General features: G+C 37.1%; 4 protein-coding genes across 6 annotated transcripts; 1 reads left to right on the forward strand and 3 right to left on the reverse strand.

The window, feature by feature from the left end:
* Window positions 1-6,992: 6,992 nt before the first annotated feature.
* Window positions 6,993-16,583, reverse strand: SPX (spexin hormone). Its single transcript, XM_036760661.1, has 6 exons — window positions 16,578-16,583; window positions 16,114-16,194; window positions 15,920-15,977; window positions 14,296-14,358; window positions 10,467-10,553; window positions 6,993-7,057 (listed from the first exon to the last, which is right to left on the reverse strand). Exons 1-6 carry the CDS (start codon window positions 16,581-16,583, stop codon window positions 6,993-6,995), a joined length of 360 nt encoding a protein of 119 aa, XP_036616556.1.
* Window positions 16,584-23,542: 6,959 nt separating this feature from the next.
* On the reverse strand, window positions 23,543-40,046 carry GOLT1B (golgi transport 1B). Its single transcript, XM_036761661.1, has 5 exons — window positions 39,889-40,046; window positions 34,623-34,714; window positions 32,060-32,238; window positions 30,351-30,432; window positions 23,543-26,053 (listed from the first exon to the last, which is right to left on the reverse strand). The coding sequence occupies exons 1-5, from the start codon at window positions 39,911-39,913 to the stop codon at window positions 26,015-26,017; spliced, it is 417 nt and encodes a 138-aa protein (XP_036617556.1). The 5' UTR covers window positions 39,914-40,046; the 3' UTR covers window positions 23,543-26,014.
* Window positions 40,047-40,210: 164 nt separating this feature from the next.
* RECQL (RecQ like helicase) lies at window positions 40,211-67,008 on the forward strand. Of its 3 annotated transcripts, none has more exons than XM_036759097.1 (17): window positions 40,211-40,264; window positions 46,675-46,710; window positions 47,084-47,171; window positions 48,215-48,264; window positions 51,609-51,806; window positions 52,913-53,092; window positions 55,251-55,357; window positions 56,890-57,088; window positions 58,216-58,382; window positions 60,113-60,194; window positions 61,395-61,543; window positions 61,634-61,751; window positions 62,303-62,441; window positions 64,054-64,145; window positions 64,655-64,874; window positions 65,129-65,258; window positions 65,852-67,008. In XM_036759097.1, the coding sequence occupies exons 4-17, from the start codon at window positions 48,249-48,251 to the stop codon at window positions 66,020-66,022; spliced, it is 1,968 nt and encodes a 655-aa protein (XP_036614992.1). In that variant the 5' UTR covers window positions 40,211-40,264; window positions 46,675-46,710; window positions 47,084-47,171; window positions 48,215-48,248; the 3' UTR covers window positions 66,023-67,008. The 3 variants fall into 3 exon arrangements, with proteins under 3 accessions (XP_036614992.1, XP_036614993.1, XP_036614994.1); XM_036759098.1 differs by having other exon boundaries at window positions 40,214-40,264; window positions 46,618-46,710; window positions 65,852-66,393; XM_036759099.1 differs by lacking the exons at window positions 40,211-40,264; window positions 46,675-46,710; window positions 47,084-47,171 and adding an exon at window positions 47,500-47,615 and having other exon boundaries at window positions 65,852-66,393.
* Window positions 67,009-68,237: 1,229 nt separating this feature from the next.
* PYROXD1 (pyridine nucleotide-disulphide oxidoreductase domain 1) lies at window positions 68,238-106,180 on the reverse strand. The gene is made up of 12 exons (XM_036759100.1): window positions 106,028-106,180; window positions 100,915-100,995; window positions 99,633-99,752; window positions 95,720-95,848; window positions 91,501-91,574; window positions 83,888-84,048; window positions 82,970-83,070; window positions 76,946-77,075; window positions 76,138-76,250; window positions 74,980-75,102; window positions 71,045-71,182; window positions 68,238-69,934 (listed from the first exon to the last, which is right to left on the reverse strand). The coding sequence occupies exons 1-12, from the start codon at window positions 106,106-106,108 to the stop codon at window positions 69,686-69,688; spliced, it is 1,500 nt and encodes a 499-aa protein (XP_036614995.1). The 5' UTR covers window positions 106,109-106,180; the 3' UTR covers window positions 68,238-69,685.
* Window positions 106,181-130,918: the final 24,738 nt, after the last annotated feature.

Raw genomic sequence — 130,918 nt, forward strand, 5'->3', positions numbered from 1 at the left:
AAAGTATATAAACTAATTTTGTTGTTGTTATTAAATTTATAAACCTGAGCATGTCTGTTTCATGGTAGCATGGAAGGTCTTCAGTCTCTATTTGGCATGTTCAAAAACACACTGTGTCCAATTCTGCCAAATTATACAGATAATTATCTCAATCCTTTGTTGTCCTTCATTTCAATTAATCAATAAGCATTTATTAAGAATAGATGGATAGATGTATGTATGAATGAATGAATGACTATATGAATGAAAAGGCATCTATTAGGCAATTACCATGTGCCAAACAGTGTGCTAAACACAAATACATATAGATACAAATAGAAATTACAATCTTTGCTCTCAACAAGCTTACATTCTGATAGTGGTAGACAATATGTATGGAATAATACATTCTAGTGAGGGCAGAAAACACATATAGGATGGTCTAGCAGCAGAGTGGATGTTAAAGTTGGGGAGTGGAAGTCTGGAGAGTGAAACAGAAAGGTGGATGGTAATACATGGGGGTCTGGAAGACATAACAGTAAGATAAATGGCAAACTTTGGGCACATTCCTTTGCCCACCAGCAACCTCATTATTGAAGAGGAGGTGAAGTCTCTTTCAATGTGGGCTTCATCATCTGCCAGATATAGATAGATTGATGATGCTGTGCCCCCTACCTCTCTGCTGCCATCATTGCTTCTCCCTTGCGCTCTATCATTCCCACAGCCCAAGGCTGGGATGGAGACAGGGCAGGACTGTGGCTGTCACCACTATGGTCACTGCCATGCCTGAGCTCCCTACTACATGTCAAGCATTCTGCTAGGTATTGGGTATATAAAGACAAAAATAAATAGTCCCTGACTGGAGAAATTACATGCACGTTTATAAGTATAGGTTGAATTTATACAAAAATGAATACATGGCATTTATGTATTATTAGGCATCATATAAGTGGCGGCATTTACACAGAGCTCTGGGCAGGATTGTTATATGGGTGTTTTATAACTGCTAATTAACCATTTTTAGAGAGGAACTTTATTCACAGAGTTGTCAGATTCAGGTGTCATGATCATACATAATTTCTAATTTCTAATCACCTCAAAAGAGTTTTTCTTTGTTGAATGACGTATTAAAATATACAGATGCATGAGGATATATAGATATGTGTATATATGTGCATATACACATATATGTTTGTGTGTGCATGTAGGTGGCTAGGTGGCACAGCGGATAGAGAGCTAAACCTAAAGTCAGGAAGACTCATCTTCCTGAGTTCAAATCTGGCCACAGACACTAGCTGTATGACCCTGGGTAAGTCACTTAATCCTGATTGCCTCAGTTTCCTTATCTGTAAAATGAATTGCAAAAGAAAATGGCAAAATATTTCAATATCTTTGCCAAGAAAACTCCAAATTGGGTCATGAAGGGTAGGGCATGACTGAACAATATATGTATGTACATATACATAAATGTACATTTTTTCAACATAGTACAGTAGAAAGAATGTTAGACCAGAAACCAGGGAATCCTGGTTCTGGTCTTAATTCCATCATGCTGTATATCCCTTGGAAAAATTATTCCCACAATTAGGCCTCAGTTTCCTCATCTGTAAAATTGTGGAGTTAGACTAAATGATTCTAAAATCCTTTCTAATTCTAATGTTCCATGGTTCCATAAATATAAGCAAACATTGGTAGCTTCTGTTCTTAGGATTTTAGAATTAAAACCAGTTTTAAAATTCCTATTATAAACATTATTGATAACACTGATGGGATAATTCCATAGAGGCCAGCTTTAAAACAATGCTACATTCTATGAGGTTGAATGGTTGGAAACACTTGCGATTCTTTTCATCCAAAGCCCTAACCTGAGAAAAAATAAATGTTGATCCTTTGATCCTACCCTGGATCGAATAAGCCCATGCTTTTCATTGTGTGTTTATGTTTACTATGTATCTCAAGCTAAAAAGTTATAGCTGGGAACATTTTTTAATGGAGCTATTTTGGGATGCTTAATATGGGCAATTCTAATTAGAAAAGTTTATTTTGAAAATGTAACAAAGTCTAACTTGATAGAAAAAGACTTATATATGCCCCTCTTTCCTATTGAAGGGAATTACATACACTGAGGGTCAAAAGAGTGGGATTATTAAGAAATATGAAACCTGCATTTTAGTAATTCCCCAATTTTAACAAAGCCAGCTTCGGTGGTCATGGTAGGAAGGGGCTCAAATGACATTTTGGGCTGATTGTGACCACAGCTGAAGAGCAGGAGGAAGAGGAGGAGGAGGAGGGGAGGGGAGAAAAGGGGAGAAGGAAGGAGGAGGAGGGGGTGGGGTGGGGAGAGGTCCTTTCTCCAGTATAGACTCTCAGAAGTAAACTCATACCTTAACTTAGGAGAGGACACAGCAGTAATCCTAGGGTCAAGGGAGTCCAATTACTTAATAGAGAGTAGATAAGATTTTTACATAACACTTTGGGTTTGAAAAACAATTTTCATACATTATTTTATCAGAGGTAACTAAGTGGAGTAATGGATTGAATGCTGGGCTGTGAGTCAGGAAGATCTGAGTTTAAATTGAGGTCAGACACTTACTCTGTGATCCTGGGCAAGTCACTTAACCTCTGTCTGCCTAAATTATAAAATGTGGATAATAATAGCAGCTATATCACAGAGTTATTCTGAGAATCTAATGAATTATTATGAATATGAAAATAATGAAATATTGTTATTTGTAAAAGGCTAAGCATAATGCCTTGCACTTAGTAGGTGCTTACTATGCTTATTCCCTTCTCCATTGTATCTCTGGCCCCTTGTGGAGTGCTCAAAAAGTTTCTCTTAGACTTACACCTTAGAGAAGCCTAGGTTTCTGTCCAAGGGTTTCTTGCAGAACTGTCAATCAGTGTCCTGTCATCATTAGCTTCCATTTAGACTGTCAAGTCCTGAAATAAATCAAACTCATAAGTGGAGGAAAAGACATCTTGAATAGCAGTAAAGAGGGTCATAAGCTTGGGACACTGACACGAATCTGAGTACAGGGGTGTTTACAGGCAAAAATTACAGAAAGGCTTTTAAACATTCAGGAGGAAAAAGGGTGCATATGAGGAGAGAGACGGTCCAGGAGGCCCCAGCCACCTTTGGCATTCCAAACATGAAAACCCACTTCATTCTGGTTGTTTTTACTCTTCATCATCCAATTTTTCCCAAACCTTAATGAGGGGCCAGGGATACTTGGAGTCACTTTCCATAGCTGTTGACTAGTCCAAGTTAGTTTGTGTTTACAGGATAAACAGAGCCTGGAGTCCCAGGGTGAAGCCCAGTCCAATCTAGTTGAGAATAAAGCCTTAGGAACAGGAATGCAATGACATTCCTAGGATTCTTTAGATGGAGGGGTCTTACTGTGAAGATGGCTCTTTGAAACAAAGAAGGGAATGTCACATTTGATATTAACAATATTAAAATTAACTTTCCCGTCAACACACTGCTCCTAGACACTGTTGTCCCTGGTGGGGTGATGCTGGAACACTGACGGAAAGATGGGAAGCCCAAAATCCTAAGAACCTGTTAGAGGAAACCAAGACCTATCCTGGACTGCAACTCATCAGGGCCTTAGCTGGAATGTTCTCTCCTTATTCACAGCTTGAAGCAATCTATTTAACCTGGTTTTGCACTGGTATGCTATTTTTTTTAGAAGACCCTTGGGCTGTGACCAAATTTCCTGAGCCAGTCAGAACACTTTTTCTTTATAAAGTTCCTACAACTCATCCAAGGGCTCAACAGAAATATCTAAATTGATCAAAGCCTTTTCACAGATAGTTGCAGCGCATTTGATTTAATTTAATTTAATGGAGGGTTATTCCTACCAAAGTAAGGTACCATGGCAGCATTTGACGTGGGGTGCGTTGAAAACCTTAAAATGCTATATAAATCCTAGCTATCATTATTGTTGTGGGGTGGGCTTATTTGATTGATTTACTCCATTGATCCCACATTTACAGATTGATCATTAATAATGATAATAATAATATGTATATAGACCTTTAAGGTTTGTAAAGTACTTTACAAACACTATATAATTTTATCCTTACAACTCTGCGAGGTAGGTACTATTGTCTACATTTTACAAATGAAGAAACCGAGTCAGAACAAGGTTAAGTAACTTACAGCAAAGGCACAAAGCTAGTAGTAATGCCTGTGGCCATATTTGAACTCAGGTTTCCTAAATCTAGGTCTAGCCCTCTATCCAACTTCACAACATTCCTGGGAGATGGTTGGTTGGTTGGTTATTGTCCTTCATTCTGGAAGAGGACCAAAATAACCTCACTATGTTAGAGTCAAGTTAGAGCGTGTCCCTTACAGCATGTCCAAATGTGGCCGATCATACCAATACGGGCTCGAGCTCAGAATGCTCTACCCTAGGTCAGGCACAAATAATCCATGTGACTATTTGGGGTGGATTCTCTACATTTGTGTATCTCAAGTTCCTTTTAAGCTACTTCAATTCTGCTTTGCTCATAGAGCACAGCACCTTTTTTGATGAGGCCAGGTAATGCTGGGTGGTCCTGTGCCAGTGTCTCCCTTGTTACACAATCAATTCCAAAGTTCTTCAGAGAGATCTTGAGAGTGTCCTTGTATCCCTTCTTCGGACCACCATGTGAGTACTTGCTTTGTGTGAATTCTCTGTAAGAGTCTTTTAGGTAAGCTACATTGGGCATTCAAACATGTCTAGCCCATAGGAGTTGTGCTTTCTGCAGTAGAGTTTGAGTGCTTGGCAGTTTAGTTTGAGAAAGGACCTCAGTGTCTGGTACCTTATCCTGCCAGATGATCTTCAGAATCTTCCTAAGGAGGAAAGCATTACAAGTCTGCCCAGATAGAACTCCACCTTTTTCTGGTTTCAACCTAGGACTGCACACTCCCTGGACTAATCCAAGGGTTCCCAGATCTAAAAAATTGATAAGATGTTGTGATTTTTTCATACTGAGAGCAGAACTTTTAGATAGGACAGTGGCCTAATTGCTGGAGAACACTGGAGGAGATAGCCACACAAGACCACCTAGAGCCAGCCATGTCTGAATGCTGCATAACACCCTATGAATGGATATTACCATGCCATGGTAGCAGATTCCCTATCCTTCTCTCAGTGTGTGTGTGAGGGGCTGGGGTTTTGAGGTTATGACCTTTTGAGTTGTACCAGCTAGAGACCTATTTGAGACCAACCAGAGAAGGAAGCAGTGTTGAGCTACCTTTCCCCTTATGTGCAGAAGCTGTTATGGATGGTAGATGGCAGGGATACTCCCCTTTTCTCTCTAAGATGCTAACTGAAAACATATAGTAACTTTTCCTTAATAAAAACCGGTGGGCTTACCTGATTATAAGTGTCTAGAGACATGGGAGCAGTGCTTTTTTTTAATTCGACTGTATATGAACTCCAGGCCTTAAAAGAAGACAGCACAGGGCCTGACAAAGAAATAGCCAAGCTTATTTTTTTTTAAACCAGAGCAGCAAATAGCCATTCGGGATGTCTCAATATGGTGTTCTATTACCTTTCTACTTCTTGCAACAAATGTAATTAACTATAATACCAGCATGAATGCCTTTTGGCTCCCACAAAGCTGAAATGAGCCACAAGTTACATTTACAAATTTCCACAGATTAAACTCCAGGATGAGGGGGTAAGACATGAGCTGAACTTGTGATAGATTTATGAAATATTATATGTGAATGATTCTTTTATATTCTTAAAACCCTAGACCAGGCCTAGAGGAACATGTGCCAAATGAAGAGGAGGTGACTGCTGTAATCAGGATGATTTCCCAAGAAACTGACTAGACAGGTAGAGCACACTCTACTTCTTCCGCCTATCTTTAATGAGGATTATTAAATCTCTCATTCTAATGGGGACCATCATTATCACTACAAGGGGGATGACTGCCATCATCACCATCATCATCATTTCTATAACATATTATTATTCTCATTTTAGAGATAAGTAAACTGAAGTTCAGGGAGGCTTTGGCTCATGGTCACAGAACTAATGAGTGTCAGATTCAGAATTTGAATACAGATCTCATTTGACACCTGGTCCAGTACATAAGATCCTCAGATCCTTCGACTGCTCCTAAAATTAGTTACTAGAACTTTTGGATCCATTCAAAGTTCTGCAAACAGGGTATTAGTGTACCTGTCTTGATTACTCTTTTCTCCCCCATACAATATGAGAGTGGACCTTGGAATCAGGAAGAGATTGTTTCAAGTTCTACCTCAGACACATGGTGGCTGGGTAAGGCGGTATAACTATAGACAAGTCACTAGATTTCTCAGTGTTCTAGGAAATTTTCGAAGATTCTCAGTTTCAGAGCTGGTGATGATCTACATTGACAGAGGAAGTTCCCTCTATCAGGCCTGATCCCACCTCTACCCTTCCTTCACTACCACACAAAGATATTTGACATTACTTTGCTATAATTGTGGATAGCTGGGGTTGACCCATATGCCATTGAAACTTAATTTTAATTTAAATTGATAAAACACAATTTATGATAGGTATCTATTCTCATGTTATAGAAATTATGCTTCCCTTTAGGCTAGCATAAAGGTAGAATATGTTACCATCAGGATGCAGTATCATTAGTCAATTGCCACTACCAAACATGTTAGAGATAAAATAGTAGTGAGTAGTACCATAAAAAAATTGTTAACAGTCACTGACCAGAAGGTCTACTAGTCACAAGAAGGACCACTCAGAACATATTTGAGCCTTTAATTTTAAAATGCTATGACAAATTTAAAGAGTGATGCAACATGATCTAAATGAAACATATAATAAAAAAAGCAGTAATGCTCTCTGCTAAAAATATTTTTTCAATAATTATTTATAAAGAGATTGAAATTGAGATTATACCCACACACATATGTATATATTCCTTCAGAACACAGGCCATGTGTAGACTATGTTTTTTATTCACATAAATAATGGCTTCAACAGAAATTTGACAGAAATTTTCAATAACTTTGATCATTTTCTCCAGTTTAATAGATCATCTTCCAAGAATCTTGATTGATCAAGGTTTACCTCTCTAGCTGTAAGACAGTAGTAAAATAAAATTATGCAAGTTTATTTTAAATATTATCTGAGGTTCTATGTCCCCAGATTCTCTCTGTCTCACCTTCTCCTTCTAAAACACAACACATTTTTTAAAAATATTTTTTCCCCTGAATTTGACCTTTCTGGGAATTTCATTTTGTTGGACTCTCTCCTTCATTCTTGTTTCCTCTCTTGGATTCTGGGTTGCTGTTCTGTTTCTCAATTCTCCAGCTTCCTGTTTCTTTCACAAGCTTACAGTGTTTCAAGGTTCTTTGTGACCTTTTCTTCCCCCTCCTCCCCACCCCTAGTAAACTCTCCCTAGGGGAGATCAGCTATTTCCAAGGCTTCCATTATCACTTCTATATTAAGGAGTCCAAGTTTAAATCTCAGCTCTAACTTCTCATCCATCCTACAGAGCAGCTTCACCTGATCACATCCTGCCATCATTGCAAAATGAACTTGGCTTTCCCTCTAAATTGGTTTTCATTTTCTAGTGATGGTATCTTTCCTTTTTCCTTCACTCAAATGTTTGAATTATACTTGGCTCCTTCCTCTCCTTCAACCTGTATATCCAGTCAGTCGCTTTATGAACTCTCTCAGAGTTATCTCTACACCTCCATCCTCACCTTAGGCTGGACAATCAACCCATGTGTATATTACTCCAACATCCTCTTGTCCTACTTCCTATCTCTCCTAGTCCAAAGTGTGGCATTCTTAGGGGCACAATAAGGTAAACTTTTTAATATTCCTTTTTATCAGTGCACATGTTTTCAATGTCAGAAAATTCATTTCTCAAGGTAGATTTTTTTCTTTAAAGTAGTCCAGTTTCTTGTGTTACAGTGAAGTTAACTTTTTATCAGTGCATGGTCTCTAGAGAAGTTTTTTTTTTTCTTTTATCACGTTCAGTTTCTTGTGTTCCAGTAAAGCCTCAAAGCCCCTGGTGGACAGTAATACACAGGGTACAATTCAAAACATGTTTTATCCTGGTTCCCCCCACTTAATGCTTTATCCAATTTATTCTTCATACTCTTGCCTTATTAATCTTCCTACAACACTACAGTGAGGAACAGTTGGAGAAGCCTTGGTTCTGGAGTCAGTCCCAGTTCTAACATTTACTACCTATGTGACCTTGGGCAAATCCCTTAATCTTCCTGGGCCATATATTCTTCATCTGAAGAACAAAGAAGCTAGACTAGAAAGCCTCTGAGGTCCCTTCCAGATCTAGACCTCAGATCCTATGATACCAGTGTCCTGCTTATGAATTAAAATCGCCTAGTGCTTATCACATCAAGTACCAACTTTTCACCTAGTTGCCTAAGGCCTTCCAGTAATTCGCCCCACCTTGTTATCTAACCCTCTCTCCTGATACTTGGAGATGGATTCTCATTCCATATAGACTAGCTGACCTTACCTCTCCCACCTTCCACCATCACTGCCCCTCTCCCAGGTATCATTCTACCCCATTCTGTTTCTCTTACCAAGAACAGACCCTGCCCTCTTTCAAGACCCTTTCAAGGTTCAGCTCAAGACCACTTTCTTCACAGAAATTATTCTCAGTCCACAATGATTTTTTCCTCATTCTCAATAACCAGAGCACTTATAATGAATCTTTACCACACATTTTTCATGCTTTCTTATTGATTGCTTTAAATTATTATTATTTCATATATATATGCCATAACAATAATTTTGAAAATTTTATTATGGGATAGGGGTAAGAGCATAGGACTTCAATTCAGGAGACATTGAGGTTCAAAACCTGCCTCCAACCAATACTTTCTTTTATTTATGCTTTTTAAAAAAATAGTATCTTATTTTCCTCCAATTACATGTTAAAACAATTTTTAATATTTGATATTTTTTTTTAAGTTTTGATTCCCAAATTCTCTCCCTCTCTCTCTCCTTCCCCTCCTCCCTCCCTGAGACACTAAGCAACCTGATATACAACCAACACTTTCTAGTTGGGTAATAATGGGCAAGTCAGATTTCTCAAGAGATATTAATAAATATAATTCCTGCCTCATAGAGTTGTAAGAATGAAGGGAGATAATTTGAATAAAGTGTTTGTAAATATTAAAAAAACTACAAAAAGTGTGTGTGGATGTGTGTGTGTGTGTGTGTGTGTGCACGCACATGTATACCTTGCCCAGAGACTGTATATGAAGGTAAAAAAAAAATGCTAGAATTCTTCTACTTATTACTCACATGATTGTGGATTGGTCCTGACTGTGACTACATGAGCATTAATTCCTCCTCTATGAAACAGGGATACTAAGACAGGGTGTCCCAAAAGTCTTAGTGTGGTCTTTGACTTGACACTGAGAGTAAGGTCATAAAGAAGTGATTTGCCAACTGCAAAATCCTATAGACTTTGAGTTATTATTATTTTTATAACTTTTTTTGTTACATCCCTGATGATGACTGGCAGACCTAATTAGCGTAAGCTTCTTGAAGGTCAGAGGGAATCGTAGATCTGGAGCTGGCAGGGACCTTAAGGGCCATTATGAACATCTCCCTCATTTTACAGATGAGGAAATGGAGGCACAGAAAGGTTGAGACTTGCCCAGGGTTACACAGGTAGCAAGTAAGTGTCTGTAACAGGATTTGAACACAGGTCTTCTTTACTCCAAGTCCAATTTCTCATCTGCTGTGCCACACTGAGTCAGGGTGGGATTGCAGCAGTGACTCATTGGCAAAATGTTCCTGCTTTCCATACTACATTTTCATTAGTTTTCACAAATTCAAGACATAACTTAAGTATATTGTAGTTAGCAGACCGTGGTAGACATCTACTCATCCTCTCATTTTACAGATGGGGAAGCTGAGGCCTAGTGAACTTACATATCTTGCCTAAGGTCCCACGACTACTAAAGTGACACTGTCTGCTTTTAAACCCAGGTCTCCAGACCACAAATCTCATGCTCTCTCCACTGTGCCAGACTGTGTCTCATTCTTGGGATATAGAATTAGCTTTGGCTATTATTTTTATATTTGCTTATCTTTGTGGAACTGAATCATTATTAACCTTAATGGTATGTTAATAGAGTAAGGCTTCACTCCCCCTCTTCACAAATACAAGTTATCACTGCAGTTTCTGAAAGGGAGACAAACAGTTTTCTAAAGTTAACAGAAGCCCTGTGGGCTTTAAATTGTGAAATTCATACTAAATTATACAATCTGACTAAGGAATTTTTTTTGTTTTGTTTGTTTGTTTTGAGGGATTATTATAATTTAAATATTCTGGCCTCTTTAGAACAAACATTGCTATGAATTTCTGGGGCTATAACTATAAAATTAAAGAATTAAGGAAGTTCAAAACAAGAATGAAAATACTTTGTTATATTCAAAACGGTCTCCAGGAAAGTATACGAAACTCTGCTTGTCCCACTCGAAAGGGTTTTTTACCTTCTTCCGGTGGTTTCTGAAGGAACTCAAAGAACATGGCGACAGCTTCAGAAATAGGCATCGGGTTTAGACTTTGGCTGCGCTTTTCTGGAGAAATAGAATGTAAACAAATGTTCTTGTCACATAATAATAATAAACATTCATGTAGTACTTTTATTATCTCATTTGATCTCTATAACAACCTTGTGAGGGAGGTGCAATTACAATCCCTACTTTGTAGATAAGGAAACTGAGGCAAACAGTGTTAAGTGACTTGCCCAGGGTCACACAGCTGGTAAGTGTCTGAGGCCAGATTTGAACTCAATCTCTTCCTGACCCCAGGCCCAGTGCTCTACGCACTGCACCACCTAGCTTTGTCATGTCTAGATTGAGCCAATAAATAAGGTAAAAAGCAAAATCTTTATAAATTAAAAGATTTCCAAGGCCCAGCTGGTGGCTCACTTATTTTATTCAATATACTGAATTTTGAGCAGCTAGGTGGTTGCAGTGGATAGAGTACTGGACCTGGAGTCAGGAAGAGGAATTCAAATCCTGCCTCTGACATTTACTGTGTGATTCTGGGAAAGTTGCCATTTAATTGCCCTCACTATAAAATATAAGGAGTTGGCTTTGATTGCCTCTAAAGTTCCTTCTAGCTCTAAATCTATGATTCTATTAAAGGATTTAGACACCTCCTTGGAAATTATTTATAAAATAATTCACACAAATTTTGAATTGTGAAAATTTAGAGAGGCAATGTAGCATAATAGACACAGCCAGTCTTGGATAAAAGGACAAGAATAACCCTTTCCTGTCTATCTAAGTAGGATGTGGTAGATACATTCATGCCCTGGAGCATGCCCTCTATGTGTTGGGTTTTTTTTTTTTTTACATGCTTTTCAATCCTGCCTTGATGGAAACTTCATTAACTCAGCTTGAATGTAATAACTCTTAATTTGTAGTATCATTCCTATATAAAATGGACAAGTGTCCATTATAAATGCTAAAATAGTGTTAAATTTAACTTGGCATAAAGAAAAATGTTTTTCTGGTTTAATCTGATTTATGAAATTAAATATGGAGAAGTTTAAATTTGAAGATTGGTGGAAAGACTGTAAAACAAGAGGGTGGACAGGTTATAGGTCTCTGGGGTCTCTTTCAGCTCTAAAATTCTATGATCCTAACTGCTTTGTTCAACAATGAAAAAAAAAATGGGGGTAACTAGGTTACACATATAACAATTAGCACAGTGGATAGAGCACCAGCCCTGGAGTGAGGAGGATCTGAGTTCAAATCTAACTTCAGACATTTACTAGCTGTGTGACCCTGGACAAATCATTTAACCCTGATTGCCTTCTTAAAAAAATGATATAACAATGAAAAAAATTACAATATGGATGGCTGTCAATTTAATCCCATTCAAGTAAAGCATATTGGATACTTGCCATGTACTCTCAGTATTGTGACATGTCCTGTTCTCACTGGCAGGCATTCAGTAAGGTTATGTTTTCTTCATAATAAGTAATTTTAAGATGACTAGTTTTTCAGACTAACAAGCACATTTGCAGACATCAGTGTAACCACGATTAAAGTCATAACTAGCAATTTTGATGCCTGGAGTGAGCCGCTCTAAAACTTAGTGTCCATTCCTCTTTGGAGTAGGGACAATCTAGGCCACTGCTGCAGAAGCACATGGCCAAGTGGAGAGTTCACCTGGTGTAAATGTTTAATTACTTTGAAATTTGGCAAACTCCTGCTGTCCTGCCCTAGTTACAGTTCTGATAAGGATGTACCATGAACAGCAATAATAACATGTGTGCTACAATTCTCGCTCTTCTACAATACTTGAGGACTGCACAGGACACTTGGTGTTTATTTTTTCTTTGCAGAACTGGAGTTAGGTGTGCCTTTAAAAAAAAAAGCCCAATAATTTAATGCTAGCTGTGGGAAGCTTTTTAGAAAATAATCTTAAGCAGGAAAATTGGGAGAAGAAGTAGGCATGCATTTGAAACAAAAGACCTGGCAACACCAATTATAATAGTGTCAAGGTTAGCCAACTTTTCCTCTGTCCTCCTATCCAGACCCACTTTTCTCTTCCTAAAATGGTTGTCTAATGTCTGTGAGGTCAAATATGAACCCCTCCATTTAGTTTTCAAAGTCCGGTCCCAACCTGCCTTTCCAATCTTATTATACTTTACCTCCCTTCTATTGATCTGTGAGTCAAACTGGCTTTCTTGCTATGCAATGACACATGAAACTGCCCCCAGCTTTCTCCTCGTGACTGGAATGCCTAAGAGGCACCTTTATGTGTCTAAGAATCCCTCATTTCATTAAAAACTCTGCTCAAGAGACACCTTCAACCTGAACCCTTTCCTGACCAACCTTAACTGCTAGTGCCTTCCCCTAAAATGGTTACCTTGTATTTATTCTGTACATATTTATAATATAGATGACATCTGATCCCAAAAGAATTAAGTTTCTTAAAGGCAAAGGTTATTTCATTTTTTCATATTATCCCCAGTATTTCTTAGTCCCAGACACACAGTAGTAGCTTAATAAGTGTTTCTTGATTGATATTTTCATACACACACACACACACAGCATACATATAATCGATAACAAAGATTATCTATGTACACATGCATACATAGGTGTAATATACACATGTAATATATACATATATACATATATATGCATATATATAAGATATATTCCTGTCAATTTCATTGGTGTAGAAAACATCCAGTGAGTTAACTCCTTCCCACCAGCATCTGTTCTGCAACTAAACAGTCCAAGAGAGTCGACTGGGGCCCTGAAAGTTTAAATGACTTGCCTAAGATCATATATAGCCAACATGTACCAGAGGAAGGATTCCAACCAGTCTTCCCTGACTGCAGCACTGGCTTTCTAATCACTGTGCCACCTTCATCTCATTATAAATACGCTGGCACTTAAATCTTATGCTCAGTATCAACCTTTTCAAATGTAGAGGAATTAGACCACATCTAGACTTTTAAGAATGAAGTTTAAATAAAGGTTCTTTGAGTAAGTAACTGTCATTTTTTTCCTAAAAATCTAAGGCCATGCCTCCTCCTACTTATTAAACACATCTGCTTTTGGTTGCCGATATATCTCACTTTTCTGCCTGTTGATTTTGGCACAGCCTGCAGTGGTGAAATTGCAAACTCTGCCTGACCTTCATCCCTAACTGCTCTGCTTTGTGTTTGCAGCTAAGCAGAAAGCCGGCTGTTTTGTTGTTGGTAAGATCAGCAGTAACCACAAGAAAATGTCCCACTTTAGCTCAGGGCTAAATTGTCTTTTTTTGTGCAAATGGATCTGTTCAGGCATGAAACCTATCTCCTTTCCTTGATGTAGTTCTTAGCACCGTGTCTTAAACATAGTAGGTGCTTCATAAATGACTGACAGGAGCAGTGAAAAGCCCAGTACATTTGAGTCAACAGACACAAAATTCTAATCCTAACTCTACACTTATTTTGTTAAATTACCTTGACGTCTCACCCTCAGTTTCTTTATCTGGAAATGAAGTAATTGGATTACATGGTTTCTAAAATGTTTTCTTCTCTACTCCAACATTTTATGATGCGATGAATCACAGCAAAGCATTCTCCCCCTTCCCAGGATGAAATGGAAAGAGCATCGGATTTGGAATCATGGGATCTTTGTTCCAAGGACTGCTGTGTGATCATGGGCAAGTCATGGAACTTCTCTGGACATCAGTCCCTTGTCCCTGAAGTGAGTTTTAAACCACTGAATTATCTAATAATCAGACAAAATAATCTCTAACTCCCAGCTTGAAGGCTTCTGGCATCTCTGTTTCTGTTTCTCTTACCCAGCTGTAGTCTGTTGTAGAGATCTTTCCTCTGGCTCTCCTCTGAGATGAATTGACGACCTTCTACAAAACAAAATAATATAAAAACAAACAAATAAACAAAAAAACTAGAGAAGCAGATTGGAGCTTCGGATGGCCTCAAGGGGATGCTGGCTGCAGCTTTGGAGATGGGCAGCCAAGTTGAAAGACTCCTATTTTATTGTAGTGTGTGTAACACATACACTTAGGAGGATGGCTTGGTCCTGCTAGGTAACAAGGAAAGGGAAAAAATCTCTCTGACTTCACTCAATAAATCCTTGAATCTCACCCAATGAAACTCTTTCTCTAAGTTAGAGCCTGGAGGTGATTGATAGGAGCTTTAAAAAATGTCTCTACTAGGTGGTGCAATGGATGGAGCACCAACCCTGAAGTCAGGAGGATCTGAGTTCAAATCTACCCTCAGCTACTTGATGCTTACTTAGGTGACCTTTGGCAAGTCACTTAAGCCTGATTCCCTCCAGAAAGAAAGAAAAATTCCTCTTTGGGACCTGGGGAGAGGAGAGAAAAGGATGGGAGAATGGTTTTCAAGACTTCCTTTGCTGTAAACTCTGCCAAGAAGATGTTTGTGGACTGTTGCAGAGCAAAAGCAAAGAAAGCAGGACCAGGAAAACAACACACAAAAACAACAACAATGTAAAGGAAAAGAAAATAAACAAGAAACTGAATGTAATTATAATGACCAAGCTTGATGCAGAAGAGTTGAGAAAAACATCCATCCATTTACTCTTTGGAAAGGTGGGGACCTATGGGTGTGGAATATTTCGACATTTAGTTGTTACGTTGGCTGGTTTGCAGAACTATTTCCCTCCACCTTTTTTTCTTTTTTAAACTTTGATACAAAGTATATCTGGCTGGTTAAGGCAAGGGAGAAGAATATATTCAGAAATAAAGGTGATACAAAAGCAAATAAAATAAAATAAAAAGTCTGCCCTGTGATAATTGTGGAGCTTCTTTAGGCATTAACATGGTTAAATGAAAATATCAGGGGGCAGCTAGGTGGTGAAGTGAGTAAAGCACTGGCTCTGGAGTCATTAGGACCTGAGTTTAAATCTGACCTCAGACACTTGACACACTTACTAGCTGTGTGACCTTGGGCAAGTCACTTAGCCCTAATTGCTTTCCCTTCTCGCCTCCAAAAAACAAACAAAAAATTAAAACATCAGGTTCCCAAAGACTTCACATAAAGATGGTCTCCCCCCTTTCAGGAGGATCTGACACATCTGAAGGCTGGCAGAGCACCCCAATACATAGACTGGGACCACAAGCTGTGGTAGTTATGTTCAGGAGCTGGAAATGTTACCTTGTAACCAAGCTAAGAACCCAGTTCTCTCCCCCCCAGATATATTGGCCTGCAAGTGCAAAACCAGCTTTTAGAAGCTGTGAAAATTTCTAATTAATTGAAAAATGTTACTTTTTCAGTCCCACAATCTTGTTTAATTTTAAAAGGTATTCTTAAAACTGCAAGGCAAAAAGAGCAGCCTGTCAGAGTTCCTCTGCATCTTTGCTATGGATTCTTGCTCTCACTGAATAAACAGCTCACAAAATAAAAAAAAAAACTTGCTTGTTTGTTTTGTTTAGTACTCACGAGTCCCCTTGAGGTAGAGGATAGCTTGAGGAGTCCAGTTCCTTTTTTCAAAAAGTCTCTACAAATCCAGGGAGAAGAATAGTTAATTGGATATTATGATCCAGTCCTCTGCATGGTTCAAAACAGAAAGGTCAATCACAAAAGAATAACTGCATGCAGATTTAGAGGATTCCACTTTTAAAGAGTAGGGTTACCTGGGGAGCACAACAGGAGAGGGAGATGAATGAAACCACCAGGAGCAGGGCCAACCCAGAAGCTTTCAGACTTTGGATTCCCTGCACAGAAGAAACAACCACCCTGGGTGTATGTATTCCTTGCTTTACGCTGTAGCATTTCAAATTCCCTTGTACTGTTATGATGCTCAATATATGTGTATTTTTCTGATAAATTTTACAAGACCACAAGATGCAATGAATTTTCTTTTCAAAAAGAATAAATGAAAAAATGGATCAGCAATACTAATCAATTAATATTAGTATAATTATCAAGATCTGTTCAGTTCTTAAATATTGTTAGATATTTTCTAATGTGATGAAACTATATTCTAGAAATATAATTATTAAAATAATTTCCACCCTCTGAAATGCTTATCAACTAAACATGAAAATTGTTAACAAGAAATAAGCTTTCCTCTGTGGTAAAGGAAAGCCTCACCTACCTTCATTGTTACTTCCTGCCAGGATTCTCTGGTAAAAGTTATCTGAACCAACTTGAAGACAGGGACCTTTTTAAATCTTCCCTGTCAATGGATACCTTTCCATTTCTTTCAGACTGAGTGTCTAAAGGGATTACTTGTCAGCCCTGGAGGTAGAGAAAGAGGTCTGATGACTCTTCCTGGGAGATTAGCCAGCAGGAAGTCAAGATGATTAAAAGGGTAGATACTCAGTATAGCTACTCAGCCACATCAGCCAGGCAACCTTCTGAATACATCAGCATCATCTACTCAGTCTGTCCACTAATTTTCAGTGAAGCATCATTGTCTTCTAAAGGATCAATGAGTCTGCAGAGAAGGAAAAGTTGAATGATATCATTGACATTTACGTAGCTCTTCAAAATTTCCAAAGTATTTTATGCACAGTATGTCATTTGTAGCTTACAGAAAGATGAGGTAGATGATCTTATTATTTTCATTTTGCACATGGAAGAGTTAGAAACATGAAGTGACTTATCCAAGGTCACACAGCTATAATATGTGAGGCAAGATTTGAACCCAAGTCATTTTGACCCCAGGTCGAATAGTCTCTCTACTACCCAAGCTATAATTGATGGTACAACTAAATATTGGCTCAATTTTTGAGAAATTAAAATGTGAGGGAATCTCAGTATGACTGTATCATGTACTCATTATTTGACTGATATCCATTCATTTGAGTGCTTACTATCCATAAAACACTGTGGAAGGTGCAAGGAGGAGCATATAAAAAAGTTCAAAATGCCATAGGAGCTGGGGACAGGAGAGATTTAGTGAATGTGGTGTAATTTAAGCAGACTTTAAAAGATAGGTATGATTTTAAGAGGCAGCATTTCAGAGGGGCAGATTTTCTATGTAGAGATGACTATGAACAAAGGCATTGAACTAATAATTCATGAAATATTTTGGAGGAATGTTTAGTAATGCAATTTGATCTGAGAGTAATGTATTGAAGGTGATAAGAGACAAGGTTATAAAAAGGCAGATCATGGAGGCTCTTGAAAACCAGGTTAAGGAATTTGAATTTTATTCTGTAGGGAATGAAAAGTGATTGAAGGATTTTGAGTAGGGGATCAATTCAACTAGGGTGGTCCTTAGGAAGACTATTCTGATGATGTAATCTTAGAAATCAAGAAGGCTGATTAATGCATTAAGAGAAGCATAGTACTCCGAACTAGGAAAGTGATAATCTTGCCATATTCTGCACGGGTCAGACCACATCTACAGTATTATATTCTGTTCTGAGTTCCACATTTCAGAAAAGACATTGAAACACTGGATCGTCTAGAGGAGGCCAAACATGATCATAAAAGGCTTAAATTCATGCTATGTGAGGATTAGTTGAAAAAAAAACCTAGGAATATTGAGCCTGGAAAGATTTTGGGGAGGGGTATGCAATTGATCTCTCCAAGTATCTGAAAGGCAGCCTCATGGAAGAGGGATTAGACAAACAATAATGTTCTTTATATAGTGGGAAAATAAATGAGAGCAATGAAGAACAGAGAACAAAAGAGGAGGTATAGAATTTGTGGACATACACAGCCAGTACTGACCACTGCTAGCTGCAGAAGAAATGGATTATTCGTGCTTTAGTCCCCATCTCTTGTGGGAAGGAGAGCAATTACTCATTTGATGAGACTTCTTCCTTCATCTGTTTGGAGTCATGGGAGAAGAAAATCATCTTGGAGGGGGAATTTGAGTCATTTCACCATACACAGTCTGTATCAGCACAGCAATATACTTAGCATTTCCAAAACGTCACTAGTCGTTGGATTCTTGGGTGGTGTCTACTTGTCCATCTCATCTCCATGGCGACGTAAGTTGAACTTAGAAAGGAGAGATGAGCTAAGAGCAGTTATTATGAGTGCATTCTAACTCACACAAGGAATGGCTTGAGGATAAATTAAGACAGCAGGAGTAGGCAGGAACAATCAAGGATAAAAGCAATCACGGGCAGGGACCTTCAAAGATATAACCTGGAGGGTAGGAGCAATCAAGGTCAAAGCAAGTGATAGGAACAGACAGTCCAGAACAGAGCAAGGGACATTATAATGATCTTCAGGCTATCCAGAAGGAAGAAGGCTTTGGGGTAAAGATCCCACAAAATGTTTCTCTTTGGATTTTGTTCATCCAGGTTACACCAAGCTTTTTAAACTCTCTATTTTGGTATGTACGTACACATATATGTTTATACGAGTACATACATATGTGTATGTCTATGTACACTGGCTTATGAGCCATGCTTTTTACATTTTTCATAGATATCTGAGGCCATAGATTTTTTTTTTCATTAGTGCCTCTCTTGATGTTTGTCTCCTGTGAACCATTAAATAGAAGACGGCTAGTAATATATTACAGTGAAGAGTTCACAAAGTAAGACTGATACAGAATTTATACAGCCATGGCTCCAAAATGTTAAGTAAAAGTACGCATTTATTATCATTATTGGGTCACCAATAAATTTGCCCTCAATGTACATGTCTCCGATGTTTCCTTTTCCATCAGAAGCTAAGAATTTCAAGTTTAAAGTCTATGTTTCTTAAATAATATCCTACTCCATTTCCCAATCATGGCATGGAAGGTGACCCTGGCATCTTAAATGCTACACCAATACAGTTAAACTTTGGTAGCTCTTACCACATTGAAAGATGGACTATATGTTTGTAGTTCAAGGATCGGCCTCACTAAGATAGGAAGGTGGGTGGTTGTTGTTAGTACATTGTCTTCAAGAAGACGAAATCCTCAGAAAAGTAAATCTTAAAGACCATATGTTAATTAAGAGAGGAGGTGCAATTTGCATTGGGGAAGGGAGTACTCACACCAATAAAATTAGGGATCCTTGAAATAAGACGTCTACTTAGAAAAACACAGGAATATTATATTCACACTATGAAATGAAATAATCTAATATTTGAAATCCAATAGCTCTGTAATCCTGTGAACATTTGAAAAATAGCACCTCCACTTCCTTACTCTGAAAAAGGAGTAAGGAAGGATCAAGAAGAATAATTTTCTTAAGACAGTTTCTTTTAATTATCTCACCTATCATTCAAGTTTAAGGACAAATGAATCAGTATTTCGTTTAGACTCATTACACTTGATTTCTAAAGGAAATGTTTTACGTCAAAGCTAACATCATTTTAAAAAAACAATCCATATCAAAGAAGAGTTGTTTTGACACAATCAGTTTTCTAGTCAATGTAGTGTCAGTAGGTTCTCTTATTAAAAGGAATATGCTATATATTTTTGAAAGGTTTTCAAAAGGGCATAAATGGCTATATTTATTTACTAAATGTTTAAATTCTTAGTGATTAGTCAGTCAGTGGACAAGCATTTATTAAACACTACTATGTGCCAAGCACTGTGCTAGGCACTGTAAATACAAACAGAAGCTGAAAGATGGTTCCAAGTGAATACAGAACCTGCCCTGGACTCAGGAGGATCTTAGTTCAAATCCAACCTCAGACAGTTGACATTTAACAGCTGTGTAACCTTGGGTAAGTCACTTAACCCCAATTGCCTTGCCTTCATCCCTCCAAAAAAAAATGGTTCCTACCCATAAGGAGCTTACTTTCTAATGGGGTAAGACAACACGATGATGGGAGCTGAAGCAGAGGGACTAGGGGGCCATGGTAGAGGAAGTCCTATGGAGATGAGCCAACACTGCAGCCTGGACAAGGATCACCTTTGACCTGTGCCTCCTCCTTAAATTATTACTTCTGGGAGGAAGCAGTCAATTGAAAGATGTAGCCTCAGGGAAGAGGGGACTTCCAATGTGAGAATGTTCAGGAATGGAGCGAGCTTCCTGGGTGAAGAGATCTCTAGGATATGGTAGGGAAAATCTTATGGAAATGAGTCAGCAGGGCAGCCTGGAGAGGGATGACTAAATCAGAGATATGCTGAAATAGGAAAATTATTTCGCAAATAGCAAGACCATCCATCCATTCATTTACCCATCCATCTATATGTACCGATACATCCATTCATTTATCCAACCATCTATATGTAACGATACATCCATTCATTCAACAACAACCATTCATTAGATACCTACTCCATGCATAGCAGCTAGGGGAAGTTCAAAGGTGAATTTTGATTCTGATGATAGTTGGACCAGATTTTGCTATGGTCAAGTCTTCTTGAACAGGGGCTTACTGATGATGATCTTTGCTTTTACCACTTAGTAATGCAAATCCTGTGCTTGCCTGAAAAATGGTACTTGGCATCTATTTAGGAAGGAGGTGGTTGCTAAAAAGGTCCTGAATTCTGTATCATTTTTGAAAAAGCCTTATGTATCCTACTTGCATAGTAAAATTATGTTTTAGATTTGATCATATAGAAATCACCACTGAAGTCCTACTTGGATGCCTCGTTGTAGTGGGAGGATGATCCTATACTTTCAATAGCTATGCCAACATATCACCGAATCACAGGATTTTCAAGTTGGAAAGGATATCGGTGGTTATCTAGTCCAACCCATTCCCAAAAACTAATTCCCACTGCTCTGGTAGGTCCTACTAAGTTGGAAAGTCTTTGAATATAAGCTTAGTGATGGATTGTTATGTTTGCTGCCTGAGGACCAATCAGCCTAGATAAGTTTCAGCTATCATTTATGAAGGAAGAAAAGAAACAAGTAGTTATTAAGCATCTACTAAGTATTGAGCTAGGCAGTTAGGTGGCACAGTGGAGAGAATGCCAGATCTGAAGTCAGGAAGACTCATTTTCCTGAGTTCAATTCTGGCCTCAGACACTTTTTAGCTATGTGACCCTGGGCAAGTCACTTAACCCTTTTTGCTTCAGTTCCTCATCTGTAAAATGAGCTGGACAAGGAAATGGCAAACCAGTCCAGTATCTTTGCCAAGAAAACCCCAAACGGGGTCACAAAGAGTCAGATACAATTGAACGACAACAAATGTGCCAAGCACTGCGCTAAACTCAGATATAGATTGCAATTAATAACTTCGGAGTAGTTTCAGTTGAATGATGAGATGCAAGCCAGAGTGAAGAAGAGGAAGGGAAGCAGAAGCACTGATCGTAGGATTTTAGACAGTTGTAGATGACGTTTTCAATTTTAGCCACAAAAACCAGAAGAGGTATGGCATAATTAGTAGCTAGTGAGGACTGATAGATCAAGAGAGGTTTTTTGAGGATTTTGGGGGTAGGGGGAGGAACATGAATATATTTGTAGGCAGTAGGGTAAGAAACTGAGGATGTGAGGAAGCAGGGATGACAGAAGAGCCAATCTGCTAGAGAAGGCTATGTAAAATGGGATCACTTGTGCATGGAAGGAGTGCCTTGGCAAGGAGATGGTTCACCTCTCGATGTGGGATCTGGGTGAAGGCATCTGAGTAAAGTGAGATGAGGAGGAGGGGAGAAGAGGGAGCTTTTGGCAAATAGCATTAGATTATTCAGTGGATTATAAGGCAAATTTCTCACCTGAAGGGGTGGAGGGAGGGAAACTATGGCAAGTTTAGTTTGAGGAAGGATAAAAACATTTGAAAAGCCACTATGGTTAGTGGGATAGTAGGTCGAGTATGGAGGATTGCCTTGTTACAATAAGGGCCCAGTGGAAATCACATAACCAATTTGCAGCGAACTCAAGTCAGCAGTTTAGCGATCTTCTCCAGCTTTGTTCAGCAACATATAAGAGCGAGGGCAAACAGATAGCGGAAGTAATCCAAAGCTGAGGTTTGGCCAGGAAAGATCAGCAAGACAGTAACGAGGCAAGGGACTTGGGAGGAGGACAGTGTGAAGTTGAATTGCTTCACAGAGTCAAGATGGGGAAAAAGAGTGCAGTCAGTGCAACAGTGATGGTCTGGGAAAGAACTGAAGGGTCAGGAGATTGGAGATCAGAGAGGACAAAGAACAAGGTTTGGGGTTACAAGATAGAAGAGGTGGAATGACAACAGACTGAGATCAGATAAGGATGAGTTCATGATGACAGTGTAACAAAAACGGTTCATCATTTAGCCTCTTTCCTATAAGCAGAAACTCGGAATTTATCAACAGCATCTTGCATTGTGAGGTAGGCTGCAGCAGTCCCACAAGATACTGGCCAAATTAAAAAAAAGGCACCTGTAACCCCCCTACTTAACTCCTGAATTCCCCCTTCGTCTGTTTTGCAATTGTTTGTAGCAACCACTGAGAACTGTGATAGCTGCCCTCAGTAGCTGCAAATATACAGTAAACATGTATACATGCAACATAATACACCAAACAGGGCCTAGTAGATCCTAGAGATAATTCGTTCAAACTTTTCATTTAATAACTGGGAAAACTGAGGCGCAGGAGATTAGTCAACAGAGTGGCAGCAATCTCAGGTTACTATGCCCTTGCCTGTAAATAAATCCATCTAGCTCTCAAAAAGCATAGTTACTACAAACACCACATATTGGAAAATTACTATAGTTTTAGGGGATGTATCATTTTTCATCCTGCAAAAATCCTTTAAATACATATTCCAGTTAACAAGGCTGGGAGGAATTGTTCAGCCAAGAACAGTTGCCTGAAATGAAAGGGAAATTAAAATATCTAGATTACAGTTACTTCTGTACCTGACTGCTGTGAAACTCGAGTGGATGATTTTTTCTATATATAAGGTTGAGAATGTAGGGGCATGTTATAAAGTTGAATGAAGGTTGTTAATCTTTGAAGTTTTTTTCAGAAGCCAGATGACCTAAATCAAGTAAATTACCCTTGGAATACAGGGGCTTTGTTCACAAAATTCATGTTTTTAAAACACAATTACTTGACATGAATACTGTGATTTGGTAAATGAATTATACCATGTATTTTTATAGAGGTTCTAAGTGTATAAGTTTCATAAAAAGCACATTATAAAGTGCATTAAAAAAGTGAGGTGGTTTACTTTATCATGCTTGCCTTTAGTTTGGTTTTTGAATTTTAGAATAAAGATACACTTGACCACCACTTAATATAAAAGTACTTTTTATTGAGAGGTAAGACAAGTGTATTTACATTATTCAATTGCTTAGATCGTATAATCTGTTTGTGAGACTTTTTAAAGCAGCAATATTTTAAGAATTACAATTTATTAGGGGAAAGAAAAACATTCCAATTATGTTTCTGTTACAGAAAATACACTTGAGCAATGACAGAAACACTTAAGGCTAGGTAGCATTTGACCTTTTCCTCCACCTCTCTGGAAATCAAATTACATTTTAGTGGCAAAGACAGAAAGCTAATTTAAGAAAGAGACAGTGGTATTTACAATGCTTTCTGTCAGAAGACCAGTACATTTATAAAATATACAATGCTTCCAAGCAGTTCAGAAATCAAGATGGATCTTAACAGTGGACTCACTTAAAATGAAAATTGCACCACCTCTCAATTTCATTGACTGAGGCATCACTGTTAGATCTCTTCCAAGTTTCTGCCCAACATCATTTGCTAAAAGAAGGGTCTTGGGAAAGGAGTGTTTATCACAGTGCAAGGAATAATTTGATAGAAATTCACATCTACAAAGGTCCAATTGCAATGTAGCTATTTGTTTTAAGTAGATTTTGTTCTTGCTTTTAAAAAAGGCAGATTTCATAATCTACTGTAAATAATGATCATCTGTCAAAAATAGGTAGAACAAAGGCATAGAACATTCAAAGCCCAAAGTATATTTTTTACATTCTCCAATGGATGAGACTATTTGAACATTACACAGACATAAAACACCAAGTCTTTTAATATTCCGACAGCTGTTGAGGTAGGAGTCTCCATTTGAAAATGTCTTATCCGCTGCATGAGTTCTGTCATGCGTCAAGTGACTTTGCATTGAATCCACAAGACTGAACCATTTCATTGTATATTTAAATCTTTTTCTTCTGTTTTGGATGAGGTTGGGAACTTGTGCCCCCCTTTTTCTCACTACCGACTCTTTCAACAGAATAAACTTGAGGAGTAACAGAATGTTTTTAAAATGAAAATCAAATTTCTACAATTATGATTTTTTTGGATCAAGAAGCATTGCAAAATGTAAAAACAAATGAATTTGATCATAAGTGGTAAAACAAGAAGTATTGTGGTTGATAAAAAATGTGTTTCAAATGTTTCCACATTCTTGAAAAAAAGTATGCCAACTGGGGAAGCCTATAAAGAAAAAAAAATGAATTTCTTACCACTTGCCAAATGGTTATAACAAAACAGAATACATTTTTCTTAACTTCCTTGGCTTTGAAAGAATCTAGTCACTAAATATCCTAAAATAATTTGCTTATATCATCACTCAGGTTTTTTGTTTTTAGGCAACTCTTTGTGGAAAATCTTCATATCAAACATAAGACATTTTTAAATAAGAAAATCAACTTTTCAGTTTATATGAATAGCCCTTTAAGATACAATCAGAAGTTTCAACTTTTCAACACTTCACATGTCCCAAGGTAAACAACAGTTAACTCTTTAGGGAGTTTTTCTTTATGAACAATAGCAAAATAAGATCTGAAACTTGTAGGATTTTTCTCTCTCCCCAAGTAAACTATCATCATGCCAGACAGACTTTTCAAACTTTAAAAACAAGCTATGTTTGAATAGGAAAAATACAAGTTAGCATCATTAAGTATCTTAAATAAAAGACTATTCCATGAGACAAGATATGTAACAGGTTACTTAGTGGACAAAGGGTACATCTTTTTAGGCTCACATGTAATTATACATGCAGGTATCTTGGAGACGAAATCCCCAAAGTATTCTACTGACCAAAGAAAGCTTTAGTCACCTATAATTTAGGATCCAAGTTAAAAAATGAATGACCTTTGCATATTCCAGCACAGAAAGTAAATCCAGTTAGCATTTACATCTGGCTTTGATTCCTAAGAACAGCAAAAGTTTATTTAAACTATGTATTTACAAACAAAAAAAAAAGTTTGATTCATACAACAAAGTTGTTTGGATTTTCCTTTGTTTTTAATACATTAAAATGACATAATCCATCCTAACTCATGCAACACTTTTGGAGCTACAACTCTTGTTAAACAACAGGAAACATTTTTGCCATTGCAATGAGCATTTCTTAAAAAAACCAAATGCCTGGTGGCTCTCCTGCACCTTCAAAATAAGGAGACAGAAATCAGGCACCACAGTTCTATAGGGATGGCTGTGTTTAGCACATTGTGAAAAAAACAATAAAAATAACTTTCAACAGTTTCAATATAGATTGTAACATGGCATTCCCCTTCTTCAGTTCACTTGGTGAATTCTTAGTCGCTTGTCTTGGAATCAAGCACCTTTTCATTGCTTCGTTGCTAATTACTGTAGGTACTTCGCAGACTACACATTATAAACTTATGTAAAAGATGTTATAAGCTGTTTTGTGTAATTTAATTTTGTGCTGAATATTCTTCAAAGGGGCTTTTGTAAATAATGCAATTTTAATGTAATCTTTAGTCCACTTGCTGTTATACCATATTGTTGCTTTCTCCGACTTTATCTACAAGCTGTAGGGAAGAAGACAAAGAAGGCAGTTAAAGGCATACGCTATTCATAAACTTAACACTTTACACGTATTTATTCAAAACACAAACTTACTTGAAGAAATCCAAGATGTGACTAAAAATAACTGATTAAATAATATTCACTGAAGTCTTCCGACATTTTTAAAGGTTGCAAAATAAATTTCTGACAATACTGTTTTTGCATGACATGTTCTGCGTTGAAATTTGAAGGTGCAACATGAAAATGCAATACAATGGATAAATAAATTTGAAAAATGAGGGTAACACTATTAGCTTAAACAAAAGAGGAAACAAAAGGAGAAAAGCTAAAATATGAGCCAATCATGCATTAATAAACCCAGTAAGATGTTTCAACTGACCATTAGTGTGGATTCTCTTCTGAGCCTATGTAGTCTTTGAACAAACAGATTTAACTCCATTAAGATCAATCAATAGTGAAGATCAACTACTGATTAAAATTTTAATTAAATTAAAATTGTGGTTTCTAGACTTTAGTCTGAGAATGTTTGATAATAGTGTTAAAAACAAACTTTATAATACAAGCAAAAGTTATAGATTTATGACAAAAATCTGCATTTAATTTTTATACACATATTTACAACTAAATATATAAAGCAGTTTGTTTTTCTTCAATATCCTAGAATGGGTAGGAGTGAGCTCCTACATTAGAACACTAAGTTTAAATAATCCAAGTGTTACGATGCTAAAAAGGCATATCAAGTAATTCACCATTCACTAAGATTTTACTTCAACAAATAACATAATGCAATGAAATAAACATATACGGTGTAATGAACAGAATTGGCCTTGGAGTAAAGAAAACCTGGGTTCGACAAATCCTGCCTCTGACATACACTGGCCATGTGACACTGGGTAAGTCATTTACCCTCTTTATTTAACTTCTCAAAGACTGAATGCTGTTGGTAGAGGGAGTTTCCTCACTGGAAATCCCTTACGCTAATGAAAGTACAGGACCAGAGCAATTATATGTCTAGTCAGACTAACACTATAGAATTCCTATAGCAAAGTTATGAAGACAACTTTGCTTTTTACAAAATATCCTTAAGTAAAATTGTGTTAAAATTAAAAGACAATGGCCTTGAGCTTGTATAATGCTAGCAATAGTATGTGTTTGGATGCTGAATACCTAAATTTCTAGGGTTAAACATTTGATAGGCGTTTTACAGTGGAAAGAGTGTTGATGCTGAAGTTAAAGACCCTGGGTTCAAGTTTCTAGTTCTCCTACTTAAACTGTGTAATCTGGGGTAAATCACTACCTCTTTGGGCCTCAGTTTCTTCATCTGTAAAATGAGGGGTGCAAGCCCCTGTGATTGCATGACAGGAGAATCAGAGCCTGAGATGAATAATTTGAAAGTTGCTTCAAAGATCTATGTCTTAATTAGAATTCTGATCTGGATTCAAGATGAAGTGACCACATACTTATAAAAATATAAGTCCCCAAATTCTAGCCCAGCCCAAGATCATCCTGGCTGTGGCTTTAAAAATAGTTCTGGGCACTAAAATGGGATAGATTGAGCATAGAGGCTTCTAGTGACTGCTTTCAGGACAAGCCTGACTCAGCTGGTTAGGGGGTGAGCCACCAGATCTAGGGCTGATGAAGAGGCCTCAAGAAAGGGATTGGCCTAGGTAGCTCTGACCTGGGCCAGGACTAGAGACAAGACAAGAAGAGTCATACAGTTGAATTCTAGTTTATCTTGCCTATTTTAAGATGCAAGAATTCAGTAGCAAGCAGAATCTCAAGGCAAAGGTAGGTAAACTAGCCCTAATTCTGATGTTGACAGAGTACTAAAAAGTTGGTAGCATAGGTACCTATTTATAAATTCATTCTAAATTTCAGAGTGACATTTGGGGAAAAATATTGATAATGAATCAAAAAAAGAGCAGTTCAAGTCTCTCCTTGGTAGAAACATCACAACTGTGCTGCTGATAACCCAAATTAATCAAAATACTCCTTTATATGGAACTGAGATTTTATTTAAAAGAGCAGAAAGGATAATGTTTTATTTGGCAGGACTATTTGAAAAAAAATCATTTATTCATTCATTCATTTCAACAATCTTACTAGTGCTTTGTAGGCACAGTCTCAGACACTTCTTTGGAGGCAGTACACTTTGGTAGTACACTGAATAAGAGTATTGTACTCAGAGTAAAGAAGGCCTGAGTTCAAATCCTGTTTCAGACACATATTAGCTGTTGACTTTGGGTAAGTCACTTAAACTATTCCCAGCCTTATTTTTCTTGTCTGTAGATGTCAGATAATAATAGCACCTATCTCACAGAGTTGTTATGAGGACCAAATGAGATCACATACACAGTGTTTTGCAAACCGGAAAGTGCTATATAAATGCTAGCTATTTTTAAGTGAGGGTATTCTTCAAGTTTCTGTCCTGTGCCATCTTTTTTTGGTTCTTATTAAGATCTTTGCCTTGACAAGGTCATCTACTCTAGTGTTTTGGCTTCCTGGGTTTCCTTTAAGACTCAGCTCAAATTCCCTTTCCTTGGGGAGGGCTTTCCCAATCTGTTCATTCCACTATCCACCTCTATCCACCCGGAGTGCAGGGTCTGGCCTCTAGGAATACCTTCCATTTACAGTTAATTGCACACTGCTTCCCTCTTTAGAAGGTGAGCTTCTTTAGGGCACAGCCATGTTTTTAACCTTTCTTTGTATTCCCAGCACTTGGCACAGTGCCTGGCATATTTCAGGAGGAAACTTACTGGTTTCAATTATTATCTCTATGTAGATGCCACTGAAATTTGTATTTTTTTGGAGGGGGGAAGGCAGCACAATTGGGGTTCAGTGACTTGCCCAAGGTCACAAAGCTAGTAAGTGTGTCAAGCGTCTGAGGCTTGATTTGAACTTAGGTCCTCCTGACTCCAGGGCCGGTGCTCTACTCACTGCACTGCCTAGCTGCCCCTGGAATTTGTATTTCTAATCTCAACCTCTGCCCTGAGATGCAGTCTTATATTGTCATATACCTGCTGGAAAGCTCTCTCTGTGTAAGTCCCATTGACACTTCCCATTTAATATAGCCAAATCTGAATTTATCTTAACTCCAAAACCTGTCTCTCACCCTAACTTCAAGGCCCAACTAACACGACACCTCTTCCAACAAAGCCTTCTCTGATAACTCCGAGCTAGATAGGATTCTTCCCTTCTTGAACTTGTCAGACTACTCAGACTTCTACCTACTTTGTAAGAAGTGGCATAATGCTGCCTTTCACTGTCTTTGGAATAAAAGAGATCTGGGTTTGACAATCACTTTTGAAGTACCTTGGCTGAGTGACTATAGGCAAGTAGATTAACTCTTCCTTGCTCTAGTCCATTCTCTAAGACTATAAATGTCACAACAAAAGCCCATCCACATTTGCAGAGAAAGTCTCTTTACTAAGAGGGCTTCCATCCAATGAAACAACAGGTTCAGGAAAAAAAAGAGCAAAGTTATAATTAATTTGTGTGATTCATTCCTCCATTAAACCATAAGCTTCCAGAAAATAGGGCCTCTTTGTATCCCCAGAGATGGTACAGAATAGATACTTAATGCTTGTGGAAATTAATCAGAGCAGAAAGGAACCTTAAAGATCATTTATTCTAAAACCCCTTACTTTATAGATGAGGACACTGGGGCTCATTGAGGCGAAGTGACTTGTCCAAGGTTACCTAGCTAGCTAGTGGTAGAGACACCATACTGCCTCCCACTGAGAGGTCTTAAAACCATACTAGTTAACAGTGTTACCTGAAGGAGAAAACACTTGAAAGTAATAATAGGGACTTTTTGGAATTATTCTTTGTTGCTAATACTTCATTACAAAAACGACTTAGATTGTATAGTGTCATTACCTTTTGTTAGCTAAAAGTGGGACTGGTCACTCTTCCTTAGGCACAATCTTTTCCCATCTAGTTTAAAAAATTACAGCTCATATGTGAAAGTAAATTGTACAGTTCCTTAAGCTATGTGAAAGGTGACCCAGAAATCAAAATACAGTTAGAAAGAATTTAGATAACAATAGGAAAAATGGATAAAGTAAAGTCTGTTATCAAATTTTCACATTCTAGTAGTTTTCTGGCTGATTATGTTAAAAGGTATTATAACCTAAAAGATGCAAAAACTATACCCAAAATGACCAAATTACTTATTGCCACAGCCATATTAATATACAGGCTTGTTATTTTATTACTGGTAAGTAATTATACTTTTGAAAAATATTGAACTTCTCTTTACTTTTAAAAAGGTATAATGATAAGTAAATGATAACATACTGATCTTATTCCAGGTAAATTCAAGAGGGATCCAAGGACAGGTACTCTTCTAATAAAGCCAACCACCACAGGAAAGAATCCCCTAAAAATTAATGATAATGAGAAATGAACATCCAGAACACCAAATATTTAAAACTTTACAATTCAAAATATGTGCAAAACTATTCGATATTATCTATTTTGACCTGAAGTTAAGAATTACTGGCACTTGAATGAAAAAAAAATTGAAAATAATAAAAAAGTGAGAAGGCAGTTATTTAATGAGGTGAGTGCCATGGATCAAGATACACGTAGGCAAAATGGACTTTCTCTGGCTGCAAATCAGATTTCAAGCTCTGGCCAGTTGTCTAGGAAAAATACATGCTTTTGGTGAGATGCAGTTTGAATTCATAGGGGATGGACTAGATAGTGGATCCAAAGTACAGTTACACAAAGTACAGTTAATAAAATTTTCAAGGTTCATCTATGTCTTAAAATTAGACAGGATGCAAATACTAGAGCGGACAGAATTCAATTTTAGATTTAAGGGAAAAAGTGGTAACTTCAGGTTTTTAGAAATTAAATACTGTCAAGGAAGTTATTACTAAGTGAGTAGAAGAGTTAGGTAGTAATTTTAAAGTTTTATTTAAGAAGCTACTCATGCTCTGAAAATATATATTCAAACACAAAATAAATCATAAACTTTCCCAAAAAGCATTACATTTAGAAAGATCATTTCTAGATTCTGTTTTAAGTAGTTTCTTTCGAATAAAAAAATCTTATTTCAAATTCCACTACTTATTACTGATGCAAACAGTCAAGTAAATGCCCCAAATCCATGCTACAAACCAAGGAAGTGCAATTGATGGAACATCTAAAATGCTTGAGTACTTTTGAAACAAAGTGTTAGTAGAATTCAATACCTCTAAATTTTTCAATAAAGGAAACAGTATTTTTAAAAAAACTGAATTCTCTTCAATCCAGCTAAGAAAGGTAGATAAAGACAATATATTTTCTGTAACAAATCACTGCATCTGGGACTTTAAATTCATTCTTTCAATCCTGATATAACCACAGTTGCAAGTGCTTAGTTCAACTCAATTGGGACTTTTTACAAACTGCACACTACAGCTTATTCACAGCATCACTGGCAGTTACAAAATATTACCTGATTAAAATAAATTTTTTTTTTTGAGGCAGGGTACCTGGTGTTAAGACTTTCAAGGGTCACACAGCTAATAAGTGTCAAGTGTCTGAGGCCAGATCTGAACTTAGGTCCTCCTGGCTCCAGGGCCTGCGCTCTATCTACTGCATTGTCTACCTGCCCTGATTAAAATTTTTCATAATGGTTTTGATACAGAATTGTCTGTTGCCAAAAGTGTAGCTTTATTATAAAATGGCAGTAATTATTAAGCATGATTATACTGAAAAATCAAATATTATCCATGGATAGAGCAAGCTCTTTAAATTGAAAAAAATATAAAATTAAGATATAAGATTCTTTAATCTAGTAAAGAAAAATGGGGCACCTTTAAAATTCTTTTTTATTGTATTATAAGTAGGTCTGTGAGATTACTCATTACCCATACGTCTTCACCTTATTTAATTAGCACATTTGGTATTTGATATTCTGATAAAAGTTTTTATAGTTGACTGAATGTAGAAATGGAAACAAAAGATTCCTCAACTATAAAAGCCAAAACAAACCCCTACTTAGGTAATTATCTTACCTGAACAGAAGAAAGAATCCATAAATTTCAAGGATCATGCCTATCAAAGGCCAACCAACGAGAACTACAAATACTCCACCCAGGAAAAACCCTGTAGCTTTAACTTTGTGTTTCTGGAAAAAGAATCTAAATGTTCTTTCCAAACCAATTACGAAAGCCAATCCAGCCACAAATAATACCTGGAAGAGAAAGAAAATGCATCTCAAAATAAAGAAAAGCATTTAACTACAACGCATCAAAATAAAAAGTAAGCTTATGGAAGAAGAACCTTTAAGTTAATCCCTTTATTTTAGGAGGAAGCTACTGGACCTCCTCTGGATATGAGAGGTTAATATGGTCAATATGATGAGTATGAAAAGTCATCAAGTCAAGTAGCACTTGTTAAACATCTACTCTGTGCCAGGCACTGCGCTAAGTGCCAGGGATACAAAGAAAGGTAAAAGATAGTCCCTGCTCTCAAAAGAGCTCACAGTCTAATAGGGGAGACAACATGCAAACAACCATGTGCAAACAAGATACAGACAGAATCAACTGGAGATAATCAACATAGGGAAGGAACTGGCATAAAGGGATTTGGAAAGGTATAAGATGAGATTTTTAACTGGGATTTGAAGCATGCCAAGGAAGTAAGTAGTCAGATAAGGAGGGAGAGAATTCCAGAAATGAAGCAGAGCCAGTGAAAATATACAGAGTCCAGAGATAAAGTATCTTGATTAAAAGGTGTGATTAGCAGCAAAAAATTTAATAAGATACTGGGTTTCATTAAGGGATACACAGATTCCAAGCATAAAGAGGTGAGAGCCCTGCTGTATTCTGCATTAGTCAGACTGTATCTGGAACATTATATTCACTGCATGCATAGGAACATAGATCTAGAGCTTGAAAGGGCCTCAGAGATGATCTAGACCATCTGCTTCAAGAGGAAACTAAGGAACAGAGAGTTTAGGTGATTTTCCCAAGGTCATGTATGTAGTAAACAGCAGTACAAAGATTTGAACCCAGGTTTTCTGACTCTTGTGATCTGTTCTGGGCATCATAGTTGAGGAATGACACTGGTAGGTTGGAAAATATCCAGAGAAGGATCACCGGGATGGTGAAGGGACTTAATATGTATCTGTTGAAAATCTAAAGATGTTTAGCCTGTAGAGAAATGACTTGGGGAGAGGAGGGAGCCTAGCTTTCTTCAAATATATGAAGGGATTCACTTCGGTAGTAGAATTGGTAGGTAGTAGAACTGTTTTGTCTATTAAGGATAGAACTAGGATCAATGGCTGGAAGTTCTGAAGGGGTAAATTTAGACTTGATATGAGGACAAACATCTTAACGAAGAGAACTATCCAAAAGTGTAATAGGATGAGGTGGTGGCTTGCTGGACTCATGGCAGGTGTGCCGAAGATGAAATTATTTTTCAGTATGGTTTGAATTAAGTGGCTCCCAATCTCCCTTCCATAAAGAGGATCATAAATAACTAACATGTACATGGCACTTTAAGGTTCGTTAAATCCAAAGAACATGGTGGCAGCAGAAGCAAATCAGCTGCACACCTTTTCCAGCACATGTTAAAGAACATGTAGTCAAAGAAAAAGACAAGTGGTGGTGGGCAGAAGTACTTAAATATAATTGGCTTTTACTTTTCCAGCCCATAATTATCTGTCAGAAACCTGAATGAGACAAGTTTTGTAAAGCATTTTTCTTAACATAAATATTTTACCTACATTTTAACTTATTTGCTAAAATGTGAGTTTCTTTTGGGACAAAAATTCATAAAAATGTACATTAAACATCACAACTCTCACCATTATTCAAACATTACACCCATACCACTAGTCCTGAGAAGATCCCTTAATTTAAAAAAAAAATGACAATTTTGACTTACTTTGTCTTTTACCTTTTCCTTTGTCTGACCCAATGTGGATCTTCCATAGTGTTCACATTAGTGTTCAATTTAAAATTGTTAGGCTGCTAGTGACTTCCTATTACTTTCCCCCTCACCTCCTTATAATGAATAGTTATCAGGGATTTGTCCTTTTGGGTTTCTTCCACTCCATCCAAATGACAGCATAAATGTTTGGTTGGTATAAACGATATACTTTATAAGTATTATGGTAGGAGTAAAAGTATTGAAAAACTTAAGCACTGTGTTTATTTTATATTGAAGTAGCAAATGTGAAATGCTTATTGGAAAACTGATATCAAAATAATTTATAAGAATCACTGAAATTTAGGACATTTGGAGGTCAAATATTCCATTCTCTTGCTTTCAGGTAGACAAATTAATATAAGTTGGATATCTTTTTTAGTCATCATTTAGCCACTAATTAAACATTTTAAATTATAGGTAGTTCTGGACTTAGGTGATCTCATTGACTTTCACATTAATAATTAAAACTGATGAACCTTAATCTTGATCAAGAGCAGAGTGAATCAAACCTAAATCCAAAATTTTTAAAAACATACTGATAATAGTGAATTCTTTCCCCAAATAATTATAGTACATATGCTATAAAAGTTATTTATGAATTTAGTTAAAATATATTAGTTAAAATATATTTTAAAAACTCACATTTCCAATAGCCAGTAGTGCTTTGTCGAAAAAGAGAATCATTCCAAAAAATAGGAAAAATACGCCAAATCCTGTTAATCCCATTCCAATTTCTGTAATAAAAATTATAGGGTTAAGGTAACAAAGAATAAAAGTCTTGATTTCTAAAACTGATTGGTGGTTTTCCTTGGTTGTTACACTAGAGAACAGCCTTTTAAACATCATAGAATAGCTTTTCAAGTGAAGTAACAAAAGAATGGTATAAGTTAACATCAGTTAATTCCTTCAAAACATGAAAATTGAATGGAAATTTCTCATCCTTATATAAGAGATAGTGCTTCTTAGGACACAGGAAGCACAGTTGCAAAGAGACAAAAATTATGGTTTTTTAAGCCACTGGTTCCAAACTTTATGTCAACTCTCTTTGGCATTTGACAATTTTCTGATCTTCTTTAACTGTTCTCCTTTTATGTCTTCTATCCAATTCAATAATGTTTTGTAAAACAATATTATCATAATGCATATATATGTGTGTGTGTATATATATACACACACACACACACACACATATATATATATACTCACTTATGTATATACATATATTTCCTCATTTTTCAAATTTATATCTACTCTTGTACTCTCCAAGTACATAAATGCTATCCAGGGTCACTTTATTTAGCCCAATATTCATTTCTCTAAAAGAGGCACCAATGAATGAATTAATGGAATGCTTTTATTAAGTGCTTGATATATATGCTAAAATACTAGGATACAAATTTTTAAAAAAGCAAGATAGTCCTTGCCTTCATGGAACTTATTTCTAGTAGAGGGAGATAACATAAAGGAATCATGGCCAGGGAAGGGCGTTTGTATTTAGGAAGTCACAGGGAAAATAAGTGGAGCAATAAGGGAGTTGACTGACATGTCCTCTTAAGAAACAATGGTAGCCAATTATTAGATTGCTGTTTCAGGAACAAGAAGTGGGAAGAGGGTAGGGATCTTGGTCTCAGGAGGTCCAGAGAAAGTGGTGGGCAGCAGGTGAAATAGGAAAAAGAGAGTCAGGGTAAATCGTTGGCTGAGATTGTAAGCATAGTCTAGGGCCAGCTAGATATAGTGAGCCAAGTGTATCTGTGCTGTTTGACTCAACAATTTGTGAGAAAAATGATAGTTGTTGATTCTCCATTTTTACCTTGGAAAATTACTTGTCTGACCACTTAATCTCTGTGGGCTTATTTCCACATCTGTATAATTAGGAATTTATAGTAAATGGCTTCTAATGTACCTTCTAACTCTAAATCTGATTTCTCATAGAAAGTTTGAACATTTTGTTTTTAAAACTATTTTAGTGATTTGTTATAGATTGATCATCTATGAATTAATGGATGCTACCGTTAAACTTATTAATATGTTTATCTACATAAGCTTTTGAGGGCTTTGTTGTTGTTGAGTTGTTTCAGTTGTGTCCAATTCTTTGTAACCCTATTTGGGACTTTCTTGGCAAAGATACTAGAGTGGTTTGCCATTTCCTTCCCCAGCTCATTGTACAGATGAGGAAACTGAGGCAAACATGGATAAGTGACTTACCCAGGGTCACACAGCTAGTAAGTGTCTGAGGCCACATTTGAACTTGGGTCCTTCTGACTCCAGGGTCAGCACTCTTATCTACTTCGACACTTTGCTGCCCATTTGAGGGGTTTTAGGAGTCTTAAAATTAAGCTGCAAAGGTCTTCCAGGTTTAGTATCGATGTTTACAGTCAGCTTATGTATATACTTGATTTTATAGATTGTGATATTTTTTTTTCCTGGCCTGAAGGATTCTAATCTTTCTGACCTATTCATAGCTCTAGTCCCTCTAAAATTTTAGTTTCTTTAGAATTAAAGAATATTGCTATTCCCCATTCTACCTACGAGGAAAAACTACAGCAGCAAATCCCACAGGCTATGAAAAACTATTTAAAGCAGACACTATCAATAATTTCTAATTGTAGCTTAACCTTTTTCTTTAAAAACATATCCATACAATTGAAGTGTCATTACTTAGCTTAGCTTTTTGAAAAAAGCTATCAAAAAGCTTTGTCTGACAAAAATTTCATTTGGCATGAGTATTTCAAAGAGATTCATTCCCATTTTACTATATTAATTCCTTTTCCACTGTAGCTAGGCTGATTTCCTTTTGCACCCTATAAAGGCGAATGAGTTAATAAAAACCACAGGTGACTACCATAAAAAGATTCAAATTCCAACAAAAACCAACCAGAGTTTCATGCTTCTTTTAAGAGTGCTAACAAATAGGTAAGTTCCTTTCCTATATTCTTTGTTTCAGAGCTATGTATTAATCATTAAAAAGCACATTCCCCCATAACTTATGAAATTTCACAATCTTAGAGGTATGAATTTAAACTTTTAAAACAAGTAGGTAAATGTGAGATAAAGCTGACTGATTCCCCCTAACTAGTTTGATAAGACAGTGACAAGTTTTATGATCTATCCCAACACTCATGACTTTTTATATTTATAACACATTACCGGTGACTAGTCTGAGGTTACAAAGGGAGTAAGTAATTGAGATGGGATTCAAATCCAGTTTGACTCCAAGTTCATTGCTCTTTCTAAGAGTATTCCCTCTTCTTTAATGGCCCATATTCAGTTAGCTGCTAAATTTTGTTGATGCATCCTTAACATCTCTCACATCTGTCCCTTAATCACAACTCACACAGCCTCCACTTTAGTTCAGGCCCTCATCACCTCTCATCTGAACTACTCCAATAGCCTCCCAACTTGTTCTCCCTGCCCCTAGTATCTCTCATCTACATTTTATCTCCACTGAGCTGCCAAACTGATATTCCTAAAATATAGAGGGGCTCATGCCATGTGCCCCACCCCAAGTGTTCAGGTCTCTATTGCCCCTAGGATAAAATATAAAATTCTTAGTCTGCATTTAAAGACCACTTCAATCTGGCTCCTAGCTAACTTTCCAGGCTTATTTCACTTTACTACTTGCATACTCTGTTCCAGTCAAACTAGCATGCTGGCTGTTTCCACTACTTAGCATTTCACCTCCCACCTCTGGTTTTGTATCCCCCTCACCTTTCTCATAAAGTCCCTTAGCATCCCATCTCCTACCTAAGACCTTTCCTGATCCTCCTATTTCTTGGCACTCTTTCCTCTTGAAGTGACCTTGTAGTTACATATTTGTGTACATGTGATATTTCCCCAGAAGAAAGTGAGCACCTTGATGAAAGGAACAATTTAATCTCTACAGCCCCACAGTTTATCACAGGACCTTGTAATAGTCACTAAATAAAAATAGGTACATAGTATTTGTTGAACTGAATTTGGATTTACATTGTAACACACTGTCTCTCCTGAAATGGCAATATATAAGGCAAAAGTTTCATCACAAGAGCTAACCTGTAGACAACTAATATATCATAACCCATATTAGAAACAATTCAATGTTAAATGTTAAAACACCAAACACCAAAACAAAACTTCCTGAGAAGTCACTGTAAAGGCCAGTGATAGAACAGTTAATTCATGTTTTAGCTAATTATTCATTACAAATTCGAAGCAGGTGAGTAGAGAAAACTATGGCACAGAAGCTTCCTAGTGAGGAGAATGAGGATTAAACCCCAAAGTTCAAAACTCCACATACTTAATGCTGCTGCATTCGTTTTGAAAAGCCTTAATTATCTTTACATTAAATGTTTCAAAGAAGAGAAAGAAGGTATCATGTGTATCTTTGAGGCATCTAGGTGGCAAAGTGGATGAAGCCCTGGATTTGAACGTGGAAAGACCTGAATTCAGATCCTGCCTCAAATGTTAACTGTCTGATCCTGGAGAAGCCACTGAGTCTTTCTAAGCTTCAGTTTCCTTTTCTATAAAAAGGATACTGGTACCTACCTCACAGGACTGTTGTAAAATTCAAATAAAATAACATATAATGCACTTTGCAAACCTTAATGTTCTATGTAAATGCTAGCTATTATGCCACAAATAAAACAAGTTGTGAACACCCCATACTAATTATGACACAATTTCTCTAAAAGCAGATGACACTCATTAATGGGGTAAATATACTCTTGCTTATTTTTGCGATGAAAGCACTGTTAACACTGAACTGAATCTCAAATATTAGAATTTTCAGGACTCCATCAGGACATCTAAAATGGTAGTTGAGGAGGAATGAACACAATTCTATTTAAAGTTGTTTTGTATTCAAGATTTATCTGCACAAAAGAGCAAATCACAAAAAAAATTCAACTAGTAGGAAAAGTATTGTTTGACAAAGAAAGGGTTACAGAAACTTCACACAGGAAGATGGTGGGACAAAATAGTTAAAGGAAATAGAATCAATATCATCAAAAAGCACTCATGAAGTGTGGAACAAGCTAGACATGTAAATCAAAACTTGAGTCTGGATGAAAAAAAGTCAACCAAGTATAACTTTTGGTACTTATAGGCTGAGTCTTGAGAACTTAGTGGCAGGTGGATGCCAAAAATGAAAATAGATAACATACCATAGAGTGTAATATACTAACACTCGAACTAACATTCATTAGATTGTGAGTTCCTTCAAAGTAGGAATAGTTTGCCTTTCTTTGTATCCCCAGTACCTGTAGCCCAATACCTTACATATGATAGTGGGTGCTTAGTAAACACTAGTTGACCGACTTTAACTGGTGAGTGTTTGTACTGCTAACATTAAAAAAAGAAAATCACTAAGCAGATAACCTAGAGTATTCTCCAGTGGCGTCTTGTTGGTCAGGCAAGGGAGGAGTGGTAAGGACCGAGAAGTGGGTGCAAATACATTTAAAAGCTTTGATTATTAGGGTACATTTTAACCACCACTAACACAACAAAAAGCAGGTGCCTTCAAACAAAACAAAAAGCACCCCTCAAAGGAGTCCACGAGTCCTCTGGCAGTGAAATTCCTCCTTCGACCCCGGAGGCCTTCCTTAGTTCCTCCAACTTTCTCTTCCAGGTGCCCCCGAGAGAACAAAGGCGGCTGTGGACCCCTAAGAGCTTAGCCGGCGGGGGAGGTGGTAGACTTCTTTTCCTGACCCCATTACTCCTTCCTGCACTAGTCCCGATCCAGTCCAGCCCGGGATCAGAGCCCCACCCCGCCCCTCGGGTCCCCAGCCTCCCCCGGACCTCCTCAGTTGGGGCTTCATTCATTGACCGGGGTAGGCGGGGCGGGGCTGGGCGGCAGAGCCCGGGTGTGAGGGAGGGGCGTGCGCGGCACCTGAGGGAGAGGGGAAGGTGGGGACCCGGGCGTGGTGCTTACTCTGCGTGTCCGTTAAGGAGATCATGGCTGCGGTGGTGGCAGTGGCGGTGGCGGCAGCGACTTGGGGGAACGCGAGTAGCGCCCAGGGGGGATGTAAGGGAAAGCAACACTGGCAGCAGCCGCCACGTCTTCCGGAAACACGCAGCCGCCGGTACCTCGACTCTAAAACATCTTCCTGATGGCTGAACTCACTCCCTCAGCGAGCCAATCGCGAAGGATCTTGTTCCATGACGTAGGCTTTGGTCCGCCCCTAGCACTAATTCGTGGAGGGTGCTCCTTCTGATTGGCTGCAAGAGTCGAGCCAATGATCGTGCGCCGTCGCGTTTGGCTGAGAAGAAGACTTCCGGCGGAGGGAAGCTATCCTGAACGGCTGAGGGTGAGTAGCTGGCCTGGGATGGAGATGCTGGCCCCTGGGTCAGAGCTGGGCTCTGCATCTTGTGGTCAGGCGGGGAAAATGGCTGCGGTGAAGTTGCTGCTTTGGATTCGAGGCGATGCTCTCTTCGTTAGCAGCCGAGGAGCCTTGGCGGGTCCGCGGTGTCCTCCCTTTCCACTCATCCCTTCCTCTCAGTTAGCGGCTAGACGGGTGACTCATTGACCAGGCGCGCCTGGGTGTGGGCTAAGATTAGGGAAGCCGCGATGCTTCTGGAAGAAGCTGCCTCTGGGCCACCCGAATCTTTTGGGAAGGCTGCTTAAGACAGGTTTTTGTGTTCTCCTCTGTTGGCTTGTTTGGGAGGGAAAGTCGCGTACTTTTCGCGTTAGGCACAACTTTAGAGAGCTCGGATGCAACTGGTAAGACCTGTCAAGTTGTGTTTTTATCAAGTTGCTACTGATGTGTAAATGCACAACTTGGAGTGATTTTCAGATAAACTGTCTAGCTAGCCTCCTATGTCTTATACTTGTGAGATGCTTTATCGATGCCTTGTTTCCATATCATAGTCATTTCTATATATAACCAGTATTGTGCTGGTAAATAACAGTCGGCCCAGGGCGGGGGTGGGGGAAGTACTACGGATACACATTTAAATTTAATCTACATTATTAACACTTTCTTCATTATTTTCCCAAGTCTAGATAACCGACTAAACAATCAAGATCTGATTTGTCATGTTTGCCAGTCTCAGAAAATTTAAGCATAGGCATATTCCTGGATGTAACCTTTCCATCTCTCCTACATTAAATCCTCATGTAATAAAGAAAATAAATATATAGTAGGTGTATGCAGCATTCTGTCAGTGTCCCACCTGTTTTCAATAGGAGAAAAGTATGTTTCTTTATCTGTTCTCCCTGACATTTACAGTGTTGTCATTATGTTTCTTGCGTGCAAACGACACCCAAGTGTGCATATGCAGCCATTATATCTCTTCTGAGTTCCAATCCCATATTTCCAATTGCTTTCTAAACATCTCCACGTGGATAGAAATGTCCCTCATAGGCATCTCAAATTCACTGTCTGAAGCAGAACTCATTATCTTCCCCCCCCAAATCTAATTCTCCTAACATCCTTGGTTTTTTCTGCTTAACCCAGGACTCTAACCTGTTAAGATCTTTTTGAATCCTGAATCTGCTATTCAGTGTGTTAATTATTCCTTCCAGGTTTGTGTTATTTGTAGATTTGATAGGCATGCCATCTGAGTCATTATTAAAAATGTTAAAAATGATAAGGTCAATCATACATCCCTGAGGCTCTCCCTTAGAGACCTTTGTGGAACCATTAATCATTAGTTTTTGGGTCCAGCTATCCAACTAATTTTGAATTCATTTTGTACTATTGTCAGCTTACAAGTCCCATCTTTCTATGAGCGTGGTATGAGAGATTATAAAATTATTTGCTAAAATTTAGGTTAACTATATTGAGTGTTCCCTTGACTACCATTTCAGTAAGTCTGTCCAAAAAGGAACTGATATTAGCATGTTAAGACCTTTATTTTCGATGAAACCATATTGACTCTTTCTGATTACTTGTTACTCTTTTAGGTGTTTATTAACCATCTCTCTAATGAAACATTCTAGAATTTTTCCAGGTTATCAAAGTCAAGATCACTGGCTTATAGTTTATAGATTCTATTTCCATCCCCTTTAAAAAAATTAGAGCATTTTCTTTTTTTTTTTTCCAGGCCTTTTCCATTCAGTATGATCTTTTTTTTTTTTGTAGCAAGCATTTAAAATTTTTTTTTTGTATTTAATATTTTATTTTTCCCCAGTTGCATTAAAAACAATTTTTAACATGTGTTTTTAAAACTTTGAGTTCCAAAGTCTCACCCTTCCTCCCTCCCCATGCCACCCCCCTCATTGAGAAGGCAGGCAGTTCAATACAGGTTATATATGTGTAGTCAGGCAAAACATATCCCTAATAGTCACGTTGTGAAAGAAGACATAGACAAAAAAAAAACTCAAGAAAAATAAATTAAAAATAAAGTATGCTTCAATCTGTATTCTGACACCATCAGTTCCTTCTCTCAGGATGGGTGATATTTTTCATAAGTCCTTCCGAGTTGTCTTGGATGGTTGTGTTCTTAAGAATAGCTAATTCATTCATAACTAATCATCTCACAATATTGCTGTTACTTTATACACAGTACATTTCACTTTGCATCAGCCCATGCAAGTCTTTCCAGGTTTTTCTGAGAGCATCCTACTCATCATTTCTTATAGTATAATAGTATTCTATCACAATCACACACCACAACTTGCTCAGCCATTCCCCAATTGGTGGGCATCCCCTCAATTTATAATTCTTCATGCCCCAGAAAAGAGCTGCTCTGTGTATTTTTGTACATATACGTGCTTTTTCTTTTTGTTTTTTTATTTCTTTTGGGATATAGACCTCGTAGTGGTATTGCTAGGGCAAAGGGTATATATGGTTTTATAGAGTCTTTGGGCATAGCTCCAAATTGCTCTGCTGAATGGTTGAATCAGGTCACAACTCTGCCAAGAATGCATCAAATTCTCATTTTTCCCACATCCCCTCCAGTGTTTGTCCTTTTCTGTCCTATTAGACCATCCAGTAGGTATGAAGTAGTACCTCAGAATTTTGCATTTCTCCAGTCAGTAGTGAGTTAGAATATTATTTCATATGGCTGTAGATAGCTTTGATTACTTCATCTGAAAACTGATTATATCTTTTGATCATTTATCAATTGGGGAATGGCTCTTATTTTTATAAATTTGACTAAGTTCTCTATGTTTGAGAAATGAGGCCTTTATCAGAGAAACTTGTTGCAAATTTTTTTTTTGGAGTTACTATTGCCAACTATATTTCCCTCCTTTCTTATTCTATTCTTTCTCTCCTTTCACCTCCTCAAAAGTGTTTTGCTTCTAATGACCCGCTCCCCCAATCTGCCCTCCCTTCTATCACCCCCTCTCCCCCTTTTCTTATCCCCTTCCCCTCCTACTTGCCCATAAGGTAAGATAGATTGCTATACCCAATTGAGTATGTATGTTATTCCCTCTTTGAGCCAGTTCTGATGAGAGTAAGGTTCACTCACTCCTTCTCACCTCCCTCCTCTTCTACTCCACTGTAAAAGCTTTTTCTTGCCTCTTTTATGTGAGATAATTTACCCCATTCTACCTCTTCTCCCAATACATTCCTCTCTCACCCCTTAATTTTATGTTTTAGGTATCATCGCTTCATATTCAACTCACACCTATATCTTCTGTCTATGTTTAGTCCTTCTAACTACCCTAATAATGAGAAAGGTCTTATGAGCTACAAATAATTATCTTCCCATGTAGGAATATGAACAATTTAACCTTATTAAGGCCCTTATGATTTCCCTTTCCTGTTTACCTTTTTATGCTTCTCTTGAATCATGTATTTGAAAGTCAGATTTTCTATTCAGCTCTGGTCTTTTCATCAACAATGCTTGGAAGTCCTCTATCTCATTGAATATCTGTTTTTCCCCCTGAAGGATTATACTTAGTTTTGCTGGGTAGGTGATTCTTGGTTGTAATCTAAGCTCCTTTGCCCTCCAGAATATTTTATGTCAAGCCCTCCATTCCTTTAATATAGAAGCTGCTAAATCTTGTGTTATCCTGACTTTGGCTCCATAATACTTGAATTGTTTCTTATTTTCTCCTTGACCTGGGAACTCTGGAATTTGGCTATAATATTCCTGGCAGTTTTCATTTTGGGTTCTCTTTTAGGAGGTGATTGGTGGATTCTTTCAATTTCTGTTTTACCCTCTGGTTCTAGAAAATTGGGGAACTTTTCCTTGATAATTTCTTGAAAGGTGATATCTAGGCTCTTTTTTTGATTGTGGCTTTCAGGTAGTCCATTAATTTTAAAATTACGTCTACTGGATCAGTTTTCCATGTCAGTTGTTTTTCCAATGAGATACTTCACATCGTCTTCTATTTTTTCATTCTTTTGTTTTTGTTTTATTGTTTCTTGATTTCTCATAAAGTCATTAGCTTTCATTTGCTCCATTCTGATTTTTAAGGAATTATTTTCTTCATTGAGTTTTTGGACCTCTTTTTCCATTTGTCCAGTTCTGCTTCTTAAGGTATTCTTCTCCTTATTAGTTTTTTGAACATCTTTTCCCATTTGGGTTAGTCTATTTTTTAAGATATTATTTTCTTCAGTATTTTTTTGTGGCTCCTTTAGCAAGCTGTTGACTCTTTTCTCATGATCTTCTTGCCTCAGTCATTTCTCTTCTCAATTTTTCCTATATCTTATTTGATTTTCAAAATCCTTTTTGAGTTTTTCCATGGCTTGAGACCAATTAATATTTTTCTTGGAGGCTTTGGATGTAGGAGCTTTGACTTTGTTGTCGTCTTCTGAGTGTGAGTTTTCATCTTCCTTGTCACCATAGTAGCTTAATATAGTCAGAATTTTTTTTCTTGTTGTTTGCTCCTTTTCCCAGCCTATTACTTGACTTTTAGTAACTGTTTGTTAAAGTAGGGCTCTGCTTCCAGGGTAAAGAGCGCACTGTCCCAAGCTTTAGGGGTTTTGTGCAGCTGTTTTCAGAGATACTTCCAGTTTTCAATTCTTCCAAGGTGGTATGATCTAAGGAGAGGTATTTACCCCTCTCCTGGCCTATAGGAGACCACAAGCACTTTTTTGTGCCCTGGCACTGTGAGGAGGGCCCCCAGTCCACTGTGGCCACAGGTTCTGCTATGCTAGTGTTCTTACTCACCCTGGAACTGCCACCTAGGACTGGGACCAAAATCTGTGTATGGGCAAAGCAACAGAGTTCTGCCTTAGTACTAGCAAAAAGACCTCTTTAATATCCTTCTGACCAGTTGTTTGAGCCCCTTACCATGAGCTCTGGAAGCTGCTGCTGCTGCTTCAGTCACTTCCAAGGCCTGTTTCTGGTTTCCTGGAGCTGGGACTGCTGGTGTGGCCTGTGCCACGCTGAGGTGCAATAGACCTTTCCTGCTGACCTTCTAAGTTGTCTTCGGGGTCTGTGGGCTGAGAGGTCTGGAAACTGCTACTGTTGCCAGTGATTCAGTTGCCTGAGGCTTGCTCTGGGTTTGCTGGGGCCTGGTCTGCACTGGTCAGAGCTGGATTGTGCACCTTTCTTACCTTGGTACAACAGACACTTCCTGCTGACCTTCCAAGTTGTCTTGGGCTGGAAATTTGTTTTACTCTGTCTTTTTATGGGTTTTACTGCTCTAGAATTTGTTTAGTCATTTTTTAAAGGTATTTGGAGGGGTTTGGGGGAGAGCTTGGACGAGTCCCTGCCCTTACACTGCCATCTTCTGTATGATCTTTTCAAGATCACTAGTTGTGCTCAGCACTCAGACCAACCAGTTATTTCACTGCGAAAGGATGTTACTTTAGACCTTGTGTTGTGAGTTCATCAAGTGCATTTAGGTGCTCGCTTATCTCCCTATGTATCTTGCACATCAGTTTTCTACTAGTGATAGTTATTTAATTTATTCCAGTTCAGATAGCATTTCTCTTGGCAGATAAAATAGCAGCAGAATTAGAAATTACCATTGCTGTTTTTTTCCTGTCATCAGTTTCCACTGCATAGTTCACCCTGAGCAGTAGTCCTGTACCACCTTTGATCCCTGTATGTTCCTCAGTATTTCAATGACTTGTGATTTTGTTGGTGTGGCAGCACCCTCTACTGGTATTGATCATAACTTATCTGTAGCTTTTAGTCACAGGAAGTTAAGTTACTTGCCTATGAGCACACACTAGTAAGTGAGAAATGGGACTTGAAGCCAAGTCTTCTTGACGTAGAATCCAGGACTCTGTCCCTGATGCTTGCTGTCTTTCTAACACACAAAAAAAACCCTCAAAGACACAAATGAGAACAAAAACTAGCTTTTATAAAATCAACTCCAAGAGAGGTAGCTAGATAGACTGGAAGGATTCTGGTTTTTGTTAGCGGACCAGAATTAGGGGTCTCTCTGATTACACAGATATGAGGTCTCTATATGGTCTATAAGCCTTTGACTTTCCTCACTTTTAATCTTGTTCCAGTATATTTTTTGCTTTTCTTCCTTATGTTCAACTTTGCATTGAAGTCACTCAGTTTTAAAGCATATACTGATTGGATTTGGAGCGTCTTACTGAATTTTTTTGTAGAATTTCTCTACCTCCTCATCCTCTGCAACAGAGGTTGATGCTAGCTGCAGTTATATTCATGCTGGTCATTTTGCAAGTGCTTCTCATGACCACTGCAATATGAGATGACTAAATGTCCCATGAAATATTTTTTCTTGTCCTTCAATGCATGAAAAATCATACACTGCTAACTCCTTTGTTTGTCTTTGCAGGGACAACCTATATAAGTTTAGCTGAAACTTTTTTTTATCTTCTGGTTTCATTTATAGCAAGAATGTCAGAATTGGCAGGATTCAGTTCCTCAGGTAATATGTCCTCTTGTTCATCTCTGTAATTCTTAGTTCCCTCTGCCCTTTTCCCTCCACTTTGCTAACATCACTGCAAATTGTATCACACAGGACTGGGGGCACTATTTTATATTTTTCTATGTTTCTTGAGTTGCCGTGGCCAAAGAATTCATTGCCAAGTGGCTAGCAAGTTTGTGAAATGTCCACTTTTTTTTTCCTCCAACTACAACAACAAAAGCCAAATACCTTAGGGGTGACAGGGAGATGGGATGTTCCTAGTGGATAGCCTTGAACAATATGGGGGGATCTGGGTCTTTTTTCTTTTTTAATTAAGCTAATTTTAATGTATTTGCATATTTTCTTTTTAATAAAACATGGTTTTGCTTTGCAGTACAAGCCTTTATCTACCTATGGAAACATCCTTTATTGTAGACTGATTTACAATCTCCACAAGAAAGTACCTTCATTGTAATAAAAAGGTTTGTTGCTTTTTCTGTTTTTCACTCTGATAACATTGGTGTGTAATAATAATAGCAACAATCTTGTGTATTGGGAATCAAGATGGGCTCTTAGCACTCATTCAGCCAAGTGCCCTTGAAGATTTGGCCTTTGTTTCCTTGATTAAATTAGGAGTCCTTGATGACCTCCTTGCCTCAAGGGAAAGCCTAGTTTACATGGGTTTGAGTGACATGTTTGTGACATCAGAGGCTTTTAGACCACGTGGGTTTAAGTCGAATTTTTGTGATGATTTTAGGTCATGTGGGTGAGTCCCATGTGTGACTCACCTTTGACCCTGAACAAGATATATAAAACCAGGGGTTGGCTTTCTTTTTTCGGAGCTCTCAGCTGCAGCAGGAGCGGCACATGACTCTGAGCCAGCCTTGTCGAGCTCCTGGCTGAACTCAGATGTTGATGGTTCCATGGTAACTATGAATTGTTTTTGGTCCGTTCATAAATGTATGTTTGTAATTTGTTTGTATTTGCTCTGAAGTTCAGGGTGCTGGCTTTCCCCCTGAGCTGACTGAATGATATTTGTATGTTGGATTAAAGTAAGATTGTTAACCCCTTAACATTGCTTTCCTTAGTAAAGCAGATCAAAAGAACCTAGCTTGCAGCGTTCTGTGTGCTGGTTGTTGTTGGTTTTACAGAGCCACAGTAGCTGCTAGCTGAATTGTTGAAACATCTTGTCTCTACCCAGACAAGTATACCGGGATCTTTGATCATTGGTAGGGAACTGTACTTTGGTCTTTAGTGGGAGGAGAGAACAGTAATCTCAAATAGATGAAGTGACTGGGAAGGGATAAGCTTTGAGCAGTGTTTTAGAGGAGGGAAGAGGATTTTCTTACATCCTTACTACCTGGGAGATGGATCCTCAGCTGGAGTAGCATTTCTTAATTAAGGACTATTTATAAGCTAGGAACAATTCACATATCATTCATTTTCTAATACTTATCAGTGAAAATACTATTAATGCATAGAACATAAGACTTAAACAATTTATTGATAAGTCTTTCTTTTTTAGAAAGAACTTCAGAGATTGTAAAACAAGTTTCAAAATGGAATCAGTTTCAGGTGGGTTGAATTAATTACATTTTTTAGTTCTGATTCTAATTTTGCTTGCTTCAAATTTAAACATGAAGAAACATTTTGCAGATCACAAGAAATAGTCATTATCAAGGCTATCTGGAGAGCCTAGTGAATATGGACTTGGCCATAGACTTGGGTGCCCATGATATGTGAAAAATCTGTATGAGCCTGAACTCTCAGACTCATACAGTATTTTGAAATGATAAACCCAGGTTCTGCTTTAAAGCTCATTCTGCTGTCCTGAAGACTAGTCCAGAGTTAGTGATAAAAAGAGGTGCTTAAGTTTTAGGAGCCTAGGCTTTATCCTTCATTTTTTCCCCCAAGTTTACATTTTCATTACATACTGATTCATATTCTCTAAGCATGTAAACTATTCCTGAAAGTAAGTTAGGTGGATAGAGTAAGTTTTAATGAATGATTGCCTCAGAACTATATGGCTTCTTTTGAACAGCTCAACTTGTTGGCTTTGTGTATTTATTCAGCAGATGTTGATTAAGTTGCTTATGTCATGTTAGGCACTGGGGAGTACAAAGACAAAACTGGAACAATCTCTTCTTTCAAGGAACTTATATTCTGTTGGGGGGAAGGGGAACATTAATACAGTTAAATAAATCCAAAATGAATATTAATTAATCTCCCAGGAGTGAAGGAGAATACCACTAGCAATTGAGAGATTAGGGTAGGTCTCATGTAGGACAGGTCATTTGAGCTGAGCCTTTAAGAAAGCTAGGGATTCCGTGAGGTAGAGGTAAGGGGAGTAAATTGCAGTCATGAAAAACAGTCTGTGCAAAGATACAGAAATGGGGATATGGAATTGTACACATGGGGAACAAGTAGGCAAACCTGTTTGGCATTTATAGAACAGTCTATGAATATACAGTTAACCCTGGAAAGATAGGCTGGAGCCAGACTGTGAAGGACTTTGAATGCCAAATGGAAGAGTTTGTATTTTATCCTAGAAGCAATTAGGAGCCACTGGAACTTTTTGAGAAGAATAATGACATGTTCACACCTGTGTTTTAGGACTCAATTTGAAGCTCTATGGAGGGTAGATTGGAGGGGGAAGATACCTGAAGTAGGAATACTAATTAGGAGGCTATTGCAATAGTCCAGGCTTGAAGATAAGGTGGATTTGAACTGGGGTGGTGACCAAATGAGAGGAGAAAAAGAGAAGAATGTGACAGATGTAGAAATATGAATGGGGCTTTGCAACTAATTGGATATTTGGGTTGAAAGAGAGTAAATGATGACTCCAGGAGTTTCTTGGATGGCTGGAATGATGGTGGTACCCTCACCAGAAATGAGAAGGTTTTAGAAAGAGGGGAAACTTGTGTTAGTAATTAAGGTAGGCATCTTTTTTTTCTAACCGATTTCCCTTTTGGAGCACTGAAGTAATCAAGTGCCTTTGTTTCTTTGATTAAATCGGGGAGTCTGATGACCTGCTTAAGGAACAAGAAAGCCTAGGTCACATAGGTTTGAGTGGCATGGTTGTGATGCCCTTTGACACTGAACAGGGTATATAAACTCAGAGGTTAGCATTTTGGTTGGGGCTGTCAGTCACTGGAAGAGTGTTGTGTGATTTGACCAGACGAGATTCTGGGTAGCCATTGTTAAGGCTTTGAAGACCCAGATGTTGGTACTTCTTTGGTAACTATGTATTGCTATGGATAGATCGATTTGTGTTTATTTGCTCTGTTTATATAATGTTTGCTTGTAATTTCTGTTTGTATTTTCTTTGAAGTTCAGGGTGCTGGCTTTTTCCCCTGAACTAAGTGAATGATATATGTATGTTTGAGTAAAGTGAGATTGATAACCCCTTAAGGTTGCGTTCCTTAGAAGAACAGATCAAAGAACTTGTACTGGCAGCTCTTCCTTGTGCTGGTATTGTTGGTCTTACGCAGCCACAGCAGCTGCAAGCCACATTGTTGTCACAAAATTGTACAACTAGAGATAAGAAATTTGTTTTGAAACTTTTTGAGTTTAAGAAATTTATGGTACATTAATGTTTAATAGGCATTTGGAAATGTGGGATTTGAGCTCAGCAGGGAAATTAGGGCTGAATATTTAAGTCTGAGAGTCATCTGCATAAACAGCTAGTTGAGCCCAGGAGAGAGCTCTAAGATCCTTTAAAGAAAGAATAGAGAGAGACGGTGGCCAAGGTGGCACAACTTATAGGGGCTGAGAGATGAATTATGATCCAGCAAAGGAGACTGAGAAGTAATTAAACAGGAAGGAATAGAACTAGGAGAAATCACTATCATGAAAACCCAGGGAAGAGAGAATATCTAGGAGGGAGAGGTAGTTAACACTTTGAGATGATGCAGAAAAGTCAAGAAAGATGAGGACTGAGAAGAGGCTGGTTGAATTTGGATATTAAGAGATCCTTAGTAACTCTGGAGAGAACAGTTTCAGTTGAGTGCTTAGAATAGAAACAAGATTGCAAGGGTTTGAGCAGTGAGAGGAGAGTTGGATTGTGAGAGGGAGGAGAAATGTAGGCAGATAGTTTGAAGTTGGCACTACAACAGGTCACCCAAGGCAGTGTCCTGTTTATTTATTATATAGTGCAGCTATTATGTTATATCAAAGTCATGTGGCATCAGTTAATAACAGTGAACTTGAGATTGAAGGGAAGTAAAACTATGACATTGATTACTTTGTATGCCTTTATTTTGATACATTGGAAAACGTTAGGGGGGCGCAGCTAGGTGGCGCAGTGAGTAGAGCACCAGCCCTTGAGTCAGGAGGACCTGAGTTCAAATCCAGCCTCAAGACACTTGACACACTTACTAGCTGTGTGACCTTGGGCAAGTCACTTAACCCCAGTTGCCCTGCCTTCCCCCCTTCAAAAAAAATAAAAAGAAAACTATTAGGGATAACCTTTTAACAGTTCCAACTGTCAACTGAAAAAAATTATCATGGGAGAAAACCCCTTCCTCTGCTACATCAGTGTTGATGTTGATTAGAACTATACAGGATGGCATTTTTTTTTTATGTAAACCTTGGTAATATGTAGTTTTTCTCTTTGTGCCTCTAGCACAGGATTATAGTCATGAACCCTATTTATCACTAGGCTAAACATATTGATGTGAAACTTATTACAGTTGTGTGGTATGGGAAATTTTAAATTCCTTGTGTTTTAAGATCTGGTCATTAGCGTATAGATGGTGTAGGAAGTCTTGATTACCCTCTTCTAGCCTCATTTAGATAGTTCTTTTATTTTGTGTCCATCTATAGTTCGGTTGCTGAGAAACATGTAATAAAGTCTTTAGTACAGTTTGGGGTTTGATAAGCTCATTATGGGCCTTGTGGACCTCTTTTGTTTCCTGTAGAGCTAAGTGAGGAATTAGAATCTGTCACCAGTGAGCTGCAAGCAATAGAAATTCAGATACAAGAACTTCTGGAAAGACAGCAAGAGCTTATTAAGAAAAAAACTGCCCTAAAGAAGAAAATAAAAGAATCTCTAGAAGATTCAGATGCTGGGACAAGCTCAGAATTGGATTCTTCACCTGAAGGCTGGAATAAACAAGGTTTTACTTTTTATCTTGCTTGGGTTTTTTGGGGGGTGGGGAGGGTGTTATAAACTGAAGTTTAAATTGCTCTATTTAGTATGCTACTTTGCATCAGTCTTAGAAAGGTTGTTCTGGTCAAGCCTTTCAGGGAGTAAGAGGAAGAGGGAGAGCTGGCTGTGGGTGTTGGATGCAACTTTGCAGATTCTTGTGAATTTAGTTTTCATGGTTTAGATTTTGTGTTTTTGAAAGATAGAGTAATATTTAGATTAACTTCCATACTTGCAGAATGTGGTTATTCTAATTACATGAATTTGCTTAGTGTTAACTAAGCTTCCTGCTTGAATATTGTTGAAAGCCTTTTAAAAATAAATTTGCCTATATTCTTGTAATTGAATCTTTGATGAATCAGGATCTTGCAGTACTTTAGTGACTTCACTAGGAACCTCATTGATAATTTTCAGAATATTAAATATACAAAATGTATTGAAATCAGTAGTTAAAGATTTTAGGGCATATCCTAAATTATTCATCAGTATTTTACTAAATCTGAAATAGCTTGTTTTCTGGTGATTTGTTTCTTCTGAAAACGAACTGTATAGAAAAAAATGTAGCCATTTAAGAGTCTTGGTTAATTGGCTTCCTCTTAGTTGAGGTAAAAAAAAGTTGATAAACATTTATTAATTGCCTACTATGAGCAAAATGTGCTATGTTTTGTTATTTCTCAGTGCACCATACAACCTTTATTGAAATGTAACTATCAGAACATTCCAAAGTAAACAAAACTTATTTAATCATGGTTATCATACTTAGTATGTTAATTTGGAGTTGCCAATATTTTTAGCCTTATCTTAATGAAAAAAAATTTTTTTTCTTCTATTTTTGTTTTATTGACCTTGTTTGAATGTTTCCTGAAATAGTCAAGCTAGTCATAAAAATAAATCAATATTTTTGAAAAAAGAATGCTTCCCCACAAGTTAAAAATTGTTTGTTGCACTTAGTTCATCTGTATTTTGTTAATGAATATTGCATATGAAAATCTGTTTTAGAAAAACACTTATCTAATTATTTTGTTTGTTTTAAGTGTTTCAGTGTATAGAATTTATTTTGTGTCTTTCTCATCCTAGATTTTCCGTGGTCTGGGAAAGTTAAAGATGCCTTGCAGAATGTCTTTAAACTGCAAAAGTTTAGGCCTCTACAGCTTGAAACTATTAATGTGACAATGGCTGGAAAGGAAATATTTCTTGTGATGCCTACTGGGGGTGGAAAGAGCTTGTGTTACCAGTTACCAGCAGTATGTTCTGATGGTATGTGAAAGGAAAATTAACTAAAATTGGGAGAAATGTGGTTTTCTTTCATATTAGTTTGTAAATAGCTTTAAAATAATTTATAAATAATGTACTAATTTTGCAAAATTTTTTGTTGAGTGTGTCTCTGCAGAAATTACCTACTAGTTTAGTTTTTTTAAAATAAATTTTAGTGATTTTTTTTTTCCCCTTATGAAAGTGTTTTCATGTAGGCCTTGAAACATAACTAGTAGAAGGCAGCAAGGTATTGGACTAAGACTTTTTTTTTTGGAGGGGGGTAGGCAGGGCAATTAGGGTTAAGTGACTTGCCCAAGGTCACACAGCTAGTAAGTGTGTTAAGTGTCTGAGGCCAGATTTGAACTCAGGTCCTCCTGACTCCAGGGCTGGTGTTCTACCCACTGTGCCACCTAGTTGCCTCTGGACCAAGACTTTGAGAAAACTTGAGTTTGAGTCATAATTCTTCCACTAACCAGTTGTGTGACATTGAATAAGTCACAAAACTTTTGTGCTTTCTTGTCATCTATAAATTTGGAACAACATTGATGGGATAAGAGAGTACTTTGAAAACTGTAAAGCATTAAATAAGTATAGAGTAATTTAAGTGATGATTATTAATCTTCCATTAAAGTCCTATTCTGCTACCGTAACATGGAAGTAACTGTGGTTTCTGAAAGGGTATGCCAATGGAATGCAATCTCTGGTAAATCCTGTTAACCTAGAAAGACCTAATGATATGCATGACCTAATGATACATGTTGTCTGAGGACCAGGTGGGCAGCTAGGTGGCACAGTAGATAGAGTACTGGGCCTAAAGTCAGGAAGATTCATTTTCTTGAGTTCAAGTCTGGTCTCAGCCACTTACTAGCTGTGTTAGCCTGGGCAAGTCACTTCACTCTGTTTGCCTCAGTTCCTCATCTGTAAAATGAGCTGGAGAAGGAAATAGCAAATCACTCTAGTATCTTTGCCAAGAAAATCTCAAATAGGGTCATAAAGAGTTGGACCTGATTGAAACCAATATTAACATCATTATGGGACTGACCTCCAGATAATTTTTTTTTTTTTGGTAATAACAACTCATGAAGGCAATATTAAGATTACATTCTGTATCAATGAAAGAAGTATTTGTACTGATTAAATCCTGGAATCGTGAAGTATTGAAGTATTATTATTCTTATTAATATTTTTCAGAGTTTTTAGGGCTGTATGAACTTCAGCTATGGGAAGGAACATAAAAAAAGGAAAAGCTACAGTTTACAGAAAAAGCTATTAATTTAATAATGTTTTCACTTGGACTCAAACCCAGAAGATATTAATGTAGACTGCTATGATATATTAAATGCCACCATGAAATTAACATTTATAAATTTGTAGGTTGCTGTTTTCTTTTTTGCTTAAGCTATAGGCTCCTTATGGATACCCATCTACAGTATCCATCTACATCACTTAAAAGTTTGATCCAAAGATGTTATTGGCATGACTAATATTATATTGAAATATTACTCATCTATCCATATATCATTGTGTGTATATGCGTATATATGTATATATTTGTGTATATGTGTGTGTGTGTGTGTGTGTGTGTGTGTATGTATGTGTGTATACGTCTGCACTTAATTGTAGCCTTCTTGAGCGGGGAGCAGGGAGGGGAGTGGGGAGCCTGGAAGGGGAAAAATAGAACAAAGTATGAAGTGCACAGCAGAGAACTAAAGAAAACTTACAAGGAAGCAAAGATGGACAGCTCTGAATGCAATGTGTAGTATTTATTATATAGGCTTTCTTGAAATGGAAATTTATTGTTGTATATTTTGAATCCTCTCTTATGTTCTGCTGTGCACATGGCAATGTTTTTTTTTTATTACCATATTTTGTCTTTTAAGTTTCAGTATTTAAGTTTATAATATGTTTCTTTTTCTTATTGTATATTTGTGTATTTAAGTTTTTTAGAAAAGAAATATTACTGGTTCTAAATTAAGCATTCGAAAATATTAGTATTTTGAATATCAGACTATGTTGGAAAACTGATAAGACAAGAGAAATTAACAAATATTAAGGCTTCTGCATAGTTTTCAGACTTTTGTCTATTGGCCCATATTTACCTAATATCCCAATAGCACACTGAGGAAATTGTGAAGTTTAAAGCAAAAATGTTATCTTTCAGGTTTCACACTTGTGATCTGCCCTTTGATTTCTCTTATGGAAGATCAGTTAATGGTTTTAGAACAATTGGGAGTTTCAGCTACTTTGCTAAATGCTTCCAGCACTAAGGTATGTTTTGGATAGGTGTTAAAGGTGGGCTCTTGTTCCTCTAAAGCCATAAACTGGTAACTTGGTATTATTAGAATCCTATAGTAATAATTAAGGATAGATAACTATGCAATAAACAAATGAAAAATATTTTATAGGCAAGATAGCTTAGTCTTATGTAGTATCTTCTGTTTGGGGACTAAACACATATGCATCATAAAACATTTTCCACTTACCCTTTTTGCTATCCTCTTATGCCCATCTACCTCTTTTACAAGAGGTTTGATAAGAATAGTGCTATAGTTGATCTAAAACCTAGTTGGATTAAAACCACGCTCTAGACCAGGGATTCTTGGCCTTTTTTGTATCATTGACCCCATTGTCAGTTTGATGAAGCCCAAGTATGCCTTCTGTCAATAACATTTCTTAAAGAAGTGAAGAAAATACAAAATTTCAGTTAGAGGTTAGTAAAAATTAAAAGGTATTTTTTCCCCATCTAAGTTCACAGATCCCTTGAAATCTACCCACTGATTCCTTGGAAACCTGAGGACCCAAGGTTAAGAACACCTGTTGTAGACCTTGCTCAGTTCATTCCTCTGTCACCCCTTCTAAAGCAGGAGTTCTTTATCTTTTTTGTTTGGTGAAGCCAGATGCCTTTTCAGAATAATATTTTAAATGCATAAAATAAAATGCATAGGATTACAATGGAAACCAATTATATTGAAATAAATTTATCAAAATATTGGGTGTGAGGGAAAGGTCACAGGCCCCAGGTGAAGAACTCCTGTGCTAGAGGTTTTCCTTGACAGAATTAGAGTCTGGCTGCTTATGTGCTTGCTGAGTAAGCAACACATTAATATTGAGTTAGACTATGAGCGCCAGACCATGGAACCTGCTTTAATTCAGTCTTTGTATTTCTCTCAGCATCCAGCACAAAGCTCTAAATATTGTATATATTTTAAGAATATTTATTAAAAGAATTTTGAATGAATGAGATTTTATCAACTGAAATTCTGCTGAGAATATGTTGAAAGACCCTGAACTGTATAATAAGGAATGTTTTTACAATAGTAAATTATAAAATGTGGTGGTGGTGGTAGTAGTAGTAGCAGCAGCAATAGTAGTAGTAGTAGCAGTAGTAGCAGTAGTAGTAGCAGTAGCGGTAGTAGCAACAGCAGTAGTAGTAGAAACAGCAGTAGTAGTAGAAACAGCAGTAGTAGTAGTAGCAGTAGTAGTAGTAGTAGCAGCAGTAGCAGTAGTAGTAGCAGTAGTAGCAGCAGCAGTAGTAGTAGTAGCAGCAGTAGTAGTAGTAGCAGTGGTAGCAGTAGTAATAGCAGTAGTAGCAGTAGCAGTAGTAGCAACAACAGCAGTAGTAGCAGTAGTAGTAGTAGTAGCAGTAGCAGTAGTAGCAACAGCAGCAGCAGCAGCAGTAGTAGTAGTAGTAGTAGTAGTAGTAGCAGTAGTAATAGTATATTATAATAATGAATGCCTTTACTCACCATTTTAGCAAAATATATCAGTAGGTTTTAAAAATTTCTGTTTATTTTTAACAGGAACACGTGAAATGGGTTCATGCTGAAATGGTAAATAAAAACTCTAAGCTAAAGCTCATTTATGTTACCCCAGAGAAAATTGCTAAAAGCAAAATGTTTATGTCAAGGCTGGAGAAAGCCTATGAAGCAGGAAGATTTACTAGAATTGCTGTGGATGAAGTTCATTGCTGTAGTCAATGGGGACATGATTTCAGACCTGGTATGTCTTATCTACCTGTGTTTAATACTAATTATATAGTTTATGGCACTAAATATATAGCAGAAAAATAGACTCCTGCAATAGCCTTTTGGTTGGTCTCCCTGCCTCGTTTTTCCCCATTCTAGTCCATCTTCCACTCAGTAGTCAAATTGATCTTCCTAAAGCACAAGGCTGACCATGTCATACCTCAGTGAGTAAACTCCTTGTTACCTCCTGGCTCAAATGTAAAATGCTGTTTGGCTTTTAAAGCTCACCATAACCTGATCTCTTCCTACCTGTTCTGTATTCTTACACCTTACTCGTCTCCATGTACTCTACAATCCGGCGGCACTGGCCTCCTTGCTGTTCCACTTACAAGACACTCTGTGCATTTTTACTGACTGTCCTTCATGCCTGGAATGCTGTTCCTCCTTAGGTCATTCTCCTGGCTTCCCTGGCCTCCTTCAGATTTCACCTTCGGCAAGAAGCCTTTCCCAATCCCATTTAGTGCTAGTGCTCTTCCTCTGAAATTATCTCCAATTTATCCTGCATTTATTTTGTTTGTACATAAGTCTACCCATTGGATTGTGAACTCCTCAAGGGTAGGAACTATCTCTGGCTTTTTTATCCCCAGGACGTAGCACAGTTTCTGGCAGACAGTAAGTGGTTTAAAAATGCTTGTTGACCTGCCTTCTGAATCTAGCCCACATGTTTCCATTTTTTTTAACAGAAGAGAATAGGATATTTTGTCAGATGTCTCACTAAACTTGGCCAGAAGTAAGTTGTTCCTTAGCTCTTGATATTTTCCCTCTGACCAAGAAGCTCTTTCTGAAGAACTAGTTAAATTAAATTCTGGAGGCAAATGTTGCTTAGTAACTTAGAGGCTGCCAAATGGATAGAGAAACACTGTGTTTAGCCATAAAAGGACAATAATACTTGCATTACCTATTTCATAGGACTGTTGTGAGGAAATTGCTTTTTTAGGCTCAAAAGCACTAGAGAAATGTTATTAATAATACTTTATGTATTAATTGAAATCAATAATAATTATATTACTTCATACATTGTTACAGTATGTGACCTCCTTTAATTCTTGCAGGTGAGGAAGGATGCCTTTAACAGTTTTTTTCAATTATTTTTTTTTCCAGATTATAAGGCACTTGGTATTTTAAAGCGGCAGTTCCCCAATACATCACTAATTGGTTTGACAGCAACTGCTACCAGTCATGTTTTGAAGGATGCCCAGAAAATTTTATGTGTTGAGAAGTGCTTTACATTTACTGCATCTTTTAATCGGCCAAATCTTTATTATGAGGCATGTAGCTTTTATGTTAATTGAATATACTAGATAAAATTTCAGTGGAGAAGACTTACCTTTGCATTTTTTTTACATTAAGTACGTGTGTGTGTGTGTGTGTGTGTGTGTATGTATGTGCATGTGTATATATATATATGTATGTGTGTATAATTGCTCTAACTAGGGAATGAACAAATATTTAAGACAACTTTTCAAATAGTCTCATGTGGAACCTGAGAGGCTCTCTGGACATACCTGTAGCTGGATAAATTATCCCCTCTACAACATACCCAATAAATGGTATGTAGCCTTTTCTTGAACTCTTATGAAGACCACTACCTTTCTCTTTCCCAGGCCTCTCATGCTTTTGGATAGCTGTGATTGTTAGGAAATTCTTCCTTAAATCAGGCCGAAGTTATCTTCTTTGAAGAGAGCAGTTTCAGTTGAGTAGTGGGGTTGGAAGCCAGATGACAGGGGATTGAAAAGTAAAATGGATATAAGAAGTAATGGAGGTAGTGAGTGTAGGTAGCTCTTTTTGGGAATTTGACTCTGAAAGGGAGAAGAGATTGAGGGAATGGAAGGTCAAATGAAGTGTTTTGTCTGTCTGTTTTAAGGATTGGAAGCTCCTTAAAGATTGTAGCAACTAGGAAGGAATTAGTGGATGAGGAGAGTTTAAAAAATGAGAGAGGGAGAGAAGAAATGATTAAGGTGTTATCTATTTGACAGAACCTAAAGCAAAGGAGGAGAGAACGGAGGATAGTGAAGAAGGGCATGGCTTTCTTTAGGACATGTGCTATCTATAATTGTGTTTATTTGTATACAGACAGTTGAGGTTATGGACTTTTTTGATGGCTTCTTTCTTAGATTTTTTTTTTGTCCTGTGTAATTCTGGGCAACCCTACTACTATTTATCCTACAATGAAGCTTGTCTTTGTGGTAGCTATAGCTTGGTGGATAAAGAAAGGCAGTTTTCTCCCTGCCCTTCCCTTTTCAGTTTAAAGCTCTTTTGGTTAAGATTTCTAAGACTCCATGCAAATACCAGCCCCTTGTAGGGTAAACTCCATTCCTTGTTAGGAGCCCATTCCTTTATTTTAAGTTGTAGCCTATAAGTGTGTATATCTCTTGTATATTACAATCTTTTATTAGGCTACATCAGACCTTGTGCTTTCCTAAGGGTTATCAACTAAGACTAGCCTCTATTAGGAAATGCATAAATAGGATAAATTAAAGTGAATGCAATTTAGACATATTTTCTCTTTTGGGGAGGTAAGTATGCACTTTACAATGAGACCTCAGGTGTTATGATGGAATGATTTTTCTTGGCTGAAGTATGAATATGGATTTGTTAATAGTTCCTTATTTGGCTTTTAATTATGCATTATACTTAAGCATAAAATTTAGATATCTTAAAATATCCTTTAGGAGCACTACTCTATTTTCCATTATTTTAAGATTAGTCTTAATAGATTATAGGTTTATTATCCCAAGCAGTGATTTCTTACAGAATTTCACAATCTAATGAACATGACATCCCAAACTTCATAACTGGTCCTCTCTTTTGGGGTGACTTGCAAAAATCATGTCTAAAAGGAAAATCCAGGGGGTGGCAGGAGAGAGCCAGATGAGGTAAATAAAGGAGAGGATTATATGTACTCTCTTCATTAAAGTTTAGTAAGAAAGATGTAGTGTCAGGATGATGATTTGGCGATTGTTACTAGTTTATTTTTTAAAACTAATTTATTTTCTAGGTTCGTCAGAAGCCCTCAAACACTGAGGATTTCATCGAAGACATTGTGAAGCTCATTAATGGGAGATACAAAGGACAATCTGGTAATGTAGGAAAAATAATAACTTTGAAGACTTAGAAATACCTTCCCTGTAAAAAGTGGTAACTGAAGTTGGTTGTTTACTAATTGGAAATTTACTAGATTATAATTTTTGACATAATTTATTTTTTGCTAACTTAGAATGTGATTGCATAGTTTTACCCAACTCAGTCATAGGTTTTAGAAAAAGTATATAGAATTGTTTGGATGCATCTTTTGTTTGTAGTAAAATTAGTTCCAGCTAGTTTATCTGGTTTCCTTATGTGAATTATAATTAACAAACATTTATTGAACATATACTATATGCAGATTTCCTATGCCAAGAACAGATGATAAAAACGTTTAAGATAGTCCATATTATCGGAGGACTTAGTCAAATTTCAGAAAAAGAACGTAACCGTAAAAAGATAGTAAGTAATACAGAGTAGTTTTTTTGACTGTAAAATGAATTGTATTGAAGAACGCTACAACAGTTTTGAGAAGAAAGTGGCCTTTGTCCTGGAACTTAAATAAAATCTAGAACTTAATATTTAGAGGGTGAAGATAAATCTAAAGTATGGAAGAGAGAAAGCGGAGAGCAGAAGGAGCAATACCAGTTAGTAGATTATATAATAGTTGTATGAGGATGTAAGAGCCTGGATTGAGGTGGTGGTAGAGAGAGATGGGAGACTTGAACCTGGGTGGGGCCAGTGTTGATAAGGGGTTGTTTGGGAATGTTGGCTTCCAAAGGGGGAAAGATTAGGAAGCATTCCATTGTATTTTATGCTTGGTGTTAAAGTTTTCCACAACTTTGGTTATTCCATATTAGTAAAGTACCTTTTTTATACCAGGAATTAAAAGTCTGTTCCCTCTTCTTCCAAATACTTCATTTGTATGTGGTCCAAAATATCAGTTATCCATTATACTAGTTTCTTCCTTTATATTCAGCATATGGCTGATATAATTTTAGCTCTTAGGAGCTCAGGAATGGGAAAAAGTTAAATAAAACAGACTCAATTCTCCTATTTTGGATGAGTGGATAAATGAAATTGAGAGCCCATTTTCAAACATTAGAACAATATAGCTTTGGGCATTTCCTTAGTTTCCCTTTAGCTAATATATAGTTTTAATTTGTCAGGATCTTTTGACAATTTCCTTTTAACAGAGTTGCTTTTTTTGAGGCAAACAGGCATTTATAATAAAAACAATTTGCATTTTTATACAGGAATCATATATTGTTTTTCCCAAAAGGACGCTGAGCAAGTCACAGCTAGTTTACAGAAGCTGGGAATTCAAGCAGGTGCTTACCATGCAAATATGGAATCAAAAGACAAGACTGAAGTTCATAAAAAATGGTCAGCAAATAAAATTCAGGTTAAGTATATATTTATCAATGGAAACATACATGGACTTTGAAAATAATCATAATTTTACCTAATAATTAAATTGTTGGGAATATTTCAGGTAGTAGTGGCAACAGTTGCGTTTGGAATGGGAATTGATAAACCAGATGTGAGATTTGTTATTCATCATTCAATGAGCAAATCTATGGAGAATTATTACCAAGAGAGTGGACGTGCAGGTATCGTAAAATATGTATATATAAGAGCTAAATACTTTATATGCAGAGTATTGTGCTTAATGTAGATATAGTCTATACCAAAATATTTTTTATTATTCATCTTTAATTTTTAATTCAAGAAAAAATTTAAAAAATGTTTTCTTAGGCAGTTTTGTATCCAAGGTTATTTGCAAATACAGAAAATTTCAGCATGTGTATTTGGCTGTTGTCATATTTTTGTATTTATAAATTCCAGCATCCTTAATTTGCTAAGAAAATTTGTTTTATTATTTCCTGTCCTAGGTTTAGCTATTAGTTTGATGTGTCACATTACTGGATTAGTTTAGATTTTAGATTTAACAATGTTGTCACATATTGAATAGAAGTTTATTTATTTGATGGTAACTACGTAGATCACCTGTCACACATATGGGAGATTTTTAGCTGTTCAGTTCTCCATTCCATAAAAAGTTGCCAGTTTTCTTTCATTGAAATTTTTTTTCAGGTTTGGGCTAAAACCAGTTGTGTTTAATTCAGTATTAAGAGTAACATTTCTGTCTAATATATCATAGGTCGAGATGACCTGAAAGCTGACTGTATTTTATACTCTGGTTTTGGAGACATATTCAGAATAAGTTCAATGGTAGTAATGGAAAATGTAGGTCAACAGAAACTTTATGAAATGGTGTCATACTGCCATGATATACACAAGTAAGTTTTATTTTTACATTTATGAATATGTATGTATGTATATATTTTATAACTTATTAGTTAACATTAGTCATTTACTCAGTTATCATTTAATAAATGTCAGGCCCTTTGGAGGGCTGTAGGGATACAAAGACAAAAATGAAATGATTCCTGTCCTTAGGAGCTCACAGACCATTGAACAGTCCTATAATTTAAAAAGTTTTAATGTAACTTTTAAAAGAGAATTGTATACAGATGAACGAAATTGTCTATCGAGATAGATTGTAAAGTGGAATCACTATACAAATATATATGAGTGTATATTAAGGGAATAAATTAGTGGAGCCCTTAAAGTAGTTCTTCTTTTGCCTTCCAACATGTGTGATGCTTAACAGCTGTAGGGATATGTCTTATCTGTGTTCCAGTTGGCCTTACCTATGTATTTGTTTTCCCATTTCCATTGTGTGAACTCCAAAGCAAAAATGGTTTGGATCCTTATTACCTGTCTTACAGCTCATCACTCTCTGTATATTACTCAGGCAATTGCTGTCAACAATGCTGTCCTATGAATAATTCTGGAATTGTCTATAAGAACTAGAGATAGTGCATTTCCGTGCAATGTCTTGCCTACCTGATACTCAATGCACAATTGTGTTTGCTGCCCCAAAATCTACTTCAAGTTTCATCATAACTCAAGGTTAAGAATTCTTCTGTAGGATTTGAACAATGGCCAAACTGAGGCACATAGTTTCAAATAGAAAATATCTGAAAATATTTGGTTGCTTTTCTGAGTTTTATTTAAATAAAACAAGTTTTTCCATTAGTCGGAATTACAGATGTATTTATAAACAGCTACAGTAAACTCCTGAACTGAATAATTATGTATCAAATAATTGATATATAGGATTGAATTTTTGTTATTCTATAGGAGGCTTTTTCCTGCTGCATATAATACTCTGAGAAAGATAGGGAGAGGGAATTTTCTTTTTTAGAACTTAAGTGGTTCCAATAAATCGTTGTTTAGATCATGTCCAACTCCGTGACCTCATTTGGGGTTTTCTTGGCAAAGATACTGGAGTGGTTTGCAGTTTCTTTCTCCAGTTTATTTTATGGATGAGGAAACTGAGGCAAATGGGGTGACTTGTCCTGGGTCACACAGCTAGTGTCTGAGGCTGGATTTGAACTCAAGTCTTCTTGACTTCAGGCCTGGTACTCTATATCTACTCTACCACCTAGCTGCCTCCCTCACCATCAGCCTCCTACCCCCACCAGTAAATCATATCTGAGGTATTAAAACTCAATTGCTGACATCAGAGATTTAGCAAAAAAATAATTTTTTCTGGTCATCACTTCATCTCCCTGGTCCTTAGTTTCCTAGTAAAGTGCTATATTATATTTCCTCAGGGAGAATGTACGCTTTTTGAGGTCACACTGTTTTTGTATCCTCAGTGCTTAGCATAGTGCCTAGCATACAGTAGGCACTTAAGAAATGCTTTTCGAATATTTATTATTTTGTGATGACGCAACAAAAGATGGAGGTTTTAAAATTGATCACCCTACACTTCGAAATATGTTTGCTTAGGAGATCTTCGTTAAGCTCTTGGCTAATATTTATCAATTATACTGTTTTCAGATGTCGCCGTATGCTGATAGCTCAACATTTTGATGAAGTGTGGAATTCAGCAGCTTGCAACAAAATGTGTGATAACTGCTGTAAAGACATTTGTGAGTTCATTGTGGATTTTTTATTTTTAAACTATGTAACATGATTTGAGCTTGGGACTGCATATGGCAAACATATCTAGAACATGAGGACCTTAGTCAGGGTGTGATCTAATAATCAAAGGGGGAGTTTTGTTCTGAAAGATTCTATAGTAGGCAAAAACAAGGTTGTAAATAAAGTTGAAGAAAGTATCATTGATAATGATTTTAGAAAACTGATGCCTATGGTTAATGGCCTTCCAAAATTGTGATTGCCATTGGAGACAGTGAATGAGCATCTTTCAGATGAATTTTAAGGAAAATTATGTAAAAAATGGGACTAACAAATAGGTGTGGTGGTTATCATTATCATTAACCATCTGCAGCCATTGAATGGGACAGGCAAAAATAGATAAAAACTGTAGTGAGCCCATTCTAGTCAATTACCAATGTATTTGTAAGCCAGTACTTCACATCTTTTTATAGTTGTTCTAATATTTATTCACTCTGTATGTATATCTCTTTCTTTGTAGCGTTTGAAAAGAAGAATGTAACTGAGTACTGCAGAGATTTAATCAAAATACTGAAACAAGCTGAAAAACTAAATGAAAAGCTAACACCATTGAAACTTATTGATGCCTGGATGGGAAAGGGTGTAGCAAAATTGAGAGTATCTGATGTTGTTCCCCCTAAACTTCCACGTGATGAACTGGAGAAAATTATTGCTCACTTCATCCTACAACAATATCTTAAGTATAAAACAAAGTTAACTGTTTTTTGTATAGTTTTTTTTAAAGATTCTTAAAGTTAAGATGCTATGAAAATTTACTTGAAGAACAAATTTAAAATATTCATAAGACCTTGATTCTTATTTCTAAAAAAATTTCTTCGGAGATTTTAAAAATCACCTTTAAAAGTGTCATCATATGATATAATGCTTTCATATATATTTATTTCTTTTGTGAATTATTCAAATGTCTTATGATTGTGGACTTTTTCTTCTACAGAGAAGACTTCAGTTTTACAGCATATGCTACTATTTCATATTTGAAAGTAGGCCCTAAAGCTCATCTTCTGAACAATGAGGAACATATAATTACCATGAAAGTAAAGAAGGACACAAAAGGTTCTTTCAAGGTACTGTGAACAAACTTAAAATTCTTATTGTTTATTAAGAATATACATTCCTCTTCAACATAGGACTAATTATTATAAGCTCTAGAAGGGCAGAGAACATTTCCTATGCTATGTCTCCCCCAGAATTTAGCCTAGTGCTAAGTAAAGATTTCACTTTACCTTATTAACAAAGTACTGTTTGAGGCTTAGAAGACAAAATTTCATTTGGAAGAGATAATAGCCCATGGTTTTTGCTTAAGTTACATGGATGCTTGAAGGGAATAACCTATTTTAGCTTTCTGTAGAGCTGCTGTGTAACATAATTGCCTAGTACCAGTCACTGATCCTGGTATGTTTTAGAGTTCTTTGCTGTCTCCAGATAACATGATCCCAAAACATACTGGTAGTTAGATGAGAATGGTTGAGTGGCACCTTTGTAACTGCGAAGCTTAATAACAAAGGCTCTTTAAATACGTTTATGCTGGCCTGCTTTGAGAGTGGTAACATTTCAATATACTAATGATGCAAAAGGATGCATTATTATGTCACCTAAGTACAATTTTTATATGGTAAAACAGTTGAATTTTTACCAGCATTATTTTCCGGATTTACAGGTTGAATTACCTCAGGTTTCTAATTCTGAAGCAGACAGAAAGATGGAAGAAAAAAATTCAGTTAACTTCCAAAATACAGATGTAAAGAAGTGTGGAAATGTGCTTAAACAACCTCATTCAGAGAATACAAAGGCAAAGAAAAGGAAGCTAGACGACGCAGTCACTGACTAAAATTTCCAAAAGAAGCAAAATTGCACTCACCTTAACAAGGGATTAATTTTTGAATTATTTCATTTTATGTACATGTAACTGCATTTTCAGAACCTTAAGCAGTTTTTGGATGAATGGTTTTTATACTTTTTGAAATATTTTTGATTTAAGATTATGAACCGCTTGATTTAGAAAACAGAAAACTATCCAATAAAATGAAATACCAAAAAAAAAAATGTAAATTTTTTAGAATATTGTTGAATGCCCTGAATATGTAAGATTTACTCAACTGCCATAGCTTGTACTATTATTATGCAGCCTATACTTTTTAAAAATTTCTTTTTAGAAGCAGGGCAATTGGGGTTAAATGCCTTGCCCAAGGTCACACAGCTAGTAAGTGTGTCAAGTGTCTGAGAACAGATTTGAACTCAGGTCCTCCTGACTCCAAGGCCGGTGTTCTACTCACTGTGCCACCTAACTGCCCCACAGCCTATACTTTTAATAACATACTAAAGGTGGATTAAAATTAGTGTAGTGGCAGAAAAAGCACTGGCTTTGGAGTCAGAGAACCTGGACACAAATGCCACCTCTTATGCTGACAACCTGTATAAACTTGGGCAAGTCATTTAAACTTCCACTGGTTTCTCAGTTCTCATCTAATAAGTGAAAGGAGGTTGGACTAGATCAGTGGTGTCAAACTCAGACAGAAATGGGGGCCACTAAACTGTACATAAAGATATCTGAAGGTACATATGGACTTAGAAAACCACATATTAACATTATGCTTTATTGCATTTTTATTACTTTGTTAAACATTTCTCAATTACATTTTAATCTGATTTGGACCACATGCCTTTTTTCCTCTTATTCACAAATTCAAAGATAATAAATATGCCTCAAGAGGCACCAGAGCTTTTGTTGCTATTCCATTATAGGTGAAAACATGAAAGAGCTCCTTATGACCCAGAGCAGCTAAAATAAAAGTTATTCGTTTAAAAACTCTAAAATGGCACTACTTAAAATAACATTTTTTGCTAATTAAGTTTGAAAGATTCTTTTTTTCATATACATAGTTGACAAGTCCCCTTGTCAAAGCCTTTTGGATAGTCTCGGCTTTTAAAATCAATTTTTTTTAAAGCAACTCCTTTACAACATATCAATACAGCTTTTTTTTTTTTTAACACATTATCCAGTAAACTAAATGGCTGATGAATATTTGAACAATCATGATGTTCAAGGTATCAAAGTATGTCATAGTTTTAAAAATATATCATCCAATAAACTAAATCGCTGACAAATAAATTTGAGTAGTCATGATGTTCAAAGCATATATAAAGGAACTAATAACATAAGGGCTTCTAGTTTAATGGAGGTGAAACAGGTCATTTATTTAGATGTAATTAATATCTGTTATTCCTCTAAAAGGCGTGGCTACAAGTTCTAAATACCAGGAATTTGTTAAGAAATTCGAAAGTAAAATGGGAAGACTGATAAATTATTGAAAGAACTGGCATATATGATTACTGAGTGAATTTGCATCGCTGGAACAATCAGGACAGATGTCCTGATTTTCAAAGGAGGAAAGAGAATAGAGTTTGCAAACTAGAGGCCAATGAACTAAGTCTTCAACACTGGCCAAAAAAATCCTCCCCAAAACCCAAAGCCAAGAGTGTATTATTAAAGAGGTACAGATGGGTAGTGTAGTGGATGGAGTACTGGGCTTGGAATCAAGATGACTTATCATCATGAGTTCAAATCCAGCCTCAGACACTTTCTAACTGTGTGACTCTGGACAAGTCACTTAACCCTATTTGCCTCAGTTTTCTCATCTGTGAACTGAAGATGGAAATGGCAAATTACTCTTGCCAAGAAAATCCCAAATGGGGTCATGAAGAGTCAGGACTAAAACAGATGAATAACAATATTATTAAAGAGGTTAGTGAGCATCTAGGAAAGGAAGCAAGGGCCAATGTGGCTTCATCAAGAACAGATTATGCCAGATAGCCCATTTTCTGTTTCAATGAATTACTGTAAATGCATAAACTATCTAGAATTTTAGCAAAGTCTGTGAGAAAGTCTTATGTTATTCTTAGGGACAAGGTGGAGAGATGTAGGCTGGACGATAGTTCAAATGAAGTGGATAGAGAACTGGCTGAATGGCTGGATCCAGAGTTGTCATTAATGGTTTCATATCAGCTTGCAAGAAAGAATCGAATGCAATGAGTGCCCCGAAAGAATCGAATGCAATGAGTGCCCCAGCAATCTGCTTGGACCCATGTTAGTCAACATTTTTATTAATGACCCGAATAAAGGCGTAGATTTTAATTTATCACTTCTGTGTGATATGATTAAAAAAATCTTCAACAGGCTACAAATTGAATAAATATAAATACACAGTTAAAAAGATCAATTTCACATGTATAGTATAGTATAGCAGAGTTTATGTGAAAAAGAGCTGTGGGGTTTTTGTGGGCTGGTAACTCAAAGTGAGCGAACAGTCTGATATATTAGCTGGAAAAGCTAATGTTATCTTTGGCTGCATGGAGAGATAGTGTAGTAGATGATTAGGGAGACAATGGTTCTGCTGTACACTGCCTTGGTCAATTAGCCAATATGCCTACTGTGCATTAGGCCTTAGGGATAAATTCTCTGCCTGTAAGGTGCTTACATTTTATTACAAGAGTAAATATATTCAAAATAAATATACTCAAAATATATTCAAAATTTAATCAGAATGAATAAAATGGGGGATGGAGGGAGGAGGCAGTGAGCAGCTGAGAGAAAGCCCTAATGTTAAAGGTGGGCACCTGAGCTGAGCTCTGAATGAAACTAAGGATTCTAACAAGGGGTTGTCAGAGAATGCATTCCAGGCATGGGGAACAGTGTGTAAATGCACAGAGATGGGAGTGCTAGATGTGAAGAATAGCAAGAGATTGAATTGCAAAGGATGTGAAGGGGAGCAAATTAGGAAAAATTTGGTTAAACTACTTGGAATATTTGCTCTTGTATTCAGCTAAAGAGGATTCAAAGGAGAGTGACTAAAGACAGTAAAGTCTTGAGACTACAGTAAGATCAGATTTATAGAAGAATGTGTAGCTATCTTCAAGTGTCACAAAGAAGTATCAGACTTGTTTGCTGGGACCAAGAGGTAGAACTAGGAATAAATGTGTAGAAGTGGCAAATGTAAGCTTAATGTAAGGAAAAAACTTCCTAGCAATTAAAGCTATCTTAAAGTGAAACAGGCTGTCTTGGGAAATAGGGTTTCTCTCCTCTGCTCACCCTTCCTTCTCACCCTTACCCCAAGTCTTCAAGCCAAAGCTAGATGACCAGTTGCTGAGTATGGATATAGAGGGGGAGTCTTGTTCAGGTAGAGGTTTGCCTAGATTGCCTTTAGGGTCCCTTCTTTAGGGGAACCTAAGAGTCTGTGAAATGTAAAATACATTATTTCCAAACTATATCACGTGTTCAAGTTAATCAGTAATACAGTATAAAAACACAACAATTAGCTGGGCATGCTTATTGATCTTTTAAATTAATTTCCGATCTTTCCATAAAACTTCATCATTAAGACCCTTGCATAGTTAACTTCAGCATAATGTTTATCATCTAAGTTGCTACAATGATTCAACTTTCTGCCTTGACTTGAGATTCTTCTTATTTCCAGTGGCTTAAAGGAAATATTTTTTAGTCAAAATAGTCTTCTATATCAATATTTGGATCTAGCAAATCCTCTCCATATGCTGAAAGGTCCATCTGGTTTAAAATCAAATTTTCAAATGTTTCTTCCAAGTCTGTTTCACCAATGAGAATGGCTCCCATCATCCGTCCATTCTGCATGACCACTTTAACATATTCTTGTCCTTTGGTACACCTAAGCATTAATTCGTGATCTAAACCTAAGCCTTGTGCATTGTACTTTCCCAGTAATACAACCTGAAAAGAGAAGTAAAGGTTATGTTTCAACGGGTACTTAAGTTTTTAAAAACATTGTCTTCAGTTGAAAAAACATTATTAGCAAAAATTAGAAGAAAAAAAAAACTATGAAGTTCAGTGAAAATCCTTAGCATCAGACGTGGGATTTGAAATCCAGGCCTTTGACTTCAAAGCTGGGTCTCTTTCCACTGTAAAGAGTATATATACGTACGTGTACACACACACACACACACACACACACACACAGTCCATCTTTGACAAATCAAGAATAAGAGAAGTGCTAAAGGACAGGAGATATACAATTGTGCAATTGACAGTTTTAAAAAGAGGAGTGAATTTTTAAACCACAGGCTGAAGAATTCTACGTGTTATTTAAAGACAATAGTTTGTCACAAGGAAGGTTTCAATTCTGACAAAGAACGGGGATCCAGGAAGTCGTACATCTAAAATGCCTTATGAAAAGACAAAAAAGAATCAATAAAACAAATTTTAAAACAAAAACTTAACGTGATTTTAGGCTATATCAACAGAAACACAGCATCCTGAATGAGGGGTGATAATAGCCCTGCTTAAACCACATATACAATACTGTTTAATTCTGGCCACCACAGTTTAGGAAAGACATAGCAAACTGAACCACTGTCAGACCTGAGCAAGCAGGATGGTAAAGGATTAGTGACAATGTCAGAGGGGCAATCGGTTGAACAAAATGTGGTTATTTGACCTACAGAAGAAGAAATTTAAGAGGGATATGATAATGGTCTTTCAAAAATTCAAAGGGCTGTTGTATAGATTAGGTTAAATTTATTTTCTTTGAACCTAAAGAAGCAGACTTAGGAAAAACAGGTACAAGTCTTATATTAGAACATTCCAAAAGTGAAATGGGCAGATGTCACTTCTCAGGAAAGTTATACAAGGAATTCCTGTGTTCAGGAAGAGGTTGGTGTATAGGTGAATTTTGAAGTCTCTTCCAACTTAAGAGTTTGAGGTTAATTTTAGATTAAATTTAGAACTAGGTAAATATTATTTAAATGAGCCGAAAGCCAGATAACATTTTGTGGGCAATAAGCCATATTTGATAACTGCCTATACCATAACAAGATATCTTACCTTATAGTTAAAAAATTTTGTTACATGAGCAAAAAGTTCAAAACTGAAATCCATGTCAATAGAGTCTCCCAGAGTATCTGCAGCCATGCATTTGGCTGCATAGTTTCCCATCTGTCTAGCTTGAGTCCACAGCCTCATCTGAAAGTTGTAGAATTATATTGTAAAAATTTTTGGCAGGATATAGCACAGTTTATGGTATTGCTTATTACATTATCAGGTTACATTATCCTTATAAATTCCCTTTAAGGAACTAAACATAGAACCACAGTTCAGACCAAATGAATTTTAAATTAAATTGAAATAGCTTTTACAAATTAAAAAACAATGAGTTTGATAAATGTTACCTCAGTTCAAAGTTTGCATTGGAAAGAATTTTTGAATTTAATAAAATTAAATATTGAATTTCATGATTTAGTTAGAAGAAGCAGTATAGTGTAGTGGATAAAGAGGTAGCTTTGAACCCAGGAAGCACTGGATTTCAGAACCTATTTCTGATACTAGTTGTGTGACCATGGACAAATCTCAACCTCTCAGTGCTCACAGTTAACTCTGCAAGTTACATCAATGCTGATCTTCATCAGGGGAAGAAATTCCATACCAGGGGTTCCCTACACCAAAGAAAAAGCACAGATCCAGACCTTGACACCCCTCTCACCATCCTCTGGAAAAAAAAAAGGGCAAAATTTATACTTGATGTGACACTAAGAATATACTTAACATAACCTGGCTTGTATACGTGCTTTAAATAATGTTGGCTGTAGGAACTTCTTTCCCCATTGCTGCTACTTGATATTTCCATCCTCACCGGTTCCAAGAGGAACGAGACCAAGACCAGCCTGGTGAGGACAAAGAGGTTGGAAAATAAACCACTATTGCTACTCACTTATCTCAATGGCATTTCTAGAGACCCCAATCCAAATGCCTGTGAAAAAAATGTCTTAGCCTGAGTCTGAGGGTTTTTTTTTTAAAAATACAGATTAATCTTCAGTCCTTTGAATGAAACAAACTAATATTCTTTGATAAATCTTAGATTTATCTAAGATTTAGTGGAAAAAATTTAAAACAAGAAGTAATTTTTTTGTTCTTTATTACAGTAGTGAATAGTCTAACACCTTGAAAGGGCTGTGTGTTTGTTTCAGAGACAGGAGTGTGAAGAGAAAAGGTGTGACTGTTCTGTTTCAAGTGGGCCAAGGAAGTAAAGAAACCCCTCTTAGAAACAATAGGGGGTAGCAGCAAGAATTGAAGTAGATGATCTCTAAAGCTCACAAAAGGAAAAAAAAAAGAGATCACTAAGGAGCGAACCTAGGTGTATTCCTGACATTATATTGGTAAGAAACATTACACTACACATGGTTCTGTGGAAGGTCTTGAGAGCATCACTGTCTGGACCTGGGGGAGTTCCCAATGAAGCAAAGGGAAATAGGTTCCTGGAGTCCTAAATTATAATTCTTATTAAGAGTCTCATAAAAATGTTGTTACACACAGTGGTTAGCTTTAGTATTATTGGTAAGATAACTTACTCTTAAGTCCTACTTCAATACCTCACCGTAGTATGAAAGTGAACCTGGGTTCTCATAGCTTATGCCCTAAGTCCTGGAAAGTCTTATGGTGATACTGCAAAAGTTCCAAAGGTGCACCTAAGGTGAGGTATCATCTAAGGAAATGGGGAGAAGGGTCAATAACAGGTTAGCCTAAGGGTGGGACAGTTTTTGGCCATTACAACTCTCAAAAAAGACTATTAAAGTAAAGCACAGAAGGACTGAGATTTGTGTCTATGAAATGAACACGCATCAAAGAAATCACAGATCCTTGAAGTATTAAAGGAATCAGTGCTGGCATACCAATATTGAATAAATAGATATGTGTGAAACTGACCTGAGAACCTAATCCAAGTTTATGATATTTTTCCACTGAAAAAGTGCAACCACCCAGCATGACTAAAAAAATTTGGTTTATAAATGTAATGGAATATTAATGTGAAGTCAGAAATGACAAACATCAAGAATTCTGATAAACACAGGATGATCTGCATGAACTAATGCAGAGAAGCTGAGAATTAATAGCTCAGAATAGATATACACTGGCAGATATGGTGACTGAGTGCATTAGATATTTTTGTCTGTTTTGTTTGTTACAATAAATCTTTTTAAAAAAAGTACCCCCATTTTCTGAGGGGGAAAACACCTTTTGGAAAATAATGCTTAAACTGGGGATTATTAGATATGTTGATAAGATTATCAACCCTATTTTACTACATCTGTGGAAGCATTTATATGAGTGTGTATGTGTGTTAGAGAGACAGAGACCTTTTTCATCATGGACAAGTCACTGAACCTCCAAGCCCGTTTGCTTATTTATAAAATAGGGATAGTGATACTTATATTACCTTCCTCATAGTGTTGAAGCAAGAATCAAGTGAAAGACTGAAATTATTTTAATTGTAGAGTGCTAGATACTACATTTTATAATTTTGCTTAACTCAATATGAGTTGACTTTCACTTTAAGGAAAAGGTTCCAACAAAGTGGCTTTTAGTAATTTCTCTGATTATAAAACCAAATGATGTATTCTCTAGTAAAAAATAAAAAACCTCCCTGGTAAAAATCTGTTAAAAATGTTTGTTTCAGAAAGGATTATAGTGGTGGTCAGCTCCATAGAAATTTTGAAATTTTTTCCTCGACAAAACTTTTAGTACTTCTCCCTATCTTGGAAATTTCTGCAATCTTGACACACCATAAAAATTTCAACTGTCTCTTAGAATCCCTTCATTAGACACTCACATTATCCCAAACTTTGTTCTTCTCTTAGTTAAATTATCAATTTTTTTATATGAATGTAAATTTATACTGAAACTCAGCTGAAGAAAATGAGAATGTTTAGGCTGGAGAAGAGAAGGTTAAGTTAGGCAATTATAGCTATTTTAAGTATGTGAAGGGCTATCATAGAAAAGGGAGTAGAATTGTTTTTTCTTGACCCTAGCAGGTAGAAGTAGGAGCAACAGGTAGAAATTGCAGAGATATAGATCAGCTTGATAAAAAGTAAAAATTTCCTAACAATCAGCAATATAAAATTGTAACGGGCTATTTTAGGAGTGTTATTCCCAGCCTCTAGAGATCTTCAAGAAAAAGGCTGCATGACACCTTGTTGAAAATTTGTAGAGAGAATTCTTGTTGTCAGGTTTTAGCCGGTCTAGATTAGGAGTTCTCAAGTTTTTCAGTCGCAGGGACCCTTTACGCTCTTAAAAATCACTGAAGACTCCCCGAAGAGCTACTGTGGCTTGTACTATCCATCTATATTTATCATCTTAGTGTTATTACTAAAATATTTTTTACTTACTGGACCCCCTGAAAGCATCTCAGGAACCCCCAGACTGCAATAAGTCTGGCAGCAAATCACTGAGAAACAAGTAATGCAGATGAATTCCTTAAAATGGCAATAAGTAAAATATGGAAAAGAATGAAAGTTACCCAGAGAACAAAATACTTAATCTCCATGGTTTCTACCTTTGAAAACAGGTTAAAAATGTGTTTTGGTCTGGACTCATAATCACAAGGGTGTAAGGAACTCCCGGTGAGAAAAGCCCTCAATGTAGCTCTGAGGCAGGGCTCAAATCAAGCTTTCCTGGCTCCAAGACCACTTCTTAATCCACTATGCCATGCTGCTGAAACAAAACAGTATTTTACTCTCCAACTTTTAAGTAATAACAAGTACAAGGAAAACCACCACAATATTTAAAAAATCTGAAAAAGTGGCCTGTGCCAATACTAAGATTACATAATGAGGATTTTAGCTAATTTCTACTCATTATTCCAAAAGTTTTTCAATGTTACATCATCCTCTGTGGTGCCTTCTGTTTAATCACTTGTAGAAAAATTGATTAGGTGGGAAAAATAGCTTATGTTACATAAAAGTATAACAGTAGATAGGCTGGCTTACCTGCTGCCAGACTGGACTAGGTTGCCATGATGCAGTACAGATATCTCCTGCAGCATAGATACTGGGAAGTGATGTACGCATATGATCATCTACTTTCAAGCCACCATCTTCACCAAGCATAAACTAATAAATAAGAATATGTGCAAATAAATAATAATGATAAAAAGGTAGTAAAACAAGGCCTTCTCCATGCTAAACTGGAAAAAGCCCAATTTTACTCATTGGTAGACTTAAATTTAATGCATAAAAGAAAACAGGAAAAGGACTCGGTGCACAAACCCAAGCCAACCAACCAACCAACCAACCATTTGAAGAAAGAAAATCTCTAAAGAACCATTCAGAACCTTTTTAGACCAACTTTCAGCTATCCTAATTTCTTCCTTTTGGGATTTCATCACTTATTCTGAATTCTGTCTAACAGCAATACTGTACAATGATCAACTGTGAATGACTTAGCTATTCACAGTAATACAAAAATCCAAGACAATTCTGAAGGCCTTACGAAAAATACTATCTACCTCCGGAGAAAGAACTGATGGAATCTGAATGCAGATCGAAGAATACTTTTACTTTATTTTTTCATAATTTTTTTTCACAACATGACATATATGGAAATGTGTTTTGCACATTATCCTATATCAAACTGCCTGCCTTCTCAATGTGGAAGGAGGGAAAGCAGGAGGAGAATTTGGAACTCAAAATTTTAAAAAATGAATGTTAAAAATTGTTTTTCATACAATTGGAAAAAATAAAATATTAAAAAAAAGAAAAATGAACCTATGTACTTCTTATAGACTCATAAAGTTAAGTGTTTATTAATCAACTAAAAGGCAGGCTCACTTATTACTGCACAGCCACCCTTCGAAATTCATCAGTTGTCAGGCTCACGTCAACCTAATTTTAAGTATCAAGGTGAAGTAGGTGTATTTCTGGAACTGATAACTATTTAGGATGATCAAGGAATTGATGCTCCTACAAATCAAGAAATAAATACAGGCAAACTGAAAACCACTACACTGGGCGCTGGTAAAATTTCAAACCCCAATTCTGAGACAAATTCTACATGTACTCTGAATTAGACTTCTGCATAAAGATTACTAACGCCCCACTATATCCCAATAATTGACATTTCCAGATAAATACAAAGTGTTTTCTTACATTGTTGCCATCAAGGAAAGGCTTAACATTTGGTATGACTCCAGTTGCACTGACAATAAAATCACAGCCATATATCTTCTCATTGGTCAATTCTACATATACGGGCCACGTATCTAAAAACAGTGAAGACCTCAGACTCAGAAAGTATCAATAGGTCACTAAGTACTTACTTAGCAGCAACTGGGCCCAGCACTATATGAATATAAAAATAAGCATCAAAACAAATTGCAATCAATAAGTTATGAGGCAGATAAACTTTAAAATGCTAATAATTCTTACTGTTTAAAAAATAAATTAGGCATAAATCTTCACCTAATCCACAAATCCCACTAATCTGGTTTCAATAACCTCTCAAGAGAGTACTAAGCATACAATATATATCTGCTTCTATTTATAAAAAAAAATAACCAAAAAATTATGGTACTTTCAAACAATTAAAAGTTTGATAAATTTTACTCAAGCTTCAGTTGGACTAAACTACCCATTTCACAACATGCTCTTTTTTCAATGACTCATTCAAGTTTTTTGAATCACCCTTTTTCCTATAAAGGAAAAAAAACTTTCAGAGCAAAATGAATTTATCTGAGCCTAGCATTGGCTGAGCAAAATGGCTGGAATACTGGATGAAGAAATGATTTATAAATTTTAAAAAATTTAATTAATTGCAATAATTTAGTTTATATTTATATAATGCCTATATAGATAATACCTATATATGTATATCTGAGAGGGTTTCAAATGCTTAAAAGAAATTATAAAAAAGTAAATTAGATGATAAATAGTTGTAGACTATTCTTTCAATATTTACCTTTATCATTTGACTTATCCTGACAATCTCTAGGAAATGTCAAGGATGTTTTCTTCAATTGCTTAAATTCTTCCTGGTGATAAATGTTCTTAATTTCACACATGTTTTCAATGTGAACTTTGTGGAAAAACTAAAAATAAAAAAAGGAACTTGCTAGTTACCATAAAACATAACATTATGAATAAAAATAATTTATTTGTATTTATAAAACTTTTAATATTTAACTTATAGGAATTTATAGTTTATTTACAGTAAGCCCAACAGATAGAAAAGCAAATCCCTTCAATTTAAATAATGATTCAACAAATAGACATTTCTTAAATGACTTACACACAAAACCAAAAATGAAACAGTGCCTGTCTTCAAGGTGCTTGTATTCTACTGGGGGGAGGGGGTAGAGAAAAGGCAAGTACAAAAATAGGTTGAGGTCAAGGAAACTAGAAGAGGGAGAGAGCACTAAAAACTGAGAGCTCAATGAAAGTTTAGCAGGGAAGTGTTACCTGTGTTAAGCCTTAAAGGAAGACAATTCTGAGGCAGAGATGAAGCATTCCAAGCATGGACAGGAGAGGGTGGAAGGAGGGAAGAATAATTTTTGTGAATGCAGAAAGGTGGAAAATAGAATGCTGAGTCCAGGGTACAGAGAAGAGTACAATTTGGGTGGAATGTAGAGTTCGTGAATGAAACAAAGACCATTTTTTTAAGCACCTACTTGCACCAAATGCTGAAAAAGAGAGAAGCATTCAGTTGGAAAGATATGTTGGAGCCAGACTGTGGAAGGACATAAATGACAATCTAAGGAGTTTCTACTTTATTCTAGAAGTAATGGGAAGTGATTGAAAGTTTTTGATCTAAGGAGTTTTGGAAGATTACTACTGACAGCTATGTGGAAGGCAGACTGGAAAGGAAGAAAGAATAGAAGCAGAGAAAACAATTAGGAGGCCACTGTAGTAGTATATAAGAAAGAAGATACTCTAGGGTGGTGGTAGAATGAGTGGGCAGTTGTTTGGCACAGGTGATAGAATGCTGGGCCTGGAGTCAGGAAGACTTGAGTTCAAATCTGGCCTCACACTTACTAGCTGCATGACCTTGGGCTTACCTCTCATCTGTCAAATGAGCTGGAGAAGGAAATGGTAAACCACTCCAGTTTCCTTGCAAAGAAAACTCCAAATGGGCTCACGAAGAATTGGACATGACTGAAGCAACTGAACAACCACAAAGTATGAGCAGAGAGGAGAGAAGATGAAATACAAAGATATGCTATGGAGACAGAAGACAAAGAGGATAAGTGACAAAGAAAGGTTATGAATCTAGGTGACTGAGGCCAGTGGTACCCTAAAGGCAGCTAGGCGGCAGAATGGACAGAGCACAGGAGTTAAGGAGAGCTGAGTTTGAATTCGGCCCAGAACACTTTATTCCTGTGTGACTCTGGGCAAGCCACTTAATCTTTGTTTCAGTTTACTGATCTGTAAAATGGAAATAATAATAGCACCTATATCCCAGGGTTGTTTTGAGGATAAAATGAGATCTGTAATCTGAAAACTTCAAATCTTGTTAAAATTCTTGTTGTTTAAAAAATAAATCAAGCATAATTCTTCACCTAATTCACAAATCCCACTAATATGGTTTCAACGACCTCCCAGGAGAGTACTAATTATTGCCCCAGTTAGGGGCAGGCATTAAGGAGCAAACTTATAGTAATAGATGAGTTCTGCTTTTAGACAAGTTGAGTGTAGGATACCCACACATAGTCCAAGAGGAGAGGTCCATCAGGTAGCCAATGATGTGGGACTGGCATTAAGGTGAGATTAGGCCTAGATATATAAGTCTGAGTATCATCAAATATCAACATCACACTTAAGACCTCAGACTACAAGACACTTAAGACCTTAAGACTACAAGGCAGCACACCACAGTGAATAGTAGCCTTGAAGCCAAGATCAGAATTCAAATCCAGCCTCCGACAAGCCTGTCTATGTGATCCTGGGCAAAGCCCTTAACTTTTCAGTGCCTTTGGTAGCTTGCTAAGATTTATGTTTCAGAGAAGCTGTTAACCTGTGTTGGTGCAGGAAGTTTCCTTATACCAGTGAAATCACGGACCTAGTTCCTATTTCAAACATCAAGGTGATACCTGAAACACCAGAAGTAGATGAAATCACCAAGGGAATGAATGGAGAGAAGAAAAGGCAAATGACAGATGCCTGGGAGATGACCACACTAAGAGGTCAGGAGAGAGATGATGAATCATCAAGGGAGATTTAAGAAGGGGTGATCAAACCCCTAAAAGGAGATCAGGAAAGAGCAGTGCCTTAGAAACCAAAGAAGAAAAATTTCCAGGAAGAAAAGAGTGGTCAATAGAATCAAATGCTGCAGGGAGATCAAGGTGGATGAAGATGGAAAAAAGACCACTGGATTTAGCACATAACGGATCACTGGTAACACTGAGCAGTTTTAGTTCATCAGTGGTACCTGATTACATAAGGAGTAAGTGGGTGGTGAGAAAGTAGACACAAAAAAAAACTATTTTTTTTTTGGTCAAGTGCTCAGTACTAACTATGTTAATAGTTACTATGGTTTGCCTCTGAATAATTACTGCTAGAGTCTATTTCTGAGGCAAATGTTTAATTGGACAGCATTTAAATGAGGAAAAGAATCACTTGATAGATCAAATATTTAGTGAAATTACTGAAAGAAGCACTTGGGTTCTAGTTTGAGCCTTTCAACAATTCACTGTATGACCTTAGGCAACTCAGAGGGATGGATTTTTCCCATTTTACAATGAGGGTTAGAGGATATAATTTTTAACTCTACTACCCCATAGTTCTATGCCTATAATGTACACTTAAAATGGCCTCTGAGAAATTAAAAGAAATAGTTGATGAAAATAGTTTGTATTTATTTATGGTAGTCTTAGGGAACTGTAGAACCTCTAAAATGAAGAAGTTTGCAATTGCATTCTCCAAACACAACCTTATAACCATCGTATCTGGTCTCTTCATCATTCCCACTGCCCTCCTTTGCATACTCTTCAGCTTAGTAATGTCCATCTTAAAATATGGTTATTGTTGTTGTTGAGCTGTTTCAGTCGTGTCCAATTTTCTGTGACTTCATTTGGGGTTTTCTTGGCAAAGATACTGAAGTAGTTTGCCATTTCCTTCTCCAGATTATTTTACAGATGAGGAATTGAAGCCTATAGGGTTAAGTGACTTGCCCACAGTCAGACAGCTAGGCTGGATTTCAACTTTGGTGCTTCTGACTCCAGGGTTGTACTCTATCCACGCTGGCATCCACCTGCCCTTTAAAATATGGTCCCCCTGAACTAAACGCAATGTTCTTAATTGTGATCTGCCCAGGGAAGAGTCCAGTGGAGATATCACCTCCCTAGGCACAGACATCATGTCATTCTAAATGAAACCTAGGATCTTAATAGTATTTTTTTGGCTACCATACCACACTATCGTCTTATACTATACTGCTTTTTAGCCATACCTCTGCCATTCTGACCCAACCAACAAGTATAGGACTTTGTTATTATTCCAATTAAGATATCTAATTAGCTTTGGTTCAATGTTTTTTCTAGTCACGATCTTTTTTGGATCCTGACCCTGTTACTCAAGTGTTAGCTATCCTTAACAGCTCTGGGGAAGCATGCAATCTAGGGCTTTTCCCAAGTAAATTATGTCTCAGTTTCTTTGTAAAATGGGGATAATAATGCTTATGGTAATAATGCTGGTAATAAGTCTACACAGGACTTCTCTAGATCACACGGGATGTATGTAAAATATTTTTTTCAAATTTTAAAGTGCTATATAAATGTCAGTTTATTGTTATTAGTCATAAAAATGCTAAACAACAAAGGGCAAAGAGCTGGAAACTTCCTTCCAAGGTGACATGGAATATGGACTTTGGGTCCATGCCACTAAAGTTGTGAATCTAGATGACTGGAGAGATTATAGTGCCATAGACAGTGACAGAGAAGTCTGAAGGAAGGGAAAGATAATTTAATGAGATCTTCAATCTGAAGCAACCTATACATGTCTACTCAATCTATGTATCTTAAAAAAACAAAAATGAAAACAGTCTCTACCCTTAAAGAGATTCCATTCTACTGAGCAGAAACAACAAGTACATAAATAAATAAATACAAAGTAATTTGGGGTTAGGGGGAGGATATGGAGGAGAATACCAACAACTGGAGGGAAATCATCTAACCCTAAACCAGGCTTTTTGACTGTGAAACTAATATTTCTAATCCCTCAATATAGAGATTCTCCAAGGATCTATCTTTAGGCCTCTTTTCTACTCTCTACAATATCTCTGGTGGCACTTTCAGTCATATAGCTTCTGTTACCACTTTTGTAATAAATAAAAACATTAAAAACTCATTTTTATATAATCAACCAATAAGCATTTATTAAATGCCTACTACATGCCAGGCACCAAGGATAAAAGACAAAAATGCAATGGTCCTAGCCATGAAGGAGCTTGCATCCTGTCAAAGGTGGTGTAGTGCTTTACTAGGAGAGTGCAGAAGGTGAGATGGCTGGTCCAGGGTAGCAGGGCAGGGTCCTCTCCCTGCCCCCTGGCCTCTGCTCTCTATCTTATTACCACTACCCTACATCTCTCTCTGCTTTCATCACTGCTGCCTGGATTACAAGCAACAGCTTCTTTTACAGGTCTCTTTTTGCCTCCATTCTCCTCCTGCTCCAAACCATCCTTCCCATTCCACCAAGATTCTGGTTCTTTCTTACACCTAGATCTAGTTGTGTCACTCCTCTGCTTAAAACCTTTAGGAGTTGCCTCCCCATAGCCTGCCAAGAAAAGTTCAAATTCCTCAGTCTGATATTCTGAGATTTCTACCTTCTCATACAACCTAGTCTATCCTGCCTTAGCTCCTGTTATTTACCTCTATGAACTCAACACTCCATTCAAACTGGACTTTCTCTGTCTCATGGTCCCTCTCCTGCCAGACCTTGGTCCCCATGTTTACATATATCTGGCATGTCTTTCTTATTTACCTGCTTAAGTCCCCCCTCCCTAGACCTCCCCCCTCCTTTAGACCCCAACTCAAATATGACCTCCTCCATGAAGCCTTTCCTCATCACCAGCTGTAGTAAGAATCCTCCTGCTCAGACTATACATAGTACATTACAGAATTACAAAACAACATGCTATCATGTAATATAGCACATTATAGCTCTCTGTGTTTGTGTTTTGTCTCCTTACTACACTGTGACCCTTCTGAAGCCAGGAACTATGTTGAAGCAAAACTTTATAACTCTTTTGGCTCGTGGAACAGTGCTGTACAATCCAGCAGACACTTAATGAATGTGGTTGTTTTTTTAAATCAGTTTAATTCAATTATTTATTAAACATTTTAGTCATCTTTAAGTTCATGAAATAATATTAAGAATACTGAATATATTTTATTCATCTCTATAAGGGCTTAAAAATAATACACTAGGGAATTTAATTTGATATAAAGACTGCATTAATAGAGACTTGAATAGGCTACCCATGGAGTTTGGGATAACCCTAGACTACTTGTTTTCTACATTTTTTATTTTAAACTTTAATACAAAATAAGAAAAGGAAAAAAAAAAAGCACTGCCATGTGCACAGCAGTTCATGAGAGAGGATTCAAAATATACAGTAATAAATTTCCTTTTCAAGAAAGCCTATGTAATAAATACTACACACATTGTGTTGAGAGCTGTCCATCTTTTAAGATTAAAAGCTTCCTTTTAAGTTTTCTTTTGTTCTCTGCTGCGAGCTTTTTACTTTGTTCTTTTTTCTACCTTCCTTCCCCTGGACTACTTTCAAAAGAAAATTAATAACTATTGATTTAGATATGCAGCTACCTATGGCAGGAGGGCTAAATCAAATGCTTTCATAGATGGCATAACTAGAAAATGATACAGTAACTGTCTTGTGCACTACTCTAAAAAATATTTCATGTTTTTGTTAATTCAGGGACATATATAAAATTTGCATTTATAGAAATTAATTAGGTATAGAAACACATACCTCTTTTGTTCCTTTAAGATTTAAACCTTCATGCCAATCAGGTCCCAAGGCACTGCCTAGATTACCATCATTAGCTATGGCACTTGCTTCCTTTTCATTTTCTGAAAACAGAGAAGTCAGGGTCAAAAAGCAAAAACTGTATACAAGCCAAAGAACCCCTGGATGTGTTCTGAAGCTCAGGTTTAGGTAGTACAGACTGAATTTCTTTCTTAATTTCAAGTTGTAAATGCCTCCCAGTTCATCAACTTCCTCCATTTTCATGGCATGTACCTATGCACTTTTTTCATTTTATATTTGTGTGCTACTGAATGCACCTAAAGAAGTCACACAACCACGCTGATTTTGTCAGCTACAAATCTGTAAACTAATCTCAACTGAGACATTACAGTTGTGACTCAATCCATTTATTCTTCCCTAATCAACTCTTTATCAAGCTTCACATAATACCTGTTCTAAACTTTATCTTCTCTTAAATTTCCTGCATCACTTCATCCCTACCACTGTACTCACACTTGCTTCTCTCAAGAAGGGCTCCAGAGCCTACTTTAAGCAGAAAAGAGGTCATCCAAACATAAGCTTCCTCTTCTGCTCACATATGCCTCTAAACGCCTCAACATTAACCTTTCCTCTCCTCTTTTGTTCCATGCTCAAATGAAGGGAATCTTTTTCTTTCCAAGGACAACCCCTGCATTTGTGCTCCTAACTGCATCTGCTTTGGAAGCAAATATAGTTTGTGGCTTTAAATGCTAGTTATACCTTCTCTAATGCCCCCAATATACTGGGGTAGGAGGAGAAGATATATTCCTTGTTTGTCACTGCCACTTTCAGACCTTCTAAACATTACTAAATGGTCTCTGACTTAAAGTAACTAAGTTGTTCTAGACAGAAAGGAAAGGGAAATAACTTTAAAAATTTTACCTTCTATTGTGTATTTGGTTCTTTTACATGTAATTTTAGCTTCAGATTTTTTAGAAGTGAGCTCTGAGGTCAGGAATTCTGCTGCTCCAGCATCAAAGAAAGCATTCCCAATTGCTTTGTCTTTAATAGCCCAAATCACTTCACAGCCTTCAATTTCATACCTAAAGAAGATATTAAACTTCATCAGTATAGTTACAAATGATTTGCCAATAAGAATATTTAAATCTATAAACAACTGACTACTGCACAAAATAACCGTCTTGAGTCATGTTGGAAAAAGAATGTGTAATGTGCAACATATTGTTAGAATAAAAGGATTATTGTAGATGTACAAAAAGAATTTATCCAATGGACCAAAAGAACCCACAACTGACTAATTTATAACACTGGCAAAATTCCATTATAGTGAATATTGCTACACAGAAGGTTCTATGTAACAAATCTATTTCCCAGGGGCATTACCGGTGTAAAACAAAAAATCACTAGTGTTAGAAGACATGGATTTGAATCCTTGTTCTTTTATTTACTACCTACTGTAACTTTGGGTAAGTTGCTTTATCTCTCTTGATCTCAGTTTCCCTATGTGAAAAAGGGATTGAACTAGATTGCTAAATTCTACTTTCTCTCTAAATCCATCAACCCTTATTCCTGTGTTGGGCCCACGATGATAATGTTTTATTTTTTAAAATCTGGTTAATATATAGGTTAATCCTGTAAAATAAATGATTATTCTAGTAACCTCCACTAAAGTTCTATCCTGATGCCTCACTAGGAAGGGAGGCAAGCCTGGATTCTTAAAGGCTATGCCAGTGGAGCGAATGCTCTTAAAGATCTTACACCAACCCCTGAAGGCTGAAAGCACAGACCCAGTGACAGACGTTATTGCAGTTTTAGGACTAGTCTAAGTTTAGAGAAGTTCATCACCAAGTTGGGCACAGGATGATGAAGTACTCAGCTGCAGTAACTCTAAAGATCATCTACCAAGGATGCAGAGAGGTCGAGAATGCATGAACCCCCATGAATATACATCCTTCAAATGGTGAAGCAGTGGAGAAGTTATCTGGTAATAATCACTCCTCTAATGAACATTCGAGCTTTCCTCATCTAACACGGTCTCAACTAATGTCCTTTGGCAAGGATACTGTGGTAACATTATATCCATCCTAAATCCTCTATCACTCAGATAACAGATCACATGGCCATTTTTTAAAAACAAAGTCAGAAATAGTAGAGGTCCCCGGGAGGGATTGTTTGGCTTCCTAAAGACATGCTTGCAACACCCTATCAAGCTGTAGGAATTACAAAGGCTCCACTGGTCCCTAAGAAGCTTCTGGCCCTGGGAAATTTACTTTCTTGACAAGTCAAAGTAGGAGATGAACCCATAACCAAAATTCTTCACCATGTTTCTTCCTTCAGTTTTTTTTTTCATTTTTCTGCATTCCAGTCATGGATTTAATATTTTATCCCTCCCCTCCAACTGCATCTAAAAACAATTTTCACTTTTTTCCCCAAATTTTGAGTTCCAAATTCTCTCTCTCCCCTTTCCCTTGCTATCGAGAAGGTAAGCAGTTCGACATAGGTTAGGCACATTTCCATGTAAGTCGTGCTGTTCTTCACATTAAACAGAAAAGGTTCTCAGCACTTTCCGATCTTCCTCAAAGGTGTAGCAGCATTAGTCTCAGCACCTGTCTCCCTTCATGCTTTGGGTTATCCCGACCAGTTCAGGTACTTACACTGGCTAATTCCAGAAAGATTTATTTTGAGCTTTTATAGTACAAATTCTGACCATCTAAGAAGCACTTCCCATTTGTAACACTTTTTCTTTGGAATAAACTGTAATGTCCTGCTTATAAAACCAGTTAATGAATAACATTAGGGAACATTCATCACAACTAATTTTATATGGGGAGGCATAAGGGAAAGCCGATTTCTTTATTGTTTGTTCTGATACTGACTAGGTCTCTTATTTCAAACAAAATTCCCCCAAATCCCACCAAAGTCTTACCATAGAAAAAGATCCAGAAGCTTGGAAGAAAAGGATGCATTATTTTTCAATTAGGTTCACTAGTCCTTAATCAAAATGATGGGGTGCTTGTGCTTGGACCCTAATTCTAACATCACATTTCCTCTTAGCCTCTGCCTGGGTGTCTGTGCCTGTGGCAGAATTCCAATTTCAGAACACATCTAGCTCTCAAACATATTCTTTCCCAGGCAGCCTCTCTCTAGCTAAAGGGCAGTGTGCCCCAAAATTATCTCTGCTTCTTCCTCAGTAAGCAGCTATGCCCAATTATAGATTGATTCAGGATGCTGATAATTGACTACACTGAGTCTAACATGTATCCTAGACATAGTCAAATGTATACTCCCTTACATTAATCTTATCTAACAAGACATGTGATGGAATCCACCTGGATATTCCCAGTCAGCCGTGAACTTCTGGGGACTTAGTGACATTTCACAGGCAAAACCACACCCCCGGGTAGTCCCCCTGTGGGCTATTTCCCAGTGAACTCTGAGTGAGATACCTGCACAGTAGATACAAAAAGTATATGTTCCTTTAAGAACTGACCAACCCCTAATCACTCATTGACCACTCTCTAATTCTACCCCAACACACCTAGTTGACAGGTTTCATCCCTAAATCTTATACTTAAACTTTCCCTGAAGCCCGAAGCCCTATATGGTTGCAGGTTCCCTAAGAACTCTTGCCTGCTTTGTAATTAATCTTTGCCTCTTTGACTTAAAGAATGCTTGGGTCCAAGAATTCAATCCAGGCGGCCTTGCCTTGGGAATTTTGGTTTGGGATTTCTACATCCCTGGGTTCATTTCTCCTTTGGTTTGGGTTTTCTGCATCCCTGGGTTCATTTCTCCCTCAACAAAAACATATGTGAGCTTCACAGGAGAGGAATCTAACAGTAATGGGAAAATAGTGCTTTTGTTTCTAAGATGATACTAAAGTAATAAAAAGCAAAACAGTGGTAGAAATAGAGATAATGGGTTAATAACTACATACCTGTGAAATTATTAAAAAAAATAGTATGCCATTTTGAAGAGGACACTATTAACCCTTGGAACCTAAAGATGTATTCCTTCTTTTTTTCTTGCTTCAACTATGGGTAGTGTTCCCACCACTAAACAAAAGTAAAGAAGACGCTATAAACATTATAGACTATTAACAAATGAGGGGAGGAAATTTTTCCAAGCGAACAAGGAAAAAATAGTGTTGTTAAATGAATGGAAAATACTATGAAAAAATATAATTATAATTAAATCACACTAGAATGGGAAGATTCCTAAAGTACATAAAGAATACATATATATGAAAAAAAATATATTACACACACACACACACACACACACAAACACAAACACACACGCATATTCAATCTCAGAAAATTAGAAAAAAAAAACCTGATCACTGAGAGGTGCTCCTTCTTGAACTGATCAAAGAAAAGCTAACTGGACACAGAACTCATCATGATCTCTACCCAACTATGTAACTAGATATTTCCTTCTCACTTACCCCTAAATCACATGTACTATTGATCTGTTTTGCTACATATACACACCATGTAATTTTTCATGTCTCAGTTTATTCTATGTCCCAAATAAAGACACAAGAATCCTAGACTGTATGTTCCCAGTGGACAAAGGGTTTATATAAGCTTATGGGATCACAGATTTAGATAGGGAGAACCTTGGAAACTAATTAGTCCAACTCCTTCATTTTACACTAGAGAAAACCAAGGCCTAGAGAAGTTAAATAATTTGCCCAAGGTCACACAGGTAGTAAGTGGCAGGACTTGAAACCACATCCTATGACTCTAAACCCAGCAAACTTCCCACTGCACTATTTTACTAGAAGTGTCTTAGAATAGCACTACATATAATCAACTACTTAATAAATGATAAGTCAGACTACTGAACATTTAGGAAACTTTTCACCTTTTCTTAACCTTCAACAAGATTTAACCATTATCTGTTTTTCTGCGGAGCAGGGCAATAATGTGGAACAAGATTGACTAACAGTAACAATGTAGGGCTTCACGCGTTGAAGACACTATATCTTGCATATCTCTTACCTTTAGAGAGGCTATTCCTTGCTGGGGGGGAAAAATAGTAAACTTCTTATATTTTTGTACCTTTGGTTATAATCTAGTTAACTTAGCACAAAAATCTAAAGCAAGTATTATAACACTCCTCCTTACTCTCAGATACCAACTTGCATTGCAAGAACAAAGCACAAGGATAAAGTGAATCAATGTGTTTATTAACCAATGCAGGATATTAAGCAATGATCATATTTTTTGAATCCTATATACAACTGTTGAGTTGAAAATAATCCATGTTAATCAAACTTGAAGGGCCTTGCTGCTGAAGATATTACACTTCTGAAAGAATTGTATTAAAACACTAATATTATTGATCTTCTTTTCTAATTCTTACAGTATCTGGAAAGAGCAAGTTAAGTACTATCTTTGAATTTTAATAAAAAAGATTTCAAATATTTTTATCCAGCTAACAGCTTTTTTATCTTCTAGTTTACTAAAAATCACCTGAAATGCCAGAGCTATTTATTAAGTAGCACAAAGCAGTGAGCCAAGATGGCAGTTGGAAAGCAGGGACTTGCTTAAGCTCTCCCCCAAATCCCTCCAAACACCTGTAAAAAATGGCTCTGAACAAATTCTAGAGCTGCAAAACCCACGAAATAGCAGAGGGAAACAGGTCTCCAGCCCAGGAGAACCTGGATGGTCACCGGGAAGGGTCTATTGCATGATGCTGAGAGTGGAGGGCAGCCTGGCGTGTGCCGCGCCAGGACAGACCAGACCTGGAATCAGCCAGCCAGAACAGGCCTTGGGGCCATGAAACAGTGAGCTGTGGCAGTTACCAGACTTGTCACCCCAGAAACACCAAAGAGCACATTAGGGGGAAACTGCAGAATAGAATTCAGAGTAGTCCGATCACCAGCCCTGAGGGTGGCAGAGGTGGTGCAGCAGTGGCAGTGGCAGCAGCAGGAAACTCCTGAGGCTGCTTCCAGAGCTACAGCATCAGCTGCTTCCCAAGTACCTGGCTCACATGGTGGGAAGATTCTAGTAGTGGATCAGAGGGGAGTGCAAGGAGTGCTTTGTGGGCACAAAGGCAGATTCTCTTGCTGTGCCCTGCTTGGATCTGTATTGCAGTCCTGGTTGGCAGTTCTTGGGGGAGGAGGAGCACTGCGGTGACAGAGCCTGGGGTGACGGTGGAGTAAAAGTAGCTCTGAAAACAGCAGTGCTTGGACCCTAAAGCTTGGGACAAAGTACTCTCTACTCTACAAGCAGTCATATCCTGACAAAAAGCTCAAGGGTCAAGTAGTTGCCTGGGAACATGAACAGGCAGTGAAAACGAACTCAGACTCAAAGTCAAACTCTAGATTCCTTTTTTGGTGACAAAGAAGATCTAAATATACAGCCAGAAGTCGTCAACAAAGTCAAAGAGCCTACATCAAAAGCCTCCAAAAAAAAATATGAATTGGTCTCAGGCCATGGAAGAGCTCAAAAAGGATTTGGAAAAGCAAGTAAGAGAAGTAGAGGAAAAATTGGGAAGAGAAATGAGAGTGATACAAGAAAACCATGAAATGGGCAGCTAGGTGGCGCAGTGAGTAGAACACTGGTCCTGAAGTCAGGAGGACCTGAGTTCAAACACTGCCTGAGGCACCTGACACATGTATTAGTTGTGTGGCCTTGGGCAAGTCACTTAACCCCAATTGCTCTGCCCCCTCCCCCAAAAAACCCTGTGAAAAACAAGTCAATGACTTGCTAAAGGAGACCCAAAAAAATACTAAAGAAAATAACATCTTAAAGAACAGACTAACCCAAATGTCAAAAGAACTCCAAAAAGCCAATGAGGGGAAGAATGCCTTGAAAGGCAGAATTAGCCAAATGGAAAAGGAGGTCCAAAAGACCACTGAAGAAAATACCACCTTAAAAATTAGATTGGAGCAAGTGGAAGCTGGTGACTTGATGAGAAATCAAGATATTAGAAAACAGAACCCAAGGAATGAAAAAATGGAAGACAATGTCAAATATCTCACTGGAAAAACCACTGACCTGGAGAACAGATATAATTTAAAAATTACTGGACTACCTGAAAGCCATAATCAAAAAAAGAGCCTACACATCATCTTTCAAGAAACCACCAAGGAAAACTGCCCTGATATTCTAGAGCCAGAGGGCAAAATGGAAATTGAAAGACTCTACCTATCGCCTCTTGAAAAAGATCCCAAAAAGGAAACTCCTAGGAATATTGTTGCAAAATTTCAGAGTTTCCAGGTCAAGGAGAAAATACTGCAAGCAGCCAGAAAGAAACAATTTGAATGTTGTGGAAACATAATAAGAATAACACAAGATCTCGCAGCTTCTACATTAAGGGATCGAAGGGCTTGGAATATAATATTCCGCAGGTCAATGGAGCTAGGATTAAAACCAAGAATCACCTACCCAGCAAAACTGAGTATAATGCTCAAAGGCAAAATATGGACTTTCAATAAAATAGAGGACTTTCAAGCTTTCTCAATGAAAAGACCAGAGCTGAATAGAAAATTTGACTTTCATATACAAGAATCAAGAGAAGCATGAAAAGGTAAACAAGAAAGAGAATTCATAAGGGTCTTACTAAAGTTGAGCTGTTATGTTTACATTCCTACATGGAAAGATAATGTGTGTAAGTCATGAGACCTTTCTCAGTATTAGGGGAGTTGAAGTGAATATAGACAGAGGGCACAGGATGAGTTGAATATGAACCAATGATAGCTAAAAAAATGAAATAAATTTAAAGGATGAGAGAGGAATATATTGAGAGAAGGAGAAAGGGAGAGATAGAATGGGGTAATTTATCTCACATAAAAGTGGCAAGAAAAAGCAGTTCTGTTATTAGGGAGGAAGGGGCAGGTGAGGGGGAATGAGGAATCTTACTCTCATGGGATTCAACTCGAGGAGGGAATAACATACACACTCAATTGGGTATCTTACTCCACAGGAAAGTAAAGGGAAGGGGATTAAAAAAAAGGGGGGGAATGACAGAAGGGAGGGAAGATATAGGGGGATGAGGTAACCAAAAGCAAACACTTTTGAAAAGTGACAGGGTCAAGGGAGAAAACTGAATAAAGCAGGACAGGACAGGATGGAAGGAAATATAGTTAGCCTTTCACAATATGAGCATTGTGAAAGTGTTTTACATAATGATACATGTGTGATTTATGTTGAATTGCTTGCCTTCCTAGGGAGGGTGGGTGGGAAGGGAGAGAATTTGGAACTCAAAGTTTTAAAAGCAGATGCTTAAAAAAAAGTTGGTTTTTTTGCATACATGTGAGAAATAAGATATACAGGGGATGGGGCATAGAAAACTATCCTGCCCTACAAGAAAGTAAGGGGAAAAAGGATGGGGGGGAGTGGGTTGAAAGAAGGGAGGGCTGACTGGGGAACGAGGCAATCAGAATATATGCCATCTTGGAATGGGGTGGAGGGTAGAAATGGAGAGAAAATTTGTCTCTCAAAATCTTGTGGAAATCAAACGAAAACTAAAATATTAAATAAAAATGATAAAATTAAAAAAAAAGAAGCACAAAGTATACATACACTAACTCAAGCGCAATGCCTCCATTCCCAACGATTGTTATTCTTTTGGCTTTAGTGAGTTGTTTCTGAAATTCCTGTATTGAAGAAAGAACAATCAGAAGTCTTATAGCAGTACTGGGCAATATTTGAAACAATAGAATGCTATAATAATTTTATAGGCAAATGTTTTGTTTAATTTGTAGAGGAGACTCAGTACTATCCCACCTCTTCATTTTGTGAAGCCCTCAAACCATGTGTTTATCTTCTCCTTTAGTTCTTTCTTCAAGCTGTTCTCACAAGTTCTCACAGGATTGTTGGGAAGCTCAAACAAGATAATTTATGAAAAGCACTTTGTAAATCTTAAAGCATGACATAAATGTTAGTTATTGTTATCTTATGATATTCCTTGATCTCTTCTATCACATTTATAGTACCTACCACTATAATCACTGTACAGTTTCTTCTTCTTTATGGCATTCCTAATTAGTCCACATTTTTTATACTTTTTTTTTTAGAGATTTCTTTTTAAGACTCTCCCCCTTTCTCTGAATCTAGAAGTGCTGTGGCCACTCATGGGCCCTATCTCAATACTGATTGATTAAACATTTAATCTGCTCAGTTTTTCCAATAAAGGCAGGGGGCTCACTACATTAGTGCTGGACTTAGTTCACTAATATAACCCTGACCCCTCACTTTTTCATACTAGTCAGTATTCTTTCTTATCCTGGTGAGTCACTTAGTAGTTAAATATTTTAGGAAAGATGGACTTGTCATATACTAGGAGAGATCACTATGGTTTAGAATGAACTAGTGGTTCCAACTAATTTTTTTTTAGTTGACATTTTGTGGTCCCGACAGGACAGACAGGGCACTTCCCTAGCTTCAGAATTAGAACTAAAGCCCCTACACTCCTCATGTCCATTCTAAAAGGAACAAAACAAATTAACATTACTGTTGAGTGCCCTAAAACGTAAACAATGGCTATAACAACTCCAGAAAGTCCATTAAAATTGTTATCTACTTTATGACACTAAGACTGCAAAACTGAAGCTGAATTTAGTTTGTGTTTCATTCAGTACTTTGGGGAATTCAGGGTTAGTCTGAGAGATGATTACAGGGCTCAAAATGATGTCTCATTTAGGTTAGCTCCAGATCACTTTAACTCTGCCATTTCAACTCTGCCTAAAGAAATGGGATGACTCCTTAGATATTTTAAGAATTTTGAAGGTCAACAGAAACACATTAAATGAATCATATAATTTCAGTAGGAATAGCTGATGTTAGAAAATGATCATATTTTAGGATTTATTTTCTGAGGAGGAAAATTTAATGAAATACAGTTCTTATCCATACTGAAATCAATAGTCTTGAAGAACTGAATTTCTGTATTATTTTCCCCTAAAATAATGAGTTCAAAATCTCTTAGAGATGTTTGCTTCATGCCTGCCACCCTTGATAAAAGTATAATCACAAAATTAAAGCACAAAATATTAACAAAATTAAAAAAAACCAATAAATTTCACAGGAAAAGTCAAAAAATCTGAATTTAGATTATAGAAGTCTCAGGGAAAAAAGTGTATTAAAGATTAAATTTTTTTAATAAAGATAGTGACCTATGTGCTATTCTCATAATGTCAGGAGAAACTGAGGAAAGCCTCTAACAAACTGCATAGTCTGCAGCAAATTAATGGAAGGACCAAGAGAAGACTGACATAGGATGGGCAGGCATCAATAAATTAGGATCTGCAGCTGAAGAGAACATTCAAATTGATGACATCATAGATATGTGAGTATTTTTCATTAATAAAGGTAAGGTAAAGAATTCTTATCTGTGTCCTCTTCTAAATCCTTCATAGGGAGTCCATTCAACATGTTAGTGACTATCTTTCATTCTCACTGCATTACTGGCCTTAATAATTTTCTATTCATGTAGCTTTTTCAAAATACCTTTTATGCTGCTTCCTATTTATTTCCACAGGATTTTGGCTTTGCAATGATAAATGTGTCAAGGTTTGAGGCACTTAGGATAATGCCATTTGCAAATAGCAACAACAAGAAGACTTTTTTATCTCTTAGGAATCCTTTTTTCATTGGTAATCTGTACTATATGTTCTCCTTGATAGTAACAAACATCTTTGTTGAGCATATATCACAGAATCAGAGATTTGGGGTTGGAAGGGGAATTGAAGGTTATTTAGTCTAACTGCCTCATATTACAGATAAAGTAACTGGGTCCCTGAGAGATTAACCAAATTGCCCAAAGTCACAAAGGGAACAGGTAGCAGAACTACAGGACTGTAATCCAGGAACCTCAAGCCCGATACTTTTTCGACTATATCATACAGCTTTAGTATATCTTATTCCTCACCTGAAATTAGTAAGAAAATAAAAATATTATGCTGTTGCATATCATAGACTCTTTTATAATCTTACACATAAGATACACTGTACTGGAAGGTAGTATTTTTTCCGTGCATCCAGTAAGTTTTTATAGTTGACAAAATGATTTGCAAGAGGCTCTTGTATCCTCTGCTTTGATGTTTGAGTCAACTGTTTGACGAAAGACGTGGTCAACTTAATACTGTGTGTGAAAGCATGACTGTTCCCTTCTTATACCATAAAAGATAAAGATTTTATAGTTTATAGGCTAGCAGTTATTGGTATTTTCTTAATTTCCTTTTTATCAGAAGTAATGTTTGTAATTTTTTCCAGTTGTTCAATATCTACCCATTTTTGTCTAACTCGAGAATCCCTCAATAGTCTGAAAATTGTGTTCTCTCCAATATAGACAACCTCTATGAATACTTGGTCTGGTCTAGCTGTTTCTTTTGTCTGTTTTCTTTAGTGCCATTTCTAATCAGTCAGATTCAGCACATTGGGCACAATGATATTAAGAGTTCAAATGTGGTATCTCAATTGTCACCAAAAGCACATTAAGAGTTCAGATGTGGTATCTCTATTACCAACAGCAAAAAGAGTTTCTGGTACAAATACTGACAGATCTTTTCTAATTTTCATGTTTGCTGTCCTTCTAGCTTCATATTAAAATGCTTTTAAGATGCTTGACTGATTCTTAGGACAAATTTTCTTTTTAAATCATTTTACCTTCCACTTCTTCTGTTTTAATGATTCAATTCTATTCATAATCTTCTACCATCTACCTCTAAAAGCTTTTGCAAATGAGTTTCTATCCTCAACCAGTGTTGCCTTTTGGTGCCATGTTTTTGCATGTGACAAGGAGATTAAATATTTGCTGACTGAAATTGACTTATAAACTATACTTGGCTTCCTCATTGTAGCAACTACTTTACATTTTTAAATCTACATAATAAATGGAGATAGTTAATGTTATCATTTGTTCCTTTATTCATTTTCTACGGGGAAAGGGAAATAGCTTGTTTTAATGGGTCAGGCTGAAGCTGTCTGAAATGCATGCCATGTTTTCTCATTTTTACAGTTTTTTCTCATTCAATTTTGATTCTGATCTTCCCTTTAACAAGCTGATGGTCCATATGTACACAGATAATTTATTTAGATATGATTCCCACTGAAAAACAAGTCATTTCCTATTCAGTTAATTTCATTTTTTGTGACATTCTTTGGTATTCTCTATGTCCAGAACCCCCTCAGATTTTCTTCTTTAAGAAAGTGTTAATATATATGTATATATTATAATTAATATATGTCCAGAATCCCCTCAGATTTTTCTTCTTGAAGAAAGTGTTAATATATAGTATAATATTGTGTGTATGTGTGTGTGTGTGTGTGTGTGTGTGTGTGTGTGTATATGTGTATATAATTTATTTTTGCTTTTTGGCAGGGCAATTGGGGTTGAGTGACGTGCCCAAGGTCACACAGCTAGTACATGTGTCAAGTGTCTGGATTTAAACTCGGGTCCTCCTGACTCCAGGGCTGGTGCTCTACTCACTGCGCCACCTAGCTGCCCCTAAGTTTTAAAATATTAGTGAAGCTTCTCTGCTGTCTACTATTGGTCTCTTTTGCACTGAAGTGTTTAGTAAATATTTGTTGATTATGAAAATATATAGCTTTGATGGTGTAAGAAAAAATGTACCTAATTTAATTGCATCTAAAATATTTTATGGGAAAGTTTACATGAATTTTATTAACACTGAGTGAAATATTCACTAAAGAAGCATTTTGAAAATGACCATGCTTCCTATTCCTTTCTATGATGTTTAACCAAATTGTTCTGTGACATACTACAATCTTAAAACATTACCTGAGCGCTGTCTGTATCACGGATTCCTAATACATATGGATTTCCTTCAGATATTAACTTTGGTTTAGCTCCAGCACACAGACACAGTTTTTCATATTTATACTGATTGCCATCTTCTGTTAAAATGCACTGTAAGATTATAAAATAAAGAAAAAGATTATTTTGAGATAAAAGAATTTGGTGGTGGGGGAGGGAGGGAGATTTGGATTCAAATAGTGCCAAAAAAAAAAAAAAACCTTAAAGGAGAAATTCAATTTTAGAATAGCCAAAAAATATAAATTTTCCTTCTAACTGGCACTTGATACTTTTCTATAGCACAGATAGTACATGTAAATGTTTTCGCATTATTTATAATTTTTTTTCCTTTAGCTTTTCATATTTTTTTATTAACTTATAAACAAGGTGATATTAAAATATTTTAAGAAAACCATGAGATTTTGGGATAACTTGCCATACTTACAGTGACAAAAGGACACATTATAAACAAAAGAAAAAACCTCTGCAATTCAGTCATGTTTTAGCTACAGTATCAACAGGTACTGTTGTAAAGGTACTATTTTATTATGTTATTTTCAGTAACATGGACTGAGACTCCCAAAAGTGAATCCGGGAGTATTCTGCTTTATTATGTCATTGGTAGTATCAAAATAAAATTTATGGGAGAAATGAAATGGACAAATAGAATAATTTATAGGTTACTAAATAAGTCTGAGAAAGAATAATAAAATATAAAAAAATTAGCATAAAGACTGGCTCTGTGATTTTATTGGTATAGGAAACTCCTGGAAAGGAAATTCCTTTCACTAACTCAGGTCAGCACCAACTCTGCAACTTGAATAGTAACAGAAAGAAGCCTAGAGCACTGAGAGGTTACATGAATTGAGCAGGGTCACAAAGCCAGTATGTGTCAGAAGTGGGACTCAAATAATAACAAACAAATGTATCTTTAAATTTATGACATTATTTCTGATCCAATAAAAACATATTTGTTTAATAATGCCATGAAACCAACGATCTCAAATGCAACATAAATGCAAAGTTTTGTTTGTTTCTTAAACACAAAATATTAAGGTCAGATAATCTGGGTATTTTATATGATGAAAAATAAAAGTTTGAGACCACAAGAGAGTTTATAAAATGATGATTCACATTTAAGTGCTGGAAGAACCTTTTCATTAGTTTCTGTTAAACTACTGGTATTAGAATATGAATACCCACAAAAGAAAAAGACATTTTCTAATTCATTAAAGAATGTTGAAAAAGGATAAGAACATGTAGACATGAATCCGATACTTTCAAATGGTAATTATTCTGAGTCATTTAAATGCTACAGTACATAACAATCCCCACAATTTTAAAAATATAGTTTTATTTATAATTTCAATTTTAAAAAAGACAATAGATACCAGTCTTAATTATTGTATTTTGGGAGTTATCCTTAAATATAAACATTCATTGACATGTATATTACATAGCAATCTAATATCTGTCACCACTAGAAAGGCAATACCAATTTTAACGGCACTATTTTTAATAATAGCAACCCTCTCCAACCACCAACTTCTATATTTTAAGCTAAAGTTTATTTTTTCCCTCATAGCACGGTTGTATTCAATGAGCTATATTATCCTATCTTTTTTTTAACCTAATTATCTTAGCTTAAAAGAATGTTTGACCCCTCTCCATCCTTTGGTTTCCCCAAAGACCTCATAAATTAGTGTTAATTTTAAAAAAAAATCACACCTAAAGGACCAAGTCATGCCAATTGTATAAGACTGATGACCTCGAAGGAACTGTCATCTCTTCATGGTACTGACTCCCATACTGAGCCTGCAACTCATCCATCAATCAATAAGCACTTAATATGCAACTATTATGTGTTAGGATCCAGGGTTACAAATACAAAAGTGAAACATTTCCTGTCATCAAGAAGCTTACAATCTACTATGAGTATACAACATATTCACAAAGAAATAAGTATCATACAGATACAAAAAATGTACCATGATTATTAGGGGAAGTTTGGCAATTGGCAACCAGAGGAACCAGAAGAGGCCTCTTGAAGGAGGTGGCACTTGAGCCGAGTCTTAAAGGGAGCTAGGGGTTGCAAGAGATGGAGATGAGGAGGAGTACTCCAAGCATGGGGGACAGTTTATGCAAAGGCATAGAAATGGGAAATTAACTGTGATGTATGGAGAGCTGCAAGCAGGTTAGTTTGGCTTAACAGTGAGTGAGAAACTCATGTGTAATCAGAGCAGAAAGACAGACTGGTCAGATTTTGAAGGACTTTAGAAGCCAAACAGAGTCTATATTTTAACCTAATGGCAATGGAGAGCTACTGAGCAGAAAGGTAACACAGTAAAACCTGAACCCTAGGACTACCAATTTGTTACCTGGGTGGAAGATAAATCAGATAGAGTAGATATCATGCAGGGAGACCAAAGAAGACACTGCAACAATAGTCTAGATGAAAGGTGATGAGGGCTTAGAGGTTTACGATCTGTTAGACAGAACCTAAGGAACAACAGAGGGGTCCAAGTATGTAAGGAAAAATGACATTTCCTTTAAGAGAGATGGAAAAGAAGGGGAAAGATGCAGGAGCACACAATGTGTTAGGGACCTTCTTCTAGATTTGCTGAAACTGTGTGGATATCAATGCCACATATGGGCTGCCTGTCCTTCACTCTCTCTTCATGACAAAGCTGCTTTCTTTTCTGGTCATGTCCTTCTGACATCCTTTATGCCACTTCTCTGGCATGATTCTTTGTTAAGAATATGTCAGAATCACCTCATGTCTACTTTTCTATCACCTTTTCAGTAACTCTCAACTTTTAATTCTTTGGAGACTGGTATTCCATGATTTTGTAACTATATAGAATCATGAGAAAAATACTGCTCATAAAAAGCCTAGCCTTGTTATGGAGAAGAGCTATGGGTCATTAAAAGCACTGTACAATTTCCCAAAGCAATTCAGACTATTTTGTTCATCCTGTTCAGTCCTGGCCCCAGTTCATTCTCTACCTTGCAGTGTCTGACCAAGATCCACATCCTTTCACCTGTATATCATAGTTTAGGCAATGGCAATCTTATTTCTCTTAGTTTTTCTTCTAGGGATATTTAGACTGACCTATTGAGTAAACTCAGATCTCATTTAGGAGACTGCAATTTAGGGCTTAAGACTGAACACTGGCATATCCAAGGAGGAATATCTGAAAAACTTCACAAACCATAGGGAATCCCTATTCCATTGGTATTCCTATTGAATATCCTCCTTGAAGATGGCAAACAGATTTGGAAAGTATAGGTTTCCCTGTTTTATGTCTCACTTTAGATTAAAAGTCAAGAGATTTCTTAAAAAAGTCTTCTGTTATATATTTTATTGTTTTTAGTTAGCCCAAATTTTTAATGTTTTTTTTCCTTTACAGCACAGTCATTTTCCACTGTATCTCCAGATCAAACCATCCTTTCCTTTTGACAAAGCAAAGTAATTAAGCAAAGACTCAATTCAATTACATCTTACAACTACACAATATCGTCTCCTATTAGTCACTGAGTTCTAAGCTATGAGGAAGAGGTAAATTTCATTATCTGTTCCCCAAGACTTTCATTGTTTTTTGGTTGCTCAGAATTTTAACAATATTTCATTTACACAATTGTAGTGACTATATATATGTTTTACTCTTGGTTCTGCTTATTTCATTGGGCATCAGTTCACAAAAATCTTCCCATTTTTCTCTGAATTCCTATTTGTGATTTCTTCTTATACATTTATGTTTCATTACATTCATATACTTTAAGCTTTTTCCCCCACTGAGAAAAATAGGAAGATCAAAAGGACTGAAAAGTAGAAATATAAAAGGTAGAATGAAAACAAAACTTTCTACATTAAAAGCCTTACGAAAAATTATCTTACATGCTCTGTCGTCTTGAGCTGCTTTACTCCGGACTTTAAAACCTTAATGTTGGGGAAGTGTTTTTCTAAAATAGTGCTTGGTTGTTCTTCAACATCAAATTCTTCCAATATTTTAGAAACCTGTATGATAATAATTAAATGAATGTTTGACAAATGATTTTCAATTCAAGCATTTATTAAGTAACTACTCTTGTATATGGCAGTGATTAGAAGACTACGACACAAAGGATGAAAAATGACCCAGTCCCTCTCATCTAAGAAACTAACCTGGGGAAACATGTAACTGAATGCAATGTAGAGTGATGGGGGTTAAACAGAGAGAAAGGAAAAAAAGTACTCTAGAAAAATCTGAGGAGAGAAGTGGCACTTGAGCCTAAGGTTGATTCACACGATGATGGCCAAGGTTTTTAGCAGTTGCCTTAGTACAATTACATTGTTATAGACTACCCTTATTATTTGGATAATCAAGTCTGGCCAGGATACGCCCTGTGCCTCCTCCACCACAGAGAGAAGATGAAAGGTAGATGCAAGATGCTGAGGATGCATAGACAAAAATGAAATAGTTCCTTTCCTTAAAGAAATGAAATTTTACTGAAAGAAATGAGAAGGACAAGACACAATATGCACACAGAAAAGTAACTACAAAGCATATACAATGACAGTAAAAGGTGATAAATATAGAATTGTTAACTGCTACAGTGCTTTTAGAGATCCAGGACATTCATATGTGGCTCTTATGCAGTTAAGTAAAAGCAATACAATATACACCCTTAAGTGGCCACTGGGAACTGTGTATTGATTATCTGTCTTCTACAGAAAAAACTATAATACTATGATTGGATTTATAATCAATTTTCATTGTTACACTAAAAATGGTCTTATATGCTTCCTTAAAGTGATGAAAAAATGTGTGAAAGGATAAAGTTGGTTTGATAAAATTTTTCTTCCCTTAACTGCAAAAACTTAGGATAATTCATATATTCACATCTGCATTTATGCATCCTTCATTCAAATGAGCTAAGGAATTTTCCTGAAAAAAGCATTAATGTACATAGCTTAAGAAGAGAAAAAAAGAAGTTGAAAAAAAGAAGTTAAAATAACTAGTCATTATTTTGATTGTCTGGGGTATGCAAATATTTTAAATTCTAAGCAGCAAGCTCAGCATATGAAGTTAACGTGAAAAGAAAATTTGCAAAAATTAGTACCATCAAAATTGTCTTAGCTGTTAAGTTCTAGCATTTTCTTTTGAGTAACACTAAGAAAAGCCATAACAAGTACTCACCTGCTTAAAATTTGTGACTGCTTTAATAACTGGAGAAGCTGTTACCAAAAGAACTTCTTCTGATGGAAAATGAGTAGCCAACTTGCAATGAAAGAGGAGAAAAAAAATCGAAATTAGCATAGGTATTGATATCTGTGGAATGGAAGTATAAGCAATAAAATTTAGGCAAGGGAAGGGAATAAACATTTATTAAGTGCCTACTATGTGCTAGGTATGATGCTAAGCACTTTTTACAAATATTATCTCATTTGGTCCACCACACAACAATTCTGTGAGGCAGGTGCTGTTATTATCCCCATTTTACAGATAAGACAACTGAGGCAAACAGAGGTTAAGTGACTTGTTCAGGGTCACAAAGCTAGTAAGTGTTTGAGGCCAGGTATGAATTCAAGAATTCCTGATTTCAGGCCCAGCACTCTATTCATTGGATCATCAGCTGCCTCAAATATGGGTAGATCTATTTTACCTAGTAAACTAAAAATTTACTCCTGTGTGAGGTAGTGAGAGAATAAAGTGTGAAGGCTTTGCAGGGAATATGTACATATATGTATTTATATCTAAAATGTTTGAGAATCAATATTTAGAGAAAAGGGAAATGGGATAAATTTGAGTCTGTGGGAAACTGATTATTTAGCCTTTAGGAATATCTTTCTCCCCCTCCTTCTTTAGATTTATAGATGTCACTTCAGCTGTGAACAGAATACAAGATAGTGAAAGCTTCCCTATGAATAACTCAGGCAAGGCGATATTCAAAGAGATAATACAAATTTAGTTAGGATGTGAACCTCACCAGGCCTAAGTTTCGTTTTCCTGTAAATCATACGATTTCGGGGAAACCAGATGATATTCTCCTCTCCCCCTCCCCTAGCCTACTTACAAACTACCATCTTAGCATTAAAATTTCCCTATAAGGTAATTCTGTAGTTTCTGTGCCTGTATTGGGTAAAAACTTATTCCTGGTTAGATTGTGAGGCCACAAATGGGAACGGGGGTCCAGCCTCTGGGGTGGGATTTCTTAGAATTGTTTGTACAAGGGTATATATCTCCCTGCTTGTCTTCTCCACCTCACCTCTCTTCACTGCTATCTCCGCCCAGGTAGTGAGAGACTTCATCAAATAAAGCTTCTGTTTATTTTTACTTGAGTCAGTGGTCTTTTGACCCACACACTCCCCTCCACATTCAACAATACATTTTAGACATAAACAACATGAAAGGAAGGAGAAACTGAATTCAATTTAACTCAACAAAAAAAATCATTAAGCATTCTGCTAGGCACTGGTAATTAAAGACAAAATGAAGCGTCCCTGGCAGTCCAGGAACTTACATTCTACTGGGGGAGGGGAAAAAAGACAGGCAAAAGAGAAGTAATTTCAGGAAATAAAATGCTAATAACTTTGGTGGAGTTAGGGGAGGGAATAAGAATAAGCATCATGTAGGTAAAGGCACCTGAGCTGTACTTTGAAGGTAGCTACAGATTCTATGAGGTGCAGGTGAAGTGTGTTCCAGGGCCAGGGGAACATTCTGGCAAAGATAAATTTGGAAGAAGGAATACAGTTTGAGGGGAACAGTTACCAAGCCAGTTCAATAGTCAAACATTGCCTATCAAAACCAGTTATCTTTTCTCAGTTCTTGTCTCCTTTAACATCATCTAACACTGATTACCATGTACTTCTTATTCCTCCTGGCTTCTGGGACATAACACTGTTCCGGTTTTGCCTCTTTACTTTTTGCTTTTCAGTCTCCTTCACTGGCATCTCCCAACCACTTAATGTAGTTATGCCCCAATATTCTGTTTTTGGCCTTCTTTTCTCTATATGTTGTATATATAGTTGGCAATCTCATTCACATGACATTTTGTAATTTGTCCATTTTACATGGGCACAGAGTGGTAGCATTACCAAATACAGTAGTTAGGACAAGGATCTAGTTCAGGGGGTGTAGACTGCCATTTCACTGGTATAGAGAATACTCAAATGAGGAAATTTCCCTCTACCAATGCAGGTTAACACTAGATCTACAACTTATACTCTTGGAGAGCTGCCAAGAGCAAAGAAAGGTTAAATGACCCTTTCTCACTAGACTGTGATTTCCTTGAGAACAGGGACTGTCTTTTACTTTTTTTGTGTCCTGAACTCAGCACAGTGCCTGGCACATAAAAGGTACTTAATAAACATGGTAAAAGTTACACAGGGGCAGCTAGTTGGCACAGTGAGTAGAGCACTGGCCCTGGAGTCAGGAGGACCTGAGTTCAAATTCAGCCTCAGACACTTGACACATGTACTAGCTGTGTGACCTTAGGCAAGTCACTTAACCCCAATTGCCCTGCCAAAAAAACCACAAAACAGTTACACAGCCAATATGAATCAGAGGCAGGACAACTATAACACTTGTATATAAATTACTTTATCTCTTGCAATCATACTCCCCCTTCCACATAGACTGTGCCTACACCTAGTTCAGATCTTAGTCATTTTTTGAGCAAGACTCTTGTACAACTTCCTAAATGACCTACCACCTCTAGTCTTGTTCCTCTCCAATCCTCATCATCTGGTAAAATAAACTGTTAAGGTAGAGGGATGGTTATTCCCTTACTCAAAAACCTTCAGTGGTTACCTACTACCTTTAGCACAAAATAGAAACTTTTCAGGTTAACATTCAAGGTCCTTCATAATTTGGTTCTAACTTACCTTTCCAGTCTTATTTCACATTACTTCCCTTCATGAACTCAAATTATTTCTTGTTCCTTGAACTTGTCCTATATTCTTTCATGTCTGGAATGCTCATCTCTGACTGTGGAAATCTTTTCTTCCTTCCATTCTTAAAAGGAAAAGAAGTGCATATACCACCTACTCCATGAAACACAGCAGACAGAACCCAGTGCCTGGATTTAGGAAAACTCTTCTTCCCAAGTTCAAATCTGACCTCAAATGCTTACTAGCTGTGTGACCCTGGGCAAGTCACTTAACCCTGTTTGCCCTTTGTCAAGGGAAACCCCAAATGGGGAAATGGAGAGTTGGATACAACTGAAACAACATAAAGCCTACCCTAAGCACCTCAGCTAAAAGTGATACCTCCTTCTTCACATTTTCTTAGGGCACACAGACTGGATCTGTTACAGGGATAATGACTGGATATATGGTTTCTTTAGTATATGGAACTCCTGTGTGAGAAAATTCTTCCCAAAGCAGGATGGCATCTTTCATGTAGTTTGTAATCTAATAAGAGATTTGCAGAGAGTTGCCTAGAGCAATTGTGAAGTTAAATGATATGCCCAGGGTCATACAGAAAAAAAGTACTGAAGGACTTAAATCCAAGTCTTCAGGGCCTAGAGGCTGGCTGTCTATCCAATACACCAAGCTACCTTTCTTCATTTACATTATACCTCACTTATTTGTATACATGTGGCCTACCCATTATTAAATTAAAAACTACTTTAGGACAGGGCCTATGTCATTTTTCAGGTTTATATCCATATTCCCTGGTACTGTAGCTTGTAAACAGTTGATACCAAATAAATATTTTTGTTAATAATACAGAAGCAGCTATATTGCAATACAAAAAAAAATGTGTGAATTGTGAGAAAGAAGAAATCATTTCCCTCTGGGCTGATCAGAGAAGATTTTATGGAAGATTTATGATTTCAATTAAATCTCAAAGGATGGGTTGAATTTAAAAGGTAGAGATGGTGTTGTTGCTATGGCAAGAGCAAGGAATAATGTGATAAAAGAAAGATTCAGAGGCAGGAAAGCTTGGTTATATTCACATAATGTAGAATAAATAATTTGGAATAAATTTGGCTGAAGTGTAAACGGAAGTAAATGAAAAGTAAACGAAAGAGCACTGGGAAACCGACAATATTCCCACAGTATCCTCTGGAAATTTAAAGGATTAGTTTAATAAATCTTGCCATTAATGAACTACATAACACACACCCAAACAAGGAAGCATGGTATAGTGAGAAGTGCCAGACTCGGAATCAAGGAAGGCCTGAGCTTAAATCCCACTTATGATGTTCACTTGCTGTGTGACCATAGGCAACTCAGCTAGTTGTCTATACTACCTGTGGTATAGTAGCTGCCTAATACTACCTGTAGTATCTATCTCATAGAGTTGACCTGAGGATCAAATGAAGCACTGTACCAATCTTAAAGCCCTACAGAAATGTCAACTACGGATTTATTTATAAAAACAAAAAGGTATCCTATCCATCATCACCATCACCACCCATCACCACCATCATCAAAGTGTAACCATTAAGTGCCCAACTGCATGTGTAACTCCCACAAGAATTTTTTTTTTTAAATACACAAACTTGTTTCAACTCTCGGTCTATCAGGTTATCTTCAATCATCCATTCGATTAATACGTTAGTGTTCACATCACAGAAAGTGGATGGGGGAACTGTGCTGGAGAGGCGAAGTGACTTCCATATAGTCACAATCAGTAAGAGACAATTTTTGACGGCATGTCTTAGGTATCACAATAGGATGAACGTAAGGTCGAAAAAGATTTAGCACCCATCCACACCCAAAATTCAACTTGCTTAATTAAGTCAGACAAAGCAACTACGGGGATGCTGCTGTTTGTCCAAAGGACGACAAGACTATTCTCTTCCCTACAGACTTCAGGTTCCTGCCTAACGAGAGAAGCCACAAGTCTCCTCTCCCCACGTTTCTGTTACTGGAAAAGCTTCCCAAACAACTGGGGAGTCGAAACCCCACTAAAGGGCTGCCCTCGGCCCCAAAGCTGAAGAAGGAGCCGGTCTTTCCCTCTATTCTACACAACCGTTGGGGTAGGAAATTACCGGCAGCGAGTTAGGTAACCATCAACGATACAACGTTACTGAAGTGTCAGAGTGTGTGCAGAGGACTGTGGTTAGAGCACAAGGGGGTGGAGATTTACATAAATAAAGTACAGTCTTCCACTTCCGGGAAAGAAGCGAACACGACCAGTCTTCGTATAAAGATGGTGCTTTGGGGCGAACCAAGAGCTGAGGGGAGGCGGCAACCTTTGAGGGGGGTGAGGGGGTTAACCACAGGGGCTCGTAAAGGCGGGGGCGGGGGGCCTCCGTGCTCTGCTCAGGGCCGGGGCTCGTCCTGCTCTGCTCTCTCACCTGCTCCGCACAGGTGACGCCCGCGATGCCCCCGCCGACCACCACGAACCTCGCCGCCAGAGAAGGGCCCGCGGCCGCCATGTCCGCTCTCCCCAGCCTAGCTCGGGAGTTTCTCAAAGAGAGACCGTTGGTAGTTGCCGCTCCAGGGGAAGCATTTGCAGCCGGCCGGCACGTTTCCGGCGCCGAGGCGGAAGAAGCTCTTCCTACGGAGCGCAAGAGTGCTCAAACTTACTCGCTTCTATTTGCTTTCGGCGAGACCACGGGTGGGGGTGGGGGGAGGGGGAGGACCGACTGGTTATGTGAGAGCTCCGACCTTGGGAAGGTGGCAGGCTGGTGGTCTGTTCTAGATGCCCAAATAGATTTACTTTTTGAGGGTTTTTGTTTTTGATTTCTTGATTCCTGTCGTTGCATTTCAGAGTTTCTACTTAAGCTCAACTATCTTCCTCAGGAATTCTTGAAAGTCTTTTATTCTATTAAAGTTCTATTTTCCTCCCACAATAAGATATTGTGAACTGTTTTTTGTAAAGTATTATGAACTAAAGGACCAAAAAAAGGGCATTTCTTTGCTCACAGTAGAACATGAAAAGAGGATTATATATGAAATAATAAATCTCCATTTCACACCACTCGCCTTTTTTTTTTTGTTAAAGTGCCTAGCAAATTCTACATGTTCCTTTCAAAACTTCCATTCTTATCTGTGCTTCCTCCTTAACTCCCTTCCGTTTAGTGAATTAAAAAAGTTTAAATGGCTATTTTGGGGGGAGTGGCATCGGTATTGCTACTCCCCATCTCTAATCACATGAGAAAAAAAAAGGAGGCAAATCACCCTTGTTATAAATAAGCACAGTCAAACAAAACAAATCCGCATAGTGGCCAGATCAAAATATGTATATATAGCTCTGTACCTTGTGTCCATCTCCCCTCCGTCTGGAGGTGGGTAATATGCTTCAGTATAGATTCTTTGGAGACATGGTGGGCCATTGCTTTGGTCAGCGTTCTGAAGCCTTAATGATGTTCTCTAAGAAATTGTTTTCTGTTGGCTCACTTCACTCCACATCAATTCATGCTCCCCAGGATTCTCTGAAATCTCCTTTCTCCATCCCTTATGGTGTAGTAATAATATTACATTAAATTTATCTAGCACAATTTGTTCAGATGTTGTTCAAATGCCTTAGAGAAAATCTAATGCACCTTCAATTTTAATTATTTTAATTATTTAATATTTAATTATTTTATCCTCTCCTAATTCCCCACCCCCCTCCCCGTTCCCCTTTCAAGATCAGGGAGTTTGTTTTGTTTTTGACTATTCCCTCTCTGGTATTATCTTCTCTCTTAATGAGCCTCCCCTTATTCCTGTTTGTTCTCCTGTCGAATTTGATGTATTTCTACACCAAATTGTGTCTTTGTGTTCAATATTTTTGATAAGAGTGATATTCAAGTCATGGCTGTTGCTCCTACCCATTTTCACCATGTCAGCATATTCTTCTGTATCACCCCAATTATAAGGAGTTACGCCCTCTTCTGTATATATTTCTTTTATATTCATTGGCCGGTCTTCAAAAGCGTCAGAAGAGAACCAGTCTACGCTCAAAGTCTCTATTTTTCTCTTTTAACTCCTCCAATACATTTTGAAGAATTAAGGTTCTGAAGAGACATTTGTTTCTTCTCTCCCTATTAGGTTGTTAGCTGTCATATATCTCCTTCCAATTCCTTAAATAAATTTATCTTTGTAGGATCCTTTGTATTCTTGTGCTTGAATTTTGAAGCTCCTACTCTTGTCTTTTCATCGGAAATACTTGACAGTCTCCTATTCAATTAAAGGTGCATTTTCTCCCCCTGTAGGATTAAAAATAATAATAGCTAGTATTTATACAGCACTTTAAGATTTGCAAAATGCTTTACAAATATTATTTTATCCTCTGAATAAACCCAGGAAGGTGCTATTTTTAGTCCCCATGTTACAGATTAGAAAACTTGAGGCAGGCAGAAGTTAAATGATTTCCCCAGTTACACAGCTAATAGTTGTCTGAGGCCTTATTAGAACCACCCCCCCTGACTCCAAGTCCAGTGATCCATCTACTGTACAACCTAATTGAATGTACTCAACTTTTCAAGATAAGTTATTCCAGGTTGCAAGCTTATCTCTTTACTCTTTGGAATATTATACTACAAGATATCTTCTTATTTTCCTGCCAAGATGGCTGCCTGAATAGGTAGCAGATTGTCCTTCTCTCATACCTACTCCAGCAAAACCTTGAAGTTTGCACCTGATTGATTATATTCAGCTTCTCAGAATAAGCTGTTCTTTATACAAGGCTTTATCTTTTGCCTTTTGGGATATCATAGTCCAAGATCATCTTTTCCTTGTAGAAGTAACTGGCAAGTCTTATGTGAGCCTGACAGATTCCTTACTATTCAAATTCTTTTTCTCTGATTCTTGCAATTTTTTTTCTTCGACTTAGAAATTCTGGATTTTTGCTTATGACATACCTATGAGCTTTCATTTTGGGGTTTCTTTCCAGAGGGGCCTGGTGGATTCTTCCTATTTTCATTTTGTCCTCTTGTACCAATAGTTCTGGGTAATTTTTATTTCGTGATTTCTTAAAATATAGTGCTTAGGCTCTTTTTAAATTTTCGTCGTAATAGTCTGGTAGTTCCATGATTCTGAAATTATCCCTCTTCAACTTGTTTTCCAGGGCTGTTGTTTTTGATAGTATGTGCCTTACATTTTCTTCTTTTTTCCAAATCATTGGATTTGTTTTTAATATTTCTTGCCTCATGGGTCACTGCTTTCTGTTTAGGCCATTCAGATTTTCAGGGAAAGTACAATTCTTGGGTAAGGTTTCAACCTTCTGTTCTAAGCCATTAATTCTCCTTTGTATTCTTTCTTCCTTAGATTTAATTTCAATTAAGCTTATATTTTGTTTCTATTTTTGTCTCTATAAACTATTTTTTTCTTTCTTTTATTTCTTTTAGAGCATAGCCTGAGTAGTGTTATAGCTAGGTCAAAAGGTATAAATTGCTTTCTGGTTTTCCAGACCAATTCACAGCTCCACCAACAACAGTGCATCCAGGTACTTGTTTTCTCAAAGCCCCTCCAGCATTTGTTTTTTTCCTTTTTTGTCAGCTTTGCCAGTATGATGTAATCTCAAAGTTGCTTTAATTTGTATTTCTTTAATACTAGTGGCCCAGTGGATAGAGTGCCAGGCTTGGAATCAGGAAGACTTGAGTTAAAAATGCAGTCTTGAGACATTTACTAGCTCTGTGATCCTGGACAAGTCGCTTAACCTTGTTTGCTTCAGTTTCCCCACCTGTAAAAGGAGCTGCAGAAAGAGATGGCAAACCACACCTGTATCTTTGCAAAGAAACTCCCCCCCACCCCCAAGGGATCACAAAGAATTGGACACAACTGAAACAACTAAAGACAACAAGAAATTATTAGTGATTTTTAGCATTGTTTCAAATGGTTGTTGATAACTTTTCTTTCTCTGAAAACTTACTGTTCATAATCCTTGACCATTTATCTATTAATGGATGGATCAGTCAAAAACTTGAATGTTTTTTTGAAAAATGTATCTTGGATATTGGTCTTTTATCAGAAACTTGCTGTAAACTTCCCCTCCCCACCACCCGGTTACATGTTTCCTTTCAAGTTTTTACTACGAATTTGAGTTTTATTTGCAAAAACTTTTAAAATAGTCAAAATTAAATAAAAATTTTATATAATCAAAATTGTCCATTTTATCTTATGTGATCTACCCTATCACTTTTTTAGTCATGAACTCCTTCCCTATTCGTAGATCCAAAAGTAATTTCTTCCTTTCTCCTCTAATTATTGTTTTTGATGTGACCTTTTATATCTAGGTCATGTATTAACTGAGAACTCACTGTGGTGCATGATGTGAGGTATAAGTCTATAGCTAATCTGTGCCAGACTGATGTTCAGTTTTTCCCAGAAGTTATTGGCAAATTGTGAATCCTTCTCCTAGTAACTGGGGTCTTTGAGCATATCAAACTTTTATTCTTCTCCCGGCTCTCTTTCACTTCTCTCTTTCCTCAGCTTTTGTCTCTGAACTTATCCTTGCATGCACCAGCAGGCTTCTGGCCCTGGAATTTGCCTCTTCTCTCTTGAAGATTTCTCACACCGGGAGATGCACATGTCCTGTGGTCTCCTGGAACTTCCATTTTGAGACAGTACCCAAATCAGCCATGCTCACTCTATCTCTCTCCTGGCTCTGCTTCTGATATTCCAGATTTCTCCGTCATGTGCCTGAATGGATACCTTCTCTCCCCCAACCAAACATTTTTAGCTCCATTTTATGTATCATCTTCCCTCATTAGTATGCAAACTTTTTGAGAACAGGAATTATCCTTCTTTTCGCTTGTATTTGTATTTTCAGCACTTAGCCCATTGTCTGGTACATAGTAAGCACTTAATAAATATTTGTTGCCTTGACTTGAAAACTAGAAAGCAGTCTGGAAAAAAATTAGGCTTAGATCAACATTTTATGCCTCCACAACAAATTCAAAATAGATACCTGTCCTGAATATTAAAGATTATAACAAAAGAATTGGGAGAAAAATAAATGATATATCTTTCATAGCTCTGGGTAGAAGCTCTTCTAACCAAACAAGGAATAGAAGTAATTACAGATGGTAAAATAGGTAATTTTTATTACATGAAGTTGAAAAGTTTATACATAGATAAAATTAATTCATCTAGTATAGGAAGGAAGTAGTTGAATGGGAAAAAAATCTTGGTATCAGATTCTCAGGTAAGAGTTTAGTATCCAAGATATCTTTACAAACAACATATGTGTGTATTTTTACATATATATGTATATGTGAGTGTGTGTATATATGTATATGTGTATATATAACAAGAATCCGGTGGTCAAAGGACATGAATACATAGTTCTTAGAAAAAGAACTGCAAACTATTAACAACCATATGAAAGAATGCTCCAAATCATTACTAATAAGAGAATTATGGATCAGAACCCTCAGTGCTGGAGGCAGTGATGTGCTAGAGCCAGCTTGTATTAGATCATGGGAGCTGATTGTTAAATTTTCACTATAAGCATTTATACCTCAGAAATTGGCAAATAAAACAAATCAAAATTTATGGTTTTGTTGGTTGTCTAGGTTTAGGAAAGTGAAGGAGAAAATAAAAATGTAGATTGAACTTAACAGTGTGTCATACATACTTTTTTTGAGAATCAGTTGTTAAATGTTTGTCAGCACACCCCTGGGTCTAAGCAATGCTATACTAGTATAAATTAAAGATGAGTTGCCCACTTAGGGAGATAGTTTCCATATAAAATTACAGATCTCGATGATGATGATGATGATGATGATGATGATGATGATGATGATAATTTAGTAGGTAGAAAGGCCATTTTAGGCACAGAGAATTAGATGAGTAAAGAATAGGAAACAGGGGGCAAAACATGTTTAAGAAAGAAAGAAAAAAGGAAAGGAATGAAGGAAGGAGGGAAGAAAAGAAGGAAGAAAAGGGAAGGAAGAAAGGGGAGAAGAGAAGGAAGGAGTCAAGGTTGGAATGGAAGGAAGAAAAGGAAGGGAGGGATGGAAGAAAGAGAAGGAAGGAAGAGAAGCAGAAAGGGAGGAGAGAGGGAGAAAAGAAAAAGAAAGAAAAGACCAGCCAAGACTCCAAACTGGCTAGAACAGGAGTGGGGAACCTGTGGCCTCGAGACCACATGTAGCCCTGTAGGTCCTCAAGTGCAGCCCGCTGACCAATTGTTCCCCACTCCGGGCTAGAATGTAGGATAGAGGAGGAACTAGTCAGAGCACTATGTTATAGTAGATAGGCTACTGGCCTCGGAGTTAGGAAGACTTGAGTTCACATCCTGCTTCAAGTCCTAACTGGACACATGTCCCAATGCAAGGCGCTAAACCTTTCTGAGCCTTAGTTCCCTCACATATAAACTGAGGATAATAGTAACACCTACTTCACAGTACTGTAAATGAATGTACAACATTTTTCCAAAACTTAAAAGCTCTATGTGAATATTGTCTCTATATTTTATTTGTACCTAGGGGGAGGGGAATGGGAGCAGGGAATAGAAGGGCATAAGGCTGGTGGAAGATTGAGAGGGGCAGATTATGGAGGTTTAAACTTTACCTTCTTAGACAATGGAGGACTATTGAATGGGTTTGAGCAGACAAAAAGATTATCCTGGCAACTTTCTGAAGGGTTTATTGGAGAGCAGGGGAGGAAAGATTGGTGTGGAGGCTACTGCATCACTGATAAAACTTCTCCTGTGAGGTCAGGAAATGAATCACAATTCTGGGAGCTGATGACTCTCTTTTAACAAGAAATGTTTTATCTTCTTTTGGAATACCTTTTACTCTCTGTGAATATAATTTGACAACCGTGACACCTGCTACCCATCGTGATTGTAAACTAAATATTGTCTTTCTCACACAGCTGTTCTACCACACAAGCTATTCTAATAGATGATCTGACCTGAACAATGTAAGAAATTGGACAGACCTGTGCCATAAGGATTAAATATATTTCAGATATTTTTATTATTCTGCCATGCCTGAAAAAATTAAATGAGAAATTTTCTTTTATTTTTAGACTGATGTGTTTGGTTAGTCATTCCCCCTCTGAATAAGCTGAGCAAATGCATATTTTACTTTAAAGAAAAAGTACTCAATTAAACTATGAATATCATGTATAAATCTATAAATGTTCATTTCTCAAAGTAAAAATATCAATAGCAATATACTTGAATATATAAATATGCCACACTTTTGTGAACTAAAAAAATGAGTAAAATTAAATGTTTAAATAATCATAGATTGTGCCTGGCCTTGAGTATAGTTAATATTCTTACAGAAATATTATATATTCTAATTTCAATATTTTATGTTACTTGGAAAGAAGCAGCTATTATTACCTGGATACACATTACTTCATAATTTTCTCAATTGGAAAGTGTTCCTCCACTTATAAAATATTGAAAATATGCTAATTTTATTAAATAGAAAAATATTGTAAGTTATAAGTAAAAAGGACTTTTAGCTTTTATCCAGTTATTTCAAGTAATTGCTAATAAATCTTTGTTTATGTTTCCTTTATCTTCCACATAACCAATAGCTCTCTGACTAGTTCCTCCTCTATCCTACATTCTAGCCCAGGGTGGGGAACAATTGGTCAAAGGGCTGCTCTTGAGAACTTACAGGGCTACATGTGGTCTCGAGGCTGCAGGTTCCTCACTCCTGTTCTAGCCAATTTAGGGTCTTGGCTGATCTTTTCTTTCTTGCTTTCCTTTCTTTTTCTTTTCTCCCTCTCTCCTCCCTTTCTGCTTCCCTCCCTTTCCTTCTCTTTCTTCCCTCCCTTCCTTTTCTTTCTTCCTTCTATTCCAACCTTGACTCCTTCCCTCTCTTCTCCCCTTTCTTCCTTCCCTTCTTTCTTCCTTCCTTTCTTCCCTCCCTCCTTCCTTCCTTTCTTCTTTTTTTTCTTTCTTGAACACGATTTCCCCCCCACCTGATTCCTATTCGATGTTGCCTGACAAATTAAAAGAAAAATGAACAGATAGGTTAATTGGTAGCTAAACTGTTTTTCCAGTATGTAATAATGGTTTAAGTAGAATGTAATTAACTAATGAGCTTCAAGGGGACAATCTTAGAAATGTATTATATGTGATTTATAAAAGATCTTCAAGTTTTAAAACAATGCATGTATATATATATATATATGTGCTTATACATAATTTGCATATAATGCAACACTCTGGCTGAAGGGAATGCTGTAACACTTAGCCAAAGCAGAGTTAACAGTAATAAAGATTACAGCTGCTAATCAAAGATCAAATCTAGGAAGTCCAGTAGATGGGACTTGTGTAAAACAGGCTCAATCCAATCACAACCTAAACTAGTGAAGAACCAACTTCACAGCTGAGTGACCCTGCTTGACTCAGCCTAACAGTATATTGCCACATCCAGCTTAGATACTATGTTCTGCAATGAAGTAGTCCAGCTGAGCAGTGGTGGAACAACTTATCCATTATGAAGACGATGCTGTAAAGCCAACTTTGTGAGAACTGTTCAGAGAAAGAAGGTCATTGACAACTGAAGCTCTAGTGCTATAAATTGCCTTGGCCATGTGTATTCCTTACATATGTGTTTCAACAGTCCGGCTAGCAGCTGTTGTGGGGTTGAAAGACCAACACAAGCCCAGAAACAAGAATGCTACCAGCACGCTGCAAAAGCACAGGTTCTTTTGATCTGCTTTAGTAAGGAAAGCAACGTTAAGGGGTTGACAAGCTTACTTTAATTCAGCATACAAATGCCATTCACTTAGTTCAGGGGAAAAAGCCAGCACCCTGAACTTCGGAACAAATCTAAACAAATTGCAAACGTCAACAGACAGACCTTGTCTGATTCAAATCCCAATACATAGTTACCAGAGTTTAACAAAGTCCCAGCATCCAGGTTTACGAGCTGGAGGGCCCTTAGCTACAGCTGCCCAGAGTCTCCACATCAACTCGCCACCAAGAGTGAGAGCCCTGAGAAAAAAGCTCTGTCTTCTCCTCTTATACCGTTTCAGACATCATCAAACATCATCTGAATGACAAGAACTTAGGCTCCTATGATTGGCTCTTGAGTTAGCACCTCCCCTTAGTACCCTGGTTGCTTCACACCCACATAGGCTTAGCACCTAATAGGGGTTTGGGCCTAGGGCTTAGCACCTACTAAAACTCAGTGAATTACACTGAATTAATCAAAGGAAACAAAAGCCAGACTCTTCAAGGGCACTTGGTTGAACTGAGTGCTAAGAGCCCATTTTACTTACCAACACAATATGTGCCTCATTGTACTTAAGTTCATGCCTACTTTCCACCTAGTCCCATGTACTGTTTGCATTTGTGGGAGAGTACTCCCTAGGTTTTTTTTGGGAAATATTTTATAATTATTATTCTTGCTATGCCATTTGAATAAATGTCTTCTCTAAAAAGCGAATTGAGGCCACTGATTGACTTCAAAGTAGGCTCCTAACTACAGCATTGGAAGGATAGCCACTTTCAGGCTATCCTAGATAGATAACAGTAACAATTGCCCTTCTTGAGACCTAACCCTCCAGTGCCAGTGTAGGTTAGAGGAGTTAGTCTGAGGAGGTGCTACATGTTTTATAGAATAAATTCCACAAATTATATTTTGTACTTTGACATTTTTCTTTAAAAATTTTATGGTGATATTTTTAAAGAATTAATAATGACATAATTAATTAATCAGATATCCACAATAGTTGTCAGAGTACGGAGGCAGAGAGGTAGCACTGCTATTACAAGCACAGAGGGGAAGTTCTGTCAGCCAAGCTCCAATTGCTTGCTTTTGTTGTGGCTCTGATTACAGAAGGGTTGAGAAGTTATAATGGTGGAAGGAGTTTCCACGATGTGGGAGTTCCCTATACTGATGAAAGCAACAGGTCTGGACAACCTATCTTACGAAGAGGGAGAGAGAGAGAGAGAGAGAGAGAGAGAGAGAGAGAGAGAGACAGAGAGAGAGAGAGAGAGATTCAGAGAGAGAGAGAGAGAGACAGAGAGAGACAGAGAGAGAGACAGAGAGAGATTCAGAGAGAGAGAGACAGAGAATGAATATAGATTGATAAGCCAGAAATACTGAAGAGGAAGAAAACTTGGCAGAAGAAAAGTAAAAGGCAGCATTAACTTAAAAACAGTACATAAATTCTATATAAGACAAAACAATTGAAGACAGCATGCATAGACATACATAATAATCACAGGTCTTCCAGAACAACATGACAAATAAAAAAATTTTAATTCTGTAATGCCAGAAATAATGTTAGAAAACTCTCCAGAACTTTTGATTGCAGAAAACAAAGCACTGATGCAGAGAATTCGTCACCATCATGAAAATTTCCTTGCTTCAAATTCCCGGTTATGTGATTATTAAATTTATCAACTTAAGTGACAAAAAACACATTTTACAACCATATATCATGCAGACTTTCTGACATGAAAAAAAGACAATTTGATTCTCATTGGATTACTCTATATTAATGTAAAATTATAGAAGAGAATAGAAAGGTATATTCCAAAAAAAGACAAGGAACTAAAGATTGAATCTAAAATGACATATTCTGCAAATATTAGCCTAAGCAATGAAAAAAAGGACAATTAACAAAAGAGAACCCTTACCAGAAGATTATTTATAATACACATAAATGGTTTCACATTGTCGAAGAAACTGCCTTAGAGTTTTTGATTCAATGAGTTATTCTTGTATTTCTCAACCCATGATATATTTGATAGATACTTTACTTTCATTTGCCACATATAATGTTATTGGAGATCGTTGTGACTGTTTGACTTTTGTTATTCCCTTTTTCTACCACTCTGATGTCAATCCATATTAATTAACCCTACCTGGCAAGTTCAAATTAGTCTGCAAAATTTATATTGTGGGATGTCTTGGCATACTTCTATTACCAGACAGATTTCTATTTTTCACCTTTTCTATGTAGAGTTTTCTGACGAGCAGTTAGTCATCAACGCCTGTCAAGAAATAGGGTCACTGGGCAAATTGATTGGATCATAATTCAAAACCAGTGTTTCCATTTTTTCTAATTCATTACTTTCTATTCTACTGTTTGCCTCTCCAAGGTCACCATGGGTTGAATAGTTGATTATACTAAATTTTACAGGAAAAATTTGTGCCCTTTAGTTCTTTAGCAGTTTGGATTTATCTAATAAATATGCATATGACATATTATTATTATGAAATAATAAAATAATTTCTGATAATTATACATTTTTGAAATGTAGAATTTATTCCTCATTTACTTCCAAAAGAATCTGAAGACACTTAACAAAAGAGGAATAACAGACAATTAAAGAAAAGAACAATTATGGACAAGATAATTAGGAATAAAAACCAAATAGAATCAAGGAATCTTATTTTAAATATATTCTAAATACTACTAAGTATCTGAAGTTGGCTATAAGTTTTCTGACAAAGCACATTCACTGGTGTACATACATTGCTTTTGCTTTCTGAAAAAGAAAGCAAAACAAAATCATCTGCTTCATGTTGGTATAAGATCATGGGATCACAACATAGGGGAAATTACCTTCAACTGTGGCTTTTTTGTAAAAGATAGAAACCGTTCAAATGGAGTAATTGTATTGACACTTTATTACTGAACATCTCAAAACTCTTAAATGTAGACGTTTCTCAAAGAAACATAGAAGCTTGAAAACTTCTGTTGAGGAGAAACCCACTACCTTCCAAAATTGTCCATTCTACTTTAGTTTTAAATGCTTTTTGCTTTTTTTTAATTTTTAGAGAAAAAGATTTTTTTTTCTCTATACATTGAGCCTAAGTTTTGTCTAGTACTTATCCAATAGCTTCCTAAATGGTTTGCCTAACTCCAGTCTCTCTAATTCATCTTCCACACCATTGGCCCAAAGAACTGCACCTAAAACGCAGGACGATCATTTCATTCTTCTTCTTAAGACACTTAATTATCTCTTTACTGACTCTAGGATAAAATGCAAACTCCTATGGCCATTCACAATCTGGCTTCAATTTACCTTCCACACTAATTTAACATCATTCCCCTTTTTACACTCTATGTTCATGTCCTAGCCAAACTGGCCTAGTTACTATTTTATATGTAATGGCGATGATTAGGTCAATTCTTCCCCACCACATGGCTGCTTCTAAGGTACTGACCATGTGTCTTTCGCTGCTATTGGTGGTCATATTATTAGGCCACTTCTGAGGGCTTCTGGTTACTTGCAGATGCTGTTTCCTTGATGAGTCCTTTCCTGATCCCTCCCATTGTTAGTACCTTCCTCACTCCAAAAAATTATTTGTATTTGTTTCATAAGTATTTTGTATTTAAAAGACAGTAAGGCATAGTCCATTGAGGGCCAGCCTTGAAATTTGGAAGAACTGGGCTTAGCCCCAGGCTCTGAAATCTATCTAACTGTGAGACTATGAACAAGTTATTCAACCTCACAATGCCACAGGTGACTCTTTAAGACTATCAGGTACAGATAAGTTGCCAGTCAATATCAATAGCAGGGGCTTCCACACTGGGAGTTTCCCATTATGATGAAATCATAGTTCTGTGAAGTCATGGATGGTATATTTAAGTATCTTCTCTCTGTCTCTCTGTCTCTCTGTCAGATACATACAGTTGGCTATAAAACCTGGACTCACTCCCTGAACCTTCTGGCTCATTCTCCTGACCTCTTGAAGCTTATAAGGTCATAATTATCTTCAGTCTCCTTCATCTAAAATTAAAAGCAAACACAAAGAAAAAGAACAAAGACTGAGGTCTATATTCATGAGTCACGTAGTGGCCTGGAATTGGCAGGGCCCAAGGTCTTTTCCCTTATAGCACCGTCTTTCACCAGAACACCACCAGATTAGAAGAAATCAAAGGAAGAGAGGATTAGATTGACTGGATGCATTTGAATGCACTCCCAATTCCAACTATGTAGCTCAGCTAACCCAAGGGGATCTTATTTATCACAGAGCTAGCAGACGAGAACTGGTTACAAAATGTCTGCATGCTTCAAAATCCATATGAGGGTTGCAACAGAAGCTCTCTGTGCTTGTTCATAAAGACTGGGATCATTGGTCAGTCTCTCATCACATATTTATATACATATCTATGTATTTCTAGATACTCATGTGTGTGTGTGTGTGTGTGTGTGTGTGTGTGCGTGTTGTAGCCAGACCAGAGGGGAGGGGGAATCTCTCCTAATTATCCACATTACATAGGGAATAAGAAATATGTCAGTTTGGCTAGAATATAGAGTTCATGAAGGTCAGTAATATGAAGTCAGTGTGGAAAGATAAACCGAAGCCATATATATATATACATATATATATACATATATATGTATGTATATATATACATATGTCATACATGTGTGTATATGTGTATGTGCATGTGTGTGTACATTCCTTGAGGTCAGGGACTATTTCATTTTTGTATATCCAGCAGGGTGCCTTACACATTGTAGGCTCTTAATAAAAATGGCTGTTGAATTACTGAATTAGTTGGCTCACTTCCTTCTCTCTGAGGGGCTTGTTATCATACTGAGACTACTAGCCTGTTATTGAAGAAAAATTTCTGACTCCATAGTCTTCTCTTTCCCATACTTACACTTCCCCTCTGCCATCACACATTCCTCTCCCATCACACTTACTCTGTTGATTAAACAAATAATTTTCACAAGTACAAAATGAGGGGGTTGGACTAGAATTCCCGTGTCCCTTCTAGCTCTAAATCTCTGATCCTATGACCTGTGACTCTTAATATGGGAAGACACAGCCAGAGAGCAATTTGTTTGAAAATGCCATAGGAATTTTAACATGCTCAACAACATGGTATGGTGATTGAAGAAATGATGTGATTTTGAGATGGCATTGACTGACAAAGCGATGAAGAGTAGGGCGATAACAGTATTGCTGGACTCTGCCCTCATCAGACCTGATCTGGAATATTGTGTTCAATTCTTAGTGCCATAGTTTAGGGAAGACATTGATAGGCTACAGTGTATCCTGAGGATGGAAACCAGGATGGTTAAGAGTTTTGAGTTCATATGAAGAGTGGGCTTAGTGGGGAGGGGATGGTTGTCTTAAAATACTTGAAAGGACAACATGGAATAAACATTAGGCTTTTTCTGCTTAATTCCAGAGGGCAAAATTAAGAACAATGGATAGAAGTAGCCAAGAAGAAAATGTAGGGGGAAGGGAGGAGAAAGAAAATAAGACCTACTATGTGCCAGGCACTATGCTGAGCACTTTTTACAAATATTATTTCACTTTATCCTCTCAACAACCATACTAGGTAGGTGCTATTATTATTCTAATTTTATAGTTGAGGAAATGGAGGGAGACAGAGATTCAATAACTTGCTTGGAACCACACATCTATTAAGTTTTGATCTGAATTCAGGTCTTCCTGATTTTAGGTCTAGCTTTCTATCCACTACATCACCAGGTGATGCAAGAGGAAAAAAAAAATACAGCAATTACATTTAACCCAAAGTAGAATGGATTACCTGAGGAGATAATGAGTTCCCCTTCTTCAAAGGTATTCAAGCAAAAGACTACTTATTAAATGAGAGAATTGATTATTAATAACCAACAATTTTGGGAGATCCAAAGTTCCCTCCTTTTTCTAAAGTTCTGATTTCAAAAATTCAATCTCTTAAAGGACATTACTGATAATGAGACTGGACTAACTTTCTTAACAATCTTGTTTATACCCTGCCCAGGTGGGGAAGCCATTGTGCTCTACTCAGATTTGGGTGGGGATAAACTCTTTGAATAGATTGTCCAAGGCTGGGGGTAACCTAGAAGTAAATGACACAATTGAAGTTCATTTGAATAGGTTTAGCCCCTCATTGTAATATTCATTCTCTCATTAATTGTGAACTAATCAGAGTTGATTGATACCCTAGGGAACGCCCCTCTTCCAATGGGCATACAATCTGTAAGCAGCCGCCATGATGATCTTTGGTCTAAGAGAGAGATAGTCAAATGACCATCCTTTTATTAAAATACTAGCATTATTAATAAAATGATTAAATTACCCAGAAATTATGTCTCTTGAACTTTTAAAGTGCCACACAAATATATAATATAGGAGATTCTTTTTTCAGATTTGAGTTGGACTAGAAAGCAACTGAGATTCCTATCTTTTCAGAAGTTTTGTGATTCTCTGACCTCAGATTAAAGTCTCTAGTTTATCTTACATTTTTGGACATGTTCTAGGCAAAGATTCACCTTTTTATTGACGTGCTGTCTCTCATGCTTCACGTTACTGCTTACTGCAAATCATTTGATCCTCATATACTCTTAATACTTCTTTTTAAAATTAACTCTGCCCCCTATTTGTAGTTGTTTTTTTTTCTCCCCCTGTACTGACTGTGCTCCACAGTTTCCATAATTATTAACTACTTGGGGGAGTTGGAATACCCAGGCTGACCTGCAAGTAGCCAAAGTGACAAATAAACAGGCAGATGATTACCATTGTAATCCTGGGGAGCTATTGGGGTTAGAGAAACAAGTCTGGCTATTCTCTCATAACCTCTGTGTCAGTAGACATTTTAAGAAACTCACAGGGGGGCAGAGCCAAGATGACAGCTGGAAAGCAGGGACTTGCATGAGCTCCCACCCAGGTCCCTCCAAACACCCATAAAAAATGGCTCTGAACAAATTCTAGAACTGCAGAACCCACAAAATAGCAGGGCTCCAGCCCAGGACAGCCTGGATGGTCATGGGTAAGGTCTATTGCAAGGACCTAGGAGTGGAGTGGAGCAGAGCCCAGTGTGGGCCATGCGGACCAACCAAACCAGCAGCCGGGTGGAACAGGCCATAGCACCCTGAATCAGTGAGCTGTGGCAGTTACCAGACTTCTCAAACCACAAACACCAAAGACAACAGAGAAGGTTAGTGGGAAAAGCTACTGGGGACAGAGTTAAAGGAGTTCATGGTTGGGCCACCGTGGCTGCGGAGGTGGTGCAGCTACAGAACTACAGCTACAGTTGCTTCTGGCCCCAGGCCCACCTGGTGGGAGGAATTAAGTGGCAGATCAGAGCAGGAGTGCAGAGCCAGCTTAGATCTGAGTCCAGTGCAGGTTGGTGGTTCTTGGGGGAGGAGTAGCGCTGGTGTGGCAGAGCTTGCTGTGTAGCTCTGAAAACAGCAGCGCAGCCCCTGAAGCTTGGGACAAAAGTACTCTATACTCTACAAGCAGTCATACCCCGACAAAAAACTCAAGGGTCAAGTAAGTTGGCTGGGAACATGGCCAGGCAGTGAAAATGCACTCAGATTCAGACTCAGACTTTGGAATCTTTCTTTGATGACAAAGAAGACCAAAACATACAGCCAGAAGAAGTCAACAAAGTCAAAGAGCCTACATCAAAAGCCTCTAAGAAAAACATAAAATGATCTCAGGACATGGAAGAGCTCAAAAAGGATTTGGAAAAGCAAGTTAGAGAAGTAGAGGAAAAATTGGGAAGAGAAATGAGAGAAATGCAAGGAAACCATGAAAACCAAGTCAATGACTTGCTAAAGGAGACCCAAAAAAATACTGAAGAAAATAACACCTTAAAAAATAGAATAACTCAAATGGCAAAAGAGCTTCAAAAAGCCAATGAGGAGAAGAATGCCTTGAAAGGCAGAATTAGCCAAATGGAAAAGGAGATCCAAAATACCACTGAAGAAAATACTACCTTAAAAATTAGATTGGAGCAAGTGGAAGCTAGTGACTTGATGAGAAATCAAGATATTATAAAATAGAACCAAAGGAATGAAAAAAGGAAGACAATGTGAAATATCTCATTGGAAAAACCACTGATCTGGAAAATAGATCCAAGAGAGATAATTTAAAAATTATTGGACTACCTGAAAGCCATGGTCAAAAAAAGAGCCTAGATATCATATTTCAAGAAATTATCAAGGAAAACTGCCCTGATATTCTAGAGCCACAGGGTAAAATAGAAATTGAAAGAATCCACCAATCACCTCCTGAAAATGATCCCAAGGGAAAACTCCCAGGAATATTGTTGCCAAATTCCAGAGCTCCCAGATCAAGGAGAAAATACTGCAAGCAGCCAGGAAGAAACAATTTGAGGATTGTGGAAACACAATCAGGATAATACAAGATCTAGTAGTTTCTACATTAAGGGATTGAAGGGCTTGGAATATGATATTCTGGAGGTCAAAGGAGCTAGGATTAAAACCAAGAATCACCTACCCAACAAAACTGAGTATCATGCTTCAAGGCAAAATATGGATTTTCAATAAAATAGAGGACTTTCAAGCTTTCTCAGTGAAAAGATCAGAGCTGAATAGAAAATTTGACTTTGTAACACAAGAATGAAGAGAAACATGAAAAGGTAAACAAGAAAGAGAGATTATAATGGACTTACTAAAGTTGAACTGTTTTGTTTACATTCCTACATGGAAAGATGATGTGTATAATACATGAGACCTCAGTATTAGGATAGTTGAAGAGAAAAAAAATAAATTCAAATTAAGGGATGAGAGAGTAATATATTGAGAGAGGGAGAAAGGGAGAGATAGAATGGGGTAAATTATCTCATGTGTAAGTGGCAAGATAAAGGAGTTCTGTTGGAAGGGAAGAGGGGACAGGTGAGGGGGATTGAGTGAATCTTGCTCTCATCAGAATTGACCTGAGGAGGGAATAACATACACACTCAACTGGGTATCTTACCTCACAGGAAAGAAGGAGGAAGGAGATAAAAAAGCAGGGATGATAGAAGGGAGGGCAGATAGGGGGAGGAGGTAATCAAAAGCAAACACTTTTGAAAAGGGACAGGGTCAAGGGAGAAAACTGAACAAAGGGGTATAGGATAGGAAGGAGCAAAATATAGTTAGTCTTTCACAACATGAGTATTGTGGAAGGGTTTTACATAATGATACGCATGTGGCCTATATGGAATTGCTTGCCTTCTTAGGGAGGGTGGGTTGGGAGGGAAGAAGGGAGAGAATTTGGAACTCAAAGTTTTAAAAACAGATGTTCAAAAACAAGAAAAAGTTTTTGCATGCAACTAGGAAATAAGATATATAGGCGATGGGGCATAAAAATCTATCTTGTCCTACAAGAAAGTAAGGGAAAAGGGGATGGGGGGGAGTGGGGTGACAGAAGGGAGGGCTGACTGTGGAACAGGCCAACCAGAATATATGCCATTTTGGAATGGGGGGAGGGTAGAAATGGGGAGAAAATTTATAACTCAAACTCTTGTGAAAATCAATGCTGAAATAAAAAAATATTAATTAATTAATAATAATAACAAAAAAGAAAGTCACAGAAAGGACACCCTTTCTTATCACTCAGCCTATAGGCTAGGGATTATCTCATCACTCTCTATGTACCCCAAATCCTGCTGCTGTTTATTATGATGTACTTTTTTTGATGCTGAATGATCCCTTCTTAATCTGTACCTACCATCACCCATTGTGGGTACTTTAATATTTCAGTGGATCTATGATCTCATCAGATATTCTATTGGGATTCACTCTGCTTCCTGACCTACTATTATCTTCTCCAATTTGACTCTCTACTTCTGCACTCAGCTAAATTATACTTTTGGCTTTTAGGGCTGCAAAGAAATTTGGGATGATGATATGACCCACATAGTTTGGATCCATTAATCAATCAATATTTATTAAGCACCTACTATATGCCAGGCACTGTGCTAAGAGCTGGGCATAAAAATATAGAAAAAAGTCCCTGCCCTCAAGGAGCTTACAACTAATGGGATGGGGGGTGGGGGAAAGAAAAACACAAAAAAGAAGCTGAAAAAGGCTGGGGGTGGAGTGGAAGGTACCTGGCATTGGACCATGCTGGAGTAGTTCAAAGAAGTTCAGTCATTTGGGAAATGGAGACATATGAACCCTCTTTAAATGGAGAATTTTGGGAGGAACTCTTCACTCCACCCTCCAATTAGAGGTACAGATGGTGTTGATGAAATCTAAATATAAGGCTGATATAATCTTGCAGTATGATGAGGTAACTGATGACATCATTAGTGGGATGTTGAGGTTCCTGGGGTCATGATGAAGAGGTCCAAAGGAATGCAGCCTAGTGGAAACCTACCCCCTCCTCAGTTCCGGTGATTCTTTAATGACAAGCTTATGTCAGTTTCTCTATGAGATACGATGCCTAGACTAATGTTACCTTCCTTTCTTCAGGAGGCTGCCAGTCTTGTATTATGGCCAAGGCAATCATAATCTCCATTCTTGAGCTTGGTTCTTATCTTCACATGGTCTTATTATCCTCCACTAATTTAAGTGATGCAACAACATTCACCAAACCTATTTCTTCATTTCTACTCTTTCTATATGTTGGTGGGTGGTTCTTATTGGCACTAATCATTTGTAGGATTTTCCTTTATATGTTTTAACATTTGTACTATGAATACTGAATTTACAATAAATGTACACAGTTTAAAAATTAATATACCAGAAAACTGTCATTTTATGTTGTGACAATGGTAACTGAAACTGTTTACAAACAGCACAATTAAATTAAACAAATATTTACTAAGTGTCTTATTGTGTGGAAGGTTCTGCGACAGGCACTGGAGATATAAGGTCAAAAATGAAATAATCTCTTTGCTCTAGGAATATACATTCCATGTGAAATTTTCTTGTGTTTTGGTTACACTGACCACTTATTCTTCTGACTGATGTTGAGCATTTTCCTTTTTTTTCAATATAGGTCATAGATGTGTGGTCATGCAAAACATTTCCTTGATAGTTGTGTTGTGAAAGAAAATAGACCAAAAAAACCCCAAACCAAACCCCCCAAAACACCCAACTCCAAATCTCAAGAAAAATAAAGAAAGCAAAAAAAGTATGCTTTAATCTGTATTCATATAGCATCAGTTCTCTCTCTGCGGATGGATAGCATTTTTCAAGTAAGTCCTTCAGAGTTATCTTGGATCATTGTATTATTAAGAATAAGTCATTCATAGTTGATCATCTTTTTTTTTTATAGTTGATCATCTTACAATATTGCTGTCACTTTGTACATAGTACATTTCACTTTGTATCAGCTCATGTAAGTCCTTCCAGGTTTTTCCGAGAGCACCCTGGATATTATTCCATCATAATCATATTTATTCAGCCATTTCCCAATTGATGTGAGTCCCTTCAATTTCCAATTCTTTGCTGCCAGGAAAGAACTGATATAAATATTTTTGTGCATATAGGTCTTTTTCCTTTTTGTTTTTTTTTAATCTCCTTTGGGATACAGACCAAATAGTGGTGTTGCTAGGTCAAAGGGCATGCATGATTTTAGAACCCTTTGGGCATAGTTCCAAATTGCTCTAAAGAATGGTTGAATCAGTTTACAACTCCGACAATAGTGCATTAATGTCTCATTTTCCCCACACCCCCTCCATCATTTGTCATTTTCCTTTTCTGTCCTATTAGCTAATCTGATAGGTATAAAGTAGTACTTCAGAATTCTTTTAATTTGTATTTTTCCTATCAATGGTGAATTAGAGCATTTTTCCATATGGTTATAGATGACTTTGATTATTTCATCTGAAAACTGTTCATATCTTTTATCATTTATCACTTGAGGAATGGCTCGTTATAAATTTGACTCAGTTTGCTACTTGTTTGAGAAATAAAGCGTTTATCAGAGAAAATTGCTTCAATTTTTTCTTTTTTTCTTCAAAAAAATTTTCCCAGTTAATATTGCTAACTGTATTTCCCTCCATCCTATTTTCCCTGTTTAGTCTATTCTCTTTCTCCTTTCAAAAGTGTTTTGCTTCTGATGACTCCCTCCCCAAATCTGCCCTCTCTTCTATCAACCCCCACCCCACTTCTCTTATCCCCTTCTCCTCCTACTTTCCTGTAGGGTAAGATAGATTTCTATACCCAATTGAGTGTGTATGTTATTTCCTCTTTGAGCTAATTCTGATGAGAGTAAAGTTTGCTTTCTCTCCCCTTATTTCCCCTCCCCTCCCCCTCCACTTGAAAAAACTTTTTCTTGCCTCTTTTATGGGAGATAATTTACCCAATTCTACCTCTCCCTTTCTCTTTTTCCCAGTACATTCCCTTGCATCCTTTAATTTTGTTTTTTTAAGATATCATCCTTTCATGTTCAACTCACACCTGTGCCCTCTGTATATATATACTCCTTTTAACTAACCTAATAATGAGTTACAAGTATCATCTTCCCATGTAGGAATGTAAATAGTTTAGCCTTATTAAGTCCCTTATGATTTCCCTTTCCTGTTTACCTTTTTATGCTTCTCTTGAGTATTATATATGAAAGTCAAATTTTCTATTTGGCTCTGGTCTTTTCATCAAGAATGCTTGAAAGTCCTCTATCTCATTCCATTTTTTCCCTGTGAAATATTATACTCCATTTTGCTGGGTAGGTGATTCTTGGTTGTAATCCTAGTTCCTTTACCTTGCAGAATATCATATTCCATGCCCTCCAGTCCTTTAAAGTAGAAGTTGTTAAATCTTGTGTTATCCTGACTGTGGCTCCATAATATTTGAATTATTTCTTTTTGGCTGCTTGTGATATTTTCTCCTTGACCTGGGAACTTTGGAATTTGGCTATAATATTTTTGGCAGTTTTCATTTGGGAATCTCTTTCAGGAGGTGATCATTGGATTCTTTCAACTTCTATTTTCCCCTCTGGCTCTAGAACATCAGGGAAGTTTTCCTTGATAATTTCTTGAAAGATGACGTCTTGAAAGATGATGTCTTGAAAGATGATGCTCTTTTTTTGATCATGGCTTTCAGGCAGTCCAATAATTTTAAATTATCTCTCCTGGTTCTATTTTTTAGGTCCATTGTTTTACCAATTTGATATTTCACATTGTCTTCTATTTCTTTCATTCTTTTTGTTTTGTTTTATTGTTTCTTGATTTTTTCCAAAGTCATTAGGTTCCATCTGTTCATTTCTAATTTTTAAGGAATTATTTTCTTCAGTTAGCTTTTGTACCTCCTTTTCCATTTGGACAATTTTACTTTTTAAGGAGTTCTTTTCTTCAGTGAATTTTTGTGCCTCTTCTTCCATTTGGCGAATTCTGTTTTTCAAGGTATTCTTGTCCTCATGGCTTTTTTGGTATTTCTTTTACCATTTGGCCTAGTCTGGTTTTTTAAGGTGTTATTTTCTTCAGTATTTTGTGTATGTGTGTGTGTGTGTGTGTGTGTGTGTGTGTGTGTGTCTCCTCTACCAAACTGTTGACTTGTTTTTCATTATTTTCTTGCATAACTCTTATTTTTCTTCACAATTTTTTCCTCTATTCCTCTTACTTGTTTTTCAAAATCCTTTTTGAGCACTTCCATGGCCTGAGATAAATTCATATTTTTCTTTGAGCCTTTGGATGAAGGAGCTTTGACTTCTTTGTCTTCTTCTGAGTGTGTGTTTTGGTCTTCCTTGTCACCACAGTAAGTTTCTATAGTCCTAGTTTTTTTCCATTGTTTTCTTATTTTCCCAGTTTATTATTTGACTTTTAACTATTTGTTAAAGTAGGGCTCTGTTTCTAAGGTAGAGGGTGTACTGTCCCAAGCTTCAGGGGTTTTGTATAGCTATTTTCAGAGATACTTCTAGGGACTTGTAAGTTTTCAGTTCTTCCAAGGCAGGATGATCTAAGGAGAGGTGTTTACTCCTCTCCTGGACTGTGCTCTGGTCTGTGAGCAACCACAAGCACTCTTTTCTGCCCTGGCACTGTGAGGAGGGTCCCTGCTCCACTGTGATCACAGGCTCTGGTGTGCTAGTTCTTCTCACCCTGGCACTGCCACCCAGGACTGTGATCTGGATCTGAGTATGGGCAAAGCAAGAGATTCCTGCTGCAGTGCTAGTAAAAAGTCACATGTGGTGGGAGGAACTGGAAAGGGTGGAGCTGGAAATGCTCAGAGCCATTAGAGCTGAGGGAGAGAGCAGACGTGTGCTAGTTGTGCTGAAAGTGATTGTTGGTGGCAAGGCCCTAGCAGGGGGTGGGAAGGTTATGGGATGGCTTGGCTCCCTGCTGTGATGTGTTTTAGGTTCTTTGCTGTTATTATAAAGTGAACCTACTGGTTATGGAATTTGCTTGCTGCTTGGATGGGTCAGACTTACTGGTTTTGGTTCTCTGGTGTCTGAATAAATGGTTTACTTCTTCTACCTTCTAAATGGAGAGTCTCTTATATTTTGTTATACAGAACTACACAGGCATATTTATAATTATTGTCTATATTGTGATTATTGCCTTGCTAATACACCATCTGTGATCTGAGAGCTCTGGAAGCAGCTGCTGCTGCTGCTGATTCCATGGTTCCCAAGACCTGTTCCTGGTTTGCTGGGGTCAGGGCTGTACTGGCACAGCCTGCACTGGACTCTGCTCCACTTTCACAGATTTCTTCTGCTGACCTTCTAAGTTGTCTTTGGCGTCTTTGGGCTGAGAGGTCTGGAAACCGTCACTGCTGCCAGTGATTCAGTCATCCTGAGGCCTGCTCCTGGTTTGCCTGGGCCCAGTCTGTGCTGGCAAGGCCTGTGCTGGATTGTGCTTCTCTCTTAGCCTGGTGAAACAGACCTTTCCTGCTGACCTTCTAAGTTGTTTTAGGTTGGAAAATTGTTTCACTCAATCTTTTTGTGGGTTCTGCTGCTCTAGAATTTGTTTAGTCATATTTTAGAGGTATTTGGAGCATAGCTCATATAAGTTTCTGCCTTTTCTCCACCATCTTAGCCCCACCCCTGGACATTTTTCCAATTGTTGACCACTACCTATAAATGATGGTGATAGTCATAATTGTAGGATATTCCATATGATTAATAATTAATAAAGATATTTTAGCACATATTTCTTCCAGACCTAACTAGTAAGAATGACTACAATTTATATTTTTTCAACACCTTGATGAGATATCATCAATTATTTCTTATGTGCCTTGAACTAGTTAAGACAAAGTTCCAGATACATATATGATGATGATGATGGTGATGATGATGATGATGATGATGATACTTACATGTACCAACTTTTCACAAGTTGCTATAACAAATCTTGTGCCTTTCTCTCTATATTTCAAATGGAAAAAAATTGTCTTAGATATCTGGTCACAGTGACCAAGCTTATTTTAAAAAACATTATCCATTTTAGATAATCCAGCACCTATACTCAAATACATAAAAGGGCAACATGCACTAGAGATGTGTGAAATTTATATGCAACTGAAGAGTCTACAGTGAATTAAGTCTTAAAATAGTTATGTTGAAGAGGTTCTTTTGTTAGTCATGTGTCATTGTTTAAGATGATGAAGAGGAAAAGCATCCTTTTGATAATTAAGTATACTTTGGAAACCAATGCTTCCAATGGTTGCAATATTTCACCAGCCTCTATTTCCAGTATCCCTTAAGTAATTTGCCATGTACACTTACATTCCTTCCTGCTTGACCAGTGGAGAAATTGATTTTAAAGTTTGGAGTCTTTGGACAAAGGTGGGGCCAAATGCCAAAGTAATGCAAGAGCAGTGCTCCTTTAATATAGTAGTTTTCCATCTTTTGTTTATCCCAGAATTGTGGTGAACGTTCACGACTTTGCTGTCCATTTGCTATTATCTAGTTCTTGCTCTTGTTCAAGAGCAGTTTTGTCTGTTTGCTGATGACATCTTTAAGGTGTTTGCCCTTTCAAAAATATTTCCATGTTAATGGAAAGCTCCAAATACTTTGAGATATAGAGGAATGGATCTCTGATGGTGGAATGCTACCGGCAGATTATTTTGGACAAGAAGCTTGGCCCATGGCTCTTCAAATGATTACATATAGGTGACTACTTAATTTACCTGCTTTTATGGCTTATCTTTCAGGCAGGTATTGAACAGATCAGAAAAAATGAAGAAACTAACACCTACTTGGGTTTGTTAGTGTTATATTGACATTTTGTACCATAATTCTTTGTGGGGAAACCTCCTTCCTTTCCTGTATGCAGCTGCATATTGGCTATATCATTTTTTAGTTAAGCTGAACCACTTGTTCATACTCAGAAGAAAAATGGTGAAGTTAACAAACATTTGCTGAGTGCCTATCATGTATCGGACACCGTGCTAAGTTCTGGAGATAGAAAGAAAAGCAAAACAATCTGTGCTCTCAAGGAACTCACAGTCTACTAAGGGATATAACATACAAACAATTATGTACAAGCAGCATATATATAGGGTGAATGAGATAATCTCAGGGGGAAGGCACTAACATTAACCAGTACCAGGAAAGACTTCTTGCAGAAGCTGGAATTTTTAGCTGAGACTTGGACACCAAATAAATATATAAATTATACCAGGAGTTCTTAACTTGGGGTCTATGAGCTTGTTTTAAAACGACAACAACGACAACAACCACAAC

Source organism: Trichosurus vulpecula, chromosome 5, assembly GCF_011100635.1.
Source record: "Trichosurus vulpecula isolate mTriVul1 chromosome 5, mTriVul1.pri, whole genome shotgun sequence".
Lineage (NCBI taxonomy): Eukaryota > Metazoa > Chordata > Mammalia > Diprotodontia > Phalangeridae > Trichosurus > Trichosurus vulpecula.

What these genes read in the sequence shown, in the direction of transcription:
- SPX (XM_036760661.1), bottom strand. An exon ending in CCTCTACCTCAAGGGGACTC is followed by an intron (nt 14,359 to 15,919) that starts GTGAGTACTAAA and finishes TTTGTTTTGTAG; the next exon opens with AAGGTCGTCAATTCATCTCA. An exon ending in TCAGAAACCACCGGAAGAAG is followed by an intron (nt 7,058 to 10,466) that starts GTAAAAAACCCT and finishes ACTGTCTTACAG; the next exon opens with CTAGAGAGGTAAACCTTGAT.
- GOLT1B (XM_036761661.1), bottom strand. Translation starts at nt 39,913, where the DNA reads ATGATCTCCTTAACGGACACGCAGA. An exon ending in CTCCTTAACGGACACGCAGA is followed by an intron (nt 34,715 to 39,888) that starts GTAAGCACCACG and finishes TTTTTATTACAG; the next exon opens with AAATTGGAATGGGATTAACA. An exon ending in CACTACTGGCTATTGGAAAT is followed by an intron (nt 32,239 to 34,622) that starts GTGAGTTTTTAA and finishes TTTCTCTTCCAG; the next exon opens with GTATTATTTGTGGCTGGATT.
- RECQL (XM_036759097.1), top strand. An exon ending in TAACTGCTGTAAAGACATTT is followed by an intron (nt 64,146 to 64,654) that starts GTGAGTTCATTG and finishes CTTTCTTTGTAG; the next exon opens with CGTTTGAAAAGAAGAATGTA. An exon ending in ACACAAAAGGTTCTTTCAAG is followed by an intron (nt 65,259 to 65,851) that starts GTACTGTGAACA and finishes CCGGATTTACAG; the next exon opens with GTTGAATTACCTCAGGTTTC.
- PYROXD1 (XM_036759100.1), bottom strand. Translation starts at nt 106,108, where the DNA reads ATGGCGGCCGCGGGCCCTTCTCTGGCGGCGAGGTTCGTGGTGGTCGGC. An exon ending in CAGTCACAAATTTTAAGCAG is followed by an intron (nt 99,753 to 100,914) that starts GTGAGTACTTGT and finishes ATTATCATACAG; the next exon opens with GTTTCTAAAATATTGGAAGA. An exon ending in CAAAATTTTTTAACTATAAG is followed by an intron (nt 69,935 to 71,044) that starts GTAAGATATCTT and finishes TTCTCTTTTCAG; the next exon opens with GTTGTATTACTGGGAAAGTA.